Genomic DNA, 144179 nt, shown 5'->3' on the forward strand with positions numbered 1-144179 from the left:
GGGTGGTATGGGATGTTTGTACACCTAGAGGACAGTGTCCGGCAGTTTATGCCGAAGCATTGTATGCAAACTTTCTGGTGTGAGATTGCCATAATGCTCACGCAAATCCACAATAGTAGATGCTAACCTTGGGCCAATATTTGGAATTGTCTGCAAGTCTTCAACAGACAAGAAGTTTACAAGCACTTTACTACTGGCCATGCTTACAAATCAAATGCTCCTGAGTAGAAGATTAACTTGATGGTACAACCACCGACCTTGTTTGTCTTCTGTCCGGCTACTCTTCCCGTCCGAAAAGTGGCTAAGGACGCTGAAAAGGCCTCAAAAAACAAACAAAAGCAAACGAAGGGGCCGGGTTAGTGGCAGTCCATGGAGACTACGACGTAGAATCAAATAATCAACTGGTAAGACCAGAAGAAAATTAACAATGGCCAAAAATTGACGAAAAAATGTGGCTTCAAACGCGGGAAAATTCTCGAGGAAAATTTGCCAACAAAAGTTGCAGAATTTCAGCAACAATTGCACTGGAACGGCTTAATAAAACACCGCTGCCACCATTAAAGTATTCCCTATTATTACTTAGACCAAACCTAGCTTACCATTAACTTTAGGGAAAGCACACGTGAGGTCTTTTATTAAGCAGTATATCAAAGTACGTCTTGCTTCTTCTACAGCTGATCTCGAACTCCCCGAGATGTGCTCACAGACCAGTGACGTCAGCACTTCATGTGTCAACAGGTCAAAGAGTGCACTCGCACTACAAAGACAACTCAGTAGAAAATATGTAAGTTATATGTGGTTTATTTCATGTTTTGGTATTTGTATGCAGCTACGTTATTTATGCTAAAATATGTTTTTGTGCAAAAGTTAGCATCGTTGACCAACTTTCGGTCAAAAACCTGGTCGCTCAGCCTTCATTGTTATGATGCGGGCCCTGATAGCGCATATGTAAAGCAAAAAAACGGGCATTAACGGCACGTGAATTTACTGAATAATGCACGTTTTCTACCGATAACGCCCGGGTTTTTGCGTTTTAATACACCACGATAACGGACCGAAAACACACATTTTAAGCAATAATACGTATTTATAATATTCTTGACCTTGAAAAGATAGAAAGTAATCATATAAATAAGGAACTATTTTATCTGTGCATTCATTGTGGTATAAAATTAGGTTGCGATAGCTGTTCTAATTTACCCACCGTTGAGAACAACGAGAGAAAGAAAAAAGAGAAAATGCTCTTGAATAATCAATTTATTTTAGCAGAAATGTAGATTTAAATGAATGTAAATATAAGTATTAAAATTCGACATGTTGCATTTTATTGGGGTATGGTATGCAATGGCGCAGTTCAAAATATTGGTGGAGTCAACATGTCGAATTTTAATCCTTAATTAAAACACATAACGTGATTTTGACACCCTTTATGTGTTGTTGTGTTTTGTAATAGTGTTAATATCTTCATGAAATCTATGTCCGCTATATAAGGGTGCACTTTCACATAAAAAGGCAGGAGCAATGATCTAAATTATTATATCGTTCAATTACCAAGAACCGATTCCTATAATAAACCTAAGTAATTCGTTGAAATCGCGGTTTTAAAATGCTAACACCAGTTATTTCCTATATACGTGTACTTTAAATCGCCATTTTACGGATTGTTAAAGTCCTCCCGAAGAGGGTTTTAATCAATATCATAATGATGTTTCTGACAAAACTATCGACCAAATTATGTTTATATTCCTGTAAATATGGCAATCTGTCTGTGAGAGCAATTCTGCGCGCAATTATTATAAGATTTAATCACGTTTATAAGGCTGTAAAATATGATTGATACGAAAGGAAAACAAAAGAAATGTCGTTAACTGTCTCCAGAAGTGTTGACCCGAACTTTATAATATTATAATGACCTCAATTTGCTGCTATTGTCAAGATCTTCAGACAAACGTTATAAAACTACATTGTCAAGTTTTTTGTTATTGTACTTAAGGTCCTCGATTCTGTAAAAAAAAATTGCCCCTATGTATCCATTTGTTCAGGTTCATGTTTTGTAAAACGCAATTTTGTATGAGGACGTGTATGAAGTGTAGCAAATCAGAAGCAGTGATAAAACTAAGATATTGACAGCTGAAACAATGCCGAAAACGTGGATATTTGCTCAAATATCGTCTTCGAAGACCACGGTATTTAATAGCGATACTAATGATACGCAGTGATTTGTTTTAGCGTGATTGGTTGATTGATACTTTCAAAGAAATTATCATTGTATTCTTAAAAGATCAAAATATCCAAGAACATTTGTATTAGTTCTTGTTGCCGTCGGTTTTCTTTTTTATTGACTTTATCGGCGTTGGTTCACACCCCACTAAAACAAATATATTTGTTATACTTAATTGTTGTTTTATCTACAAGTATTAAAAAGTAATGTAATTATAATATCAGTGTTAACAGATACATTACCGTGAAAATTAATGGTCCAAAAACATGAGTTAATCCCTTTAACGTTACTCACAAAGACAAATAGCAGTAAACAATGAGCAGAAGTGTGTTTATATAATTAAAAGTAAACTTAAATGCAAATTGCATTTTGAAACACAAGATAAATACCTAATACAACGTGCATAGCCATGTTTCTCAACGTCGTTTAACTGAAGGGCGCGTCCGTCGTGGGGGTTTCAGGTGCGAATTTGGGCGTATTGAAAAACACAAAGAACTGAAAATACTTAAGAAAAAGCCATCCGAACCTGTTAAGATCGTTGATGGAAAAATCATCAACGTCTTCAGTACAGGAAAAGCGCATGATCTTCAAAAGTATTGAAAGGATGCCAAATCATTTTTGAAAAGACATTAGGGCCTTTAACAGTTCAAACGTCGCTTGAAGAACAAAACATAAAATGTTTAAAAACGCCATCTTTGTTTTCAGCAAGCGTAATATATATTTTCGTAGCAACATGTGTATATGTAATTAGGAAGTAAGCAAATTTTTACGAAGGTGGATGTTTTTAGATTTCTTATAAAAAAGCATTTTGCATTTTCCAGAAACTTTATTGTACAAAAGTAATAAGTTTTTGTGTGAAAATAGTCAGTACTACCAAAACAACAATAGCTTGACGCTTTTTGGTGATTTCATTTGTTTTAAAAAAGATAATTCCAATTTTATAACCAGGAAATTAATTCAATCCACTTTTGTTCATCATTTTATTGAATATCTTTATCAGGAACTTACAAGACATTATTGATAAAGTAATCTTGGACATGCTGACACAAAGACATAATTATATTAATTATATTGTCGACATACTTTTCCATTAAATGTAATGACTGTTTATTCTTCAGAGTAGCATAAAACAATTGAATATGTGACTTAAACGGGCTTTTTTCACGTCAGTAATCACTATTATCAAACTGGGACACCTCTCCTTTGTTTGTTTTATCGAAGGATTATAAATATCTTCCATGGCCGCTTGTGTAAGATATGTTCATCCTAACCCGACCCGCATGGTGTCATGCACAAACGAGGTTTACCGAAGTCTACAGAGCGAAGAACACCCTGTGCGAGGGATGGAGTGAAACAATCTTACACGAGCGGCCATGGTAGATGCTTTTTCTCCCAGCCAAGTTAAACAAAATAAAGTAAAATGTGTTTTTCACTGGAGCTCTTTTTTGCGTAGTGACAATTACTCGCGTATATGTATTTATGATGAAATGTGGTTGTCATTAATTCGCACGTGGAGATTAAAAATATTTAAATAGTCATATCATTTTTAAATAGTTCTAGGGAGAGTGCAGCATTATTTTTTGTATGCAGCGTGAAAACCTTTTTGATATTAGTTATTGCCACAAGACGAGCCATGCCCTTCATTTTATTGTTTTCATAATTGATGCGACCGCAATTTCATCGCAAAATAAGTAATGGCATTTAAACCAAATAAAAAAAATAGAAAAAAATGAACAAATAAATAAATCAATCAATCAATCAATCAAAAAAATCAAGATCTGCTTATGGCCATACATGTCTCTAAACTGACGAAGCATTTATTTCAGACCAGCGAAAATTCCATGGATACGTGTACTTATATATATTAACGTCATTTGAAAATTGCTTGTCCGAATGGTTGACATCCCCGGTCATTTTTCCCTGAAGGAAGCTATGCCTTATTAACTGTCGACACTGTAATTTACCAGGCAGTTCTCAAAGATTTTAACTTCCGTTTAGAGTAATTGCAAAATCACTTGAATTACCGGCTCTGATTGAGGACAAGATTCATGACCTGATTTCCATTTATCTGATAATTTTCATCTATTCCAGTTATTCTATAAGATATCGTCCGTTTTTCACCAGAATTTATCAGGTTATCTTGGTATGATTAGGCTCGCTCCACAGAGCGAGCCTTTTTTAGTGACGGTTTTATGAGATCGTACTGGAGACGGAAATGATTGATTTTAGCCTTTCGATTGTAAGTGTATGCACAGAAAAGTGTTGTTGAAAATTTAAACTTAGAGAATGATACTATTTTGACTACTGTTAGAGTGATTTCGATTTATCTTTTGTGAAAATGTTTTTTTTACTTAATTCGCGAAAAGTGTAACGAAATAATGTATTTTGTCGATTTCGAGGCGTATAATCAAAGGCCCGGAGGTCAATAACTCCTTTCAAGTTTTGAGCATGCGCAAAGCAATTCTACACATGCGCATTGGAGATGCCGATGTAAGTTTGCGTGTTTGTTTGTAAACAAGAGCACGTTTTGACGCATTTCTCAGCAGCTTTTTTACATTCTGATTGAAAAAGCTGAAACAAAGACAGGTATGTAAGTAATGCTTTCTTTAACGGATTGAGTTATTGCGTTGTTTCGTCTTTTTGTTGTAAACTGACGAAATATGAGTACTGAACGTTCATCAGGTCTGACAAGTGGCTTTCCTCCTGGCTCTCCATTTCCCCCTCTACAACTGCGGCTGCTGATCTAAAGCCGATGTCGTTCGCACCGACACTTGCGCAATCGTCTGAATGGTATAAGTAGACACTAGTTTGTCAGCAAACTTTGACTTTGAAAACATTTTATTTCCGAATTAAAGCTGCACTCTCGCAGATATACTGTACCATTTTTACAACTTTGTTTTTTAAATTTTGTCGTGGAAAGATCAAATTTTTGAGTACATTTCTGCAAACCAATGATAAAAGATTGCTGACAAAAGATCAGATCGCAGATTTTCATATTTCCGTTCGAAAATTAATATTTTATGGCTTAAACCGTTACAAACGGTGTAAGAAAAATGCATAAAATATCAGCTGGTTTACATGGATTTTCGCAAAAAAATGGCTCATTCAAAGACAAAAAATAAAAAAGGTAGTCAAAAAATCTGTGAGAGTGCAGTTTTAAGAGCCGGCAGCAAAAGTGGATCGGGAAGGTCAAAAACTAAAACGTTTAAAAAGTACATGTTTTATTTAGCTTTGGGGAACGACCTTCTATTGGGGGTGAAACATTTATTCTTGGCGACATGTTTTGGGTAAGTTAATTTTACAATTTTTTTTTGGATCAAACAGCATTCACACTATTAAGGAAAAGTCTTGACGACATAAGTACAGGTATTTCGTATTTTTATGTCAAAACACCCAAGACTACCTATTCAACAATGTCTTGAGAGATCTTGATGATATCTTCTCAAATAAGAAAGTTATTCAGAGAAATAATGAAATATCGTGGATGAAATTCATTTTATTTTTTAATTAAACATCATCTAAGTTCCTGATCAGCAAAGTTTGAAAAAGGTTGACCAGCAGTAAGGACCCGAATAAGGCAGACCAGGTTGGTCAGCGATAAGAAATACATGTTGTTTCTAATTACACTATGTCTTTGAGTTTCACAAACGATCAAAAGTATCCATCTATTGTAAGATATATGCATTAAACAGACTTTAAAAACATTTCATTAACGAATTAAACGAGTACTCAACCTTCTACCTGTCCCAACATTTGGGACAGACAGAGGACCATTAGTTCACTATGAGTAAATCTAGTGTTTACGGGTACTCAACCTCACACGTCCAAACGTTAAGCTACCGATTTAAAACAGTCGGAAAAACAGGATTTCAATGTGGATATTAACTTGTTAATACTACGCAACCCCACACTTGTCTTAACGTTGGTGCTTGATTTAGGACAAAATGTTTGCTTGCCTTAATTACTTTGAAGAATGTCTGCTTTCTTTATGCAACTAAGTAATGCAACAAAAATAAGGCGGCAAGCAGATAAGCCAAACATTTAACAACGACCTTATTTATAAGCACATGGCTTAGGTCAAACGTATGCTAAACGGGAGACACACAACGTTTAAAATAACAAATACAGACTGCACGCGCATCACCATGTGTTTGTTTATAAATGTTTGGGTAACCGTCTTTTACGGTCAGCGAAACAGGAGCTCTGTTCATTTCTTCTCATTTTCAGTGTTCAAATACGATTAAGGAGGTTATAGGTTAAGACATTATATATGTCATGTAAGGCTTATAAATAGGTTTGGCTCTGATAACATATCCAAAAAAATATATTTTTTTAATAAGTCATGGTCACATACAGACAAATGGGACATGTTTCTTTGTTATACATAACAACGAAATTATGCACTGTCCGGTAATCAAACAACATCAAGTTGCGAACCGAGCATATCATGGAATGACACATTAGCATTCAATTAACCAGTACTGAGATGATATTTCGTCAATAATACTAACACATGGTTGTGTAATCCAATGACTTGCCTTGACTTACTTTGACAAGTGGCCAGGCAGAGCAAGTTTTCCAACGGCGTCATTTTAAATAAAAAAATATATTGGTTAGATAAATATTTCGATGTTACTGACTTTATGGATTAGCAGACGGTCCGTACCAGCTGTTCAAGATAATTTCACCATCTATCATTTGTTATTCCGTGATGGTTTAAACATTTATCCTGAACAATAGCTGAATTTTGCATTTTAATAAAACAGTTATGGTGTTAATGCCAAATTTACGCAAATGGCATGTGCAAAATAGTCTTGACTCAATATTTGCAAACGAAATCATTTCATTTGTCTCGTAACAGATGAAAAAACTTGGTTTCGATTTGAATACAGGCTAATGACAGAGTTATTAAGCTTTGTGTGCAGGTTTGCTCTGACCAGCAGATAAAGCGTTTTTATTTTGAGGTCAGTTGGTCATCGGTCAATGTCATGGTGACCATAAGATTATTTTTAACTGAAAATCGGTTTCCGATCAATATATAAAGAACACTATGGCCCAAGAACCTCAAACTTCCTAGGCAGGTTGGTCATAACCAGCAGATGAACCCTATTACTTAAGAGGTTAAATGTCAAGATCGTTGTGATCGTGAGCTGAAAATAAGCAGTTTCCTATCAACAAATGAAAACGCTTAGGCCTAGAAACCTCGAACTTGGTAGAGGTCCCCTTAACATGACTAGCACCCTAACTATTTTGACGTCAGTTGGTCAAGAGTCAAGGTCGTGGTGACCTTGAGCTGAAAGTCAGAATGCGTTCAATAACTGAAAAATGCTTGTTTCCAGGTACCTCAAACATATTATGCTGGATTACTGCATTTGCTTTCTTTTAGTCATGTTTCAAAAACATTCGCGGCGTTTATGATGTTTTGTATCAAAATAAGTCGTGTTACTTTTTATCCTACGGACCTATAAGGTATGCTGCTTATTCTCAACATAAATCTGATTCGCATGTTTTAAAAACGAACTTTTGTATAACAAAGTGCGGTAAATCAATTTTAGTAGTGTTAAAACTAAGATATTGACTGCTGTTAACCTTAAGAAATGTTGATTATTGTTCCAATGTCGTCTTTGAAGACCTCAATTTTGAATACCGATAGTAACGGGATTCAGTGATTTGTTACAGCGTGATTAGTTGTTTGACATTGTTGTTTAAAAGGTCAAAATATCCATAAATACATGTATAAATCTAATAAAAAGGCATTTTTCATTTTTCCGGAAACTTCATTGTACAAAATAAAATATGTGTTTGTGTGAAAATGGTCCATAATAAATCAACAATGTCTTGATGCATGTTGGTGATTGCAGCAATTTAAAGGAAGATGAATCCATTTTTGTACCCAGGAAATGGATTTAATCCACTTTTCTTTATTTATTTATTGAATATCTTTCTTTTTTGAAAAGGTTTTATAAAGAAATCACAAGACATTGTTGATGAGGTAGTCTGGGGAATTCTGACACAAATACATGGTCATTTTGTCGACATATTTTTTTCGATCCAAAATCTGATGGAACTCGTTTGTGCGTAGGGAAAATAATTCGCATATGAATTTATGATGATTTGTGGTCGTCATAGATTCGCGCGTAGTGAAATCATATATGTAAATACTCAAATCGTTGTTTAAAAATAACTAAGGAGATTGCGCATTATTTCTTGGATGTAGCCAAAAAAAACATTTAATTTTATTTTAAATATGTATTAATATTGCCACAAGACGAGCTATGTCTATCACTTAATTGTTTTCATCATAGATGCGAACGTAATTTCATCGCAAAATATATGTAAAGGTAGCTATAACCACGTGAAAAACGAGGTAATTGCGTGATGACTTTAAAAGGTAGTTCTATACGGGTATTTGTATATATATTTTGCCGTGAGCAAGATAAGGATTTTAACTTGGCAAAATGTTTGGATCTACTTATCTGGGGTCGGGGAAATATTTTCCCGAAATGTTGTTTGCTAAAAATTGCATAATAGAACGCGAAAACTCTATGAACCGGATTTTAAAAAAATGCAGTTTGCTTTGTTTGTAAAAATGATTCACGAAATTGACGTCAAATGTGCTGTTATATCTTGGAACAGCAAATAGCAATAATGAGATCCCTACCATATACAAAATCTTGCTGGGGAAATGGCATATGAATTAATTTTGGTGCCATTGCTTTGCGGCATTTTTATAATGGATTCTTTATTATATGTTCCCTATAAAATGTTATCGTAAGCAATCGTTCGTTTATAACCTATAAACAGGTTATCCGTGTATACAATAAAAAGATAGTTAAAAACAGTATGTTTTGATGAACGCGTCAGACACATAAAGTAGAAATAAGTTTTCGAAATCCAATTACACTGACGTATTAGTTATCACTAAACATAAGGAGATATTGTTTGATCTTGTCTCATTTAAATGCTTGCTGAAATGATCCATATTAAGACGCAATATAAACTAGCACTGAACAGCTCAGAAACACATTTCATGTACACGATCACCAAAAACCTTTAATTCACTTATATCGATTGAAACAAACAACATGTTTCTCTGAGCCTTTGAATGGTTAAAAGAACGGAGCAGTCTATTATATATCATGATATCATTAAATATCATATCAAATAGAATTAAAGTCAAACAACTAAAACACAAGGTGAGCACAGTTTATATCAGGAACTGAAGAAAGTTTGTTAAAGATGTGCATTCTTTATAAGCACAAACACTAGTTATAGGCACAGTAACATCTTGTCTTGGTTGAAAAAACGTTGATTTATAAAACTGATAATTTGTGTGATGCTTTATGTATTTATTTATTTAAAAAAAAATAATAAAGGTAAATTATGTTCACTAGATCAAACGAATGTCGTAGTAACTGATCGCGCTGATTTATAAATCTGATTCTTTATTTGAAAATTATAGTCTCAATTCTAGAAAAGTTCAGTTAATCAATACAGTATATCGTGGTTTCCATAATGTTTGTATAGACTTTGTAGAAGTGATGATTTTAAACGTATATATTTCCTTAAATTATGTCTAAAAAAATATTTTCGCTTGGATATATGCCTTTGGCTACATAAGCTAATTTAGTCGTGAAATGAAGTAGCCAGTGATGCAGCACATTAGCATCATGATGTGCCAAAGTGTAGAACCCGCCATCCTCCCGGTACCGGAGCCGGAGCAACAGTATTTGACAGAACAGCAGGTCCAGCCATGCCGACAGCAACCACCGTTGAAGCAACAGAAGGTACCAGTCTGGCAGTACAGATCGTTACCACAGTAGTCAACACGATGGTCTGAAATATATTTAAGGTCTAGGTAGAGTTCATCTATAAGGTTAAATTGTTGCATTTTATATTCTATGAACAGTTTTGATCAAACTTGCACTGTTGTTTCCCACATTTCAGATGCTTTTTAAAGGATCTGTCAAAATATATAAATATCATCATGATAAGGATTCTTTTTTAATTTCTGATTTTGGTGTTGCAATCTAAGATTGCCCCATCATAATGATTGTTATAAAACGTGCATCTCTTTTTTTAAAAAAAACATTGAACTGTTAAAGATGTCCTGAATACGGTAAAGGTTCCATACCACAAAATCAATCTTTATAGTATTACATTAAATATATATATATATATATGCTTATTTTCATTTATGCATAGTTAGCACATAGTAGTAATTTTATTGCATAGGCCGAATATAAACCCCTGAGTCTTTTTCCCTATCATCAGGAAAATCGCCTCCTTTTTCTTTTGTTTTTACACTATAAAAACGGGGAGTGTACTTTCCATGTTTACTGATGTATTAAAAGCACTAACTCAAGCTAAAATGTTTGTTTTTCTTAATTTTATAAAATTGAAGCTTAATTTATGACAACAACAGACTGACACGAAACGCCGAAATATTTCTCAAATTTTGAATAGTGTCATTTTTTTCCAAAAATGCTGGACAAACCCTCCCTCGTTCTACTTGCAGCTTTATAAACACACCAGAACATAAGCATGATTTAAAAAAGTCTTACCGTTGCGCGTTCCACTGCCGGACACTATAAATGAAAAGAATATACTATATATGTTATCGCCTATCATTATACCTGTCATATTACGCGGTGACGTCTGTTGGTCAAGTGGCAATAAACAAGCACTCTAGTTCACAATCTGGTGAAGTTTTCTGTATGAGGCTTCGGTATCATACCGTTGTTATATATGTACAGTAATCCTTTCACACGAGGTCAAGCAAAATGAGATGTTTTGTTCGATTTAAAACTGTCTAAAACATGAAAACAACGTAACTAGATTTTGGAACTGTAATATAAACATTAACAGTAGACTACCAACCACAGGTGTTTTTGCAAAAAAACGCGTTGCCACCGCGGGAGAGATGCGTCATCGCGGGAATTCGCCGCGATATATTCCTCGGTAGCCAACGCGGTGGTGCGCTTCATCGCCGCGTTCATCTCTGCTACTGCGTACGACTTCCGAAAATATGCACGCGGCGATTCGCCATGTTGCGACTTACCGCAATTTTTCAAGCAATGTGACAGTACTTTCACAGTTGCAAAGCATAATTTTAAGTGATCAAACTATGTTTTCAGTACAAACCAAGATTTTAGATAACGGATCGAGTTTGTATGAGTTTAATAAAACTGACTAGAACTATGTATATAGGACGTGAACAAAAAAACGCCTTCAGGAAATTGACAGCTACCTTAATTACCGTTAATTAACACTTCGCATTGCCGCGTATCGCGATGGCTCGTCGCGGTGGAACGCGGCGGAAGAAAGCAGTGGGCATTATGCTTCAATCGCCGCGCATAGTGAAAATTAGATAAAAAATATAACGTCCGCGGTAAGGAAAAATCGCGGCGATGTGTAAAATAAGCCGTGGTTAGTAGTGTACAATATTGTGTGTTCTACCTTCCTTAAAACACGTGACGATTTCATATTTTTGAAACTGTTGATCAGATTTGTTATTTGATAATCTACCACTGAAAAGGGTGATTCGTTTTGATCCGAGGGGCACTTTTATCTGAATGATCTTAGTCATGAAATTCAAGATATTCCATCAGTACGAATGTCACAGTGACCAACAAATTAATGTTTTATTTTATTTCCTGAACATTACTTATAATGTTTTACTGACTATACCCTCATGCACATTCACCTACGCCAATGATATGCCACCAGGTTAAAGTTCGTTTTACATTTCAAATATGAGTAATGAACCGTGTCCGGGTCGAGGTCAAAATATGTTTTTGTTGCAATGCACAAACAAGCTATAGTTGATCAATAGGCCCCAATATCACGAAAATACTCAAGTCAAATCTCAATCTCAGTCTCAACTTTTTCATCAAATTGCAGCATCATATGATTCAAAACGTAAATGTCTTACCCTTTTTAAAATGAATTCCTTATAGTGATACAAAAATATGGTCAATATTTTATAGAAAATAAAATAGAGCAAAAATTGTACTTGAGTCCAAATTTTTATTTTTGAGTTTTACTCAAGTACATTTTTTGCTGTAGAATTACATTTTTTTTTAATTGAGCAATCATGTTAATCAACATAATGCACGTCATATGTACTTTTAACAATAGTAAAATATTAGTAATTTCACTAATTTTTAATAAAGTCATACTGTAAAAATAGGTTGAGATGGAGATTTGACTTACACATTTTCGTGATATTGGTGCCAGGACCCAATTTAAAGGTAACTAGTTTAATCTAAAGAACATTTTATTTCAGAGACTCACCGTCTAGTTTCGGCACTACATCGTGCGATCTATTGACAGCAAGTCCCTCTAGCTTTACGAATTCATCATTTGCTTCGATTCCGACTGAAAATAATATAAGGGCAAGGCTGTATCTTCAAATCTTACGGATACTTTCATGTAATTATGGAATAAAGTGTAAAAGTTTAGCAACAATACAAACGATTTGAATCGCGATTAATTTATTTGTGTAGTAAAGTTTTCAGAAAGGTGAGTAATTTATGTAATATTGATCTATTGGCACCCGGAAGACGAAATTATCAAAAGTATGAAAAAAATCATAATCAAATAGATGACTGAATAAATGATGTAAACGAATCATAGATTCTGAAAATAAAATAAATATATATACACATACACGTATTCGCTTATTCCTCGATATTGTCACATATATGTTGAAGTAAAAATATCATATGCTTACCGGTCATTAAGTTCACAAATATAACTAAAAAAATACATAACAATGCTCTCTTAGAATGACCGTTCATTTCTAGCCGTGAGTTAGCGTCTGCTTCCAATCGTGTACAACCGTAAAATGTGGACCTAAACTGACACCCTATACACAGGGCAAAATGGAGGAGAAGAATAGGTCGTAAATCTATGCCGTACCATGACGAGCCATTGGTGATAAGCATTTTAACGTAACAAGTACTTTTCTGATAATAAAAATAACCGAAATGAAGGTCCTTATGTTTGGCAGCTAATCGTAAATTACTTCATAAAGTTTATAATTGCTTTTCATGTATAAATTGTTAAGGCGTATTTGAAAAGTGTTTAGCACTAGTTCGACAATCTGACCAAAGTGGTCGATCTGCTTGCGTGTGGTAAGGTCTGACATCGTTCTGTTGAAATAAATCTATAGTGTTTATGATCAGGATTTCAAAACCTGTTTTATAGTCGCTGATTATAATGTCAGTTACATGTCATGTCCAACTTATGTCTGTGCTTATTTTGAGTTAACTCCTTTAAAATGCATTCATGTCGGTACCAATAATATGCATTTTGTTGATATTACACAAATTGACAGACAAAGTTTCTTTTTATGACTTAATTAAATAAGTGAGATTTTAGCTCAAGATACAGGTGCATTTCTTTAAGACCTATTGAGTTATTCTAGCTTCTGTAAATATTTGTGTTTAATAATTCTTTAAAAGCTTTATATCCGAAAGTCGGGATTCCAGCGAAGTATCGGCAGTGCTGTTTGCGGATAAGAGTTGTAACGCCCCTTAGAGGCTGATGAAATGGTTAAAAACATTAAAGATATCCAATTAATTTCGTCTGAATGGGTGCTCCAGAGAGAGAGAGAGAGAGGATGAGCGAGAGAGAGAGAGAGAGAGATAAGAGAGAGAGAGAGAGAGAGAGAGAGAGAGAATGGAGAGAGAGAGAGAGAGAGAGAGAGAGAGAGAGAGAGAGAGAGAGAGTCTGAGAGAGAGAGAGAGAGAGAGAGATGATGATGAGCGAGAGAGAGAGAGAGAGATGATGATGAGCGAGAGAGAGAGAGAGAGAGAGAGATAAGAGAGAGATAGAGATAGAGAGAGAGAGGTTAACGACTCGTAATGAGTGTAGTTGAATGTTTGTATTTGTGTATAATTTGTTTCATCCGAATGACCTTTGTGAGTAATTGTCAACCAGGACCAGTATTCAATATTGATCTTATCCTTTTTCTTAGATAAACCTCAGTGTTTCCATTCAGCCTATAGGGTCAGCTAAATATCCAGGCCAATCAAAACACTTATTTCGTAATCTTAAAATTAATTTCAATCTAAGTTGCTTATTGAATTAGTTCCAAGAGTCCCGTTTCACGGACGATTTAGGGTTTAAGTAATACAAAAAGGACAGATGAACTGAATGATTTCTGTTTTCGTCTCTTGTTTAAAGCAATGTGATAAACTATACAAGGTATTAAGTGTGATCAAGTATTTGTCAAGTGTGATCTCCCAACTTTAAATATAAAAAAGATGGTTCAAAATTACCCCAAAACAATGGTTGAGCTGTTAATTTACAGCAACAGTGTGTACAATTTTCTTAATGCCACATTGTGATTTACAACTTTCAATAATAAAAACGTCATATTTAACAATCCAGAAGAACCAGCCAATAAACAAGATGCAATGCAAAATGTTTGCTTATATTTTAGATATGCCAGAGACATCCCCAAATGGTTCAACTTCATCTAAACCTTAATTTATTGGGGCTTAATGATATGTGTAGGTGGTCGCTCTAGTAGAGACTTCATAGTATTGGTGAACTTCAAGTACACATTGTTCTCATATCTAAAACGGGTATGTTATACTACCTTTTAAAATGAAACTTGTTTTGAGACTTATTTACATCAACGACATTCCTTGACAACTGTGTTTGTTTGACATACCATAGAACAAAAAGTTTTCTTAAACATTAATTTTAAACAAAGAAAATTAATATCAGCTGTTCAGCTGTTCATGTCTAGACCATTGAGACTCGGAAATGAGACATAAACATATAAACCTTCAGAATGTTACTTTACAGCAACCATTATTTTACCACAATAAGGCATAGGGCATTTATTTTGGGTAGCATTGTTTAGTGGTCAAATCTTACTAATATAGAAAAACATTTGTGAAGGCCCAGAGAAAATGATTTCTCTACCTCTATCAAGTTGTGTTTGGTCATTACAAGCCTTGCTCAAAGGGAAACCCAGAAGAAAGTCAGGGGTAGACGTGCTGTTATCGAATGGTATCGTTTTTATGCTAACAACCTAATTTTTATTTCATTTTAAAAATTGCTTGTTCAATTACTTAACCCGGGTGTTTTAACCTTAACAAAGTTATGCCTTATTCAAACTCGGCACAGAAAATAACCAGGCAATATCCAAGGTTTTTAACTTCCGTTTAGGGACTGATTGCTAAATTACTTCAATTACAGGCTCTGAATGCTTAAGGACAAAATTTATGACCCGATGTCCGTTTATCTAATACACTTTACATATCCCAGTTATCTGTTTATCTGTTTGTCATTAGCATTTAACAGGTTGTCTTCGAATTATTTTAATGTTTCCATTGTCGTGTATGTTACAACGATGTTAACATAAATAATTAATACATGAAGTCATTTCAAATGTATAGCCTATTGTTTGTTTAAATGCATATATTTACATGAACGTGGTTAGGCCAGTCGCTGCCATGCGACCACATTTACTCGATATATGCATATTACCAAAAATAATCGGCTTAGTGATCAAAGTATGTATTATGTACTGAAACAGCATCTGTTTGAATAAAAACTGAAAGACCTGACGCTATTCCTATGGAAACATAAATAATAGTGGTGTATAGAAATCTTATTTCGTCACAGGTGTATCTACTGGTATTTTCTTAGGTGAGGATATCATATTTTGTTGTCGTATATCTTTTTATCTCTCGAGAAAGGAACGCTTCTCTTTTCCATGAATCCACGAACTCAATAATCTTACTATATATATATATATATATATATATAAATATGTCTATAAGATAAGAAAATTACTCTGTACTACATTGTGTGTTGGTAGCCTTTCCTTAATACATTACCAAAGTTGTTGTATTTAAATTTATTTACCTATTCTCATTTAGTTATAATTACGATAACATCATTTATATTAGCATATATTATAATATATTATCATATATCATATATACATAAAGCATATGTATAAATACATACGTATATGCTTATCTAATAATCTTGAAATATTATATGTATTTATTACATTTCTTTCAATATTTTTTTCCATATTTCGACATTGCAAACTAATGTATACAATCCTGTCACGACACTAAAAGGTCTAACGCATTGATATTAATTACCACATAAATCATGGGTGTGCAATTTGGATTCCATTCCAGTCGGCAAAGTATTTTACAAGGTAATACCCTGAGGTTGCTTATTTCCGTTAAGGGACTAATGGCAAAAGCACTTCAATTATATGTTCTGATTGAGGAAGCGATTCTTTTCACGACGTCCGTGTACAGCTAAGAAACTTCATCAATCTCATTTGTCCCTAGAAGGTCTTGTCAGTTTGTCTCGGCCTTAATCAGCTCTTCAATCTGGTCTTTTATCTGGGCCAAAAATCACGAAAATACTTAAGTCAAACCTCAATCTTAGACTTATTTTACCATATTGAAAGTGACACTCTTATTCAAAATCAATACATACACATTTTTAACAAACATACATTTTGATTGATAAATCTTTAACTACTTGCTAAATAATGCATTAATTGAAAATATTAATTACTGATAACAAGATTGTAACCGTGAATTTAATAGCTGAAAATCCAAAAATATTAAATGATTGGTGAATGCTAAAAGATTTACAGTGATCTTCTATCGTTTCATAAGGAAGAAATACCGTGTTTTCTGCACATTATTCCAAATTAAACTTGGTATCCTTCTTAGAACCATTGTTTTCGACATGTATTCATCATCTCTGGTGTATTTAAATAATTATATTAATGGTGGTAAATCTTATTTTGGAGTATTAGTGCATCTTTAAGCTTACAGTGTGTGTGTATACCACGTGATATATTGCGTCATAAATGCTACGTCGGAAAGCAATATTTTGATTTGAAAAAATACTTTAAACAAAGATAAATGCACTGTTTCCTCACCATTCTAAATAAAACAAAGCGCAGTCTACGCCGCTTACGGAGCCCTGCCTTCAGTCTTTTACCAGAGTTTTAGAGTTTAGTTTCTTTAAACACTTCGACAAACTTTTTCGCAATACGGCCGTCTGACGGAGCACTGTCAAAACATTTTTTTTTGGAAACAGATTTGTCGAATTGTTTGATGAATCTAATGACTTTATCAAATTTCGATAATAAAACAAATGCGGGGCTCTTTGTAAAAGAAAAATTATCTTTCATTCAAGTCTTCATTTTAAGCAAAATTGTGGCCTCCAACGTAGCATATATGACGTAATTTATCACGGGTTTTAAACACACACTAAGCATAGTATCCTATTTTGGAATCGTGCTTTTTAATGGAATGGCTTGATTAAAAAGTCAATATTTTGAAGAAAAAAAATAATTCTACATCAAAAAATGTACTTGAGTAAGTGTAAAAAAAATATGGATTGTACTCAAACTTTATTTTGGCTTAGAATGTTTTACCATAGGAATCTAGACCAAAGGGTTTGAACAACATATTCTATAATAGAATGCGCTCTTAAAAGGTTTGAAAACATATCTAATTTTTAATCAATTTTGATGTTATATGGTAAAATGAACTGAGTTTGAGATTGAGATTTGACTTATTTGTTTCCTGATATTGGGGCTAGGTCTTACTGCCATGGGCATGTACGCTTACTAAAAACAAGAAAATACGTTTTCGCCTAACTTTTAATCTTTTCATAAATATTGTATTAAATGCGTTTTCTTTCACATGCATGTATATTTATCTAGTTCAAACGAACTTCTTTTCATGCTGATGTATTTTTCTTCTATACGAAATTGTTCACATTTTTGACATCGTGCACGCTATCTAGACAATTTCCTGTGAATTCAAACTTTTCCACTTAAGTGTCACGATAAAATTAGCATAATATGTCTCTGTCTGGCATACGCATTTCTTCAAATTGGCTGAAATAAATGTATTCTGGGATTGAGCTCATTCGAATGCCTAGAGTAAAAAGTATTTCCTAGAACATCTTAAGTATGACTGCTCACTGACAGCAATGAAAAAAAAACACGGTCAACGCCCCCACCGACAATTGAAGTGGTATTCAGTTTTCAAGATCATTAACACACATATAATGTTCCCGAATCACAAACACAAGAAAATATTTATATTATATATACTGTTGCCGAATTAAAACAATATACAATTGTCCACATGGCTGCGAAAAATTCGATGAAAGTTGATCTTACACAAGCTTGGTAACACTTATATGGTCAATCCATTAGCTCTCGCTCTTACAATGTTCTTAAGTGTCCGGAAATGTATATAAAACAAGAGAATCTACAGGAACATTAAAGGATGTGAAAAATTGTATCGAAAAAATTATCGGAAAGTAATTAGTTACGACACTATTTAAAGTAAAATTTGTCAAACAAGTCAACACTAGCCCGTCGCAATAGTAATCACAGAGACACGACAGGCTGTAAAGATGGTTATCTGTGCTTTTATTAACCGTAATTATGCGTTACCCAAACATCTACGATTGAAATGTAAATGTATCCTGTGACTTGAAAATGCCGCCAATAATGTAAATTCTGATAGTTGTGCTCGCTTAAGAATGCAAATATACTAACGTCTTAATCAGTTCCGTCTTGTATCATTATATCAAATTTCCGTTATAATAATTATACTTACGATATATGTTTCAAGGTGAAAAAAAATCATTGGTGAAGGAATAGGTGAAGATGGAATGAGGCATCTTGATCGCTTCTTATTAACCAACATTCTGATATCTGAAACTGTCGACGAAAATGATAATTTGTTCTTAATTATGCTTACATAATCCAAAAATATTGTGTTCATAAATTCAGACACAAATATGAATTGTGTAATGACTATTCAGTTCTCTCTTTTTTATCGTAACTTTTTTTATTTCAATAAAACATTTACAATTTCCAGATATGCAAGTCTGAGTATGAACAAAGGATTAACCGTGGTAATAATACGAGAAAAGTAGACAAGTAATATATGCACAAAACAAAATAATCATGACATAATTAAAAACATATTTGAATTTTCTTTGAATATAGTATACTGCTGCCATGGTCATGTACTAAAATAAGGTTTGTAATCGCATATCTTTAACTGTTCCCAGTAAAAAATGTTTGACAAAAAAATACTTTAAAAAGAACACGTACATGCTTAAGACTCGTTAAATCTATTTCAAAGACAATTATTTTTGTGCTATCGTAAAATTCTGCCGCATGTGTACATCAACATGCTTTACGTCAGTCACGCGATCTCGGCAATTTCCTGTGAATTCATATTTTTGCGTTAAGTGTCAGAATAAAATTAGCTTAATACGTCTGTCTGGCATACAAATTCCTTCAAAATGGCTGACTAGAGTGTATTGAAACTGTTTTATTGTGGTGAATTCGGTTGACAAGAGTATTTCACAAACATTAAATGATCACGAAAAAAATGATAAATACCCTTTAGTTCTCTCTGCCCTTGGTTTAACCAATATTCATTATCATAATACATCTGCAATTTTCGGATATCCAGTAATTGAGCAGCATTAAAGATTTTTTTCTGTGCCAATAGTACGTAAAAATAAAAAGGTAACATATGCACGACAAAAGAAAATAATTACGACATAAAAGAGGTAGAAGATTTGAAGCTTATATGATATTTCGCTTCTGTGGTGCACAGGGGGTGGTCGCGACTTCAGGCTCAGAGAACCGTTCATCAAATACTGCAAACGATGGAAATTACTTTGTTTACCTATTTTCTTTACTGCTTTTATGTGTTCCTTCATATTTATAAAATTAAATTTAGAGAAAAATTATCTTATTTTTTATATAACTGTTGTAAACTGGCAGCACATTTGTATAAATAAACTAAAATCCCTAACGCTATTCCTATGGAAACATTAACAATGGTGATTTATAGAAATCTAACTTCACCACAGGTGTGTCAAATATGTACATATATATATATATATATTAAGGATGTTTGTCATGAAAAGGGTTTATCAATGATTAAAAATATGTACCCTTAAGTCGTTATTTATCTTGTAATGTAAGAGTTCTATTTCCGATATTTTAGGATGCAAAAGGCAGGAGAAACGACCTAATTTGAAATATCGTTCAACTTCAAGCAGCCCATGGTATATTTTTTTTTAATTATTTGGTTTGGACAAAGTTAGCATTTTATTCACTGGTCAATGTTTACCATTGACCAAGTGTTTTAATATCCAAACTAGCCAAACGAAAACCTACGGATAACTTTCAAAGTGTTAAACAATTAGCTGCAGCAGCCAATTGTAAAACAAAACAAAAACAAGTTAAGCTTTCCAAGCCAAGAGTAAACTTCTATTGGATAATTTTTGAGCCAATCAATACATAGTTTGGCTGTCTTGGTCTTTAAACAAAATATACTCATGGAAAACTATTCATAGCATCAACATACGTACTTCTTTTAAAACTAAGTTTTAAAGCCACATATGGTAGTTCCTATATATTTATATTTATAATCAAAAGATATGGACTTGTTTAATAATCCAAACACAATTCATTAATAATGAAACCGAATCCCTGAATAGCATTTTAATCAATATCATAAGGATGTTTCTGACAAAACCATCGACCAAATTATGTTTATATTGCTGTAAAAATGGTAATCTGTCTGCGGGAGCAATTCTGCGCGCAATTATTATAAGATTTAATCACGTTTATAAGGCTGTAAAATATGATTGATACGAAAGTAAAACAAAAGAAATGTCGTTAACGGTCTCGAGAAGTGTTGAATCAAAATGAATATTATTTTGAGCTGACCATTCGGCTGCCGTTGTCAAGATCGTCAGAAATGTTATAAAGTTACCTTGCCAATTTGCAATTCCTTGATTGTGTGCGCGTGAGTACTTAAGCGTGTTATTGATGTACTTAAGGCCCTCGCGCCTGAAATAACTCGTATCCGTGTATCCATTTTACTACTGGTCAATTGAAATTGCATGGTCAATGACCATCTGAAACAAAACACCCAATCAAGTGTGTACAAAATAGATGCATTATCAGTCAGCACAACAATTTATAAGGCATTATTTGTCATGAGGTTTGTTAATTCCGTTCAGGTACACTTGGCAAAAGCACAGATTAATGAAACGATTCTCATCACAAAGCTTGCTTGTTTGCTGAGAAAAAGTATCGTACATATTGTCGTAGTAGATCCGATGCTTGTTCTCAACATGTATCTTATCTTGGAAAAAAAATCACTCAATACGAGCGCCATTTGTGTACTTTCGCTGCCCATATACAGATACAGCATATGTATGAACAGACGCTTTTCTAATAACGTCCACTAATATGCAAAAAAATGAACATTTTCTTTTAAGTTTTTCAACTTTTAGGAACTGGAGAATATTTTTTATATATTTTAGAATCCCCCTTTCGGGACTCGAACTATGTGTTTGTTCCAAGTAGATTAACAGTCATAGTCGCTATTGCATTGTAAAACACAAGAGAAATCCTTTATACAGCGTGTACACAAATTCCCCGCATTTCCCGTGGTACAACTAAGTCTGTATATAAAGTTCAAGGGTTGCATGGTTAGCTCTGTCGCTAAGTTCGACGTCGTTTCAATGCATTGCGTCTGGCCCGGGGGTTGCGTGTTCCAACATTTGGGTTTCTACAAATATGAATGGTTCAATATATTCTTAATGAAAACCTTTTCGATCTTATTGAATTAAGTGATGGAAAACCCCGACTCATTTACGATCAACGTCTTACGATCTTAAATACAGTTATAACTGACAAAAGTAATAATAATATCGTATTTCCGCCCTGGATTTGGTGTTTTTGCCTACAGTTTATCAGTCACTTTATGTTGCATTTTCGCCTGTTAGTCTTCTTGCCCCGAAAACACACTACCATAAAATGGCAATAATCTATAAAATGGAGAAAATAGTATAACATTACTCTAGAGCAATGAAATATCACTTGGGAAAATAGTCGAGTGTTGATATTTTAGTCTGAGGTAGCTGTAACGTAGGTCCTTCATTGTGTAACAACATCTCCGAGTTTTTCCATTTATTCTCGTCATTGCAAACTAATGTACACAATCCTGTCGCGACACTAAAAGGTCTAACGCATTGATATTAATTACCACATAAATCATGGGTGTACAATTTACATTCCATTCCAGTCGGCAAAGTATTTTACAAGGTAATACCCTGAGGTTGCTTATTTCCGTTAAGGGACTAATGGCAAAAGCACTTCAATTATAAGTTCTGATTGAGGAAGCGATTCTTTTCACGACGTCCGTGTACAGCTAAGAAACTTCATCAATCTCATTTGCCCTAGAAGGTCTTGTCAGTTTGTCTCTGCCTTAATCAGCTCTTTAATCTGGTCTTTTATCTGGCCCAAAAATCACGAAAATACTTAAGTCAAACCTCAATCTTAGACTTATTTTACCATATTGAAAGTGACACTCTTATTCAAAATCAATACATACACATTTTTAACAAACATACATTTTGATTGATAATTCTTTAACTACTAGCTAAATAATGCATTAATTGAAAATATTAATTACTGATAACAAGATTGTAACCGTGAATTTAATAGCTGAAAATCCAAAAAATATTAAATGATTGGTGAATGCTAAAAGATTTACAGTGATCTTCTATCGTTTCATAAGGAAGAAATGCCGTGTTTTCTGCACATTATTCCAAATTAAACTTGGTATCCTTCTTAGAACCATTGTTTTCGACATGTATTCGTCTTGTTTTCGACATGTATTCATCATCTCTGGTATATTTAAATAATTATATTAATGGTGGTAAATCTTATTTTGGAGTATTAGTGCATCTTTAAGCTTACAGTGTGTGTATACCACGTGATATATTGCATCATAAATCCATTCGTCGGAAAGCAATATTTTGATTTGAAAAAAGACTTTAAACAAAGATAAATGCACTATTTCCTCACCATTCTAAATAAAACAAAGCGCAGTCTACGCCGCTTACGGAGCCCTGCCTTCGGTCTTTTACCAGAGTTTTAGAGTTTAGTTTCTTTAAACACTTCGACAAACTTTTTCACAATACGGCCGTCTGACGGAGCACTGTCAAAACATTTTTTTTGGAAACAGATTTGTCGAAGTGTTTGATGAATCTAATGACTTTATCAAATTTCGATAATAAAACAAATGCGGGGCTCTTTGTAAAAGAAAAATTATCTTTCATTCAAGTCTTCATTTTAAGCAAAATTGTGGCCTCCAACGTAGCATATATGACGTAATTTATCACGGGTTTTAAACACACACTAAGCATAGTATTCTATTTTGGAATCGTGCTTTTTAATGGAATGGCTTGATTAAAAAGTCAATATTTTGAAGAAAAAAAATAATTCTACATCAAAAAATATACTTGAGTAAGTGTAAAAAAAATATGGATTGTACTCAACTTTATTCTGGCTTAGAATGTTTTACCATAGGAATCTAGACCAAAGGGTTTGATCAACATATTCTATAAAAGAATGCGCTCTTAAAAGGTTTGAAAACATATCTAATTTTTAATCAATTTTAATGTTATATGGTAAAATGAATTGAGTTTGAGATTGAGATTTGACGTATTTGTGTCCTGATATTGGGGCCAGGTCTTACTGCCATGGGCATGTACGCTTACTAAAAACAAGAAAATACGTTTTCGCCTAACTTTTAATCTTTTCATAAATATTGTATTAAATGCGTTTTCTTTCACATGCATGTATATTTATCTAGTTCAAACGAACTTCTTTTCATGCTGATGTATTTTTCTTCTATACGAAATTGTTCACATTCTTGACATCGTGCACGCTATCTAGATAATTTCCTGTGAATTCAAACTTTTCCACTTAAGTGTCACGATAAAATTAGCATATTAATATGTCTCTGTCTGGCATACGCATTTCTTCAAATTGGCTGAAATAAATGTATTCTGGGATTGAGCTCATTCGAAAGCCTAGAGTAAAAAGTATTTCCTAGAATATCTTAAGTATGACTGTTCACTGACAGCAATGAAAAAAAACACACGGTCAACGTCCCCACCGACAATTGAAGTGGTATTCAGTTTTCAAGATCATTAACACACATATAATGTTCCCGAATCACAAACACAAGAAAATATTTATATTATATATGTATATATACTGTTGCCGAATTAAAACAATATACAATTGTCCACATGGCTGCGAAAATGTGGAAAAATTCGATGAAAGTTGATCTTACACAAGCTTGGTAACACTTATATGGTCAATCCATTAGCTCTCGCTCATACAATGTTCTTAAGTGTCCGGAAATGTATATAAAACAAGAGAATCTACAGGAACATTAAAGGATGTGAAAAATTGTATCGAAAAAATTATCGGAAAGTAATTAGTTACGACACTATTTAAAGTAAAACTTGTCAAACAAGTCAACACTAGCCCGTCGCAATAGTAATCACAGAGACACGACAGGCTGTAAAGATGGTTATCTGTGCTTTTATTAACCGTAATTATGCGTTACCCAAACATCTACGATTGAAATGTAAATGTATCCTGTGACTTGAAAATGCCGCCAATAATGTAAATTCTGATAGTTGTGCTCGCTTAAGAATGCAAATATACTAACGTCTTAATCAGTGCAGTCTTGTATCATTATATCAAATTTCCGTTATAATGATTATACTTACGATTGATGTTTCAAGGTGAAAAAAAATCATTGGTGAAGGAATGGGTGAAGCTGGAATGAGGCATCTTGATCGCTTCTTATTAACCAACATTCTGATATAGGAAACTGTCGACGAAAATGATAATTTGTTCTTAATTATGCTTACATAATCCAAAAATATTGTGTTTATAAATTCAGACACAAATATGAATTGTGTAATGACCATTCAGTTCTCTCTTTTTTATCTTAACTTTTTTTATTTCAATAAAACATTTGCAATTTCCAGATATGCAAGTCTGAGTATGAACAAAGGATTTACCGTGGTAATAATACGAGAAAAGTAGGCAAGTAATATATGCACAAAACAAAATAATCATGACATCATTAAAAAGAATCTTTGAATTTTCTTGGAATATAGTCTGTTGCCATGGTCATGTACGCTTTGTAAAATAAGGTATGTATTCGCATATCTTTAACTGTTCCCTGTAAATATTGTTTGACAAATGTTTGCTTTAAAAAGAACTCGTACTTAGGTACTTTAAACTCGTTAAATCTATTTCAAAGACAATTATTTTCGTACTATCGTATTATTCTGCCGCACGTTCACATCAGCATGCTTTACGTCAGTCACGCGATCTCGGCAATTTCTTGTGAATTCAATTTTTTCCTCAAGTGTCACAATAAATTTAGCTTAATACGTCTGTCTGGAATACACATTTCTTCAAAACGGCTGACTAGGCTGTATTGAAACTGACAGTAAGATAAAAAAAAAAAAACACGGTCAACGCCTCCACGCTCCAGTTGAAGTGCCATTCGGTTGACAAAAGTATTTCGCAAACATTTAATGATCCCGGAAAAATAATATTAAATACCTTTTAGTTCAGGGGGTGGTCGCGATTATAGGCCCAGAGAACCGTGGATCAAATATTGCGAACGATGAGAAACCACTTGTTTACCTGATTTCTTCCTAAGTTAAAATGAGAAATCTATTAAATATTTTTACAATGAAAATATGAAAAAATAAGAAAATATCCCAGTGTATAACTCAACTCAACTTAGATACATATGTTTTATGAAAATAATAACGTTTGGTGACGTATTCATGAAAACTAATGGTTTTTAGATTAATGGAATTAAAGATTTTTTTGAATTTTTAATCAACAAATATTTCAAATTCCCATTTGTTTTCATGAATACGTCACCAAACGTTATTACTTTAAACCCTTACCAGAACTCCAGACTTGATAATAGCCTGATCTGTGCCAATGACCTAATCCTTATCCATTATATTATCTGCTCAGTTATCAGCCCTATAACACGTTTCTAATAATGGTGGTGATTTCCGTTCAGAATTAAATGGCTGGGACCGAATTAGATGAGTCTGGCTGGGGAACGAGTCATGTCACCATAATTGTTAATAATCACATCTGCATTTATCACAATTGCTATCCTGTCTTCAGATCGACGTGCTCCTGTCTACTACTCTATCATCGCCTGATAACTTTAACAATAAATAGTATATATTAAAATGTATGATTGCAGTCTCAAAATAATGTTCAATTACTTTTGTTATATATTGTATATGGTTTATAGGTCCGTGATTACAGGTAGTTGATGTCTTAACGAGCCATATATTACGAGCTTTATAAATACGTGTATTATCATTTAGAATATAATTGCTAAATGTACGATTTAAGATATTATATGTTTAAAATGAACCATCAATAATGATAAAAACGCAAGAATATGAAAGGAAGGTGGCAGATATCCGAAATACATTTAAAGGGAGCTTACTGCGTAAAAGTAATTAGAAAAGTGGTGTCTGCTCCTTGACGACGACGTTTAATTTATTCGATTAAATCGTGGTCGCCATGGTACACAGTAGAAACTATCGCGGAAGTTTGAAGAAAATAATCATGTAAAACTTAATAATCTCACGGATTACTCCGCAATTTTGAAGGAGAATCACACAGTAAAGGTTATTATGTTTAATTTTACATATATGACATGTTAAACATCGGTGAACGATGATAATTTACAGTAAAGTTAGCGTAGATTCGGACAGAACATTTTCGGACACATTTATTAAGTATTAATACCTTGTATCATCGTCATGAAAACAATTTCGTGAGATAACGTAAAAAAGTAACATTTCGATTTTGTATAATTCAATTCCATTATTAGTCAAAAGCTCGATGTTGTATTCTGTGTCAAAACTGTAAAGTAAGCCATAAATTTAAAACATTGCCAACTTTGGAGCTTATCAGGGTAACGACGGTCTCTATCAATTTCTCCTCACAGTGCAATAGTAGCGTTAAGATATGCTAGTTTAGCACTTATTTATCAACTGGACGCAGTGTAAGATTAAGGCAGATAAGAAATACAGAATTTATGAGGGTCATAAAGATGACCCGTCCTTTTATTATAAGTTGCGATAGAAAATTTCAGTTTTGGAGGATTTTAGATTTAGCCATTATTAGGTGGTGTTGTTCTATAGGGGAAACGTTAGTTGATTAAGTACTGAAATATCAAATCATCTCTGATAAACTTACTTTTTTTACATATCTTATTCCGTATCTTTTTGTTGAAGTCTATAATTGATCGTTTATCAAGACATTTAATTGGGGCCATTTCCACACCTTTATTTTAACATTTTGGTAAATTTTCTAACAGTGTAACACAAAATTGGGTGTGAAATATCGGAAAGGAACAGCTTAAATGAAATATTAACTGCAGTTGCAATCATTTAGTACCGGTCTTTAACGATACAAGTTAAAATGTCATTAATGTTGTATTGACAAAAAGACAGACATACCCTTTTATACCATAACAACACATTGATTTATTGGCATTTTGACACGTTATGAAAACCTAGTGCACTCTTTACTAAAAATATGCTGACAAAAATCCATGTTACACATTTTTTGCCTAATCAAAATAATTATATTTATCCTTAATTTATAAACATGTTTGGTTGAGTGCAAATGGTAGACCAAAATGTTTACGATTAAGAATTAGAACTTAAGCAATTATTATGAACATGTTGACTCGATGTAGATATGTAAATTATTATCTTTGAATACCCTTATTTATTATGTTTCATGGCCCATATGTATTTCCAAAATTGCCAATGAAACTTGAAACATTAATATTTTATAAGAAAAGAGTTACGTTTTAACTGTCTGTAATAGTGATTGCGGTTAAAAATGGGAATCTTTTTTTGCTAAATATATTACTTTCTATTTTTACACAAAAAATATGAAATTTCTTTACTACATATAGATGAATAATCGAGTGTCATATATTATTTAAATAATATGATAATATTATAATAAAAGAAAAAAAATCCGAAATAGTTATGGAATAATTTTATTGCTATAAATGACAAATTTCGTTGCACATGTCATACCCAGTGTCATAACCTTGCCGATGGATTATTTCTATCCTGCTGTGAATACGCCGTGGGGTGGGCCATAAAACCATTACCGTACAGTTGAATACACAATTTTTGGGCATCGATTTTCTACAAATTTTACATAAATGTTCAAAAAGGACCAAAAGATATTTAAAAATCCATTATTTCGAAAAGTGCATTTAAAAGAGAAAAAAATTCTGCATCCTAATCTGTTGGAAGCTAAGTGATCGGATGTCTATAATAACTTTAAATAGCAAAACAATTTTTAGCTCCTTCTTATTTCAATGTAACTTTTAATGACCAACAAAACCCTTAAAAAGGACCAAAATGTAAAAACTTACTTAACTTGGCACCATTACTCCAAGTCCTGTTTTACAAAAAAACATTCGTTGAAGTTGGATTCATTAAGAAAAATTATCTGATTAGAGTTGCTGGTGGTGGAGGTGGTTGTTCGTTGAGGGATTTTTTTTACGATTGGAAGAATCCCGTATAACATGTCTATTATTTTAGACTACATCAGACAAAGTTATGTTGTGGGTATTTTTAATAAGCTTCTCAACGCTGATGTTCCTCTTTACTTTTGATGAATTTTTTTGCCTTATCATTGTCAAAGTGCTCATTCTCATTTTTTCTCTTATATGCATTTTATGTAACTTATGTCTCCTTCGAACAAAATTAATGTTTGCCCTTAACCATAGCTCTTCATTTAATGTTTTAGCCAAGACAACATGGACATACCAAAGGACTTGTCGGCAGAGAATGTTACTTTCTCAAAGGAAAAGAACATTCTGAATGATATTGCTGCAGAAACAAAAGATGCTCCTGGATATGGCTCTCTATCGGAGGATGAACTCATGGAAAAGGTTGACATATCTTCTCATGGTTTAAATTAAAGTCAAAATATAATCTGATATGCCAAGCTTTGTTTTCTATGCAAAAGAGTTGTTCTTTATTAAATATTTAAATGAATAAGTTTATACTCTTAACAAAATGTATAAACTTTGGAAGGTATTGTAATATTTACAAAGAAAATGGATAAAAAATGTTCACATAAATCCTACCTTATTTATTATAAGTGCATTGTTGTTTTCAGGTGGAGAACATTCTGTTAGAGAAGATAAAGGAAGGGGAAAAGCAGGCTTACTTTCAGCTGGGACTCTTTTACTATGAACAGGTAGCTGACAATTGTATTTGACAAAAACCCACACAGACAAAATCTCACTCTTACAAGGTCCCACCAAGAACAAATACCATGCTTACAAACTCCCACCAACACCAAATCACACTCTTACAAAATCCCACCAACACCAAATCCCACCCAGATCAAATCCAACCCAGACAAATCCCACCCAGATCAAATCCCACCCAGACCAAATCTTACCCAGACCAAACCCCATCCAGACCAAATCACACCCAGATCAAATCACACCCAGACCAAATCACACTCTTATTAAATCTCACCCAGACCAAATTCCAACCAGACAAAATCCCACCCAGACAAATTTCACACATACAAAATTCCACCTAGACAAAATCACACTCTTATAAAATCTCACCCAGACCGAATCCAACCCAGACCGAATCCCACCCAGACAAATTCCACCCAGACAAAATTCTACCCAGACCAAATTCCACCCAGACAAAATTCCACACAGACATAATTCCACTCAGACAAATTCCACCCAGATGAATTCCACAGACAAAATTCCACCCAGACAAATTCCACAGACAAAATTCCACTCAGACGAAATTCCACCCAGACCGAATTCCACACAGACAAAATTCCACCCAGACCAAATCCCACACAAACAAAATTCCACACAGACAATATTCCACCCAGACCAAATCCCATCCATACAAAAATCCCACCCAGACAAAGTCTCATGCTAACATAACCAAAAGTACCAAATTTTGCAAATACTGACGAAAACCCCACCCTGCTTTTAAACTGTATATATGTTTTATGTTATTTCAGAGTTAAAATGTAATCAAATGGTACTATTGTAATGTACAAACATGGTTAACATACTAAACATATTGGTAGAGAACAAATAATCTCTTCAGTTTACTACTGTGCATTGTTAACATTTGGAGAGGGTCCATTTTAAACAATGAGTTTTATGCATTAGGGCCAAATTTGTGCGATTTAGAATTTGTGACTGCTATTACATAATCAATGATGATTTAATTATTATTTTGAATTTCAAATTCTGATTGATTGCAGATATATAGCAAATATTGACCTTTTAAACGCAATTTATTCTGTAAGTACGCTAAAGTTTGTGGCAACTGCAACAACAGCAATAATAGCAAAATGCTGACATAAATCAATCTCCATTTTATTAGCTTGGTTAAGCCTGCAATAAATTTTGTGAGAGAAAAAAAAATAGCTGCCCTTTTGGGAAATTTATCTCCATTGAAACACTCAACTGCTTTGATTGCATAAAGTAATGCATGCAAATATAATAGTAAATAAAATAGAAGAATTTGATTTCAATTCTTTGAGATTTTAAGTTTCCCAATTCCATTAACTTTTTTTCTCACAAAAATCCAACCTAATTATTCATTTATATTTTAATTTTAATTGTTTGTTTCAGAGCATAATGGATAAGGCACTGGTGTATTTCGAGCGTTCCCGCGAGTTTGACTACCAATCATTGTACATGTTGAGCATTATGCTTTATGATGGGATCGGCTGTAAACCAGACACTGTAAGTCTTGTATTGGCAAATTCCATGTAGTTTAAAAAGTTAAATGCTGTAAACATGTAACTTGCAGACAATTATAATAATTTGAATATATTTGATTCCCCAGTTTAAGTAGTGTATGATTTGTAGCCTGTTATTTTATTTTTATTTATGATATTACCAAACCAGAAATTGTTTTTAAAAGCTCATCCGTTTTTTTTAAGGACAAGGATTGTTATTGGCTTTGTTGTCTGGGTAACTTAACAAACATTTAACATGCAATTGTGTAATAAATTTTATTGACAATATGATCATGTTCTGCAAGTCCCATAACTCTGCATAAAATATTACTAGAGTTAAGCCCTTTGTTAAACTGAGAAAAACAGATGAGCATTTTTGCACCCGCTTCTGGTGCTCTTGTGATATTATTAGATTTAGTATAAAAATACCATTTATATGTTTATGTGTAATTAGCATTTAGCATATCATTATTTTTGCCATTTTCTGTTTATTTCTAGTCTACTATTGTTTTGTTTAAATATATGAAGAAAACTTTAATTAATTTGTACTGCAGGCTTTATAAATATGATAAACGGCTTTTATTCATATTTGTCATCCTTCATAAACTGAAGATTGCTTTTATATAAATATTGTTAATATCGCTAGACTGTGTTATTGCCAGTATGATTTATAGGGAAGGAGCGAAAGATGAGCCATGTTGTCAAGCATTTATTTTCATTTTAATGTAACAACATTGACAGATGCATTAGAAATATGACTAGTTCAATGAAACCATATGGTCAGGCCATGAGTAAGGAAATCAAACAAACAAATACAATGTCCAATATTAAAAAACATTCATCTAAGATTTTACTAAATGCACTAGCTATGTTGTCTTTCTTTGGAATGAATGTTATTATATATGGTTTCAATTTGGAATAGTGAGTGTTAACAATAGATATTTAAATTCAATGAGTACCATTCCCTCATTTGGACCATCTTATGGTTTTGATGTACAACATGTAATAACCCCCCTGTGCCTCATTATCTACAAGAACTAAGCTCATAAAAGCATCATAAACAGTTCGGATAATGCTTTGCAGACTACCATTGTCAGTTTGTTTAATTAATATGTATGTGTGCGACAGTTTATTGTAAAATCAATGATGTTTAATTTGTAATAAAGTAACTTATTTAGAGGTAAAGTAGGTATGCATGCATACTGTTGATGTTTCACTTCATTTATATAGGGATGAACATAATTAGTTGATGCTTTATAGTAGATGATTGCAGGCTTATAAATGGCTTCCATAGCATGCATTCAATGTTTAAATAGATTATATTTGCCATTGCATGCCCGCCCTCCTTGTATTCTAGGTTAGAAAAACAGAGGCCAGAAAGGTAGACCCGTTATTGTAGATATTTTAGTTGAATTTCTTTATTTCTTTGGTTGAGTTCCTCACATATACAGAGGTTGTACACAGAACAGAATTTATTTTATTTGCAATTTTAATTTTGTATTCGCTAGCTTTTATTAACCCGAGCATAATGCTTTATTGTAACAGTTATTTCTAGATCCTAGCCTTTCTTTGCTTATTCAATGTCTTTAGAATTTGTAATAATCCTTTAGTTCATACCTTAAAAGCCAGACGGAGTTTTCTTTACGTCTGTTTACCACTTTTGAATGACTGATTGTACAATACCTCGTGTAACATTTATTGTATTTGTATTTCAATTTCTGAAAACACCGAAGACATGAAATCTAACTCTTCATTAAAAAGTAATTAAATATTCATCCTTAAAGCCTCAGCTGTTACTCGTTTTTATAGCGGAAGAGAAAATTATTTACTGATACATTGTAAGAAAGAAAATAATTCTCTGTTCTCATTGCTTCATGACTGCGTTTGTGTTGCGTTCAAGCTTTGTCATGTGGCGTTCCCTTGACACTCATCATAAAGTTTCCATTGCAGTTCACTATGTTTGTATTTCTGCCCAAATTACTTGTTATTGTTTAAAACATATATAAAGCAAGTTTGCAACACTTGGTTGTCCGGTTATAGCAGTGGTCAGTGCACTCGCTTCTCACCTAGGCGACCCGTGTTCGATTCCCGGTCTTGGCGCATGTGTGATTGGTATGAGGTCACCGAGCCGGACAAGTGGGTTTCCTCAGGGTACTCCGGTTTCCCCCACAACACAAGACCACACTCTCGCGCAACATCGTGCCAACGAGAGTGATTAATATAAGTCGCAAAAGCTTGTTTCAAAATCGTTGTAAAATAAATAAGTTTAAACTAACACTGCAAAACCCAAAAAGCTAAGCTTTTTATGTTATTTATGGCGGCCGTGTTTGATGATAGTGCTTGATTCTTTTTTTGTGACGTCACAATATATATATAATTATGGTACGTAAGTACCACATTTCATGCTCTCTTCACAAAATGCACAATTCGGGCAATTTTCAATACGTTATGGCCCCATGTTTTCATGTTGCAAAAAAAAATTTCACGTCATTGTTTTTTCACGTTGGTTTGATTGGCAATTTAAGAAATACACCAGAGTTTGTAATATTTGTTTAAAATTTAAAGTTATGAATTCGTAAAATATAAAAGAAGTAATACATAAAAAGGTAGTTTTTATACATTTTTACACATTTTAATTAACAGAGGGTAAGACGTCTTATGCGTTCGCAAGATGTAGAAAAGTGAAGGTGATTCTATAATTATCATCTTTGCTTTTGCAACTTATTTATCGTAAGCCTTTGCTGTAAGTATAAATGATATGTATCTGCACCAAGTCATACGTTAATACCACGGGTATTTAGTTAAGAACACATCACATCAATATTTATTGATATTTAACTTCTGCCAACTTAAAATTCCTCAGCTTTATATTCAGCTTTACATTCATTAACATAAGATAGATCGTTCTGCTTGATAAATGATCTTTAGATATAGATCTGGATTTGGCAATGTTCTTGTATTACCTCATAAAACAAGGCGAATCGGAATAAGCTTCCTAGTCTAGAGTAAGGTAAACGGTTATTCTATTAAAGGAAACAATGCAGAAATCATTGTTTCTGATGACATTCCAACTTGTGCAAATTCCGTTATAAAGTCGAGGTTCAAAAGATCATCTTTACCATACAAACATCAGGTGTCATTTGGCCGATCGTTCAGAACTTTGTTAAAGTTAACAGCGTTATTAATGGCAACGTTGATAACTTTTAAAGATGAATTAATTTATGATGCGCTCATATATTTAAAAAAACAAAACAAGTAAAGCTGAAAAAATTGTCTCAAATATATTTTTAGAAATACGGCAGATCACAAGGGCGTCTTTGAAACATTTAATATATTAATGATGATGAATTTAACAGGATGTTGAGAAGAAAAATACGAGATAAACCATTATTTAATGTCACGATTATGGATAACGATGCAACGACATGTATTTTTACTTTAATTCTTGAAAAGAATTTGGTTTAATTTGGAACACGTTTTGTCGAAGTGGTATATAATTGTATCTGTGCTAGTTTTAAAAATCATATATTATTATTAAACAGCGAAGGGCAGTAGAATACATCCGTAAGATAGCGAACACCACCGAGAAGCGTGCCAAACATCTGGTCTGTGCAGCCCAATACAACTTGGGTAGAGCGTACTTCCAGGGGTACGGAGTCGACAGACAGTCGGACACTGATGCTGAAAGGTCTTATTATTTATTTACAATAAAACACAATAATAATCTGCTGTTATATTTGGTTCACAAACATTTATCTTGTCCAATTACATCGCGGAATGTCACGAAGGAAATATTATTTTTATTGATCTCGCAAAATGTGACAAGCCTATGGCTGACACCGCGAAGAATATGTATGTAATAACGTGATGAAACGAGAAGTACAAAGCAATACGATATGAACTGAGGAATACAAAGCAATTTCTACCTACATCTTCAGGTACTGGTTACTCTCCGCCGATGATGGTAATCCCAGAGCAAGTGTGAAGGCCCAGGCCACGCTCGGCATGTTCTATTCCCGCGAGGAGACGCGTAACCTCAAGCAGGCGTTTTTCTGGCACTCGGAGGCGTGCGGAAACGGCTCGCTGGAGTCACAAGGTTGGTTTTGTTAACAAGCATGATGGAGTCAAATGCTCCACACGCGTGCACGGTGCTCCTGTACTGTTTAATGTAATCTATGCATCCTTGATACAGAAACTGCGACTGGTAAAGTTTCATTATGAAGTAAAAAATGTTAAATTTGAATATAAGTTTTTTTTACCAAGAGCTTTTTTGATACAGGCATTTCTTTAAAAAGTCTAAAAAATCACACTAAAAATTGTGTTTTTACCTCCTTTTGATAAAGCGTTTCATAATTGTAGCGCTTACAAGGTGTTTTCAAAATGCAATCCTAACAAAACTAATATAATTTTTAAATCAATATAAATTAATCATAGTTATAAGCTCGATGTTAATATCTTAAATGCACTAACGAATGGCTTATCTTAAATACCATGTACGTAGGACCAACTTAACTGTATTACAATTTCCTTTCTAACCTTAAGCCGCTACGAATAACATCGAAAATGACATGTGTCTCTTACAGTAGGGTTCTTACAATATATTTTACACTCTGAGACTATATATAGCTTTAAAACCCTTCAGTTGTTGCATATTCTATCACTTAATGATTACGGTGTTCTCAACAGGCGCCCTCGGCGTAATGTACGAGTACGGTATCGGGGTTCGACGGAACACGGACTCGGCCTATGTGTGCATGAAGGGCGCCGCCGACCGCGGCAACGTGTACGCTATGGGCAACCTGGTGGCACACTACTACAGGCGAAAATTATACACCAAGGCTGCTGATCTCGCTTCACGGTTCGTTCGCTACAGTATAATGTCATAAGTTGAAGCTGCACTCTCACAGAGTGTGAGATTTTAAAAGAAAATGTCTCGGAATCAGCTTATTTTGGCATCAATGCCTTTAATTCGGTCATGTAAGATAATTCACAAACTGCTCTCAATTAATTGAAAAACTGCAGAAAATTTCCTTTTTTCTTAATGCGTTAGTAATGTTTTTTAATCAAACATCAATTTTCGGACGTAAACATGAAAAACTGCAATCTGATCTTTTAACAGCTGTCTTAAATGGTTTATTCCAAGACAAAACATAAAAACAGTTGTCAAAACGGTCATTCTGTGAGAGTGCAGCTTTAAGAATGTTAGATCTTTCCATCAAAATTATCGCTATCAATTGTTCATGTCTTAACGAACATTTTTAATTATTCTTCCAATAAGAATATCGCCACATATTTCCATAAATATTGGTGGTTACCACAAAAATTAGATTTTGTTTATTGTTTTCACTTTGGGACATTCTTCACCAAATATCTTGTGTGGAACTGTATCATATTTTTGTTTAATTTGATTTGAAATCAGGGTTTCTCAACTGACGGACGTGGATCTGATAGCTCGGGAGACTGACTGTATTCCCTCCTTCATCAGGAAGGGTATCGCCCTTGCCTCTTTCTACTATGCCCGCTGTCTACACGAGGGTTTTGGCGCCAAGAAGGACGAGGGCGAGGCCAAACGATATTACTCCAGGGTACGCAGTTTTTTGTGTTATCCTGTATGGAAATACAAGCTTCTGCAAAGCAAATGACACACCCCTTTAACGCATAGTGCTTTGTTGGTTAGTTTAAGCATTACATATACTACAACGTACGTGAAGAAAGTTATGATAACTTATACTTAGTCTCTCTTGTTGGCACGGTGTTACGCGAGAGTGTGGTCTTCAGTTGTCGGGGAAACCGGAGTACCCGGTGAAAACCGGCTTGCGGGGGCCACTAACCTGACTCACATGCTGGGCCCAGGCTGGAAATCGAACTCGGGTCGCCCTGGTGAGAAGCGAGTGCGCTAACCGGACAACCTTTGTTTTTTTGTACCTTTCTTAACCGCAATACCGTCATTACATTGTTGAATTGTATAACATCCAATGCCATGTTGTATTTTTCTCTATTTGTTTTCAGAGCTATCAATTCGACCCTGATACCTGTGCAGCCCTACAGACGAAAACGCAACATGGTCTCATGTAACCCAGCAGGACTATTTACCAGATGTTTACATCATGAACTCTTGTGCATTAAAGCTGCCAAATGTTTTACCATTTTGATTTTGTGATGTGGATTTAAAAACAATTGTGTATGAAGTTATTCCTAACAAGTTTGTTTTGTTTTATTTAACACATATATCTTGATATCTATTGTATATTTTATGTATGTAAGTGCGTTTTTGGTTTAAGTGGAATGTGTAGAAACCGTCGTACAGCAGGTTGCGAAAGCAATGTCAACTACTTAATTAGAAATTTGTTTAAGTTCCTGAAAATTATTTATTGGTCAAAGTAAGTGTAGTGATAACCTTTTCCTCCTATATTGATTCAGAGTCTTACAGCCTGTAGCTTGTTAAATAATACGTTAGTAAACAAAGAAGATGTAATCCAAGAATGAAATATGTTTATGATCATTTCAGTGTTTTAAACATAGCGATTTGTCATTGTGCTTAAGATGTTAAAAACATTGTACACAACTATGATGTTAAATTTTGTATAAGTTATATAATGTTCGTCCTGTTCCTGTTTGATCTGCTGAAAGTCAACGAACAAGACTGTGGCTACCATCTTAATGTACCACAGCCTTGCAGTCATCCGTTGAACTGTGTAACTGTTGATGTATTGTGTATCCGTCCAAAGTAGTTTGTTATGTGTAGTCATTTTTTACATATATTTGTACTGGAATTGTTTGGCTGGTCAAATGCTGAGTGTGTGTATGTGTCATTACTTACCATTGATTTAAAAATAGGCGCGGTCTACTTTGATACAACTGCTGCTTTAAGCTGCCAATACTAGTCGTAAAAAGTGCCTAGAATATGCGTAAAACAACCTCCCTGTTAGACCTCAATTTTTAAGCAAGAACCTTCTAAGAACTGATCCATAATTAAAAAAAAATACATTCTAGAAGATAGAGAACTTGGGTGCATAACACTACATGCAACGTCCCGGTTTGATTGAAGCGGTTCACTGACTGGAACGTTAGGTACAGCATGGTCGCCGAACGCTAGCACCGGCTTGACCAATATTCTAATATCGCGATGAAATTATAACAATTTCCAAAATTATTTTTACACTGTAGACGAAGTATGGGTTGTATCTCTGTAGAACGTGCGTCGGGAACCCGCGGTTCTTGCCATGATTGTGTTCAACAATTACTTCATAGTTCACCAGTATGCCTGCTAGGATAAAAGTTTAGTTAATAGTTCCCGTATTGATTCTAAGTGAATATATATTATGTATTAGTGTAACGATATGCTATTTTGAGTAATTTATATAGTCTGTTGTCAAATTGTTTTTTTATTGTTGAGTGCTCTCATAAGCATAGTGTCAAAATTGTGTAACTAAACCATGTGCCTGTTTGCAATTGTTGATTTTAAAACCCCACAAAAAACATTGAAAAACAATGTACAAGGTATTGTTTTAGTTTCTAGTTGTTTCTGTACTAACTATTTATTTTAATGTTATGTTGTGTTAAAACATAAATTCGACTGTGATAATGGTATTTTGTTTGGAACATTTTTTACGTTTGAAATACAAGCATATTATTTACAAACAGCACGTTCCAGTAATGATAAATTGTAACATCAATTTCATATTTTCCTTTGTTTACATTGAAACAGATATTGACTATCTGCTATGTTGGTACGAAACAATAAGAACAGTAAAAAAAAGTTATTTCAATTCTATTTATCTCTATCTGAATAATTCGAAATTATCATGTAAAACATAATTGGATAAAGCAATAAATTATCGAAACCGAATGGGTTTGATTTTGTTTCTATTCAGAAATAATCAAAGGGTGATGGTACTGTTTGGAGGAACACAGTGCATACTTCCCGTACTGCACTGGCCGTGCCAAGACGAATCTAGTGTCAACTGGAGTACAGTAATGGCTGTGCCAAGGGGACCCATCCAGTACAAATTGGCATTACTTTACGGATCGTGCCAGAGGGATTAACCTATTACCATATGCATTGACTTGACTGACCGCGCCAAGGGGACGAACCCAGTTCCAACAGGCAGAACTTCCCTCACCTCTCAAAGGGGACGAACCAAGTACCGACTGGCATTACTTAACTGACCGTACCAAGGGGACGAACCAAGTAACGACTGGCATTACTAAACTGACCGTGCAAGGGGGTGGAACCAAGTACCGACTGGCATTACTTAACTGACCGTGCAAGGGGGTGGAACCATGTACCGACTGGCATTACTTAACTGACCGTACCAAGGGGACGAACCAAGTAACGACTGGCATTACTAAACTGACCGTGCAAGGGGGACGAGCCAACTCACGAATGGCAGTACTGAACTGACCGTACCAAGGGGACGAACCAAGTCACGAATGGCAGTACTTAACTGACCGTACCAAGGGGACGAACCAAGTCACGAATGGCAGTACTTAACTGACCATACCAAGGGGACGAACCAAGTCACGAGTGGCAGTACTTAACTGATCGTGCCAAGGGGACGAACCAAGTCACGAATGGCAGTACTTAACTGATCGTGCCTAGGGGACGAACCAAGTGCCGACTGGCATTACTTAACTAACCGTGCAAGGGTACGACCAAGTACCGACAGACATTATTTAACTGACCGTGCCAAGGGGACGAACCAAGTACCGACGGACATAACTGACCGTGCCAAGGATACGAACCAAGTAACGACTGGCATTACTTCCCTGGTTGTGCCAAGGGGGCGAACCCAGTTACAACTGTCCTTATATCTCTGACTGTGCCAAGGGTACGAACCAAGTAACGACTGGCATTACTTCCCTGGTCGTGCCAAGGGGGCGAACCTAGTAACAACTGTCCTTATATCTCTGACTGTGCCAAGGGCACGAACCAAGTAACGACTGGCATTACTTCCCTGGTCGTGCCAAGGGGGCGAACCCAGTAACAACTGCCATTACTTTCGTGACCGTACCAAGGGGGTGAACCGAGTAACAAATGTCCTTACTCTCTGACCGTGCCAAGGGGACGAACCAAGTAACAACTGCCTTTACCTCCCTAGCCGCGCCAAGGAGACGAACACAGTACCACCTGCCTTTAATTTCCTGGCCGTGCCAAGGGGACGAACCCAGTTTCAACTGTCCTTACTTCTCTGACCGTGCCAAGGGGACGAACCCAGTTAAAACTGCCATTACTTCCCTGACCGTGCCAAAGGAACGAACCCAGTTAAAATTGCCATTACTTCCCTGACCGTGCCAAGGGGACGAACCCTGTTAAAACTGCCATTACTTCCCTGACCGTGCCAAGGGGACGAACCCAATTAAAACTGCCATTTCTTCCCTGACCGTGCCAAGGGGACGAACCCAGATAAAACTGCCATTACTTTCCTGACGGTGACAAGGGGACGAACCCAGTTAAAACTGCCATTACTTCCCTGACCGTGACAAGGGGACGAACCCAGTTAAAACTGCCATTACTTCCCTGACCGTGCCAAGGGGACGAACCCAATTAAAACTGCCATTACTTCCCTGACCGTGCCAAGGTTACGAAATCAGTTGAAACTGCCATTACTTCCCTGACCGTGCCAAGGGGACGAACCCAATTAAAACTGCCATTACTTCCCTGACCGTGACAAGGGGACGAACCCAGTTAAAACTGCCATTACTTCCCTGACCGTGACAAGGGGACGAACCCAGTTAAAACTGCCATTACTTCCCTGACCGTGACAAGGGGACGAACCCAATTAAAACTGCCATTACTTCCCTGACCGTGACAAGGGGACGGACCCAGTTAAAACTGCCATTACTTCCCTGACCGTGACAAGGGGACGAACCCAGTTAAAACTGCCATTACTTCCCTGACCGTGCCAAGGGGACGAACCCAGTTAAAACTGCCATTACTTCCCTGACCGTGCCATGGTTACGAACTCAGTACCAACTGTCTTTACTTCCCTGATCGTGCCAAGGGGACGAACCCAGTTAAAACTGCCATTACTTCCCTGACCGTGACAAGGTTACGAACTCAGTACCAACTGTCTATACTTCCCTGATCGTGCCAAGGGGACGAACCCAGTTAAAACTGCCATTACTTCCCTGACCGTGCCAAGGTTACGAACTCAGTACCAACTGTCTTTACTTCCCTGATCGTGCCAAGGGGACGAACCCAGTTAAAACTGCCATTACTTCCCTGACCGTGCCAAGGGGACGAACTCAGTACCAACTGTCTTTACTTCCCTGATCGTGCCAAGGGGACGAACCCAGTTAAAACTGCCATTACTATCCTGACCGTGCCAAGGGGACGAACCCAGTTAAAACTGCCATTACTACCCTGACTGTGCCAAGGGGACGAACTCAGTACCAACTGTCATTACTTCCATAACAGTGCCAAGGGGACGAACACAGTAACAACTGCCTTTACTTCCGTGACCTAGCAAAGGGGACGAACAAAGGTAACAGAGGAGCATAGCAATTTATTCATTCCGTTACAATTGATAAATGTTGGTTTAACTGATAGTTGTTTTGTCATCTTCGCACGATCAGTGAACTTCTGAGGTCTGTCAATTAGCTCAGGGTTCATTATCTTGGCAACGTAGGTAAAGTACGAGCAATTGGTACTTGTTTGCCCCCTTGGTACGGCCAATGACGCACTGCCAGTTTGTACAGGATTGATCCCCTTTGCAGGGTCAATTCAGTTTTGCCACTTGATATACGATTCGACCTCTCGGCATGGTCAGTAATGTACTTGCAATAGATTCATGGTTTGTACTTTTGGAAAGATCAATTAGGTACTGATTCAACCCTTTGCGCTGTCAATTCAGTACTACCAGTTGATACACGATAAGTCTCCCCGGCATGGTCAGTAATGTACGTGCAATAGATACATGGTTCGTACTTTTGGAAAGATCAATTAGGTACTGATTCAACCCTTTGCGCAGTCAATTAAGTACTACCAGTTGATACACGATAAGTTTCCCCTGCATGGTGCAATTGATACAAGGTTCGTACCCTTGGCCAGTGTGTTCTAGCTTCATCTCTTTACACGACCAGTAAAGAAAAGGCAGTTGGAAATGGTTATGTCCCCTTGGTATAGCCATTGAAGTACTGCCAGTTGGTATTGAGTTCATCATATTGGAACGGTTATTAACTATTGGCAATCAGTGCTGGAGTCATAACCTTGCCACACTAAATGAAGTTTTGGATGTTGGTATTGTGCTCATTACCTTGGCACGGCCAGTGAAGTACGGCCATTTTGTACTAAATTTGTCCGGTTAACACAGTCAGTGAAGAAATGCCAGTAGGGAATGTGTTTTCCCATTGCTACGGCCAGTGATATACTGGCAGCTGGTACAGGGTTTATCACATTGACACGGTCAATAAAGAATGGCCCTTTTGTACCGGATTCGCATTGTTAATCCTGTACGCAATTTTTTTTACTAGGTTCGTCCGTCTGTCCAACTTCATTTTTTTATGATTTTTATTTATAAGTCTAAAAGCATGGAATCAAACTCAAACTTTTTAGAAATGATAACTTAAACATTACACTATTTCAAGACAAGTCAATAACTGTAACAATTTTTGTCAAATTAACAGGATTAACAGGAGTGTTAACAAATAAATTTACTTTTCGAAAAAAAAGTCGAAAGAAAGAGAATGAAACTAGAAGAAATAATAAATCACATTGTCACCTTGTTTATTGTTTAAGAACCATAACTCTGAGACCCGTTGTTTCAAAATTGTCTCCAACGATATGAACACAAATTGAATATTCGATTAATATTAAACAATATGTTGCGCTTGTAAACATACAATTCATCATAATTATCTCTGTTGCCGCTTGTACCCAAACTCCTTCATAAGCATGATACGGGTCAGCAAATAAATTTCCTTTTCATCAGTATTTGAAAATTACTGCCCTTTATTTAAAATGAGTATATGCCAGTTGTTTTTGGTATTTGTTTATGAAAATAATTAAAATAACTTAAAATTCAACGAAGTAAAAAAAAGTCGTACAGAATCGGAGTTCCTTTAAAATTAACTTGAAATATTCTATGCAAAATAAAGAAAACGTGATATTTGTTAACTGCTTACAGTACTGTACAAACACATAAACATCATGATTACGAATTTATTCCGATGAAAGAAGTGGCAATAATGCACTTAAATTTAAAAATACACGTACATCCTTGGCTATGCTTTTCTTGTATACATTTCTATAGCGTACTTGGTGTTGTGATGGTCCCTGCAAAAAAAGAAAAAAAACGCGGATCAAAAAACCGAAGTGTAAAATGGTACTTTTAAAATACGCAAATCCCCGATAACAATGAATTTTTTTGTCGTATAACGTTATACTATAACGTGAAATATACTTCAGTTTCGGAAGTTTCACATTTTAAAGTCAATACGTACACATAAGACTGATAAACCTTTAGCTACTTACTAAATAATGCATTTATGGAAAATATTCATTACTGATAACAAGATTGTAACCGTGTATGTAATAACAGAAAGCGCAAAAATATTAAATGATTAGTGAATGCTAAAATATTTACTATGGTGTACTATAGTCTCATAAAGTAGAAGTACCGTGTTTTATGTTCATTTCTTTCAAATCAAACTCGGTATCCTTCATAAGAATAGTTGTTTTCGACATTTATTCATCATTTTTGGAATTTTAAAAGAATATTATTAATTGTGGTAAATCGTATTTGGGAGTAAGAGTGCATCTTTAAATTTTCGTTCTTGGATCAGTTCATAATAGAGACGAAAACATTGTAGAATTTAGTTGCATTTCTCTTTCGTCTGGCTCGTTATAAGTTATTATATCAACTGGAAACATAGATATCTTCAATCAGAGAAAGATATCTTCAGTGTAACGTTCCTTAACGTCTAATATTATCAGACACGTTCCAAAACTAGTTTAAGTGACTTTTTAAATGTTTTCATTATCAATAGCCAATACCACCTAGATTATTCTACTCTTAAGGGTCAATGTGTTAATGTTAATTCTAAATGTAAAATAATGCAAAATAACATTGGATTTACAAAATAATATATCTTGATTTTACTACAGGAAAATAGCATTTGGGCTTAGAAAATATGTAGAAAATTATGCATAACAGCTGAACAACAAAAACTATAACCGGTTAATTATTCATCTCATGCAAACTAATGAACCTAAGCGGTTTTACAGTACATGTATTACCAAACACCAATTCATATTTTGAATTACAAATAAGTTAACCGTAGTGTTTCTCAACCAAAATCTCAACTTCATTATACACTGTATAACAAATAAGTCAACAACTGTACCATTTGTGCTATTCTCCAGCTGCTTGCCCAGCGTTACAATTATAAATCTACAGTACTAAACCCTACTGAACGACTGAGCAATAAAAACAAAACTGTAAACAAAGGTGAACACCAAGTAATACCAACCATTACAGGGATAGACCTTGCAGTACAGCATACAGTTCTCCAAATTCCACGTTTCATACTGCGGGTCGGTGCACAGATCACCAGTGTCATACTGGGAACACAGGGGATTCCGGTCTTTGCATTCAGCCACACCTGATATACACGTGAAATCATTGTAGAAAATGAGATCATACGAAATCACAGAGTTCATTCAAAGTTGGAAATCAGCAGTCCCGGTTTAAATAAGACTGTTCCTATTGAAATAATCTAATTTAAGTGTCACCTTAAGCATCATACTTTCGCGCCGGCTTAAGCGGTACATGAATTCTTTTTCAAGAAATGTTAAGAAAGTTTCAATGAGGACGACTTTTTACAGCCGCAACACAGCATTTTAAACCAGCTGTAGTGGAAAGTACATGTAGATGCAAAATTCAAATCATCAGCCAACTGAAGCTGAAAATACGCTGATGATAAATGCCTGAAAAGCCGCTATCATTTTTTGGTAAAATGCTATTTTTAAATCGCTTACTGTTTGGATCAACACAGAATCCACAAAATTTTGCACAGTTCTTTCTTAGAAATGGAGCATAGGCAACATCTGTACATGCGGAGCGACCATACGAAATGCAATTGTCTTTTTTGTCTTCACATGGAGCTGAACAACAAGAGAATTTCATTTTAGACTCAAATGACATGGATATCATTATTGTTCACAGAACTGCAAGGTAAGAAGCAAAACAACATTTTAATAACAACAAGAAACAATTAACACATTAAAGTGCATGTAAACGAATAGTCGATATATGTACGTATAATTTTATGTTGAAAACATAGGAAGATCCTCAAAAACACAATATTTTAACTCTGGGTGTTAACAATGAAAATCGTTTTACCAGATGTGGTGGATGTTGAATTATCATTTGTATGAGCATTATTTGTATGACCAGTATTGCTGTTTCCATGTCCATGTGTAGTAACTACAGCGGTAGAACGTCCATGTGGCTTTTGGGTGTCTCCTGTGGTTGCTAGTACCGTTGGTTGGGCTCTTACAGTTGTTTCCGTGGAGGAAACGGCATTCGTAGAAGAAGAATTCGTTGCTTCTGTAATCGATGATGTTGTAGGATTAGTGGTGGTTGCTGTTTTTATTTCGGTCGTTGAGAGTGACGTTATTTTAACTAGTGCCTTTTAAAAATGATGTTGCTAATTCTTGTGTTGATTGTGAGAAAGAAACTGTAGTCACAGCTGATGCCGCGGTACAATTGGTTACAGGTGATGATGATTCAGAAGTCGTTATAGCTTTAAGACAGGTTGTAGAAGTCGATGATACTTGTATTGAGCTGGTTATTTTGCTAGTCCATCAAGGAAGATATCCATAGTGTAACGTTGTTTTACGCCTTGTTATCGGACATGGTTCAAGAACAGGTTTACTGGTTTTTGAAATAATACGTGCAGATACACCATAATTTGATTTTCAGAAAAAAACTAATTTTCTTTATATCTTATTTGTAGACTTGGTAGCAAAGTAGTAATTACAACCGCATATATGCAAACACATTTATATGTTTTAATGTTTTGAATAATCAAAACTTAAGGGGCCTTTAAACATGTTTTCATTTCTTTTATATTATTTGTTTGCAATTTAGATTGATAAAAATGAATGCATGTTTGCATTTACCGCCTTTTTGGTGCAACATTCGGCCACATTGGTCTATGACCTATTAGTTAAAAAGTGTTTATTTCTTTGTTGTTATGTTCAATTAACAATTTTATCGTTAATACCATCACAATATTTTTCTGAGCACAAGGATTAATGTATTAATGTATAAATTCAAAATGTTAATGTAATGTGAAATAAGTTTGTCAATACTTCGTGTTTTACCACAAAGAATAGAGCATTCGGGCTTAAAAAAGATATCTGCACAAAGATGCATTACGGCTTAAAGCTGCACTCTCACAGATTGACCATTTTAACCACTTTTTTTATTTTTTGTCTTGGAAAGAGCAATTATTTGCGAAAATATCTGTAAACCAATGGTATTAGATTGCTGATAAAAATCAGATGGTAGATTTTCATATTTCCGTTCATAAATTATTGTTTTGTGGCTTAAACCGTTACTAACGGTTTAAGAAAAATGCATAAAACATCAATTTTTGAACCTAAATATAAAAATCTGCGATCTAATTTTTTTGTCAGCTGTCTTATATAACTGGTTTCTATGGATTTTTGCAAAAATTGGCTCGTTCGAAGACAAAAAATTAAAAAGTTGTCAAAACGCCCAATCTTTGAGAGTGCAGCTTTAACCATAGTAACAATTTCAGTTTAATTTTTCATTGCATGTATACAAGCAGCATAAGCTGTGCCAACTCATAATACACTGTGTAACAAACAAATCAAAAACTGTTTGCTATTCTACTCTACAATGGTAGAAACCCTACTGATCGATTTAGCAATCAGACTAAAACTGGAAACACGGAACATTACACAACATTACACAGGTTAATAAACACCAAGTAATACCAACCATTACAGGGATAGACCTTGCAGTACAGCATACAGTTCTCCAAATTCCAGGCGTCATACTGCGGGTCGGTGCATAGATCACCACTGTCATACTCGGCACACTGGGGATTCGCGTCTTTGCATTCAACCACACCTGATTTAAACGTTTGCTATATTATTGGCATTCGACTGCTACCTTCTCTCTTCTGGCATAAACTTTGTTTTATAGCATTCACAAATTTTCTTAACGAGAATCATTTTGGAACGAGATTATCCGGAAGCACGTATTTGTTTCAAGGAATGTAGTCAGCAGTTCCGGCTTAATTAAGACAATTCATATTGAAAGCAATGAAATTAAAGTGCCACACCTTAGATACTGGCTTAAGCGGTATTCTACTGTTAACAATCTTTAAGACATATTCAAAGATAACTAGGAACCACTGACCAAAAAAACTGTAACAACATTCAGAGTGACCTTATACAGCTGTAAACACCTGGTAAAATACCAGCTTTAATAGAAGGTTAATGCAGTCTGGAGAACTATCGAAAGCAATAAGTATATTTAACGTTTTTAAAAGCAGGGAACTCTTACTTTGAGTGGAACTGAAAATATTTGCACAGTTAAATGTTTGTTTAAGGTGAAACAGAAAAGTCGTTGTTGATAAATTGTCTAAAAACATCGTTTTGGGTAAATTGCCAATTTATTAAAACTCGCTTACTGTTTGTGTCATTACAGAATCCACAAAACTTTGCACAGTTCTTTCGCATAAATGCAACATAGGCATCGTTTGTACATGCGGAGCGACCTAAATAAATGCAGTTGTCTCGTTTGTCTTCACATGGAGCTGCAATAAAAGAAGAATTCCAATTCCAATGACATCAATATTTTTTATTTGAAATAATTGCAAATTATGTAGAAGGCAAAAGTATTATTGTAGTTACAACAATCATTTTAAGTAACAATTCATGAATTAGTGTAAGTGTTGATTGTTAAAGAAAGTTTATCGACAACGTTTGTTGCAGATAACTAAAATGCGGTATTTGTTGAAAAGAAAGAAAGATCAACAAAAACTTGATGCCTTGACTCTGGTGCAAATTTCTCGAAACATCTTAAGTCTTAACAGTCTGGAGCGCAGCACACACTATTTTTGATCCGTTTGATTCGGAATAAACTGTGTAATTTTGTTTTTTTAAGTGTTTTCAGCCGTGTAAAGAAAACACTATTTGAGCTCATTTTTTATTTATAAACTCATATTTAAGTAAGTAATTTTGCCAAATGAAATAAAATACTTAAGAATTTTTGACAAATTCGGTCTAGCTGTGTCTTAAGAATGAAAATTATTTTACCAGATGTGGTGGATACTGCCGTACTGTTTTGTGTTGTTATTTCTGTCGGTGAAAGTGTCGTTGTTACAAGTGTCGACTTTGAAGGCGGTGTTGATGCTGTTTGTGTTGATTGTGTAGACGAAACAGTAGGAAGAGTTGTAATCGTTGTAGAAGAGGTTACAGGTGATGGTTCGGAAGTCGTATTAGTGATAAGAGGGATTGTAGAAGTTGAAGTTGATGATACATTTATTGAACTTGTTATTGTAGACTCTGTGTATAACGGTGGTGTTTGTGTTGTTATTGATTGCTTATGAGTTGTTGATGATGACGAAATGTTCGTTGAAGCAGTAATTGATGGTTGAGGCGTAGCGGAACCTGTCGTGGTAGTGTCCAACTCTATAGCCGTAGAGGACGGTTGCGTTACTTGTTGAGGGGTTGAAGAAGAAATGGTTGAGTCTGTTGTACTCGCCGTTGAGGAGGTCGATGATACTTCTATTGAACTTGTTATTGTAGAATCTGTTGATAAAGATGGTGTTTGTGTTGTTATTGATTGCTTATGAGTTGTTGGTGATGAAGAGTTTTTCGTTGAAGCAGTTACTGATGGTTGAGGCGTAGCAGAACCTGTCGTGGTAGTGTCCAGCTCTATGGCCGTAGAGGACGGTTGCGTTACTTGTTGAGGGGTTGAAGAAGAAATGGATGAGTCTGTTGTACTCGCCGTCGATGGGATCGTTGAATCTAATGTGGTTGAAGTCAAATTATCCACAGATTGTTGAGAAGTAGAACCGATAGTAGCTTGACTAGGGTCAGTCGAAGGAGAGGAAGAAACTGTATTCGATGAAGATGAAACTTCTGGGCTGACTTTAACATTAGCAGTCGTTTGGATTTGTGTCGATGGAGACGTTGGGGAAGATACAACTGAATCTGTTGGTTGCGATGAGACTTCCGTTGATGTGGAGGTTGACGATGAAACTATTGGGCTCTCTGTTGGTGGTTTTGGTTTTTGTGTTGAAGCTTAATTGAAATGAAATGAGAAAAGTTCAGAAGGAATTATAAAAGTACAACAGAACAGATCTGGTCCAATTAAAATTAATCATACGACTATTCGATAGCCAAACATCAGTTTATCAGATTATTAACAAACATTTAGATATCAGTTATCACGTTGCATCATACTGGCAAGGTTGCGTTGTCACTCCAGTCGTGTTTTTCGGGTTGAAGCTTTGAAAAACGAGTATCAGCATACTTTATCAGGGGTTTGCTTTTTTGTATCGCAAACTGGTCCTTTGAAATATTTACAAGTTTAAACTCTTGTTATCAAACTAATATATGGAATATTAGTTTTCTTTTCTTTTTTGTCATACTTTGGTGACCTTTGAACAATACAAAAATTATATTCTTGTTGCTCAAATTGTGTGTCAGAATTCTACTCACGTGCTGCAGTCGTTGAAGGTTTAGAATCCCAATTAGGATCTGGTTTTGGGTGTGGCTTAAACTCACTACCGGGAAACTCTGAAGCTAATATATAATAAATCATTAATGAATAATATGCTATATCAACTAATCTAGTTACGAATTATGATTACTAGGTTATACATTTTGAGCTGTACAAACTATGCACATTTAAATAAAATAAATTGAACACTTTTAACATGATTATGTTCGTTGATTTTTTTTTCATTTCCATTACAAAAATGTATTTTATGTAAATTAGATTTTATTTGCGCTTGTCAGAATGTAAGCATAAAGTATACCGATTTCGAAAGCTGGCGCCGTTGACAGCACTTCTGCTGAAAAGAACACAGAAACTAGTCATAAACTGTAGCAGAAATGCTCATTTATACTAGTATAAGCATGTGTTTAGACATGTCGGGTTTTTTTCTAATGCCATAGCCATGTTATAGTTTGTTGTTACCACAATTTCGTTCGCACAATTTAGTTATCTCTTGGCCAATACTTTGTCGTTTTGTCGTACCTTTAACGTTATAACTTGTTTCCACGACTTAGAATGTCATGAGGAACCTCGAACTTACAAAGTCGTGGCCACGAGATGATTAAGTCGTGGCCACAAAATAACTAAATCGTGGCAAGGATAAATTTAAGTCGTGGCCACGAGATGATTAAGTCGTGGCCAAAAGATAAATAAATCGTGGCACGGTTAAATTTAAGTCGTGGCCACGAGATTATTAAGTCGTAGCCAAAAGATAACTAAATCGTGGCAAGGATAAATTTTAGTCGTGACCACGAGATAACTTAGTCGTGGTCACGAAATTACAAACTTTTACGAACGAGATAACTAAGTTTAGGCTACGTGATAGCAATGTCATGGCCATGAGATAACAAAATAACAAAATAGGTTTTAGGCCAAGAGATTATTCCTCTATGTCGTGGCCTGGACATAACTCAATAGCTGGAACAAGATAACTTAGTCGTGGTTACGAGATGACTAAGACGTGGTCACGAAATAGCTTAGTTGTTGCCACGAGACATAACTAAGTCGTCGGGACGAGATAGTAGTTCCTCGCCACGACATACTAAGACGTAGCCACGTGATAAACAAATCACATGTGTCATAGCTAAATATACCTCCATAATCTTTATGAGATTTTATATAAGTAATTAAATCTTTAAAAATACACCCTGGTGTAGAATAAAAACTGCTATGTTTCACACACCTTCTAATACCTTCAAAGACCTCTTTTTTGTACAAATATGAAAATCATAGCGATGCAAAAACAAAATGTGATAAATCTTCAAAATCGTAATAATGTTTTACAACTTTCTTGTTTTCTATGTGCAAAATTACATTTTATTTTACAAGAAAAAGAATACGAATTTCGATGGACCCTTGGTCGTGTTAATTTTCGTGAACAGGCTTATATTGTTAAGTATAACTGTTTTTTTTTTAATTCACTTGATTTTAATTCACTTGATTTTACAAGACCAGATCGGAAGTGTGAAAGCGACATTAGATATATGATACAAACGGAACTATAGGGAAAAATCTTCAGAATAAACTCTGAAGCTAAAAAAAGAAGATCACCCTGTTCAAAAACATAATAATGAACTGTAATCAGACTCTCAGCGAGAGACAAACAACGTCGCAAGACAACAGCACGAATTACTAGTACACGAACATTAAATTTCGAAATCAATATATGTTTGAACCGCCAGTGTAAACAGAAGTTTTCTGGGGGCTAATCATGTTAACTGGTATTTTACCATACACTTTTAATATTTCCTTTATAACCCTCGAACATTTCAAAAATAGCATTTTTAGCTGCATATACAAATATCGCACAGGTACCTAGTGTCGGTATTGCTGAACAGTTTTGAGCATTGCTATCCCAGCAGTCGTTTGAGCTACCCTGGTGGTGGTGGGAACCGTGGAATTGACGACGGTCTCGGGCTAAGTCTTGTCCCTCTGAGATACAGATACAGTTGTTTGTTCATATTGTCCTTGTTATAACTGTGAAGGACGGTATTATTTATAAGCATATACTTGAGTACAGTGGAACCCCGTTTGCTCGAACTCCCTGGGATCAGCTAAAATACTTCGAGCCTTGGAACATTCGAGCCAAAAAGACATGTAAACTTTAAGTATAAAGAAATCGGCCCTTTACATCAGGTTCGAGCCTGCGATTAATTCGAGCCAAGCGAGTTCGAACCAACGGGTTTCGACTGTACTTTCATTTCTGTTTAAACAACTCTTAATAAAGAAATTGAAAATACATGTTGAAAAAGATGTAGCTGAGAAGTCATATGTTTATTGTTTCTAGTGAATACGGCTTTCAAAACATTATAAAGGATAATTCCTTTACAAAGAAATATTATTCATTTTTTGGCCGTTTCAAATGAAATAGTGACAAAAGCGTGTGTCACCATGGTTTCTCTTTCCTGGTGGCGGAGGTGAGGCTGATTGAGGGGAACCTGATAAAGCAAAAAAGGTCGGTAAGGAATAGGAGAAAAGGTTATAGTATAAAACAAATGGTACTGTTGTACATTTATTAAAAAGGTTCTCATACAGAAAATTTATTTTTCTGTTGTTACCTTATCTAAACTTTGATACAATATAACTATATCAGAGGCGAAATAGGAGAGCTAGTATTAGTGATTGTTTTAGAAGAAAATTATGAACTTTTCAATATAAATGTTATAATGTGTAATTTATAAATTCGACCATGTTGAATCCGAAAACCTCGATAATGATACATGCTTAACGTTTGTACATGGCGGTCTGAATCCCAACAAAGCTTTAACGTTGCTGCAACGTTACGGCTAACGTTGTCCAGGGTTATGCCATAACGTTGTTACAACGTTTTGAATGTGGAGGTTTTCTAATCCTGTGAAAACGTTACTTTGTCAACAAATACGCAACCTTCAGACATTATTTCAATGTTATGATGCATGGTATTCTCAACGTTGTAAAAGCATCTTTTAACAATCAACTCACAACCTTCGTACAGCGCTGTCCTAACGTTAAAATGTATGGTTTTCACACCGTTGTAGCAAGGTTATTTTGGCAACCAAATAAAACCTTGATACAACGTTGTTACGGGTTGGTGGGTGGGTTAAACAAAATAAACCAAGAAACGTTTGCCTTAAACAATAGAAACAATATAAGCACAAACATAGCGGTTAATGTATTACCTTGTTTGATGAATTTACGTTGCGCATGTTACTGTTAGATTTATGCCACCATGATGATTTAAAGTTATTCTGACTACTTAACGTCTTGCATATGTCCGCTTGACCAATATAAAGTGCATGATTCAGAACGCTAGATATATGACCAGGACAACGTTGTCACAATGTTATGACAATTTCTTTTGTTTTAGGAAACTACGTAAACAGCCTCTTAAAGTCATCATGCAAGGTTAATAAAACGTGAACATAACGTTGTCTCATCACTAAAAAATCATTATCGTTTTAATACTTGCAAATCATTATAAGATACTTGCCTTAAATTAATTATTCCATTACTCATAATTTGATTAATAATTAGTGGATTGCGGTAAAAAAAGATATTGGCACTTATGTTGTGACAACGTTGCGACAACGTTATTTTAACGTATCACAACCTTCACACAACGTTAACGTTATACTAACATTATGTTTTTGCTGGAATTTTATAAAACTATTAAATCGGTAATCTGTTTATATATGTTCATATGTATAGGAAAAGTATCAATTACTCACAGATTCCACAGTACTTGCGACAATTGTCTTCCACCCACAATTTGAAACTGGGTTCGGTGCAGGTTGAAAGAGGGTAGTCCTTACAGTTAGGGATTGTGTCCACACAAGGGGGAAGTGGCGTTGTAACACCTGAAAGAACAGCAATGACATAACGTTTGTGCTGCATAAATGAACGGTATGTAATTACTGATACTTGAATGCAGCTAAACCTAAGGTTCACTGTATGATTGTCTAGTACGGGGACATTGACAAACGATACTTTCCGCAAAACTACATTTTGTTCTAAAATGCCAATCGTCAACAATGCATCCTGATATATTCAAATCGCCTTAAAGGGTAAATGTCAGTGATAGCTATGCATGTTGTTATCCAATAAAATATGTACATGTTAGACATTAAAGAAAACCACACTTGATTGGTGACCTAATTCACGTAGCAATCGGTGTATAGGCTCAGACACAAGAACACACAACAATGTGTATAAGATTAATTTAAAACGAACTGATATTGCTTATTCATTTAACCATATATAATATATATTTTTCCCTTTGCGAAACATTAAACTGCTTCACGCACATGGAAATGCTATACCTCTACAAATACCACAACATTGAGGAAAATATTTCCTCTCCAACAACTTATACTGGTCCACACATACGAACTTAACATACCTGTACAAGTCCCGCAATGTAGAGGACAGTTCTCACTGGCCCACAACTTATACTGGTCCCCACAAACGGACATGTCATACTGTCTGCAGTCAACCTTGTCGAAACAATCTGTACATAACATAATTATATTTAGTTGGCGAACACATTCAGTGATGTATGCGTTTTTAAATGATTTATTTCATCATATATTTGGGGGGGGGGGTTACGTCAAACTAAAATGTACATACATCTTTTTTTAAATTACAAACAGACGAAATGTAAGTTATCAAGAGGGAAAGCAATGTTACAACTATCTATGAATCCGACATTAAGTTGCATATTGGTGCAAGGTTACAACGACATATTTAGACCATCTTTGCAGCCTATTTCCATATGGAACGTTACAAGGACTTACCTAGACCCTATTTGTACCTTACCTTCAGGTGCAAAGTTACAATGAAATATCTAGACCATATATGCAGCCTTCCTTCAATTACAACGTTACAATGAACTATCTAGATCCTATATGCCGCCTACCGTCAAGTGCAATGTTACAATGAAATATTTGGACCATCTATGCATCCAACCTTCAGATGCAACGTTACAATGAACTATTTGGACCATATATACAGCCTACCTTCAAATGCAATGGTACAATTCAATTTTATACCATCTAAGCCTACCTTCAGGTGCAATGGTACAATTAAATTTTATATCATTTAAGCCTACCTTCAGGTTCATTGGTACAATTAAATTTCTATACAATCTAAGCCTACCTTCATGTGCAATGATACAATTAAATTGTATACCATCTAAGCCTACCTTCAGGTTCATTGGTACAATTAAATTTCTATACCATCTAAGCCTTCCTTCATGTGCAATGGTACAATTAAATTTCTATACAATCTAAGCCTACCTTCATGTGCAATGGTACAATTAAATTGTATACCATCTAAGCCTACCTTCAGGTTCATTGGTACAATTAAATTTCTATACAATCTAAGCCTACCTTCAGGTGCAATGGTACAATTAAATTTGATATCATCTAAGCCTACCTTCAGGTTCATTGGTACAATTAAATTTCTATACAATCTAAGCGTAATTTCAGGTTCATTGGTACAATTAAATTTCTATACAATATAAGCCTTCCTTCAGGTGCAATGGAACAATTAAATTTCTATACAATCTAAGCCTACCTTCAGGGGCAATGGTACAATTAATCTTTTATACCATCTAAGCCTACCTTTAGGTTCAATAGCACAATTAAATTTCTATACAATCTAAGCCTACCTTTAGTTGCAAATGGTACAATTAAATTTCTATACCATCTAAGCCTACCTTCAGGTTCAATGGTACAATTAAATTTATATACAATCTAAGCCTACCTTTAGGTGCAAATGGTAGAATTAAATTTCTATACCATCTAAGCCTACATTTAGGTGCAATGGTACAATTAAATTTCTATACCATCTAAGCCTACATTTAGGTGCAATAGCAAAATTAAATTTCTATACAATCTAAGCCTACCTTTATGTGCAATGGAACAATTAAATTTCTATACCATCTAGCCTACCTTCGGGTGCAATCGTTGTTGTCCTGCTTTCTGAAGCTTGTATCTGTTCAGCTGTGGATTAAGAACAATAGATTGCTTTTCATTTAACATAAACACATAATAGCAGTGTGGCGAAACTATTAGTTGTATGTCACATCCGTCTTTCGTTGCTTGGGTAACGCCGATACAGTTAATACACCGATATATTTCTGAATTATTTGTGGGTAATACAAATGTGTTCATTAGTCTCTTTGGTTATAAATATATAGCAGACTCATGAATAATACCATAAATGGCGATTTAGTTCAATCCAACTTCTCATTAATTAATTAATTCATTTTTTTTGTTTCGGACGCTTTTAGGAAAGTCAGACTTTGGACTAGTCAGTTGTTTACAATAGGGAGTGTAATTTGATAAACTTATCTTTATGAGAAGGAGTCAGAAAGTTTACTAGTGTTTAATGTTTTGAGAATTACATTTTATTTAGGTCTCTCATTCGAGATATTCTATGATGGTCATTTTGAATTGAGAATAGAGAAAAATAGTCAGTTTATATACCGGAAGTTATTAGGTGATACCCCTAAGATGTGTTCAAATAGGCTCGTCTTTAGGTATATAACGCGAGGTTTTACTGAGAGTAAGTAGTCTGAATTTGTTTTCTGATGGAGTAGGATCAAGTTAGTTTGTTGTGTGTAGATGGCTAGTTTGCTAGGTAAACATGGCTACGGCAAAGGTAACTAGTGTTATTCATGGATCTCCTCTCAACGATTGCGATAGTTTTAGTTCTATAATGACACTAATTACTGAAGCAAATACCTGGGACGTTGGGCCCTGTAAAATATATCTCTTAACTGCATGGTTTTTACAACGTAACACACCAATTGGCTTGGCTACCCTTACTAGAGACCGGGTCGTAGTGATTTTTCGTTCTGTGTAACTGTTGTATTACTGTTTGATGCATTATTATGAGGGTCATAAGAAAAAGTAAGTTTGAAATGCAGAAATTTATGATAAAAGAGGATAAAATTAAAAAAGACTTAGTTAAGAATGACCCTTATAGTTTTGTCAATATTGTGAAGTTTATTCTGTTGACAGGAGTACATGTAAGTGTGCCCTTAATTTTACCGTAACAATAAAACCGTCGTACCGGAGCAGAACTCAAGGCGGCAGAAAAATCTACAGTTGAGGTTTGCCCATGACCGATAGTTGGTGTCGGAGCATACAGAGATGTCGTAGTCGGCACAATTGGGAAGGTTGTCCTCACATGCTGGGGCCGGAGTTGGCAGGCCTGGTAATGTTACGTTTATAAAAAATACGATTTTACAAAAACAAATCTTAAAAATAATGAGTTACATGCAATTTACCGGCCTATTTGACAGAGATTAATTGATATTTACAGGCTCAACTAACTTTTCCTTTCAAACTCTAGACTAAAGTGTATTTCCTTTGGTTAAAGATGTCAATGCTTTATGTCAAAGTGGCCTTCTACATCTACTACTAAATCTTACTTTAGTTTTAAGGCTTTAACCTACTGTAACACATCAAATGAACAGTGATTGTGAATCAAGTTATTAAAACATTGTATTCATCTCTCTCGTGGCATGATGATACGCGAGATTGTGCTCTTTTGTTATGTGGAACCCCACGTGACTTGGTCACAACAAGCCAAATTCACATGCGCCCAGGCCGGATTTCGAACTCGTACCGCATTGATTAGACGCGAGTGCGCTAACCTGACATCTTACTTTGAAACACGATAGGACCGCACGAACACTAGTATTAGTTGCTATTTTGGGCGACGTGTGTGTACGACATCATCCCTTCACATCCCAAAATAATCATGTGTCAAGTCTGTTATGTGGTAAGTTTCCATGGTTCGCCAACCTCTAGATCAGCCTATTTGCATGACATACCTTTACAGTAGCCACACCTGTTGCCACAATACTCTCTTGCCCAGTCCTCATATGGAGCCTTGCAGTTATCATCCGGCAGATTCCAGCATGAGGGTATCTTGTCCACACAGTCTGAAATTGACATATCGGAATGTAGCATTAATATACACTAAGGCATTTGTATGTTTACTGTGCTGCTTAATATGAGGGGGTTTTGTACTTAAGTTGGTTGTATTGGTTTTAATCGAGTCTTAAAGTTTTAACAGAAAAAAAATGTATCGGCTGTGCAAAATTAATTGAATAACCATACCCGTGATTAGTGTTTGAAAATCGGTCTCCATTTACTATCGGACAATAATCGAAAGTTCATAATATCAGTATGGAATACATTCTTTATACATAGTATAATCATGATCATTGAAATGGTTTAACCTGGAATCAGTACGTGTGATGCTATAGTCATGCTTTTTGTAACAGTATGTAAATTTCTGTCTTTAATAACTTAGCTTAAGTTTTAAACTTCAAATGAATTCAACAAGAATTTACCGGAAAGAAAATTGGCATTTACTCGACTTTTATCACAAAGCAAAAAACAATACGTAGTTTCCAGAAGTAACATTAACGACATCGATTTTGGACAACCACTATCGATTATCGCCGACCTAGCATTGTCAGCGACGATTTATCGATTGTACTCGATAATCGTTTCATCACTACCCGTGAGAGATATTCACTATAACATCTGAGCAGTTGAAACTGATAAAAATGTTCAGAAAAATACAACATAAAAGACACCATTTGTAATATCCAAAATAAAATGAAGACAATATACAAAACGTTAAACATTCTGAAATACAAATCTTAATTAACTTGACTATTGGTAAAAACAGTGCAATAGTGTGTGATGGGCCTTTTACAGTGCAAAAGTCTTTCGTAGGACCACAACTTAGTGTTTCCAATCAAAACACATTTACATTGTTTCTAAAATGTGTTATAACCAAATGAATAAGATCTTGCTTCAAAACTCTCAGGACTACCCAAACAACAATGTCTTAGGCTTTGTGGTTATTGCATTTATTTTAAGAAATATATTTGCATTTTTGGAACAATGAAAATAAAATTAATCCATCTTTTAATCATTATTTTATCGAATAACTTTATTATTTGAAAAGATCATCAAACACCCATAAGACATCGTTGATAAGGTAATCTGGAACATTTTGACACAAAAACAAAGTTATAATGTGGACAGAACTATCCGAAAAATTTAAAAAACATTTTCTGACCCCAAACTCTGATAAAATCAACTTTGGTAAAATTTGGTCAACTCCTTACTACCCCAAAACAATACATGTCTTATTCCAGAAAACAGTCGTTCATTACAACTTAATAAAACATAAACTTTTGAAACGCTTATTTTTTTCTTCCCAACCACTTCAGCACCGTGGAAGGCCCTTAAAATTGCTTATAAAATTGCATGGTAAATAAACAACTAAAAGGTTAAAATGAAAGCAATTTAGTATTTTAATGTAGAAAAAAATATTATTTAAAAGTCACGACTTAGCACTTAAACGTAGATGATATATACAATTTAACACACTGAGATTCAAATAATTATAAATTCTTGTTCAGGGAACGGCTATGGCTAAACATTGGGGTTTATACATACTACACAGTTCGGAAATTAGCAGTTTGTTACACCACAATTATCGCCGTGTGAACAAAATGCCAAAATATCCACATTCGTATATTCATATCCCATTTCTCCTAGCTTTATAAAATCATTAGTTAAGAAATACCAAATATATGTTATTATCTCACAAAGCAAATGTTGCTGTTTTTAACATAAGCAAATGTTGCTGTTTTTAATATAAGCAAATGTTGCTGTTTTTAACATAAGCAAATGTTGCTGTTTTTAATATAAGCATATGTTGCTGTTTTTAACACAACATTTATGAAACATTGATTTTTGCTTTGAGGTTTAATATTGTGTACATGTATTTGTAAAGTCAATCATTGGAACACGGACAAGCTGTTTTCTTTTTTACCAGTTAGATTGTAGCAAGGCAAGTTAAAACAATCCGTGCACACAGTGTACAATCGATCAGTTTAAAAAATTATATTTAAAAAAAAAAATACACAAATTTTAACATGTCCCCTTTTTCAAGTTAAGCACGAAATATGCGTTGCGGATAAATCGGCACTACGATATCTAAAACCGCTTTGATGATAGTTAAAGCGTTCCTTTGCACGGCCAATAATAATTTAGAGATAATGACCATCTCGAATGATGATTACGTGGCTGTATACAGTATACACACAAGTTGTCTCTATTTTTTTAAAGACACCACTTTATCGACTCTTTTTAATCTACCTGGGTCGTAGGAGTCGAAACGAGGACAGATTTAAGTTGACCCTTACCTTAGTTTCATGATAAGTAGATCATTGTACCAACTTACTTGGGTCAATCACAGCCGCTGTCGCTGGAATGTTGAATTGCCCATCAATTCTTTGTGGTACAAGAAAAAACAACTGTAAAATTAGAAGTATAGCCATTTTTCTAAACAAGTAATCCTTCACTATCAAGCGCATATCATGCAATGGAATATACAGGTACATGATTGTCTCGACTCTAGACAACCTTATAACCTTTATTATCAGTTCTAAGGGCATTGCGTTTACATACAGATCTTCAGCTGAACATTCAAAATCTTTGAAAATATCTGCGATGAGTAATACTATAGATGCCGAATGTGACATTCTTATAATGTAATTAATATATCCATATACTTTCTGAAACATTAGCGGGCTTCCCTTCGAAATTATACTGACTCAGTACATAGTTTGTAGAGCTGTGTCTGTCCATTCGACCTGTAAGCACTGTCGCTTTGGCAAGATTTATTCATTTGCAGGAAGTCGCTAAATACGTGGAGTAAATTTTGGTTCATTTAATGTGTTTCTTACCTTGTTTTCATCAAGATGGTTCTGGCTTAGAGAATGCTTGTTAAGGGCTGTCATTGATAACTGTTATCCACATCGTGGAGGTCTTGTTCCGTTCACGTCAAGGTCGGGTGTCAATGTTGAGCAATATTGGTTTGTCCTCTGACGAAATAAGGTCAACGGTTGTTAACGTACGAATAAATATAGCCTGAGGTTATAAATACTTTTATTGCGCATTCGTTTCTGTACGTGTGCGCAGCGGGGAAGTCCCCGATATGTAATGTTCGTGTCCTAGGCTTTGGTTTGACCTATGACGTAAAAAAGTCACTTGTCTTAGACTTAGGGAACACGCTTTTCATGTGTATGCATATTTATATGTTATTTTCGCAAAGGTTTCTGCACATGTGCTCACCCAGTATTTCTTTTCCTTATATTGTTTAAGTGTCAAGGTGTCCATCTAGTATAGTACTTGGTTTGACCAGTTACGAAATAATATCAAACCGTACCGTTTGTGACACTTAAATTGATAAATGGTGCCACTTTAGAAGTTCTATGTAGAAATGGAGTGTACAAAGTGCTGTTATTCTGTCGACAGATTGTTGTCGGTACATATGAACCGGATACACTGCGGTCATTTTTTCAGGTTGAGATGGTATATACTCATTGTGTTATCTTGCTGAATAATGTAGATATAGAGTAGACGCCTTGCTAGCTTTCTCGAATTCTATGTAAATACAATGAGGACATATAAATGTAATTCATTATTTCTATGTAGAAATGTAGTGAACCTAGATGCATTGTGATTTTTTGCATTTCTATGTATAGATTAAGTAAAATCAGTGTGCCATATGACAAAATAGAGCGGACACAAATCTGGAAAACAGATTGGACACATGCTATTATTCCTTAGTACAGTGAAGCGATATGGTTGTTACATGTTATATACAATAAATATATATATATATATTCAGTTCAATGTAAACATGCAGTAGGGCAGTGTAGAGCTTCAGTGAACTAGTTGTAATGTTCTGCCGTTACATGGTATAAGATTGAGTGTACACTTTGCAGATTAGAGATTGCGCGTAATTATTCTGTAACTCTGTTGCTCAATGTAGCGATGGAGTGGATATGTTGTGTAAGTGTTCAGTTTAATGGAAATATAAAGTGGAGTGCAGATTGAGTATACACATTGCTGTCACTCTGAAGTCAATTTGAAGGTATGATGGACACATTGTGTCATTCTGCAATGATATGTTGAGATGGTGTAGACGAAATGCTGTCATTTAGATGTACGATGTAGAGAAGTATTTGAAACCTTAGACCATTTTGCAGTTATATAAAGCGATGGAAGTTATACCTTATTAATTGGTATAAGAAAAGTCGGAAAAGCCACACACATACACACACGCGCGCGCGAACATACTAGCGTACACGCACGAACACGCGTGCACAAGTCTACACACACTCACATACACACACAACTGAAGGGACTACTTTTTTGGTGGTCCGTTATCGAAAATAAATGTAGACGCCTGTTGTCATTTGTTGTTTGTTCTTAACGTCAATCAAAATAACTAAATTAAAAAATAAAAATCGTTGCATACAATCTGCAAGTGCGTCGTTTCATACTATCGCTTATGAAATGTTGGAACTCCACCTAAGAAATGGTTAAAGGGGCTGTCTCACAGATGATAAAATAGCGGGGGGGGGGAGAAAATTGTCGAAAAATGACCCTAACTTGGCATCGATGTGTACAGTGCATTGAAACTTACTAACTGAAGTACCATAGTTTACAATTTATTTAGGTTCAGCAGTTATTTGGTATTTTTCCATTAAAAAAGATTACTGGGTATGTCTACCAGGTAGAAATCATTCCTTATGCGTGATTGGCTAGTCGGTGTTATCACGTGATATTTCCGAGGTAGGTGTATAGCTTAATTATGTCACCTAATTAGTGTAATCCTTATTAGCTCAGTGGGTAAGACACTGGACTTCAATATTGGCGACGCGGGTTCGAACCCGGTCTCCGACACATTTTTATTTACATTTTGGTACTTTTTTTACAATTATGATAGCAAAGCGTAACACATTCTATTAAATAATTCACCTGAGATTCGTTACAGAAAAAAATATTTTTTGGTGCCACTCTGTGACACAGTCCCTTTAACGTTAAGTAAGTGAAGGGGTTAAAATGGTTTACGAAATCGGATGCACTTACAGACATTAAGTAAGAAAGCATCTTGAATTTAGTCAAAATGAACTTGATATTCTATGTAAAATGAAAATAAATCTGTCTATTAACAGCATACTATATGTACACCATGTTGACGTTTTTATTTCAATGCTAAAAATAGAAAGCATACACTTTAAATGCACGTTATTCTATGGCCACGCTTTTGGTGAATACATTTTTTCATAGCGTAGTCGGCGTCGTGATGGTCCCTGAAACAATTAAAATACAATAATAAAAAGCATAGTGTGAAATGGTACTTCAATTTAATCCTCAACAGAAACTTTTTTTATATTTAATTATAAATAAAACTTTAGTCGTATCACGGTAAAATATTATTTAGTTACGGAAGTTTCTGGTTTCAAATTTTCGTTGTAGGACAAGTTTATAATGCAGACGAATATGTTGCACTGCTGTTTTGTTTGGCTCGTTATAAGCCATTATAGGAGTCTATAAACTCGAAATATGGCGAACTTCAATCAAATAAAGATATCGACGTTTAGTGGATTCAGACTTGGTTAAAAACATGGCTTAGCGTCTAATACAATGAAATGAAACATGCATTCTATCATTATCAGTAGCCAAAAGCATCTACATTATTCTAAGCTTAAGGGGTTAATATGTCAAAGAATTCATTAAAAAGATCATGTAAGATATGTTTGTAAATGTACAAAATAACAATAATGTGTGTATTTTACAACAAAATAATATGCATTCAGGCTTTAAAATATCTGTACAAATATGCATAACATCATAACCATAATTAAAATTACCGGTAAATTATTACTCGCATATCTACACATCAACCGTAGCCTCGTAACAATATAACCCAACCCCCAAATTCATGCTCATATTAATTTGTATAACAAATAATTCAACAACTGTGTCATTTGTGGTATGCTCCAGCTGCTTGTCCAGCGTTGCAATTATAAACACTACTGATCGACTGAGCAATACCTAGGTAAACACAAATTGATACCAACCATTACAGGGATAGACCTTGCAGTACAGCATACAGTTCTCCAAATTCCAGGCGTCATACTGCGGGTCGGTGCACAGATCACCAGTGTCATACTGGCCACACAGGGGATTCCTGTCTTTGCATTCAACCCCACCTGATGCAAACGGTTGTTTTACCACTGACATGCTCTTGCTATCTTCTTATAGCATAAGCTATGCTTTAAATCATATATAATATTGTCTACGTGAATTAATCTTAGAAAAAGACTTCATACGGAATCACAGAGTACATAGGAAATCAGCAGTCCCGGTTTAATTTAGTCTATTCATGTTATAATCATTTAATTAATGTGGCTCCTTGGCCATCATCCTATCGCGCCGGCTGTAGTGGTACACGTACTCTTCTTGAATAATAATAGTTAAGAAAGTTTCAATGAAGAATAAAATTCCTGGAAATGTGCTGTCATTTTTGGAAGAAAAAAAAATATTTTTTTTTAAAAAAACTCGCTTACTGTTTGTGTCATTACAGAATCCACAAAACTTTGCACAGTTGTTTCGCATAAATGCAACATAGGCATCGTTTGTACATGCGGAGCGACCGTACGAAATGCAATTGTCTTTTTTGTCTTCACATGGAGCTGAACAACGAGAGAATTTCATTTAAACTCAAATGACATGAATATTATTATTGTCCACAGAACTGCAAGGTAGGTAGAAGGCAAAATGAATTTTAATGAAAACAAGAAACAATTAACACATTAAAGTTCGTGTCAAAGAATAGCCGATTTATGTACGTATAAAATTATTATGTTGAAAAAAAAACAGGAAGATCATCAAAAACACAATATTTTAACTCTGGGTTTTAACAATGTATATCGTTTTACCAGATGTGGTGGATGTTGAATTATCATTTGTACGAGCATTATTTGTATGATCAGTATTGCTGTTTCCATGTCCATGTGTAGTAACTACAGCGGTAGAATGTCCATGTGGCTTTTGGGTGTCCCCTGTGGTTGCTAGTACCGTTGATTGGGCTGTCGCAGTTGTTTCCGTGGAGGAAACGGCATTCGTAGTGGAAGAGTTCGTTGCTACAGTAATCGATGATGCTGTAGGATTAGAGGTGACTGCTGTTTTTTTCAGTCATAAGAAATGTCGTTAATTTTACTGGTGTTTTTTAAAGTGGTGTTGGTGATTCTTGTGTTGATTGTGTGAAAGAAACTGTAGTCAAAGCTGGTGCCAATGTATAATCGGTTACAGGTGATGGTTCAGATTTCGTTTTAGCTATAATATGTTGAAGAAGTTGATGAAAATTTTATTGAGCTAGTTATCCTGCTAGTCCATCAAGGAAGATATCCAAAGTGTAACCTTGCGCTACGCCTTGTTAACGGACATGTTCAAGAACCGGTTTACTGGGTTTTTAAATAATACGTGCAGGTACATCATAATTTGATCTTTAGAAAAAAAACTTATTTGTAGAATTAGGAGCAAAGTAATAATTACAATTTCACATATACAAACACATTTGTATGTTTTGAAGTTTTACACAATAAAACCTTAGGATCACTTTAAACATGTTTTTTTTTATTTATTTTGTAAAATTTATTTTCAATTAAGATTTATAGAAATGAATGCATGTTTGCATTTGTCGCCATTTTGTGCAACATTAGGCCACATTGGTCTATGACCCACTAGTTAAAAACTGTTTATTCTATCGTATTATGTTCAAAAATCATCACATTGTTTCTAAGCATAAGGGTTTATGTATTAATGTATACATTCAAAATATTCATGTTATGTGAAATAAGTGTGTTAATACTTTGTGTTTTACCAAAAAGAAAAGAGCATTTTGGCTTAAAGCTGCACTCTTACAGATTTACCATTTTTACAACTTTTTTTATTTTTTGTCTTGGAAAAAGCAATTTTTTTGCGTTAATATCTGCAAACCAAAGATTTAAAATTGCTCACAAAAAATCAGATCGTAGATGTTCGTATTTCCGTTCGAAAATTAATGTTCTATGGCTTAAACCGTTACTAACGGTTTAAGAATAATGCATAAAAAATCAATTTTTGAACTTAAATATAAAATTCTGCGATTTAATTTTTGTCAGCAGTCTTATATAACTGGTATCCATGGATTATCGCAAAAATTGGCTCGTACCAAGACAAAAAATAGTTGTCAAACCGTTCAATCTGTGTGAGTGCAGCTTTAACAATTATATCTGTATACAAATTTGCATTGCGGCTTAACCATAGTTACAATTACAGTTTTATTATTCATTTCATGTATTCACACCAACCTAAGCCATGTAGCAATGTAACCCTTCAAAAAAACAATTCGTAATACACTGTGTCACAAACAAATCAAAAAGGGTTCGCTACTCTACTGAATCAGTTAAACAATCAGACTAAAACTGGAAACACGGAACATTACACAGGTTAATAAACACCAAGTAATACCAACCATTACAGGGATAGACCTTGCAGTACAGCATACAGTTCTCCAAATTCCAGGCGTCATACCGCGGGTCGGTACATAAATCACCAGTGTCATACTCGGCACACTGGGGATTTGCGTCTTTGCATTCAACCACACCTGATGTAAACGTTTGTTATTCCACTGGCATTCTCTTGCTATCTTCTACTAGTATAAGCTATGCTTTAAATCATATATAATATTGTCTACGTGAATTAATATTAGAAAATGAATTCATTTGGAATCACAGAGTACATAGGAAATCAGCAGTCCCGGTTTAATTGATACTGTTCATATTAAAATCATTTATTTAAAAAATGGCTCCTTGGCCATCATCCTATCGCGACGGCTTAAGTGGTACACGTACTCTTATTGAATAATAATTAAGAAAGTTTGAATGAAGACGACTTTTTACAGCCGCAAAACAGCATTTAAAGCCAGCTGTAGTGGAAGGTACATGTAATTGCCAAGTTCAATTCATCAGCCAACTGAAACTGAAAAAGCGCTGATGATAAATGCCTGAAAATGTGCTGTCATTTTTGGAAAAATGTATTATTTTTTAAAAAATCTCTTACTGTTTGTGTCATTACAGAATTCACAATACTTTGCACAGTACTTTTGCATAAATGCAACATAGTAATAAGCTGTACATGCGTAGCGACCATACGAAATGCAGTTGTCACTTTTGTCTTCACATGGAGCTGCAATACAAGAGAATATCATTTCAAACTCAAATGACATGACTATCATTATTGTTCACAGAACTGATGTACGTGAAGTAAGCAGCCTAGCGGTGTGAAGTAAGCGGTCTAGCGGGATAGCGGCGTGAAGTAAGCGGCCTAACGGCCAAGCGGCCAAGCGGCGTGAAGTTAGCAGCATAGCGGCCTAGCGGCGTGAAGTTTGCGGTCTAGCGGCGTGAAGTTTGCGACCTTGCGGCCTAGCGACCTATTTTTTCCTCTATTTCAAAGCAATTGTCCATGCTTTTTTTGGAAAACAATGATAAGTCAATGTTTTTTTATTCATACATTAACATAGCGGCCTTAAATTGTTTTCTGTTCAGAGCAATTTTATATGCGTTTTCTTCTGAAACAATGATAAATTAACTGTTTTAATTCACAAATTATCATTCTTAAACGATTATAAACATTTCTTCAAAATGTCGATCTAACAGTTCGGCGGCCTTATGGCCTATAGGCGTGAAGTTAACGGCCTGGAGGCCTAGGGGCCTTAGCGGCCTAGCGGCCTAAAATGGTTTCCTATTTCACAGCATGTAAACATGTCTGTTCTTCTAAAACAACGATATATTTACTGTTCCTATACACACATTATCACATTGAAGCGTTTTTTTTTTAAACTTTTTTAAAAAAAGTCGATCAAGCACTTCAGCCTCTAGCAGCCTGCTAGCAGTGAATTAAGCGGCCTGGCGGCCAAACGGCATTAGCGGCCTAGCGGCCTAAATTTGTATCTTAATTCAAGTATGCAAACATGCCTATGGTTCTAAAACAATGATATAGTACCTGTTTTTATGCATAAGTTATCACTCTGAAGCGATTATCAACATTTTCTTTCGAAAAAGTCGATCAAGCAGTCAGCTATTTTAAAGCATGTAAACATGTAAGTGGGGCGGCTAAGCATAAAATCATGCACTTTGGGTTAAAAGCATGAAACTTGGCACACATATAAATTATTTTCTACTGATTATTTTTAGATATCGACCCAATTAAGCAGTGCCCCCTGGTGACACTGGCAACCATTTTTCGAAATGGCCGCCAAAATGGCCGACCAATTCTTCAAATGCTTTTATCTTTGTTACTATATGCCATAAACTCATGATCTTGGTATCTAAATATACAAATTTTAGGCCAAGGAAGCCATTGGGCACACAAAAAAATGATGTATGAAGTATATTTATTCCAAAAATATCTATTTAAAATGGCCATTTATTGGCAACATCACAAACGAATATTAAACGAACATAATCCAGGATTCAAGGAAATTAGTTACTGGATCCAAAAGTGTATTATATATGGTATTTTCCCAGTAATCTTCTTATTTAACGATTTTCTTCCAGCGTGGGACAAAAGGCTGCAACGGCATTCCCTCATGGTCGAGTTTAACCATTGTTTTTATGCACAACTTATCACTCTGAAGCGTTTTTCAATTATTTCTTTTCAAGAAAGTCGATCAAGCAGTTCAGCGGCCTAAATAAGTCATTGTTTAAGAAAAAAAAAACATGCATACATATTTGGAAATAGGAAACCTTTTAAAGCCGCCAGGCCGTTTACAATAGCCTCTGGGCTTGATCGACTTTCTTGAAAAAAAAGAGTTAAAAAACGCTTCAGAGTGATAAGTTGAGGTGGTAATTTTTGGTAAAAACCTATCTAAGGGAAATCGCTTTTCGGTCTCTTTTGGTATACTTTAGATGTGTATGAACAATAACATAAAGAATGATCCTCTTACTCGAAGCTCGTGTCCGAATTTTACTCACGTGCAGAGTTAGAATCCCAATCAGGGTCTGTTTTGGGGTGTGGCTTGAACTCACTTCCGGGAAACTCTGAGGCTAATATATACATATATATATTAAAAAATGAGCAAAAATGTCAACTCAGTGAAATTATCAAGTTGCTATAGCTAAGGCTTGCTTGCGGTTTTCTGTGTGTTCATGCAATATGATCGCATGAGCGAACGCTTGCCATTTCCAAAAAAAACAATTGCGCGCGGTTCATGGTATTTGCTCCCCTCCATAGTTGTAGCATGAAAACACGAAATATTCCATTAATTTTTATATTTTTATTTTGAATATCTATTCATCGCGTATTTAAATCAATTAATGGTTAAACTTTTATTGCTAAAAAGGGGTTTTCGGCTGCAGATTTCGTATAAAATAGCCGATTATGTTACGCCGTATATCGTTGAATAAATGACGTCAATTTTATTCAATATGAGCGCTATTTTTAGATAAACAATGACGCCATAATCCTCTCCAGCTATTTATTGTGAACTTTATAAACTAGGCTTAGAATGATAGATTAAACACTTTCAACATAAGCATGTTCAGAAATTATATTTTCGATTTCCATTAGAAAGCCATGTATAAAAAAAACTTAACTATGCCAATGTATATAAGATTAGAAGATAAGTAAACCAAATGTATACCGCTTTCCAAATCTGACGCCGTTGACAACACGTTTGTGAAAAGAAAACGTAGCAGCATTGCCCATTTATACTTGTTCTAGCTCTATACATGCATTTTACGGTTGTATAGAGGTACACATATTTTCTTTTTTATGTTATGACCGCGACTTAGTTATATCTTGACCAAAACTTAGTTTTGTCGTGGCAACGACGTATTTACTCGTTTCCACGACTAAGTATGTCGTAAGTAGTCTCGACATAACTCAGTCTCGCGATAATAAGTCGTGGCCACATGGTACTAAGTCGTAGACATAAGATAAAGAAAAACTCACACCACTTTGCCACCGTAATCCTTATTAGAAACGAGTTATTAGATGTTTCATTAGGTATCTTGGTTTTCGAAAATGTTATGTAGGATTTCACAGACTTTCAACGATACATTTCTGTTCTAGAAAATAGGTAATAGGTAATATTTACGATGCAATAAACTAAGTATGACACATAATTATAGGGTTTTTTTACCACACACTTGTTTCCTATGTAAGTATTTCATATTCAAGAATAAGAACTCCTATATCTGATAAAATACGAATTTTGATGGACCTTAAAAATGTCTCTCTTTCGTGAACAGGCTTTTTACTTCTAAATATCAGATGTGTTTTTTCACTTCATATGACAAGACCAGCTCGAATTGTGCAAGTGAAATTAGATAAATAATACAAAATGAACTTAGGGACAAACTTTAAGAATCACTTTGAGGCTAAAAACGTATTCATAACCCTGGTTAAAATATATACTGGTCAACGTAAACAGACATTCAACAAGAGAAACAACGTCGCAAGACAGCAAACATAGATAACACGAACATCTTTTTAAAACATATAATATTTGAACTGCCAGTGTAAACATCAGTTAACTGGGGGTTACTCGGTTAACTAGTACATTACTTATTCGTTATGACATCTTAAACTGTTCGGAATATAGACAATCTAGCTGCAGACACAACTATGGCATGAGTACCTGGTGGCTGCATGGTTGCACAGTTTTCATCATAGTTATCCAAACAAATGTTGGGCATGATCTCATGGTGGTGGGAGGCCTGGAACTGACGACGGTCTGGGGCTAAATCTTCTCCCTCTGCGATACAAATACAGTTATTTGTTCCCGTTCTGTGTACCATAACATATTACGAGGATTTTGGTTTGTCTGTTTTATTCATCAGCTTACACTGGTGTTCTTGAAAACCCCATTTAAAGGTGGTTAAGATGCATGATGTGTATCTAAGAAAGAAAAACCGTCAAATATGCTTATTGTTTCTAACTTATAAGACTTTCATAAAAGACATCCACAAACATTAAAACAAAACAATAATGAAAAATAAATAAAATACAATGGTTGAAAAACTAAACAAAATATTAATATAGAAGAAAATAAAGTAAAATTATGCCATTTCAAATGAACTTGAGACAATGACGTGTGTCACCTTGGTTTCTCTTCTCTATTGTTGGAGGAACAGTTGAATGAGAGGAACCTGGAAATGCAAGAAGGTTTCATAAGGAATGGGAGAGATGGTTATAATATATATAACAAAGTGATATAGGGTTATAATAATCCAAAACAACAAATAAGACAAATTTTCTGCAAGAGCACCTCTTGTATTATTCTACCGTTTGTTATATATATATATATCTATCACTTACTGGTTGCATCTACACAGAATCCACAGTACTTTGCACAGTTCTTTCGCATAAATGGACCATAGGTAGCGTTTGTACATGCGGAGTGACGATACAAAATGCAGTTGTCTCTTGTGTCTTCACATGGAGCTACAATACAAGTGGAATGCATTTTAACTTTAAATAACAACAACATTATTGTATTTAACATTGGTGCAAATAATGTAGAAGGCAAAACAATCATTTTAAAAACATCAAGTATTTCAAATTACAATTTATGAATCCTTTCAGCAAGTATTTTTGTTAAGGACGTATTATCGAAATGAACTTTTGTACAAAACATAACCGATAAATGTAACAACAAATACCATTGTTTATGTTGAAATCACAAGAATATCATTAAATTCTGTGTCTTAACAATGCAGTATGTTCCACCAGATGTGGTGGATGCTGCCGTAGTAGTTGTATTGGCATTATTTGTATGATCAGCTTTGCTGTTTCCGTGTCCATGTGAGCTATGTACAGCGGTAGAATGTCCATATAGAAGGGTGTCCCCTGTGGTTGCTGGTATCGATATATTGGCTGTTGTAGTTGTTTTCGAGCTGTTCCAGCATTTGTAATGGCTGCATTTGACGTTACTTTAGTCGATGATGTTGTAGGATTAATGGTGGTTGTTGTTAATATTGACTTTCTTGTTGTTTTTTATTTTAGTCGTTGATGGTGTCGTTGTTATGATAGATGCATTAAGTGTTGGTAGTGTTTGTGATTCTTGAGTTTATCATTTGGAAAACTGGAGGGACTGTTGAAGTCGTTGTAGAAGTGATTACAGGTGATAGTTCAGAAGTCGAAGTAGGTTTTAAAGTCGTTGTAGAAGTAGTAACATGTGATGTTACGGAAGTCAAAGGAGTTATTAGAGAGCTTGTAGAAGTTGATGACTTTAACTGAGCTAGTTATTGTAAAATATGTGGATGATGGTAATATCAGTGATATAATTAATTATTTAGGAGGTGAAGATGTAACTGAGTTAGACCTTGATGAACTTATGGATGATTGTACCGTATTTTAACCTGCTATGGTAGTGTCTTACTCGGTTGCCGTAAAAGACGGTTCCGTGAAGTTTTGAGGGTTTGCCGAAACAATAGATGTGCATATTCTACTTGGCGTAGATTGGGCCGATTTACAAATATGGTTGAAGTCAAATGGTCCACAGATTGTTGTGAAGTAGATTCGATAGTAGCTGAATAATGAAAAGTCGAAAGAGAAGACGAAACAGTATTAGCGGAAGAGGAAGTTGCTGTGCTGACTTTATTCGTGTCAGTGAAGTGAAACGAATGCGTTTTGGATGATTGAACATGTGCAGTCGTTTCAATTTGTGTCGATGATCATGTTTGGAAGACACAATGTTCCGTAGGTTGCGATTAAAAATTCTTTCATGAGGACGGTGATATTTAAACTATTTGGCTCTTTGTATATTGTGCAGAGGTTATTATCTATTGATGATCAATTTTCTTTTCTTTCTTTTTTCATATTTAGAATATCGTAGAACTTATATATATTTTTGTTGCTCTGAGTTCGTGTTAAATTTTACTCACGTTCTGTAGTTGTCGATGGAAACCCTGAATTTAATAAAAGTCTGTTTTTTAGGGCTGAAAACGTGAACAAAACATTCACTGTTGCCTCCCTCTGCTGTAAATAATCGTTGATATGAGATAGTAGGTTTAAGGCTGTATACTATGGAAAGTGAGTTTAGTCACTTGGCGGCTTAAGAGAAAAGGAAATATCCAAAATGGCACTTCTAGGTCAATGCCATTTCAAAGTCAAAGTATGAGTTTTTATTCCCCACAATTTGGTTTATCCTCTTTGATTTTCTTCTATTACAATTTATTGATATTTAGTTTGTGGCAATAAGTGGTGGCAGAATTTTGTGTTCCTTCATTTAAAAACATAATTTATGGATATAGTTTATACATGTTATTGAAACTTTAAGGTTTCATTCTATTACAGCACATCAAAAGTAGTAGCAAGATTGATATTGTAATAAGTGATTTAAGGCAAACTGTGATATTGCTACACTGGCATGTTTTCCTTCAATTTCATTTCAACGACGTGGTCATTTCAAAGTAAAGAAAAACCACAAAACGTCACATCACTTATTGACACAAACTTCGAATAAACTTCGCATAAATATAAAAATAATTAAAGAAAAGTTTAACAGGAAAAAAAACCTTCTTTCGGGCAAATTTCAATATTGTCGACTTATTGCCTAGCTACAACTTCGTTTTAGCTTGGCAACGTCAATAATACTTGTTTACACGACTAAGTAACTAAGTCCTCAGTAGACACGACATAACTAAATCGTAGCAGTGAGATAACTAAGTCGGAGCAAAACGATTATTAAGTACTGGCCACGAGATATTTATGTCGCCATCATAAGATGACTAAGTCGTGCCCTCGAGATAAATAAGTTGTCGTCGCCATGAAATAACAAAGTCGTGGCCAAGACATAACTTAGTCGTGAGAACGAGATAGTTAGCCGTGATCAAGACATACTAAGACATGTTCCCGATATATACTTAAGTAAACATGTCATATCTATGACACTGTTACCTTTATCAGATAAGAGTAAATACATCCTGATATATTTTGTACACTCATCATGTGTTTAACAATATTTCGAGCTGTTCAAGAAATTTGTAAATCAACGGTGCAATAAACAAAATGTGATAATCTTCAAAATCCTAATAATGTTTTACAACACACTTATGTTCTGTGTGCAAAATAACATTTTATTTCTAAAAATATGAAGAGTCATATCTGACAAAAAACGTATTTTAATGGACTCATCATCTTAATTTTGTGAACAGGCTTTTTATATAACGTGGAATGTGTTACCATGGTTTCTCTTCCCTGGTTGCGGGGGTGAAACTGGTTGAGAGGAACCTGATAATGAAAGGATGGTCGGTAAGGAATGGGAGAAATGGTTATTACATAAAATAAAAGTTACTTTGGTAAAATAATACAAGAGGTGGTCTTGCAGAAAACGTTATCTAATTCGTTGTAATTAGATATCCCGACCTAACTAGACTTAGATTTAATATAAGGTACATAACTATATCAGAAGCAAACTAGGAGAGCTAGTGTTAGTGATGTTTTAGTAAACAGTATGTACTTTTTTGGTCAACACATATCTAACTATCCTTATTTGTCAAACAAGCTCTGAGTATTAGAAGATCAACTTTAAATATTGATGATACGGTGTTAAGGTTCGTACTCTAAGGTCTGAATATTATAATAACGATTCAATTGGTACTCAATCTGTACATATGTATAGGGCAAAGTATGTTTTACTCACACAGTCCACAGTGTTTGCGACATTTGTCTTTCACCCACAAATTTAACAAGGGATTGGTGCAGGTTGAGGCATTGTAGTCCTTACAGTTGGGGATTGTGTCAACGCAAGGAGGAGGTCGTGTGGGAACGCCTGAAAAAATAACAGCGAGGACCCACTATATTTATGGATGGAACGTTATTGTTAATATTTCATACAACTGACTGTGCTCGTTATTGTGGTCACTGATTACACTGTACGTTTATGAAGTATTGGATCATCGACAAACGATACTTACCGTAAAACTACAATTTGTTTCTAAAATGCCAATGGTCACTAATTGATCTTGTAATTTCATAATTAAAAATGTTTGTATTGATCATTTATAGCTATGCTGAAATGCAATTAAATGGTATTTAGAATTAACCACAACGATGAAGCACACAACTAAAACAGTATTTTTTTTATTTTTATACATTTTGTTCCAATTACATTTCTTTCTTACGCGGTCTTGTAACACCTCTACAAATCTCTCAATATTGAGGACAGTTTTACTTGACCCACACGATATACTTTTCCCCACACACGGTCACACCATACCTATAAACAAACCACATCATTTAGGACATTTAACACCGTCCCACAACATATACGGCTCCCCACACACGGTCACACCAGGCCTCTACACATACCACAACATTGGGAGCAGTTAACCCTGGCCCACACGTTATACGGCTCCCCACACACGGTCACACCAGACTTTTACAAATACCACAACATTGGGGGCAGTTAACCCTGGCCCACACGTTATACGGCTCTCCACACACGGTCACACCAGGCCTCTACACATACCACGACATTGGGAGCAGTTAACCCTGGCCCACACGTTATACGGCTCTCCACACACGGTCACACCAGGCCTTTACACATACCACAACATTGGGGGCAGTTAACCCTGGCCCACACGTTATACGGCTCTCCACACACGGTCACACCAGGCCTTTACACATACCACAACATTGGGAGCAGTTAACCCTGGCCCACACGTTATACGGCTCTCCACACACGGTCACACCAGGCCTCTACACATACCACAACATTGGGGGCAGTTAACCCTGGCCCACACGTTATACGGCTCTCCACACACGGTCACACCAGGCCTTTACACATACCACAATATTGGGAGCAGTTAACCCTGGCCCACACGTTATACTGCCCCCCACATATGGTCACACCAGACTTTTACAAATACCACAACATTATGGGCAGTTAACCCTGGCCCACACGTTATATGGCACCCCACACACAGTCATACCAGACTTTTACGCATGCCACAACATTAGGGGCAGTTAACCCTGGCCCACACGTTATACGGTTCCCCACAAACGTTCATACCAGGCCTCTACACATACCACAACATTGGGGGCAGTTAACCCTGGCCCACACGTTATACTGCTCCCCACACATGGTCATACCAGACTTTTACACATACCACAATATTGGGGGCAATTAACCCTGGCCCACACGTTATAAGGCTCCCCGCACATGGTCACACCAGACTTTTACAAATATCACAACATTATGGGCAGTTAACCCTGGCCCACACGTTACACTGCTCCCCACACACGGTCATACCAGACTTTTACAAATACCACAACATTATGGGCAGTTAACCCTGGCCCACACATTATACGGCACCCCACACACGGTCATACCAGACTTTTACAAATGCCACAACATTATGGGCTGTTAACCCTGGCCCACACGTTATACTGCCCCCCACACACGGTCATTCCAGACTTTTACAAATACCACAACATTATGGGTTGTTAACCCTGGCCCACACGTTACACTGCTCCCCACACACGGTCATACCAGACTTTTACAAATGCCACAACATTATGGGCAGTTAACCCTGGCCCAAACGTTATGCTGCTCCCCACACACGGTCACACCAGACTTTTACAAATGCCACAACATTATGGGCAGTTAACCCTGGCCCACACGTTATACGGCACCCCACACACGGTCATACCAGACTTTTACACATGCCACAACATTGGGGGCAGTTAGCCTTGGCCCACACATTAAACTGCTCCCCACACACGGACATACCTCACTATTTAAAACATTTATCCCTGACTTAAAACTTATACTGCTCCACACATACGGCCATACCCTACCTCTATAGACTACACAAAATTGAGGACAATTTTCTCTGGCCAAAACACAGTCAAACCCATACCTGAACAAATCCCACGATATTGAGGACAGTTTCCCTGGCGCTCACAAATCAAACCATACCTCTACAAATCCCACAATACTGAGGACAGTTTTCCCTGACCCACAACGTATAGTTTCCATCGCACACGTTCGTGGCATACAAGCTGCAGTTCACCTTGTCATAACAATCTGTACATAAAATAATAATATTAAGCTGGCGAACAAATACAGTAGTGTTTGTGTTATTTCACGGATGATTTATTGCACCGTAGTCTAGTCCCTAGAGGTAGTTGTGTGCATTTTTTGTCCAGGGCGTTTCTTGGTGTATTTGTGTCAGGGGATGTCTGAAGTTCACTTTTAGCCAGGGTGGACATCTGGCATCCTCCAGGTTACCATGGTAACCAAGACAACAGCCAAGATGGCCGCCGTTTTCTTAGACCATGACTAGTCTTACAGTATTTATTATAACTATTTATCACAACATTTATTGACGTAAATGTATGAAGTAAGTTAAGTACATATGCTAAAATTTCTTACTTCTGACCATCAAGGTCACCAAAGGTCAAGATCATTTCAAGATCAAAATGTGATAAAGTACTAAAATATTAGTTATTTACCTCAAATTAATTTTTATCATTTGCAAACAAATGCTCTTATTAAAGCTAATGCAGTGCAATATCAACCGCACCTTGGCATATAGGTTATGTGTTATCCAATTGTGGGCCTAATTAATCGGGTCGTTGTTGCAGTGAGACAGCAGTACTTTGATAGATAAAGTTTTGTATCTGTTTACGTAATTTTTAGATTTCAAATTTCAAACAATCTTGTATCACTGGTAACTGTACTTTTGTATGATCAGTATTGATATTAAACATAAATTAGCCCGTTTTGTGTAAAAAAAATGAAATTAAAACATTGTTCAATTAGACCCAACAGTTACATTCAAACATAAAAAAACTTATCACTAGTTACGGGCTAAGAAAACGGCGGCCATCTTGGCTGTTGTCGTGGTTACCATGTTAACTTGGAGGATGCCAGCTGTCAACCCTCTCTAAAAATGAACTTCAGACATCCCCGACACAAATATCTCAAGAAACGCTCTGGACAAATATTGCACACAAATATCTCTAGAAACGCTCTGGACAAATATTGCACACAAATATCTCTAGAAACGCTCTGGACAAATATTGCACACAAATATCTCTAGAAACGCTCTGGACAAATATTGCACACAAATATCTCTAGAAACGCTCTGGACAAATATTGCACACAAATATCTCTAGAAACGCTCTGGACAAATATTGCACACAAATATCTCTAGGGACTGTACTATCGATCTCCGTTCCTAGGAATAAGTTCGTCAAGACTAAAAAAACAATACTCGAACTAGCATGTAAATACTTCTTCATTTCAAGTTCCCGAAGAAATTAACATGTATAAATATGAATAATTCAAAGGCATGCAGCGTTACATTAGAGTATATATGTATACCATCTTTGCACGCCTTAATTTAGGTGCAACGTTACAATAATATATATTCTTACATTTAAGTGTAAAATAACATCGAAATATCTAGATAATATTTGCAGCCTACCTTCAGGTGTAACATTAAAAAAAATGAAATATGAACACCATCTATGCACCCTACCTTCAGGTGTTACATTACAATGAAATATCTAGACCATCTATGCAGGATTCCTTCACGTGTAACATTACAATGGTATATTTAGACCATCTATGCAGGATTCCTTCAGGTGCAACATTACAATGAAACATCTAGACCATATATGCAGGATTCCTCCACGTGTAACATTACAATGAAATATATAGACCATCTATGCAGGATTCCTTCAGGTGCAACATTACAATGAAACATCTAGACCATATATGCAGCATACCTTCAGGTGCAACATTCGAAAATGAAACATCTAGACCATCTATACAGCATACCTTCAGGTGCAATCGTTGTTGCCCTGCTTTGTGCAGCTTGTATTTGTGCAGCTGTTGATTAAAAGAATGTATGCTTCTAATTTTGCATAAACACATAACATCAGCATCGTTGGAGTGTTTTATGAACCATCTGTTTCTTATCAATTTGATATTGAGGACAGATTGCTATTACAATTTAACTTTCTCTGGTGCTACAATCGCTGTTAAGCTTTTTTGTGTATTCAGTGTGCTCTAAATGCCATGATATTTGAAACTGTCGTACCGGAGCAGAACTCGTGACGGCAATACAATCTACAGTTGATGCTTGCCCATGGTCGATAGGTGCTGTCGGAGCATACAGAAATGTCGAAGTTGGCACAGTCGGGAAGGAGGTCTTCACAGGGCGGAAGCGTGGTTGGCAGACCTGGTAATGTATAATACGAAAAAGCGACCGAAATCTTACTGACAGCTTCTCAAAAGCAATGGAATCCGGAATAAGATATGAGGACGCTGTGTTACACTAAATCATATGAAAGGGATACGGTCATATTTCACGGACATAATATACTTTTCTTTTCAAACTTTGTGTGTATTTCATTTCGTTACAGATATATAGATGTTGATGTTGATGGTTTATCTCAAATTGGCCTTCTTCCAAATACACCTTGCCTTATTTTAAAGTTAAAACTTGTTTATTTTAGAACAAACAAGTGAAACAAGTCTTAGCAACATTATATTAATCACTCTCATTGACTCGTTGTAACGCGAGAGTGTGGTATTGTGTTGTGGGAAAAACAAAGGTACCCGGTCAAACCCACTTCTCCGGCTCTGCCCCCATCCCACCCCACCCCCATTCAATCTCATATGCACCCATGACGGGGAGAAGCGAGTGCGCTGACCGGACAATTTACGTTGGTACACGATTGTCCCTAACAGCATTTGCTACATGCTATTTTAGGCACCATGGCATTCCTACAGCCGCCCAAGCATCATGTGTTAGACCTCTTATGTGGGAAATTACTAAGATTTGTCAGCCTCTGTATTATTCTCTTTGCATGACATACCTAGACAAAAGCCGCACCTGAAAGCACAGTTAGATCTGGCCCAGTCCTCATAAGGAGCCTTGCATTTCTCATCCGGCAGATGCCAACATGTGGATATTTTGTCCACACAGTCTATAATTGACCCATTAGAATCTATCATTAATATAGACTGACATGATATATGCATGAATATATACGATTTAGTATTTTAACGTAAACGATATTTTTATTCAAAACCGAAGACAATAAAGTTTATAAACGTAGACAAATACACAATTAAATGTCGAAGGTTTAGTATTTAAAGGAACACGATTTAGTATTTAAACGAAATTATGTATACAGAAACTTCAAACATAGGTAACTTTTCTTTTTCTTCACCATTTCAAATGAAACTTCCGCTTTACGTTCAAACTTTCAACGTAGCATTTATGTAGTAATGCATCACGTACTGTTTGTTGACGCATGGTCTCGAACGCAACATCAATATATCATCCAAAAATTGATGATTTTAACATAATAATAATAATAATAATAATAATAATAATAATAATAATAATAATAATAATATATTGGTTTGTGTATTTATACTTCATCATTAGAACAACGACGAGATGTTTTATTTGTCGAGTTGTTTGATCCAAGCCAGGCAAGTAAAAACGGTACGCGCACGCAGAATACAATTTCAAACATTTATCTAAAATAATAAAAGTTTTACCATCTCTATTAAATATAAATATATATATCGGCAATGTGTGTTGAAAAAAAAAGATAAACAGTCTACACGCGTAAGTTGTTTCAATCTTTTTTAAACACACCAATTTATCCACCCATTGTAATTCGATTAAGGTCGAAGGAGGAAAAACAAAGATCATTTTAATATAGCCCTGTCCTTATTTTCATGCAAGGTAGTTTAATGTACTAATTTACTTGGGTCAATTTTATTAAAAGACACCAAATTATCGACACATATTAAATCTACCTGGGTCGTGGGAGTGGAAACAAGGACAATTTTGAGTTGACCCTAACCCTTAGTTTCATGAAAAGTAGATCATTGTACCAACTTACTTGGGTCAATCACAGCCGCTGTCGTCGGATTGTTGAATTGCCCATCTATTATTATTGGCAAAACAAAAAACAACCGTAAAATTAGAAGTATAGTCATATCACAGGGAAAGTAATCCTTCACAATCAAGTGCATACCGCACAGTGAACAGTACAAGTACGTGCATGTCCCGACACAAGACAACAATTTTTTGTTCACTTATTATCAGTTCTAATGTCACTATGCTTATATTCAGATCTATAGCTAAACATTCAAAAGTACGAAGTGTATCTGCAGTGATTAACAAAATATATATTGAATATGACAAACATGTTATGTAAATAATATATCTACACACTGTATAAAACATTCGCGGAGTCTCTTCAAAATAATACTGACATAGTTTTAAACCTGTTTGAGTAGAGCTATGTCTGTGCATTGTACCGTCCCTTTGGGGGTTGGCACTGTTGGAGCAACAGATAAAATCATTTGCAGGTGGTCGGTACTTGTATTTGCATTTAAATTAATTTAACGCGTTTTTACTTTTTATTTTCTTCAATTTGTTGCTGGCTCCGAAGAATTATTTTGGGCTGTTATTGATTAATGGTGGAACACTTGTGAGGTTGAGATCTCGTTGACCCATTTGTGGACTCGGTTTTCAAGGAATTATTCGGAACTCTTCGGCCATTTTTATCGAAAATAACCTCGGATGTATTTGGACGGTTTACATACTCAGAAATTGGTATGTTTAAATCCGTTGCAAGTAGTTCGCGTAATTTTGCAGTTACAGTTAATGACTTAACTCTTGGTAATCTTAATAATGTTTGCAATAAAACACTTCACTGCCAATCAATTTAAACTTAGATCAACAAATATACTACAATTAATAAATGATTCAATTCAAAATTTTACGAACTATTTCTGCTGATGTACCGGCATACATCCAAGGTTGTTTTCGATAAAAATGGCCGAGGAGTTCCAAATGTCAATGACTGTTTAAAGCGGTTACCCCAACAATTATAGCTCTATTTCTATAATAAATTATGTATATAACATTTCTCAGTTGTCTTGTGGTGCTGCGTTTTATTACATTTCTGAGCACAAGACTTTGATTAAGGTGGGCTCGTGTCTGAAGTGTGAGTTGATCAAGTCTGCCTTTAACTATCTCCGTTTGTGATGGTACGAGCATCGCGGGCCGAACGTTAAGTGTATGTTATTTGAGCATTCGTTTCTGTACTTTTTGTCATCTGAATGAACATTACATGTTGTTTTTTTTTTCTTCTGTTTATTAGAGTTTACCAAGGTGTGACCGCGCCAATTAGCCTGATACCGTCGTGACGCCATCAACGACTTAATTTGTGTTTAAATGCTTTAAGTGGCACGAGATAGCAGTGACAGCAATTCACAGTCAAATTCAGATAAGGGAAAACTTGAAGAAACAAAATGAGATACAATGTCTTTGCGAAGAGACCTCTTGGTTCTTTAACGTGCTCGATGTAAGGCATCGATGCACGGGATACAACTTTCCTATGTTGATCCAGTAATGTGTACACAATTTCAAGTACCATTGGATAACAACGGACAAAGAAGTTCATGGTACCATACTTTAACGTCTTTCGGTTTGGTGCGGCTGGGGGTTGAACACCGACATTCCGCACCCGAAGCGAACGCTCTAGCACTGAGCTATCGGGCGGTTGAACATTTCATGTGGTGGTGGTGTGTAAGCTAAATTATATTTATAACTCGGGTTTTGCCCATTCGACGAGTGATCCGATAAGATTGTTAGTCATTTATGTTTTTTGGAGCATAGTGCACAGACAGAATGTAACCCTGGTAAGAGCTTCCCTGGTTCTTTAACGTCATCAGTGTATAGCACTGTAATACGGGATCCCCAATAAACGTCCCTCCCGGAAGATGATAAGTGTTTGTTAAGTGGTGCGGCGGGGAATCGAACCTGCTACCCCTGGATTGACAGTCACTTGTGTTTCCATTAGACCACGGGTCCGCAATTTCATGTCTACCGCGTATGCTTATTATGTCATTTTGCGCAGAGGTTTCTGTGCATGTGCGCAGTCAGTAGGTTCACGTCATGTTCCGTTCTGGTCTTTGAATAGTTTGAGTGCCAATGTTATTTGGCTTGGTTTGACCACTAACGTTATAATGTCAAACGTACCGTTCGTGAGATGGAGTTAATTGTGCGACAGCTCGGTATTTCTATGTAGAGATGGAATGTACAGTGTAGTTCGTGTAGTTATTTTACAGTTCTACGTACAGAAGGAATGGACACGATATGTCAGTCTGCAGTTATATGTAGAGATGGCGTCGACACACTGTTATCATTCTGCTGAGTGTAAAGATGGAGTGTGCACATTGCGCTCATTTTTCAGTTTCATGTGGACATTGACTGCACTTATTGTGCCATTCTGCCATTCAATGTAGCGATGGCGTCGGTATAATGTTGTCATTTCCCAGGCGAATGTACAGATGAACTGGGCACATTGTTGATACTCTCCAGTTCTATGTAAATATGGCGTGGACATCGAGTGTAATTAAGCAGTTCTATGTATAGATGGCGTGAACACATTGTGTCAATTAAGGAAAGAATTGCGGGATTGATGTCATTATCGGGGTATGAACGCAATTTGGCTGGTCAAAGTGTGTGGAGTCCGAAGGCAGTTCATTTAAGGAATGGAAGTTGAGGTGTAATTAATTGCAATGTTATGTAGAGATCGAGTAGAACCAGTGTGACTTCCTGAAGTTATATGTACAAATGGCGGGGACAGCATTTTGACATTTTATGGAGTGGACACAATGTTGTTGTTTTATGTGATTCTATGTACGGATGGAATGGATACATACTGTCATTCCTTAGATCAATGTTTAGATATGATAGTTACATTGTGTCATTCTGCTGTTCTATGCAGAGATTAATTCGACACATAGTTATCATTCTGCTGTTCTATGCAGAGATGGATACGACACATGGTTGTCATTCTGTTGTTTTATATAGAGATTGATTCGACACATGGTTGTCATTCTGCTGTTCTATGCATAGCTACATGGGCACATTATGTAATTCTGCAATCAATGTAGAGGTGGGTTAAACAAATAAATGCTATTCTATAATTCAATGTACACGTATACACAGTGTGTCACATGGAGATATGGAGAGGACACTTGTGTAATTCTGCAGCTCAATATTGAGAAGATTTGGATACATTGAGTCATTCTGTTGTTCAATAAGCGATGGAGTGGATATGTTGCGTCGTAGTGTAGTTCAATGCAGATATGGTTTTGACACATATTGTATCCTTCTGCATTTGAATGTAGTAATGGAATGGCCAGTCCGAGTCATTCTGTACGTCATTGTTGAGATGGATTGGAATGGACATACTTTTATTTATGTCATTTTTTATTTCGATGCGGAGACGCAGTTGACATATTTTGTCTTTCTGCAATGTTAACCAACCGAACCAGTCACACACCAAAACGCAAACCCATTTTACATGGTAATGGCAAACGGCGATGAAACGTTGTATGGTACAATGATGGCAAACATGCCTTCTAAACCACGGTGGCATACGGCCACACGAACATACGTCACATGGAAATGGCAAGCATTGAGATTCAACAACAGCCGCAGACTACCACACGAACACATTTTACATAGTACTGGAAACTTTACTCACGCAACAACGGTCATACACCACCACAAGAACATACCACATGAGCTACGGCCGCACATAACCACACATTTATGCGTCATATGGTAAAGGGAAACCACGGTTACATACCACCACAATAACACACCTCACATGGTTATTGCAAAGGTACCTACTCAAGCACGGCCGCACATCACCAGACAAACACACGGAAAATGGTAATGACAAACGTAGCCCACTCACCCACGGCCGTTTACTGCCACCAGCAAAATAAATCCTCTCAACAACAATCAAACACAACCACACGAAGACACGTCACGTGGTTATGGCAACCATAACGCCCCAAGTACGGCTGCATGCAACGACATTACATACCTCATACGGTAATGAGAAACTTCTCATATCTATCACGGTTATTTACCAACACAAGAACACACCACTAGACAAGCACACGTCACATGGTAATTGTCAAACCTACACACTCAACCACAGTCGCACACCACCAGATGGACACGCGTCACATGGTTATGGCGAAACCTATAAACCGCGGCCGCCAACCATGGCCGCACACCACCACAAGAGCAAATGTCACAATGACGCTGTCGGTAAAAAGCCACACATAGCATAGTTGTATATTTTACATGATATCCGACAATAACATGTATTGACTTGGTAATGGCAAACCAACCCACTTAACCACGGCCGTATACCAGCTCTCGATAATACAACTCAACCCCCTCCACACACCACCTCAAGAAGACACGTCACATGGCAATGACAAACCTACCCACTCACCCAATGCCTCTCTTAATCACATGAACATACGTCACAACGACGCTATTTTGGTATGTGTTTAATGTCTGTTGTCTTGTAACGTATCGTACACATGTACATTGTTCGGTGTTAGTTTGGCCTTGACCCGTGTGCTTTTTAGGATTGTTCGCAAATATTACCTGCGTTTATGCTGTATGAATGCAGTAGTGCACGCACTAGCGCTTCTTGGTAATTTGCTCGCTTGCCCTACTGCGTTCATACAGCATAAACGCAAGACAAACTGCGATCAATACTTATACTTACATTTTAAATAGTAATTCATTACTATTAAAATAGCAGTATCTTCTGCAATTGAGAATTTCTTATTTTATGAAATGTAACCGACAGCAAACATTTGTATAAAAGAATAGCGGATAGTTGTTACGTCATATATCATTGTTTGAATGGCGTCGCGATAATCCAATCGGAGCGCAATATTGAAATACAAATGTACACAATGACTTCAAAACTCGATGCGTGTTATACAATAGGAATATCAAGTTTTCTTATATACCCATCATAAATCCACACGCAATACATGTCCCAAAATACGGTATTCCGTATTCCACTCCAGTGCGATACGGCCGTATTCCACTCGTGTGACGTCACGTCATAACAAGTTGCGGGGTGTTAAAATGACGTCATAAACAAAATAGTGCGTCGTTAAAATAACATTTATTATGAAAACATGTGGCTATAATAAAAGGGCTATTAGTACTGCGTTTTGATCCGGAATGACGTATTCGACTCTCGCGGATTTTTGCAGATTATGATTTCTCTCGGCTTGCGCCTCGTGAAATCCCAATCTGCAAAAATCCACTCGAGTCGAATACAACCTCCCGTATCAAACCGCAGTACTAATAACCCTATTTTATCTATACAAATGACTAGGCGAATGTCGATATTTAAAAAATATATTTTGGTCAAATGTAAGGTTACTTGTCCCTGTATATACCATTGTTTTACAATTGTTCATTTGTCCTTTTGGTTAACCATTTAAACGTCTGTTTATTAATAGTATGTACAAAGCAATGGATAAAAAATGGATGATCACAATTATCACACATCTGTAATGGGAAAATCGTGGAACGTCAGCTGCTTGTTGCGTGTTGGGTATGGTTACTAAAATGTACTAGGTGTCGTGATTGTTCCTGAAAAGTGAATTTAGAGGCTTTTAGCTTATTTCCATACAAGGATGAAGTGAAATTCAACCAGTTTACATGTTTACCAACCACTGGGACTTTTATAGAACTCGGTAAGTCGGTAATCAAGAAGATAATGAAGAATGAGTCTTGCGTTCCCCAGAACTTACGATGAATTTCATTACAGGCTTAGTTTTTAATATTTCTTTCAAAAACATTTAGGAAAATGACCCTTATCGATATCGCTCATCATTCATATGTAAAGAATAATGTAAGTATGCAATGTAAAGAAAAAAATGATTTCAAGCGCATGAGCTCATTTTTTTATAAAAATAATCTATTTTTCAAGAATGTAGAAATTAGAATTTAGTTGTACTTGCATGTTATAACATATCAAATAGGTAAAGTATATTTTTGTTGTTGTTGTTCTAAAAGAAGAATTATTGCTGAAAACGTTGTAAACTGAACAGTATCTGGTCTAACAATTAGCGATATGTAAATAAATTTCGTTGTCCTAACACGGCCACTATTTTGCTATAAATACAGTTGAATCTCGCTTTGTCGAACTCTGTTATTTCGATGTTTTGGTTATGTCGAACTGTTTTCGAATTATTCGGTTTAGCTACACACTTTTTGTATTATCGTTATCCCGAAGTTTTTTCCGGGGTTCCAACGACTTCGACATAGCGTATTTTGACTGTATTTTTTTATTGAAATAAAACAGCATTTGTCCTAAGTATAAGGCGTTATACGTTTTAGTAGTAATAAACTGTGGGTGTACCAAATAAAGACAATGATCTAAATAGCATACTATTACTAATTCTTTAAAACAAACCTAGACAGGTATGTGTTCTTTGCAGTCTTAAGTATTAAAGGTGAACTGAATCACAATTTCTATTTCTTAATTGTATCCCTTTTTCTACTTAACGCGTAAAATATACGAAGCGTAAATTTCGTTTCTACGCTCTACCGTTTCCTTGGAATCTGGCCTCTGTTCTGCCCATTCGATGGTTGCTAGATGAATTTATAGGCTATCAACGAACAATTTAGTTCTACTTTAAGCATACCCACCATTACATGGGTAGACCTGGCAATACACCATGCAGTTATCCGCGATCCATGACACGTACATACCCACCATTGCATGGATAGACCTGGCAATACACAATGCAGTTATCCGCGATCCATGACACGTACATACCAACCATTACATGGGTAGACCTGGCAATACATTGCATGGATAGACCTGGCAATACACCATGAAGTTATCCGCGATCCATGACACGTACATACCCACCATTGCATGGGTAGACCTGGCAATACACCATGCAGTTATCCGCGATCCATGACACGTACATACCAACCATTACATGGGTAGACCTGGCAATACACCATGCAGTTATCCGCGATCCATGACACGTATATACCCACCATTACATGGATAGACCTGGCAATACACAATGCAGTTATCCGCGATCCATGACACGTATATACCAACCATTACATGGGTAGACCTGGCAATACACCATGCAGTTATCCGCGATCCATGACACGTATATACCCACCATTGCATGGATAGACCTGGCAATACACCATGCAGTTATCCGCGATCCATGACACGTATATACCCACCATTGCATGGATAGACCTGGCAATACACCATGCAGTTATCCGCGATCCATGACACGTATATAGAGTTCGTGCAAAGATCCCCACCATCATAGGCCGCGCAGTTGGGGTTTGCGTCGCGGCAAACATACGTTTCTGTAAAGAGACAGTGTATGAACGTGATGATTTATTTTTTATTAATTTTCATTATATTATTATTATGTTATAATTAGTAGTAGTATTAGAAGTAGTTGTTGTGGTAGTAGTAGTTGTAGCAGTAGAAGTAGTTGTTGTAGTAGTAGTAGTAGTAGTAGTAGTAGTAGTAGTAGTAGTAGTAGTAGTAGTAGTAGTAGTAGTAGTAGTAGTAGTAGTAGTAGTAGTAGTAGTAGTAGTAGTAGTAGTAGTAGTAACAGCAGAACCAGCAGCAGCAGCAGCAGCGGCGGCAGCGGCAGCAGCAGCAATAGCCGTAGTAGTAGTAGTAGTAGTAGTAGAAGAAGAAGAAGAAAAAGAATAAGAAGAAGCAGAAAAAAATAGGGGGAAAAATATTAATAATAAGAAGAAAAAGACTTAGTATAAGAACACTAGAAATGCTAATAATATCTGCTGCAAGTAATTGAAGTTACGCAGACTTTGCGTACTATTGCGTTTACATTCTTATCAGTAGTTTCAACGATTCTTCTTATCAGTTAACTTATCTGAAACTAAAACTAGAGTCTTCAATAACTTACTACTTTGTACTCAAATTCAGATATGCCGTGGTTTTTGAAAGGGCGTTAGGGCATATACTACAACACTTACTTGGAGTGCAAAATCCACAGAACAGCGCACAGTTCTTCCTGGCAAACGGCGCATACGGAGATCCGTCTTGGCATATGTCTTGCCCATAAAAGGCACAGTTCTTTAAGTCTGTGCAATCCGCTGTAAAGACGTAAAAAATTGATTATTTCCAGTTTAATGTGTTTGGTTTTATTGACTAAAATACGTTTATCGAAATACATATTGTTTGTTCGTGAAATAATTTTGGAAAGGAAAATTGCCTCAGAAGATGTATGAGTACTTTGCTATTTTAAAATAACGTACATGTACATAATTTTCAAATTATATTCAAATGTGTAATTATATGGAACTATTTTACCCGTCGTTGTTGCCAGTTGTGCTGTGGTTGTGGTAGATGGCAGCGCAGTGGTTGAGTCGGTATGTTTACTATTAACATGTGATGTGTGGTCAAGGGTGGTGTGTGGCTTCTGTGTTTTACGTGTTGATGCTTCTGTTGATGGTGCTGTTGTTGTTGTTGATACTGAAGGAGACGATGAAGTAGAAGTCGTCGAAGCTTCAGTGGTAGTTGATCGTGTAGGAGGAGGGCCCGATGTTGTTGTTGTTGATTCGGTTGATGGTGCTGTTTTTGGTGTTGTTGATGATGCTGTTGGAGACGATAAAGTAGAAGTCGTCGAAGCTTCAGTGGTAGCTGATCGTGTAGGAGGAGGGCCCGATGTTGTTGTTGTTGATTCGGTTGATGGTGCTGTTGTTGTTGTTGTTGTTGATGATGTTGTTGGAGACGATGAAGTAGAAGTCATCGAAGCGTCATTGGTAGTTGATCGTATAGCCGGAGAACCCGATGTTGTTGTTGTTGATTCTGTTGATGTTGTTGTTGATGATACTGAGGGAGACGATGAAGAAGAAGTCGTCGAAGCGTCAGTGGTAGTTGATCGTGTAGGAGGAGGGCCCGATGTTGTTGTAGTTGATTCTGTTGATGGTGTTGTTGTTGTTGTTGTTGTTGGTGATGCTGATGGAGACGTCTTTGCACTAGACGATCCCAATGATGTTATTTTCTCTGTCGTTATTGTCGATGTAGATCGGGTTGGCGGTGCACTAGATGTGGTAAACGAAGCGGTTGTAGATTTAGAAATTGGAGACGACGTCGAAACTAAAGAAAGTACTGTTGTTGATGGCGTGGTGGATGGGTTTAATGTTTCTGTTGATTTAGACGATGTGACAGTTGTATCAACAGATGATGGAGTTGTAGTTGAGAATAGAGATTCAGTTGATGACGATGTTTGTGAAGTCGATTTCGCTGATGCAGAAGAAAGTTCACTTGGCGTGATAATAGATGTTGTTGTTAAGGATGCAGGCGTTGCTGTAGTAGGTGTTTCTTTGGAACTTGTCATTGAGGAAGGGTTCTCGGTGGAGATTGATATTTTTAGCGTTGATGTTTCTGTGGTTGATGGTTTGGTTGTTTGTTCTGATGAGCCTTCTGTTGATCGAGTCGGAGGTGGACCGTATGTTGTTTTAGTGCTCTGCTGTGTACTTAGTCGCATAGTTGTAGATTTCGGCTCAGAAGTTGATGCTGATACACTCTCTGTGGACGTTCCAGTGCTGGAAGGAGTTGTTACGATGTCCGTAGATGTTTCTGATGAAGTGGACGATGTTTGTGTTGAAGAGGGTGATTCTGTTGTGGAAAAAAACCAGATGTATACGAAACTGTTGACTCTAGTAAGCTGATGCGTCGTTTGAGAACGTACTTGAGAAGAACATATAACATGTCAGTTTACCACAATAATATTGTATATAAACTATATATAACATGTCAGTTTACCACAGTAATATTGTATATAAACTATGTATAACATGTCAGTTTACCACAGTAATATTGTATATAAACTATATATAACATGTCAGTTTACCACAGTAATATTGTATATAAACTTACACTTAACCAAATGGAGACTTATAAAAATCAAAATTTGAACGAAAGAATCAAACAAAGTATGGCAACTTTTACACGTATAATAGACTACCTGATGTGGTTTCGGTGGCTGTGGTTGACTTTGTTTTCTCGGCAGTTGCTGTGGGTATGAAAAAGTTGAACGAATATTACATCTATAACCTCCCATTTTAACATCAAGAAAATTCATTATTATATGCTTTACGGTGGTCTATAGAGATTTATCAGTGATGCTCACTCGGTGAAATATATAACGATCTTACAATGAAACTAACAATTCTCTTCTAAGTAGTATGTCATAAAAAGACTACATGTACTTTATACTTTAAAAGAGTATCCGAGTATCGAAAATTTTCGTAAAACAATGTGCTTCCTAAGAAGAAATGCCCACCGGGATATGAAGTGGAAGACTTGGAATCCCAGTCAGTCTCCGGTTTTTCATGCTTGAACTCGCTCCCAGGGAACTCGGAGGTACCTGTAACGTAAGGGGCATCATGTTAGCCGGTTGATATGTGGGTTTGTGTCACTCCGAGTTGCTTACCTGAAGACCAAATCGCACGAGACCGCAAGCAGCGGAAAGTGAAACGAACAGCAACAACATAGTATTTCTGTGTTTCTATACGTAGATGATTTGGTTAAACATTACAATACTTTTATTGAAACAAGTATATGCATTAGACCGAAAAATGTCTGATTTATTTCACGTAGAAAAGAAAACAGTTACGAATTACTTAAGAAAGACCTCGTTTAAATACATTTAAGAAATATACACTGAACGAGTAGCAATCAACGTACAAATAACAGACCGCATTTTCGAAAATGTGTAACTAAACTATCATTAACTGCTGGGAAACCGCCTTAGAACGATCAACAAAACTGAATTGTACTGTCGGTTTTAAAGAAGGTTAGGGGTCTCAACCTCACACAATTGTCAACATTGAGGTTACCGCCTTGGAACGATCAACGAAACAGGTGTTCATTGTGGGTTGTAAAGTAGTTAATGTGTACCCAACCTCACACTTGTCCAAACACTGTGGGTTTTTAATTTGTCAGGGGTTCTTAACCTCACACTTGTCCAAACATTGGGGTTACCGCCTTGGAACAGTCAGAGAAACAGGAGTTCACTGTGGGTTTAAAATAGTTCATGAGTACTGATCCCCAACTGGCCTACCTACCTATTCCGTTGTCTGTTCTTGTGGTACTCGGCGGCGATGTCTGTCCTAAAACAAGCGAACATGTGAAGATACTAACAGTATAATGTTCATCTTAAGTCTTATACAACTATAATACATTAAAATATATTAAAATGAATGACGCTAGGTTTGTTTTGTTCGTTTGATTTTTAAATAGACGAAAACATAAACATTTTATATTAGAAAAAAATACCATAATAAATAGCAACAATTTAATGAGACCTTCATTTCAAAAGAAAACCACATTGATCGATGTTCTTAAATTACAATTAAACATATTCTATGTAAATTCAATTATTATCGTATAGTTGCATTGCATTAAATGACGATTGCCGTACTTTAAAACCCAAACATCAGAACTGTAAAAGTTTTACTTTTACAACACTGCTGCTGAATTACTTATAGTGTATATATTTTTTAACAGTAGTAAACAATATAAAAGAAGACATTTAACAAATGGGAATGTTATATTAACCAAGTGCTCCATCAAAACGTGGATATAAATACGATTGAACAAATAGACTAAAATTGCAAGTTTGTCAAGGAGGTCTTGTTACCATTTGGAGCGCTGGTGCCGCAGAGTGGATCGTTAGAATCCCAGCAATTCCCGGTGCCGCTGCCCCCATGATGGTGGCTGGCGTGGAACTGGCGGCGGACTCGGAAGGAGCTGTGCCGCACTACACAGCATGTAGATGGACGGGACGCGAGGTTACATTATACGTGTAAACCATGTTGTAGGGAGGACAAGACACGCTTATTTTCGTCCAAGTACCTCTATGTTTAAACTAATTATAATATTATATAACTGCGCCAGCATTTTTCTCATACAAACTAGGTAATATGAACTACATAATAATTTAGAAATAAGAACTGGTATGAAGTTTCGAAGACCACACCACGAGAAGGGGGTTCACCGTAAAACCAAACGTGCTATATTAAAGGCGTACGTCATAATAACGTCATGATAAAGGTCAGTCTCAAAAATATAGATGTAAAGATAATTGAACTAGATTTTATAAAATATATATTTGAAAAAAAAACACAGTTTCACGGACAGCCTAAGGCATGACAAAATTGTCCTGCCTCGATTCTTCATATTCATTCAGATACATATTCATTACGTAATAGTGGGTGGCGAAACTGACTAAAACTTTTCAGAAATAGACGCCCGGGCATGAAAAGAAAAAAACGTAGGTAATTTCCACGCGTCTTTTTTTTTCAGAACGAACATAACATTACATAAAGTTACAGTCAAGCATTGAAGAAATACATGTACATGCAATACAAAGGGTAGTCCTAACCTTGGTTTCTCTTGCCCGGCACCATAGGTGGGGCTGGGGTTGGTGGAGTGTACGAGATAGGGGTGTTGTCAGTACCTGCAATAGGTAAGTGCACACCTGTAAGTACTAGAATCTCACTCAAAATTGTCTGGAAAACAAGAAGCTGAAAACAAAGCATGTACACAACATTTTTAATAATTATGTATGCGAACTGGCCTTTATTATTGGTGCTGATTTCATGGAAAAGAATGGTCGCCAACAAATGAATCAGATTGCCGAAAAGTTTAAGCTTAGTCAGTTAAAAGAGTTTTGTATACATGTGAAACTGGACCGAGGTACTCTCTGAGATTATCTCCCCTTCCTATGCCTGCCCATACCGTTAACAAAAAGTATAACTCTAAATTCACACATGCAGGTATTGGTAGTTTTTCGTATTTTTGCCGTATGGAGATTAAAAGGGTTAATTTAAGCAACGCATGTTTCATGAATTAGATAAGAATGAAACATGACTGTTAGTTCATTTTAGGGTCCCTCTTTTCATGAAACAGCAACAGATAGGATGATAACGCGGAACATGTTGGGAGGTGCATGCAATCCCGTGTTAACTAGTAGAACCTTAATCACTATATAACAGGTACACCGTAGTCATAACGTGTTTGCTAGCCGAGAAAAGACAATGAAATGCATAATGTAATGGAGAAACCCCCAGAAACCATTGCATGTAGTTGTGAGCACAATTCTTGAAACATTTCGATGCTACTTATTTAAAAGTACATGTTCTAACATATGGATGCGAAGTCTGGCACTGTGAAAACCTGGAGCTTATGGATCAACTGCATGGTAACTGTTTGCGCCGGATAACACATACTAGGACAATTACCCTACGTTATGTTTTTATTATATAAGACCTAGTACTGGCTTAATCAGTATTCTATTTCGCTAATCAATTAGTCACACTGAAGAATCCCAAAGGATGTATATATAAATTGTTTTACTGTATTGTAATGTTTACAATGTTATGCCGACATGATACTTACAGACTCCACAGTGTTTGCGGCAGTTGTCTTCCACCCAGAGTTTGTACGTCGCCTCGGTGCACGTGGTAGCCGGGTAGTCCTTACAGTTTGGGATCTTGTCGACACACGCAGGCGGGGGTGTTGGAAGGCCTACTATTGAGAAGAATATAACGATCAGTATTACGACCGGTTACTTTCTACAATCAATGTACTTACACATGTGTATTAGACCATCTTCAACCATCATTGGTTAAGTTGTATTTATGTTGCGCTTACAACCATGTTATCCTTCCATCCGTACTTTATTGAACCCTGTAAGTGCATTGTACAGTTCGAGGGGTGATTGCAAAAAGGTTCAACCCTGTAAGTGCATTGTACAGTTCGAGGGGTGATTGCAAAAAGGTTCTAAGTGACTAAATAATGAGGAAGACTGAACCTTTCGCTTTCACCGCTCGAGTTGTTCTAGTTTATAAACCTGAACATCCATCCTTAATCTTTAATATGTTAACAAGCATCTCAATATACAGTTGTCAATTCTTACCACAGTATCCGCAATGTTTGGCGCAGTTGTCCCGGGACCAAGCCTTGAACGTACCGGAGCAGGCGTTAGTCCCGTACTGTCGACAATCCACCTTGTCTGCGCAGTCTGGAGCAGTGAAAATGAAATATTTGATAGTGGCATACTTGTAAGAATGCAGTGGGGCTTCCATATATGTTGTTTAGTGGTAAATGTAGTTAAGCACAGTGTTGCATGGTCAGTTTCAGCCGTTGTCTCGACAACAAACAAACGAACGACCGGAACATGGTAGTGATATTAATACTGTTAAAAGCTTCCAAAAGGTAGCGCGGAGTATTGACAACGTTTTAATAAAACAACTTCAGCATAAACAACTGTTATAAAGATTGTTTTTTTTCAGGCGTCTTACCTTGTGGGGCAATGGTTGTGGTTTGGCTCTCCTTTTGTCGAATCTGTTCCGCTGAAGACAGAACAAATTATACACAAAACATTTCTGACTATGTATTTCGTTTGATAACATTCCATTTCACAAAGAAATTTATATGTAGCATATCATTCAATGAAATGATATAAACCTTTATAAATGGGGTTTTCAATTTAAGCCAGTTAAAAAAGCGCCAATATATAGTTAATATCTTTTTAATCCCGAGTTTTACTTTCCATTTAAATTGAAGTACATATGTATGTATAAAGTGAAATGAAAAGGACAAATTAAAAGCATGAAACAACATTTGTTTTCTTTTTATTGACTGTTTTTGTTACGGTACATAATGACAGTCTTATTTAAAGATGAAAATTGCCAATATTACGACCAACGCACAAAGTACATGAACGATACATGTATACACGAACTTGTCTTTCCTAGAAACCAATTCAAATTAACCGAGTAATCGAGTACCCGAGTACTCGATCGGAAGATTGTCCAAGTACTCGAGTACCAATTTTACTACTTGTTGTCATCCCTACTTTCTCTCTGTAGTGTACACAAATCATGTGTGTCGTTGTTGTTAGCATTTAAGTTAAATGAGTTTTGCATAACAAGGCATTATAAAAATGAATCAATCAAATGTAAACCTATATTGTGCGCCTTTAATGTGAGCACCGAGTTTGTAATCTAGAACACTGCCATAGATAAAGTTGAATAACTAAACTCGTGTACTCAGCACTGAAAGTTCATATATATTTAAAAACCGCTAAGATATCGCTAATATATTTTTATATGTACATATATCTTGCTTTTTTGTTTTTGTTTTTAATACGTTAAGTTGCCCGTTTTAATAAATGTACATTACATATGTAGATTGTGTATGAAGAGTTTTCAACTGAAAAACTAGTGGAACTTTTTGAATATTGATTCATTTATTGTGTGTGGACCATTTAAGAGATACATTATAACATAATGCTTTGTTATATGAAAGGCCATCAGAGAGTCCTTTTAGCGACAATTGTTCCACGATGATATATCTAAGTGAGCCACAGTTGTATATCTTATGAGCCACAACTGTCCAATTATGTCACCCACAGTTGTCTCTATAAGTGAGACACAGTTGTCTCTTTATGTTAGCAACAATGGTTTCTCTGATTTATAAGTCACAATTGTACTTCTGAGTGAGACGCAATGTGTCACTAAGTCAGCCACATTTCTCTCTTTAAGTTAGCCACAATGTTATCACTAACTGAGCCACAATGTTATCACTAACTGAGCCACAGTTGTATCTCTAAGTGAGCAACTATTTTCTCTCTAATTGAGCCACAGTTGAATGTCGAAGTGGCCCATAACTGTCTCTTAAGGTGAGACACAGTTGTCACTATTTATGTGAGTCACACTTGTCCTAACCCCATGAGCGGAAGCACTGATACGCGCATAGTGGTTTGTTAGTTGCTTTATGACGATCTTATTCATACTATTAGAAAACTGATCAGGTAAACTTACGGGTACATAGCTCATTTCTACAGTAGTATCTGCAGTTATCGTTGGCCCAGGTTTGGTAGTCAGGACTCGTGCACACAGACTTATCATAGGAGTCACAATTGGGTAACTTGTCGTCACACAGCGGGGCGGGGGTCGCAGGGCCTAAATGAATGCAAGAAAACATCTGCAATTGTATTATCGTACAAATTGTCGTCAAATGGACGGGTTATGAATACATGCAAATGCTTGGAGTAAAACTGAGCTATACTAAAAGACAAATCTAAGGTAATTATAATAATCATAGATTCCATTCAATGGTTCACTTTCGAAATCAGTATGTCCTGCTGGTGTATTGAACCCAATGTTCGGGTAAAAGTGCTCAGTATTTTATCGAAGCCTTGCAACGGTCAACGTTACAGTATTTGCGTCTATTGGGGAGGTACTTCTCCAACCGCTCCACGAAGGAAACCTTGCAGTTGGCTTACCGCTACAGAATTGCATCTATATGTGCAGTACTTACTCACTCAGTCCATGAAGTTAACCATGCAGTTGGCTTACAGTAGTTGCATCGTTTGGAGTTGTACTTATTCAAACACTCGATGTAAGTACCATTGCAGTTTCCTAATCGTAAATGTATTTGCGCCTATTAGGGTAGTAATCCTTCGTAGGGAGCCTTTCAGTTAGCTTACAGTTACATTATTAGTTCTTACCTGGACAGTACTTATTCGCTTACTCCACGTGAGGAGCCTTGCATTTCACTTACCGTTACAGATTTTGCACCTATTAGGGCAGTACTGCGTCGCCCACTCCACGTAAGGAGCCTTGCAGTTCGCTTCCGGCATCTTCCAACATGTATCAATCTTGTCCCGACAGTCTGGAAGCGTATAAGTCAATGTGTTATTCCATCGTTTATAAATTGCTCACCGTGAGCAGGTACGGACACCATGTGACCTATTAAAGAGGTAGTTTAGAAACATTTTAATTCACTTTAAAGCTGCACTCTCACATAATGAACGTTTTGACAACATTTTTATTTTTGTCTTGGAACGAGCCAATGTTTGCGAAAATCTATGGAAACCAGTTATATAAGACTGCTGACAAAAACTTAGATCGCCGACTTTTATATTTAAGTTCAAAAAATGATGTTTTATGCATTTTTCTCATTAATCTTCGAACGGAAATATGAAAATCTACGATCTGCTTTTTTCAGCAATCTAATATCATCGGTTTGCAGATATTTACGCAAAAAATTTGCTCTTTCCAAGACAAAAAAATAAAAAAGTTGTAAAAATGGTTTATCTGTGAGAGTGCAGCTTTAATCTTATGCATTTCATTAACAAACTGCAATGTTAATGGTAAGGTTAAAATGTGGCCTATTTTCACTATTGACTGCAGCGTGTATTACATTCCCGGAAATTGGAAGGGATGTCAACGTGTGTTAAATAACTTATTAATATAATGCGAGGTCATCAGTGAACAACATAATACAATAGGATCGAATTAACAAAGGTCGGCAACCACGCTACTTTCTTCCGTTACACTTCATACACAACGAACCATAGCGTAGTGTGTACCGGGGATATTCGACGCTGCGATTTAACGTTCAAAGCATGTGTCTAGGAACGTGGTTTTAAGATTTTTGTTTCTAATTTAGCCGTTTCTCAATAAATTTAAACAGACGTCTATTCCTTTATTGCATCAGCGAATAATTTCGAGAAATATAACAACGTTACTGTCCTGAATTATGTCCCCACGTTATGTTAACAAAGAACATAGACATTCAAATATTGACAACGTCGTGCTAAATAGTTTCTTAAACTTGTTTTATTTGTAACGGTATAACCTTCTTATACGCACCGACCTCTGAAGCCGAGTAGTCTTAAAGCTTCATCTTTACGAATTGACCATTTTGGCATATTTTTGTATATTTTTTGTCTTTGAATGAGCCATATTTGAAACTGTCGGCAAACCATTGAGATCTATTGAGAATTATCTTGCATGACTTAATTGAAGGCATTGGTGCCAAAATAAGCTGATTCTGAGGCCAAATTGCATTATCAATCTGTCAATCTGTGAGATTGCAGCTTTAACACGTGTTTATACATGTACATTTCATTGAGACGGCGAGTTTGAATCCCGTTTTTTAGACACTTATGATTAGTTTATTTTACATTTCGATTGTGTCACTTTATTGAAGAAATGATGATAGATAGATAATGGTTATATTTAAAAACAAAATTTAAGGTGGTTTATATTCATAACAGATATGTCTTTTAGTTAATTAACCCTTATATATGAGCATAAACATTGTTCTTACTGGGGTCGACACCACTAGTAGCAGTGGGTGGCACACTAAACTGGCCATTCGTTAACGTCACCGCAGCGAGCACCGCCAGTATCCTTACAAACATCTTGGTAATGTGGAGAGTGTTATAGTGTGTTGAATAATCCGTATTTTTTTCACATTTATATACTATACGCGCAATTAAGTGACGGTGATAAAACGCGACCAAAGAGTCTGAATGCCCGAACCCGGATGGCCTGATGTCTGCTGCCGGCTCCAAAAGAACGTACGTATCGATATGGGACCGCGACAGATGTGCCAGAGGTCGCTGATAATAACTGCCGGGCCAAATCAGTGTAGGACCTAGGTGCGTGACCTATATGATTTAGGATCATTTGAGATACATGAATGTCTAGGTGACAACGTACAGGACTTACGTAATTTAATTTTAAGAATATACATCACGTAGAATGATAGAATTCCGTACTGGGTCCATATCTTTTTTTTAGATTGATCACCACTCTGTCCAAAGGGATCATCGAATGACGGTCCCTTAATCAAATCAAGACTGCTACGTTTTGAATTTCGATGTTTTATGTCTATAAAAAGAACATGTTTCGAACATGTTCATAATACATCCTGTGCCATCTAAAGGCCCAGGCTGTTTCATTGGATGCATTGTATTGTTCTTATAACAACCATGATCAATGTTAACGAAAAGACAGCTTGCACTAACATTTCTATCGAATTTGCACTTACATAAGTCGTTCATTTGGTTAACCAGTGTGAATTCAGTGCGCCGGTGAGTTTATCTCAAAATCTCGTTGTTCCGTCTTAGTTTAGAAACAGGAAGTACTCACCAATTGTCTTGTACTTAATCCTATATTAAAGATGAGTTCATGTCCTATATTTGAAATAAACCGCGATGTCTTATGTCGTTTACTACAGAGAGAACCTTCGTGGGTTGGCAACTTAATGGGGCGCAATTTGGGGCGTTGCGTTCCTCACTCCATCCCCCCTCCACCCCCACCAAAACAAGAGAAAAATATATGGTTTGTATGTGATAATAAAGGGGTTTGGTTTTTAATATAACACCTAGGACAGTTTTGGCAATATTACTTTGAAATAAAGCATTCGTGTGTATTCTGTTCATATATTTACTCCGATAATGACTTAAAAAGACCATTGGACACTTGTAAATTAAGTGTTTATGTCAGTTATCCGCTTTCGTAAACGTTTTCCATTGGCTGCATTTTTGGGGATGAAATCCAAATTATAGTGGGTTAACAACTTATGGTCCTTTAGTGGGTTCCTGAAGACGATGACGAGTATTATGAAGGCGGTGGCCACTTCCTGGAATCTGGGGGTTGTGTGGACGCCTAAAAACTACCATGATAGTAGGTGTATATAGGGGAACCAACCCTTCCTTAAAATGAGATCCGTCGTGTTACGAATTATTTCTCTTCAACATAGAAGATAACACTTGCATGGCCTCTAAACGCCAGCTCCACCACTTTACGGGGGGCAAAGAAAAAGAACTGTCGACACTTCCGTGGTGGAGCTGGCGTTTAGAGGCCGTGCATGTGTTATCTTCTATGTTGAAGAGGAATAATTCGTAACACGACGGATCTCATTTTAAGGAAGGGTTGGTTTTGTTTCCGCAAGAAGTATGCATAACCAGCATGATAACAATGAATGATAAACATAGCAACCTTAATATTCATTCCAGGAGCGTTAACTTTTTATATTACTTCAAGCGCGAAACATACTCGACAGCGCCACCACTAGGGCAACAGCGCCACCACTTTTATAAATATGTGCATTTTTCCTTTTTAGGAAGTGCTTATCAGTTTTGTTGTGTTCCGGCATAGGAACTAAACATACCAGTTATGTTTGCATGTGTGAGAATGTTTCTATGGGGTGTGTAAGCACCGAAATGTACTTTCTATGCAATCACATCTCAAAATATGCACAAGTCCGATTCGGGAGAAAAGCTCCTGGCACCACAGTTTGCACAATATTGAAACGAAATAGTAACCAGCATGCAGTAGAAGTGTTCTTACACGGTACCACATTCTCCGATTTTCGAAATATGTCCGTTAAATGAAATTATCAAATAAAATATAAACCATACTCACGTTTGTTTATGTAAACATAGGGCAGAGCTCCACCACGGAAGTGTCGACAGCTCTTTTTCTTTGCACCACCGTAAAGTGGTGGAGCTGGCGTTTAGAGGCCGTGACATGGCGTAATTTCATTTGCTTCGATTACGAAAAGGTCCCCATTTTCCACCTATAAAAATGCCTCATTAATTAATCATTATTTATAATACAGTACTATTTCCCTCGGCTATAATAAAGCGGTTCGAGCGTAAAAGTACGAAGTTTGGCTGGATGGAAAATTTAGGTTTGGTGGAGTGCTATTGATCTAAGAGCACAAACAATGCCCTAAACCAAGCCCATGGGGACGGAAAAAGAGTCAAAATACTACACTCATTATTTCGTGCACGTGTATAATTTTAAGAACTGGTTTTTACCTTTTTAAAGAAAAATGGCTGATAAACTTGATCTATATTTTCTTGTTTGTGTTTTTTCTTGTGTTTAGTTTCTACTGCCGCTTATTTTTAAAAATGGCGTCGAAAAGAAATTTGTACAGACCTGCACAAACTCAGGAAAATGTCGGACAAAGAAAGCCTAGGTATCATAACTCTTTAATCACATAACATAGTTTATATGATTGCTAGCTAAAATATGCAGCTATTATACGCATTAGTTTTAATTGTGACAATTAAGTTGTTTTTGTTTATCCGAAATAAAATAAGTCCGAATTTATTATACATAATGTTTTGATTTTTAAGGAAGACATTAGCCCAAGGACGTCTTATAACAAGCGGAGGACAACCTAATGGCAGTGTTCCAGCTGCAGGACGAGGTAAATTTTTGTGTGTGACAAACTTTATTTAATACTTGTTGTGAGGGTTTGTTGTTGTTGTTTATCAAATTATGGCATCCAATCCCTAACGTCTAAACAAGAATGTGCAAAAAACGGGGGTGTTTTAAAAATATTGAAATTGTTTTAAGTGAAGTATTTTATGGTTGAAATTGATCATAAAAAGTTATATTCATATTTTACCATGTAAGTGAAATGTTATTTTGCACTAAACAAGCATTTTTAATGCATTAAAACAAGTTGTTTACCTTTCCAATAAAACGAAAGTTGACTGACACAGACAACAATTATGCGAAGGGGAACAACTCGATACAATCGTAATAGCTCGGCCTCCTCCGACAAAGCTTCGAGATAGACCTCGTTATACAATCATAACAACTCGGCCATGGCCAAAATGTTCCGAGCGATTTAAAACTGTGCCCTAAAGCCTTGCAGGTGCCCTTCATGTATATATCGTTATGTTTTGACAGAATGAAATGAAGAAAAGCCTTCAAACTCATAATTATAAGTTGGATATTTATTTTTTTGTGTACGGAACTAATATAAAATAACATTGTCTGGTAAAATTTCTTGTTTTTATGATATTTTACAGACGCTATATGCTTTAACCCGGAATCCTGATCGGAACAACTACCCACTTTTGATACTAAACAATCTGTACGTGAAGGATTTGCCATATCAAAAATCTAAAAAAAATCCGTCAACGTACAATTATTTGGACTACGTTGTCACCTATAGTCTCGATGAACTTTATCAAATATTTTTCCTGATATCATCTATGTACCTTATTCTATGTACTTGTTTTTGTTATTGTCTGTCTATGTTGATAATTATGTCGAATAATGTCATTGCTGTTGCCTATGGTTTTGATGTGCTGTCAACTACTATCATCATTATCAGGGCTTCTAAAAGTTTGGAACCTCAATCGGTCCAGACCCAGCGACAACCCCCCCACCAACCAAAAAAAGATCCCCCCCCCCCCAAAAAAAAAGACCGGTTTCAAAGTCTTATTATATAGAAATGTCCGAATAATTATGTCACATATTTTCGCGATGTGTATTTTGTTAATATTTTTCGCGCTGTGGCAATTCGTAAGAGGGCTTTATAAACATCAAATTATGCTGTTATTTCCAACAAGAAAATTTGCGACCGTAATTAATTGCGGCAGGCGGGAAGCGGTTAGACAACAAAAACTCAAACAGTATTGGGATTTATTTGCTTAATGCTTCTATAGTGGATCAACATTCAACTGATAATCTTTAATAAAAAGATATATCTATATTCATAATCGGGGCTTCTAGCTATAAGATTGATATCGACAATGCATTTTTTTATTACTTTATTTAATTGACATAAGCAGCGCACTCAGCTTTCAGACTCTGTAGAATATCAAGCGCATTGCTGTTAATATCCTATGGAATAAGGGTAGGACTAGGTTAATTAATTCGGATATAAGCAGTTTGGTATATGAAAATATGGACTGACTTTTACACTTTAATGGATAGCTGCAAGCACATAATTAACAAATAATTTGTTTAACTTTGTCTTCTGCGACCTACCACTGCATGTGATTGAACCGATTGCAAGCGTCTGCCCAATTAACAAATATCAGTTTTTAGCTCTACTGGCCAAAGGCCAGAAGAGCTTATGCGATAGTAATGTGTACGTAGTATGTGCATCCGTGCGGTCGTGCGTCTGTAAACAATTGCTTGTGAACACGATACAGTCTTCAGTTTTGATTGTATCTCGATGAAACTTGTACAGTATCTAGATATCCATTAGAGTTCAGTTCCTTTCGAAAACCAGCCAGATCCGCCCATGCATGCCTAGATTATGGCCCTTGATAGTATTAAAAAATGCTATTGTGTAAACAATTGGTTGTGAACACGATACGGTCTTCAGTTTTGATTATATCTCGATGAAACTTGTACAGTATCTAGATATCCATTAAAGCTTGGTTCCTTTCGAAAACCAGCCAGATCCGCCCATGAATGCCTAGATTATGGGCCATGAAAGTTTTAAAGAAATGCTTTCTATTTTTAGCCAGGCCTGCATGAGCGAATTCTATTTTTAGCCAAGTTTACATGTATATGTTAATTCAAGTCTAGAGTTAAGGGAGACAATTTGCAAGTCTAGGATTTTGAGAGACAATTTGCTTTTTGCTTCTGCAGTTGATTTTGTGAATTACTCTGCCTTGTTCTTGTTGAAAGCCCAAAGGCCATTTTTTAGCTTTAAGTTCTGTAGTTTGCGCATTCATCTTAACAAAATTGGTTGTGAATGTTTAAGTTATGCACCTGGTGTCATTACTGGCCACACCCAGGGTTCACAGGTTTGATAAACATAAATCTGGAAAGGTTTGGAAAATCTTTTTGTGTGTTCGTGCATCCATCTCAGCACAATTGATTGTGAATGTTTGATCAAATTGATCAATGTTGTCCTAGGATGCCCTTGACTTTGACCTTTTGACCAGCTTTTTTTAACTTTTAAAACTACAGAAAATTTTACTATGAGTACAGTTTTGAAAGCATTTTTTTTGTCAGATGACTTTTACTTGGCACATATTAAAACAGTTCATGGAACTAATCTGCATACAATACTTTCTGGGCTCAGATGTTGAACGTGCTACGTTTTCAGGTAACCCAAACACAAAACATAAACTATATGTCTGTTGCCTTTTACCCATACATACATGCTCTGGATTGATATGACCACAAAAGCCATGCCAGTAGAGCATAGGCCCTTTTGGGCCTCTTGTTCAGCATAGCGGAAAAAGCAGCTGGTCGCATTGGTCTGATGGTAACTAGGACACTTTTATTAGAGGTAATTTGAATGTGTGAATGACCCAAGAAGGATTGTGTATTACAATTTCTACAAATTTTACTGACTTTAGTCGGTTTGGACCGAAAATATAAAAAATGGAAAAAAATCCAGGCCGATTTATTTGACACTTTTTGAAACTGAATTGGTCTGGGTTGGTCAAAGTCAGCCCAGACTGGTGAATTGCCGGTTTTTAGAAGCCCTGATCATTATCATGTTGGTGCTAATTCTCTGTGAACTGAAACATTTATTACTTCTTCAACAAGAATGGGAAGTTTAAATGCTCGTTTTTTAAAACAAATCAGTCACCTGACTCTTTCCTATGGACGGGTACACATGGGGTTTATCTTTCTAATAATTTTGCGACTGCAGTGTTAATGTTCAAAGTTGTGTTTTGAAACAGAATAGCTTTTCATATAGTTTATCAGCAGATCTCTAGCTTCATTTTGGAACTGTCTCATCTGTCTGAATTATGTGCAAAGATAAAAAATAAATAATACAAAGTCAAAGCCCGCTGAAGACTCATTGATCACTAGTGGACATACTATAACCTCAAATATATGACAGTTGATTTTTTTCAAAACTTTTCAGAAGTAAGTGGTTCTTTGAACAGCCCCTATTCTTAAGAACTGAGTCTGAATAATTCCTCTTTTTTTAACCCTAAAGTTAATTTAGATTAGTCTTAATTTAGTGTTGGAAGCTACTGGAAAGCCTAGGTGTTAATGCATAAATAGCGTTATAATTATTTATTATTTTGACACAGGTCCCAATTCAGTTGGTCAGAAGGCAGGAGGGAGGCTTCCCCAGGGCACACTTGATACCAGCTCCAGCAGTCAGACGGCAGGGAACCGGGCCCAAGACAGGAATCATTTGTCTAACACCTCTCTGTCCAGTTCCCAGCTCCATCAGTCATCAATTATACAGGGTCGTCTGGAGGAGTCAGTCTTTTCTCCTAGGAGGTAAAGGTCTTAGATTTTAGTCAAGAAAAAAATCCTGACTGTCATTAGAAATGATCACGTCTAGCCTTGTTTTGTTGAAGGCATGTTAATCATATATGTTATTATTAGGTAATCTTAACTTAAAAGTGCATTGAAATGTAACTAATACAACTATAATTTTGCATTTAATAACAAGTGCTCAAGGTGAGCTTTTGTGATCGCCCTGTGTCCTTCGTCCGTTGTCAACAATTTGACTGTTAACACTTTAGAGGTCACAATTTGGGCACAATCTTAATGAAACTTGGTCAGAATGTTACCCTCAATAAAATTTTGGATGAGTTCGAAATTGGGTCATCTGGGGTTAAAACTAGGTCATTAGGTCAAATCATAGGAAAAGCTTGTTAGCACTCTAGAGGTCACATTTATGACTGTATGTTCATAAAACTTAGTCAGAATGTTAATATTGATTAGCTCTGGGCCAAGTTTGAATCTAGGTCATGTGCGGTCAAAAACTAGGTCACCAGGTCAAATTTAAGGGAAAGGGATAACTGTACCTTCATGAAAGTTGGTCAGAATGTTTATATTAATAATCTCTAAGTCAAGTTTGAATCCGGGTCATGTGTGGTCAAAAACTAGGTCATTAGGTCATATCATAGGAAAAGCTTGTTAGCAGTCTTAGAGGTCACATTTATGACTGTATGTTCATGAAACTTGATCAGAATGTTATTCTTGATGATCTTTAGGTAGAGTTTGAAACTGGGTAATCAGAGGTAAAAAACCAGGCCACAAGGTCAAATCATAGAAAAACTTTGTAAACACTGTAGAGGTTACATTCTCTCTTTGATCACCATGAAACTATATCAGAATTTTTGTGATTATGAAGTCTATGTCACACTTGAATTGGATCAGGTGAGCGATACAGGGCCTTCAGGGCCCTCTTGTTTATGTCAATATTATTTAAATGAGACTGCTATGTTGTGTTTCAGACAAGTGCCAACCCAGAGTGAGGCCCGGACCCCAAGTAGAGGCCCTGATGCAGGAATCCTGGACCTGACAGACAGTGAGGTTGGGGATGATACCTCTGATAGGGCCTCCGTAAGCAGACTTTAATTATTTACTAACTTCATAGCGTCAGTTGTTTTATCACTATAGTGAATTAAGAATCTCTGTTACAGCTGACAGCAAATGAACATGTAGATTAAGAGTTTGTTTTTCTTGCATGATAATAGTTTTGTTATGTACATTTAAAAATTGTGAGTTCTTTATTCTTTTATTTAGAGGTAATTTGATTTAAAATATTGTTTTCTTGTTAAATAAACGTGAACATCATAAGTGCAAGTTCAATGGCAGGTCAAGCATGTTTAATTTATCTTGCTACCTACAAAAACACTTGACAGTTTTTCCTGAAAATAGTTGTTATCAAGACATATATCTAGAATGTTTATTGATTGGCCAATATTCATCCAATCATAACTACTAACCAATCAAATCGTTCTATAAAATAGTTAGCCAAAAGATAACCTGCAATCAATTGTATGAAACTGGTTAACTCTTAAATTTGGTCCAAGTTAGCCAAAACGTTTATTGTTTGGTCGGTATATATCCAATTATTAATATCAACCAATCAAATCATTTAAAATATGCAAACTGAACAAAAATAACCTGTGAACAACTTATCAAAGTTTTATACCATCAGGTGCTGATCACAAAGTTATATGGCATCTTCTTAACTGTTTGAATTTTTTAGGCAGCCTATGTATTAGATTCAGAAGCTTTGACTTATAGTCCTCCCCCATGTTAAAAACATTTGCCCATTGACTTATACAGCTAATGAACTCTGGTTAAAAAAATTGCTGTGCCATCTTTGTGTCCATGTTCCGACCCATGTCCCAAATCATAATATTTTTTTATTTAAACTTGTAAAAAATTGGCAAACTTACAAGAGACAATGTGCAAAATGTAGTGAAAATATTTTTTGTCATGTAAAATATTTTTTAAGATAATGATGATATTGGCTTGATTTAATTAAAAGTCAGATTAAATATAATGTTCTCGTTCCCACAGGCTCTAGACATCAGGAGCCACTACCAGCGGCCTGGAGAAGTGCTGTGTATGAATGCCGGAAGGGGAACAGTAGACGTGGACAGCTCCATGGTTGACGTCCGGCTAGGGCTGGATAACTCACCCGTAAAGATTGTCTGCCACTCTCCCTCTCGCATCAACCATACAAGGTGAGGCTTAGAAGAAGGAGTTTGCCTCAGACCTCTGTCGCCAATATCAGGACAATACTTAAGTCAAATCGCAATCTCAGTCTCAACTCATTTTTTCACATAGCATCAAAACTTGTGAAAAATAATTTGTTTTTACACCATTTAATAGCACATTCTATTATAGAAAATGTTTATTAACACCTAACATCAAGATTCCAAGAAAATATTCTACTATTTGAGAACAATTCATTTTTTTTTTACAATTGCTCGAGTATATGATGTGCTCTAGATTTCGTTTTCTTTGAATTTTAGTTTGATTGATCAATTATTTTTATCAACACATTCTATGAGAAAATGCGTTTTCAAAAAAACTATAAAACACACCCGTTAGATTTTGAAACATACCATACTTTTATTTGGTAAATTGAATTGAGATTGAGATTTGACTTCAGTATTTTTGTGATATTTGGGCCTGGTCTCCTACCACAACAAACTGGAGCAATTCTGTCGTGCTAAAAACAAGTTCTACCGCCATTTGGGTAAAAAAAAATAAACACCATTGATGTTACATTTTAGCATTGACCAAGCATGAATAACATATGATGGTATTGAAATTTACTTGTTAAGTTGGCCTATATCGTATACATGCGCTAAAGGGTTAAGTAAGTGCTGATAACTTTTTGGTTTCAGACAACAACAGAATCTAATCGCTGATACTCAGTGCAATATCGAAAATGAAGACCGGCTGCCCCACAAGAGACCTGTGATTATCAAAGAACGAGCAGGTATATCAGTGGTAATGACATTTGTGCACATACATGTATAATAAAACTAAAATAATGAAGAAAATACTGGTCATATTTGAGGGTTTCAAATTAAATCACCACATAGAGGTGATCTGTGACAACACCTGCTTTGTATCAGGTCAAGGTCTCAAACATGAATGGTATATAGGTGCATTGTATATTTTTAATTTAGACAAACACCAATTGCGCAGGAATAACCAATGTTCTCTTTATCTCCTCGACCATTCAGACCCAACAATATAGTTTGTGCTCCGCACTAGACAGGAGAGTTCTTCTTAACTTCTATTCCAATATGATCCCATACCAGCTAATTTAAATTTATTGTACTCTCTCCCAGATGACCATGTAGACCCTTACACAGCCGTCCAGTCTGTGCCTATGTCCCCACCAGACCGACGGGTGCTCCATGACCTCCACACTAACGTGACCCCACTGTACTTGAGCGACTCGGGTGCGTCAGACCTGGTCCATCCGGAGAGACTGGAGGACAGGTTGTCCGATCATAGTGACAATGACAGTCTCAACATGAAAATGAAGGATGTCCATGTCACCAATCATAAAGTGAAACCTGATGGAAAGACAAAGTATGTGAAAGTGGTGATATGATATATTTATTTTTCTTATTGAAGTCTACTTGTACCCCCAAAGAAGAATTATTTTTTTTTAAAACAAACTGATTTCTTTTGCCATATACCATTTCAGTTTGATTATCAGTTTTCTAGGCAATGTTCCAGTCATCGAAATTAGACTTGAGGATGAACAAGCCCGAATTCTTATATTATTGCTTGGCATAACAATTTTGAACAAGCCCTGCTATATAAAATTCAGAATTTGAGCAAGCCCGGAAGACATTTTACCAGTGCAGGGCTTGTGGGCTTGTGCTAATTTCGGCCACTGATGTTCTGTGGTATATTGCTTTTGGAAACAACACTCCTGGTTTCATAACAGGGATGTGATTTTGATCTTATGACTAAAATAAGATATTGACACTCCAGTTTGTTTCAAATTTAAGTCAGGAGAGCCCTCAAAAGTACTTCTAAAAAGCCAGTTTTGTTACTGCAACAGGCTTCCTACCCCTTTGAATCCCCATTAGGGGCCTGAATCACCCTCTCAACACCTTCTAAAAGCGATCCCTGTAATGGTTTCAGCCCTTAAGCTGCCAGGTCAACAGCATCCCTGAGTAACAATCACCTTTCTCTTTTAATATTTTACAGAGCACCGTCATCAGTCAAAAAAGAGAAAAAGCTTGAATCAGCTAGGAAAAAGAAAGGTAATTATTGTAGCGTGTGAAGGAAAAATAAAGATAACCTTTATAGAATGTCTGTCTGGTCAAGGAAATGGAAAGTTGAATATTGTAGCTTGTCTGAAAAAGAAAGCTAATGAAGCCTATGGTAGCTCGTCTGTTTAATTAGGAAAGAGACTGGAGATATTTTCTGTAATAATCTTAGTGTCATCAACATCTGGTGGTTTTGTGAAAGCTTTTCAACTTAGAAGATGTGTTCACATTTTCAACTGACACAATTTTAACAATCTTTCCTACTATTGCTAAACATATATTACTACAATGTGTTTCTTGGTCAGTAAGAAAGGCTGATGAACATTGGCATCTTTTGTGGGGGTTTTTGTTTTAAATATCAGCTGAATGATTGACCATAGAAATGTTCATGCAAAATTTGTGTAAGATGAATGAATACATGTATCAATTTATAACTCCTTTTTGTAGCAGCTAAGCTGTAAAGGAACTGCAGTTTTTGTCATTTTTTTTGGAAATATACTTTTAGTGGTGTTTACCATTCACATATATATTTTTAAAAGTCTACAGTTTTACATTTAAAAAATGTGATCTTAGTAGAGGTTATCATGATATTTTCCCTGCTCCCCAGGTCGAGTGATACCATCCCGTTACATGCAGGTTGTCGAGACCAAGGCAAAGGCATCATTATCAGCTAGAATGGACAAGGTTTGCTTTACTTAGAGTTTATCTTTGTCATTGTTATGATTGTAATACATAGTAGGTAATTATCTCAACTGTAATCAGTTTGATATTTTAATATCTTAAAAAAGTTCAGTTGATAAAATAAGAATATAGATAAATACGTGTCATGTGTTTTCATACTGTTTCAGTCTTCCAATGACTCAACAAAGGCAAGCAAAAGTCTAGACATATGTCCACCATCTGCCAAAAAAACTGTAAGGAAAGTACGGCCACTGAACACAGCGGCGAAGAGACGGGAGGTAAACCGGCCATGCACGCCCGAGAACCAGTCAATGGCGTCGTCCACGGGCGGGAAAACCTCAACACCGACCATGGACTGCTCCACCTTTACACATGACATGGACATTGACGCCTCTGCCATTCACCCAGAAGTCTCATTATTAGCAGGTAGCTGGTTTACAAGGAATGTGTAGTAAAGTGCATGTTTGTGTATTTCCACAAAAGGACTTGCATTTATCTTGATACATGTACCAGTATCATGTTGAAATAGTTTGACAAGTTTATACATACATGTAAGAGTACATATTGACAAAGCTGGTTGATAAACGTGTTGAGCTAATACTAGAAATGAGGCATACAGTTTCAAAATGTCATAGTATATATTGTAAGAATGAAACAACACGGGGTAATAACCTTTATAAATATATTTGCATAGTCGGGCATGTTAGAAAAATAAACGATATCATGTGTGTACTTGCAGGCAGCCATCAGCCCAGCACGGCCAATCAGGGTCGGTCCAGGTCAAGGTTGAAGCCGGATCTCACAGACGATTTATTGGGTCAGTCCATTGTCTCTAACGTTTCAATATACCAGCAATCAACCATAGCTTCAAAACCAAAACAGGTAAGGTTGCATTAATAGTTGCTATTCCGCCTTATGCATTTGCTGATATTATTTAAATAATAGGAAAAAAAGAATGAAAATGTTAAAAGAGCACATTTACAGTTTTCAAGTACATTGAAAACCACAATTTACATGTGCATATCCACTTAATGTGTGCTTGAAAAATTAACATGTATGTATTAATAATGGTGGCGGCAGATTCAGCGAAACATTTTGTAGACAATAACTAATGTATTTATCACCCTATCAGAATGAAAGTTAATGACAGTGTTTGTGGGCATTATGCCTCAGTCAAGTTTGAACATAGGATAACTCGCCTCAGTTACTCCAGAGTAATACCTCTTTTACATTTAAAAGTTTTCAGTGTAATCACTAACTTACGTATTGAATACCTAATAATTTTGAAACTTGTGGAAAGTGTTTAAGCGGAATTGACCCAAAGACATCAGATTCATGCTCCTTTTACATTAGATATACAATTCTGGTATATTTCTAAATGTCTGTCAGTTTTGTGAGATATTTTGATAGTCTTGTGTCAATAACCGTCAATATTTTTTGATAATTCTCCCTCTCCTACCCATTAACTAGTTCTACTGTATGCCTCCCTTACAGAAGCGGGATCCCAAGCAGGCGCAGCGGTGTATAGACCTCCAGCACATCTACAGTCTACAGTGGGCCTTCCTGGAAGCAAAGGCTAGGAGAACCCTACAAGAGCAGGAGAAACAGGCCATGGTATGACATGTTATACGCACAGGCAATTCATGTTGAGGAGACAAAAACGCTGCAAGCTTTTACTATATATTACATGATACTTATATATATATATAAAGGATATGTGCACATGTTATCAATTTATTAGGCTGCATTGAATTAAAGTTTTATATGGTAGTGTTGTCCTGCAGTTTGAAATATAGAATTTGTGCGGTTTGCTACAAACAATTATTGCATACTGTTATGACTTCTTTTACCGCGGGATATATAGGTTTACTACATATTCATGAAAATATTTAAATATTTGATGGATCAATGTTTCCCTTGTTCTAGCTCTTTTCAAAACTTCACTGTCCTGTAGCAAGGTGCAATGTGAATACTTGACTGTAATACTTCACTGTAGCCTTAAGAAACTGATGAAAGTACTAGTCTATCAGTCATTGAAATTAGACTTTCGGATGAACAAGCCTGAATTCTTATACTTTTGATTGGCATCAAATTTTTAAAAAAGCCCTGCTATATAAAATTCAGAATTTGAGCAAGCCCAAAAAATATTTTATCAGAGCAGGGCTTATGGGCTTGTGTTAATTTCAAGCACTGGTCTATCACTATATTTATACAAGTATATCACTCTATTTATTTATTCAAGTATATCACTGAATATTACTGAATATCAGTAATAGTATATCATTTACTGTATATTCAGGCACAGATCTATGGCGTCCATGAGGAGGTAGAGCGATTGAGAAAGGACAAAGCCGAGCGGGAACAGTACCTTGCTCGTATACGCCACACCAATACATCAGACCATATGGCGGATGTACAGGTAAACTAAACATCTGCTTGGTGATGCTGCCACCTTAGTTATGAAAATGCTTGTATGAGTTTAATTTAGATATGCCTTTAATTTTTTCTACTTTATTAGCTGAACAAAAATACTTTTTTGTTTATTTATTTTCAAGATTCTTTTTCTATAATAAATCAGATTATGTTTATAAATGACAAAAAACTATTTTCAAAATTATTTTGTAACAATATAAGATTTATGGCTAATCCTATGACCGCAATGACTATCTCAGTTTATGCATGAAACTTTTTAAGGCTCTTGATTTATTTAGGATAATTGTTTGTTTAAATGTAAAATCGTATTATATTTCATTGAGTAAGTAGCACAAGCTATATTTCACATGTAGCATTGCCTTGATTAAAATAAAAAAATGCTATTCTTTAGGTTAAATATTTTGCACTTAAACAAACAGTATTTATTATGCCCCCCTTCGAAGAAGAGGGGTATATTGCTTTGCACAGGCATGTCGGTATGTCAGTCGGTCGGTCCGTCGGTAGACCAAAGCTTGTCCGAGTGATAACTCAACAATTCCTGGACGTATGGTCATCAAACTTCACATGAAGGTTGGGCCTGACCAGTAGATAAACCCTATTGATTTTGGGGGTCATCGGGTCAAAGGTCAAGGTCACAGTGACCTTTAATGGTAATTTTTTTTTAAAGCTTGTCCGAGTGCTAACTCAACAATGCCTGCACCCATGGCCCTCAAACTTGACATGGAGGTTGGGCCTGACCAGTAGATGACCCCTATTGTTTTTGGGGATCATCAGGTTAAAGGTCAAGGTCACAGTGACCTTGAATGGTAAAAGGTTGTCCGAGTGATAACGTGACAATGCCTGCACCCATGGCCCTCAAACTTGACTTGGAGGTTGGGCCTGACGAGTAGCTGACCCCTATTGTTTTTTGGGCTCAATGGGTCAAAGGTCAAGGTCACAGTGACCTTGAATGGTAAAAGGTTGTTCGAGTGATAACTCAACAATGCCTGCACCCATGGCCCTCAAACTTGACTTGGAGGTTGGGCCTGACCAGTCGATGACCCCTATTGTTTTTTGGGGGTCATTGGGCCAAAGGTCAAGGTCATAGTGACCTTAAATGGTAAAAGGTTGTCCATTTGATAACTCAACAATGCCTGCACCCATGGCCCTCAAACTTGACTTGGAGAATTGGCCTGACCAGCAGATGACCCCTATGGTTTTGGGGGTCATCTGGCCAAAGGTCAAGGTCACAGTGACCTGGAATGGTAAAAGGTTGTCCGAGTGATAACTCGACAATGCCTGCACCCATGACCCTCAAACTTGACTTGGAGGTTGGGCCTGGCCAGAAGATGGTCCCTATTGATTTAAGGGGTCATTGGGTTAAAGGTCAAGGTCACAGTGACCTGGAATGGTAAAAGGTTATCCGAGTGATAACTTGACAATGGCTGCACCCATGGCCCTCAAACTTGATTTTGAGGTTGAGCCTGGCCAGAAGATTGTCCCTATTAATTTTAGGGGTCATTGGGCCAAAGGTCAAGGTCACAGTGACCTTGAATGATAAAAGGTTGTCCAAGTGATAACTCAACAATGCCTGCACCCATGGCCCTCAAACTTGACATGAAGGTTGGGCCTGACCAGTAGATGACCCCTATTGATTTTAGGGGTCAAAGGTCAAGGTCACAGTGACCTTGAAAGCAAACTCGACAATTCTTGGACCTATGGTCATCAAACTTGACATGAAGGTTGGGTCTGCTCAGTAGATGACCCCTATCGACTTTGGGGGTCATCAGGCCAAGGTCAATGTCACAGTAACCTTTAACGCAAAAAGTTATCAAATCTTCCCCCACTGATATCTCAACAATGCCTGAACCCATGGCCTTCAAACTTGAATTGGAGTTGCATCTGACTTGTAGATGACCCCTTATGATTTAAGGGGTCATCGGGTCAAAGGTCAAGGTCGCAGTGACCTTGAACGAAAAAAACTTGTCTTGTGATAACTTGACAATGCCTGCACCCATGGCCCTCAAACTTGACATTTAGGTTTCAGGTGACCAGCTGATGACTCTGGATTTTGAGTTCATAGAGTCAAAGGTCATGACGGTCATATCACACTTTATCCTCACACTTTAATGGTCATAATCTTAAAACAGCAACAAAACAGCTGTCATTTCGGTCCATGCATATTACATTCAATTGTCCATATAATCCTGACAACATGGCGCTCAGGGGGGGCATAATGTTTGACAAACATCTCTTGTTAAAATTTTATTTTAATTAAAGCCTAAAATGGATGTAACAGGACAGTTAACATGTACATGTATGCAAATATAATGTCATTGTGGAAATACTGTTATTTATATGGTGTTCAAACCTTGTGTGCACTTACATTTGATTTGAAAGTGAAAGTGGGCTTTAAGTTCAAAACTGTTAAAATATATCAAATTATCATTTCACTGTTTGGAACAATAAAATATCATTTTTACTTCATTGACAAATAGCTATAAATCACCTGAAAGCATATGATAAACATTGATTTTGGTAATCTTGTTTTATTAAATTTGTAAAGTTAAAAACATAAGTATACTATTTATATCCAGCGTCAGTGCCTTGGTCCCGTGGTCAACAGCCTGGGTGACCTACAGAAGCAGTACAATCAGCTGGCCTACGCACTTGACACCACACGGCACCAGCTACCCCTCACAGACGTACATATACCTGACCACAGGGAACACTTAGAGGGTACAGGCATAGAATTATACTTTGTTTTTATGCCCCCCACCTAAGTGAGAAGCATATCGAGTTGCTCTTGTCTGTCTGTCCATTTTTACATTTCAAGTGTGTCAAACTGTGCTTGCACGATAAGGAGAATTCAAATATTTTTCATTGATCATCATTTATGGATGATTGTGTGTCAAATGGTAATTGACAATTTCCTTTACACATGGCACAAATATATTTTCAATTTTCAAGCATTTTTTTTCATTTTTTCCTTCGTACACAATTCTGGACTGAAAGCCTTTGAAGGAAATACAAGTTTTGTAATCCATTTCATTTGACACACATTCCTTTATAGGGAACTCTTAAAAAATGTGAGTGATGGGAGGTTTTGTTCAATATGTATTATAACTAGTGCTTTGATTTATTTGATAAATTATTTATGTTAACTGTAATATATTATGTTCATAGATTACAAAATCAATGTGAACAAATCCTTAGAGTTTTAACAATTATAAACTGACCTATGTGTATGTCTACAGGAGAGCTAGAGTGTGAGTTGTTGGAGAGCGAGCGGCTGCTTGGAGAGATCAGCTCTTTGACGGGAGGGGACGTGCCTGACATCATCAACATGGGCACCGCCCTCACTGCCATGGAGAACTCCACCAATCTCATGGAGACAGAACTTAAAAAGTATGCTCTTCATTCCTGTTGTATCTGAATCCCTTGTGATAAATGTTTCTGGATAAAGTCATAACAGAAATAATTGTGTTGGGAAGAGGCTTACATAAGCTACTTCTTTCCTAGAACAAGGGTTCTCAAAGCTGCACTCTTAAACTTTTTGACAACATTTTTATTTTTTGTCTTGGAACAAGCCGATTTTTGCCAAAATGCATGGAAACATGTTGTATATGACTCAGGACTGACAAAAACTAGATCGTAGATTTTTATATTTAAGTTAAAAAAATGATGTTTTATGCATTTTTCTTAAACTGTTGGTTACTCTTTAAGTCATAAAAAATTAATTTTCGAACGGAAATATGAAAATCTGTAATTTGAACTTTTGTCAGCAATGTATTATCACTGGTTTGCAGATATTTACGCAAAAATTTGCTCTTTCCAAGACAAAAAATAAAAAAAAAATTGTAAAAATGGTAAATCTGTGAGAGTGCAGCTTTAAGTTAAGGACTAATCCTGAAATCAGGATTGATGGATTTAAACTTCAGACTCTTGTACAGTTGTAAAGATTGTTTTTTATCTCAGACATTTGTATATATAAAAAAACAGTAGGAAATATCTTTAAATAAATTACAATAAATAGCTTTTTTATAAGGGGTCTAAAACCCCTTTGCTTTGCTTTAGGAATGGATCCCTCATACTCATACAGACTGTCAGCTATTTTTCAGGATTGACAAATATCAGCTGTTAAAACCCTAGCCTAGAGTACATTATCAGTTTACTGAACTTTTGTACTAAATACTTGTATTGCCTCATACATATTTTAAGACAAATCATTGAAGATATGAAATTTTCGCCCATATGAATTGTGAATGGATCTGTTTTAGTTTACTCATCTTGGGCTATATAGTGCTTGCCATTTTTCAGGAGTCAAGAGTTGCTATCTGCTGTGGAGACACTTGCTGTCCAGGAATGTTCCCTCCGAGCTCAAGGCATACAGTCTCTTGACCAATCCTGAGACGGAGACATGTTTAGGATTTGTGAAATAAGACACAGATATATGATGCTATTGTTGATGTTGTTTTAGTCCCTATGACCGTTAGTGCCTTGAACAGTTATTGTAAAGCCATTCTTAAAAAAACAAGTTGTATGCTATGACCTGACAAACTCACCAAAAATTTCAGGATGGCCTAGTCAATTTATTTCACCCCAGAACTAAGCAAAGCAATTTGTTAGTAATGATATGCCTAGTTTAAGTGATCTGATGAAGATGCATGGAACAAACATTTCAGGATGGCCTAGATTAAGTGATCTGATGAAGATGCATGGAACAAACATTTCAGGATGGCCTTGTGTAAGTGATCTGAGGAAGATGCATGGAACAAACATTTCACGATGGCCTAGTTAAAGTGATCTGAGGAAGATGCATGGAACAAACATTTCAGGATGGCCTTGTTAAAGTGATCTGAGGAAGATGCATGGAACAAACATTTCACGATGGCCTAGTTAAAGTGATCTGAGGAAGATGCATGGAACAAACATTTCAGGATGGCCTAGTTTAAAGATCTGCTGAAGATGCATCAAACAAAATTTTAAGAAGGGCCTAGTTTAAGATCTGACAAAGATGCATACAGAATTACCTAGTGTTAATGATCTGACAAAGATGCATACAGAATTACCTAGTGTTAATGATCTGAGGGAGTTACATCTGATATTGTTGGTTTATTGTATTGCAGAAAATGAAATATTATTATCTAAGGAAATCATGCCATAGACTTTTTATTTGTCTCATTGTTTCAAAAAATTGTTTATTTTTTACCATGAATGATAAAATAACATTTTAAGTAAGTTCAAATCTATCTACACATGGAGTTTTTAATCGCTACCAAGCCTTTTATTTGCATATAGTTGATGATATATATGTATGAATTAACTATTTTTGTTGCTAGCTAAGAAATGTTGGAGGTTTTTTAACTGTGATGTAGTTTTAGGTTTTCTTTGTAACTTATTACTTATAATTCAGGGATGTGATTTGTCTGTGTATATCTGCAGATTCAACAGTATCAGGAACACTACCACAGCCCCAAATATGAAATTGGTGGTTCGTTATATATTATATGCCCTTAGAATTGAAATTACAGTTTGCTTCAAATTGAAGCCAGGAGCTCAAGAGGGCTTCTTTGAATCCAGTTTTGCTACAGCGGCAGGCTTTCAAGAGGGCCCTTCTTTTCCTACTTTACCCTACTTTTTAGTTAGACTCATACTTTTCCCTACTTTTTCTTGAAAAAGCCCTACTATCCCTACTTTTGTGTAAAAATAGTTTGAGAAAGTATAGAAAAGTTTAAACTAAATGAATTGATTGAGATAATCTAAATCTTGATTTCAATAAGAAGCCATTTCCAGTAATTTGAAGGATTAGTTTGATGCAGTAGGTCTTCAGTGCTGCAAGAGGGGTTCTATGATGAGAATAAGTGGCGTATGTTGACAAGTCTGAGACACTGATTCCAGATTTATCTCCTCATCCTGTGGCTGAATCCTTCTTGACGCACGGGTTTCTAAGCAAAGATAACTATGTATATCACAATTGATGAATAGCTTGCATCCAAAAAGGTAAGAAAGGAGCCCTACTATCCCTACTTTTTATGCCCCCACAAAGTGGCGGCATATAGGGTTGCCCTTGTCCGTACGTACGTCTGTCTGTCTGTACGTACGTACGTACGTCCCGAAGATTGTTTCCGATCTAATTCTTGAAAACCGTTTGTCCAATCCTCACCAAACTTTAAACACATGTTTGTGACCATAATATCTTGATCAAGTTCGATAGTCATGGAAATCGCTTTAGTCATTTAGGAGTTACGGCCCTTTTTTGCCCAAAATACTTCAAAAATATATGTTTCCAATCTAATTCTTGAAAAGTGTGTGTCCAATCCTCACCAAACTTTACATACATGATTGTGACCATAATATCTTGATCAAGTTCGATAGCCATGGAAATCGCTTTTGTCATTTAGGAGTTACGGCCCTTTATTTGCAAAAAAAGACTTGAAAAATACGTCCCGAAGATTGTTTCCGATCTAATTCTTGAAAACTGTTTGTCCAATCCTCACCAAACTTTTAACACATGTTTGTGACCATAATACCTTGATCAAGTTCGATAGCCATGGAAATCGCTTTAATCATTTAGGAGTTAGGGCCCTTTATTTCCCAACAATACTTAAAAAATATCTTATCCGATCTAATTTTTGAAAAGGATTTGCCCTTGTGCAGATTATCCTGAATAATCATTATGGCTTATTTTCTGTGACAAAAAATCGAAGTGGGGGCATCCGTGTCCTATGGACACATTTCTAGTTGCTCTTAATATCCCTTTTTTGCCCTACTCTTTCAAAAATCCTACTTTTTTGTTATTGGTCAGTTGAAAGCCTGAAGTGGCCATACCTTCCCCTTGCTGAAATGGTTTCAGCCCTTCATCTGCCAGATCAATCACATCCCTGTTATTCTATTTATTTGTATTATCTTGGTATAACAATATGTGTGTATTGGACCATTAACAAGTATTTGTAGAAATGCTTAAATGCAATAGAAGATAGATGAACATAAATACCTGGAAAGTATTTCATTTTCATGTGTTTGTGACTAAATCTATATATATTTTGTGAACAATTCTAGAAAATATATCTTCAAATAAGTCTATTCAGAACAAATTCATACTAAAAACTCCTCATATCCTGTGGCTTTGTTATTTGATTATTACTATTTTTTAAGAACATTTACCCTAACAACTGCAATAAGATACTATGCAATGGTTATAAAGTGGGCAGCAAAATAAATGTATAATGATAGTAGTTGTATCTGTTGATTTGGTCTTACGTCATTAAATTAGATATACTTCTACATGCAATTGATTATTTTTGTGCCGTTGAAAAAATAGGGAGGAGCTGGGACCAATAATACAACTTACTCCCAGGGAGGAGTGATATAGATTTGGCATTGCCAGTTCGTCTGTCTTTCTGATGAACGTCCGTCCGGAGCCATTTCTATGTAAATACTGGGCAGAAATAAAATGAAACTTGTGTCAAATGTGTTCACCACTAGTGCGCTGGTACACGCTCAATGTTCATCTGGAACAGTTTAGTAGAGCAAGAGTTATTGCACATTAATTAAAGTCGGGAGGCATAACTATGTAACGTCTGGATAGAATGAAACTTAGTGTGTAAAACCATATTGAGCTGGTGCAGACGCATGGTCAGTAACACAATAGGTTTTGCCCTTTCATGAATGAAATAAGCTAAAATGTGTCCGTCTAGTGCCATTACTTGTAACTTCTGGAGGGAGAATACAACTCGTGTCCAATGATGGGGTCAGTAACACAAGAGTATTTGCCCTTTAACTTATTAAAAGAATGCTCAAGTTTGTCTGTTTGGGACAAAAATTAATCAAACTAAAGTCCAGTGTGTTTGACCATAGTGTGCTACACTAGATTCATTTGGATCAGGTCAGAAACAAAAAAAAATGCCATTTCAGTAATGTAATTAGCCAAAGCCAACGCCAGGACAGATATCAATCAAATATAGATAAAAAAAAAACAAGTTATGAAAAAGGTGTGAAAGATCTTGTGTTGCATAAAGCTCCAATAATATTTTACCAACACTCATAAAACTTTAGGAATGCTGGCAAGATTGGGATATTGTGTGCCTACGCATTTTGTGACATTTCACTCCTTACAAAATCGGGAAAAATCTTCAGGCTGACAGTGACAGGACTTTTTTTGAGTTTAAAATACACATTCAAAACACGTCATTTAACCATTCTTGTGTCCAGGCGGCCTTGTGGGGTTTTCATCACTTCTGCCATATCTCTTGATGAAGCTTGGTTATCATGAGTGAATGTCTCTTTTACTTCTACTGCAGCTGCAGCTCCCACTTTGGTCTATAATGCCAAGACTACCAAAATTATTTCCATGACGGAGATAAAATAGACGCATGTTATTGTATGCTGCGTACTTGTAAGCTAAAGGTAAAATATTAAAAAAAATAATTTAAAACATGTATTTGAAAGAGATACACCCTATCTCATAAGGGGCGTTTCAATAAATATCTTAGACGATTTTAGTCGTAAATTTAAATTATCTTTGTGCAATTCTTTTCTACATATTTTATTTGTGAGAATTTGAAATTATTTTTTTACAGTTAATTAAACAAATTGTTGTGGAAAGAAAATCGATGTGTTGCCATTTGTGATGTTTACAAAGTTTGTATCGTACGATTGTTTTTTTGTAACCCTTTTTGAAACCTTTAAACTTGGTTGCAATGTTTAAAAACAAAACGTTTGACTCGAAATTTGACTGTAGGCTTTTTCAAGTTCAATTTCTTAATTTCATTTCTGACACTCGCTTAATTAGTATTCAATGGAAAATCGTGATCTTACAATATTTAGTCGTACGCTCGTTCATGCAATGAACCTATTAAGGGGTCCATGTTTTCAACGGGCGTACGACATACCATAAGATCGAGATTTTCAGTCAAATTTTATGTCCGTGTTATCAATTTAATAAAAAAAATTAATTGCAAAATTAAATAATCATTTCACACACTGACCAAGCTCTTAGTTTCGAAAAACTCAAAAAGTCAAAACATTAATTAGAAAAAGCGATCGTACTGTACTTGCCTTGATAATATGGCCCCGGCAATGTTTCCTTTAAATACGGCTTTGATTAGCGCATAATCTAGCTTACAGTTTTTGATACCGATGAATATTTGAAGATCTACTGGTGTAATCCCATATTTTGCATGCACATGCAAAATTAAGATTATATAATACAAGTATCAATAGCTTTATTTCCTCCTTAAAGAAGATATAAATGTATATGAGATATAGAGGATAAGTGTTTGTTTCAGAGTAACTTACACTAAATTAAACGATGATCGCAAAATAGTTTACCGAGTGAGCACCAATAGCTTTATTTACTTTTGATGTTCACTATGTGAAATATTTTGCGACGGTTCAATGAAACAAACATTTTTTTTTCTTTTCTTTTTTCATACCCTAGAAAGCATATAAAATGACATTTTATTGTGGTTTTTCAGAAAAGCACACCAATTATAATGTATGGGAAATATACATCATTTTGGAAATGACGTCGTAAAACCTGTGCGCGCTTGTTTTACGTGAGAATAGGCAAAAATTTCAAAACAGTGGAACAGTGGAAAATATCAATTTTCCCTGTTTCAAACAGTAAATATCATTCTTAATTCAGTGATAACTCTTTATTAACCACCGGAAATATAAAAATTATTTCACCACTTGGCGCGTTTTTGTAAACACGAAGTAGAAGAAATAAGCCACCATATTTTTTCTGTCAGAACACGTTTACCATGCATCTAGATGTATGCTAAAAATAACGTAGTGTATTAAATGGTTGTATGTAACCTGTCTACTAAATATTACGCAACAAATCGTGTCTACGGAAACTTACGATCAATTCTCCACCTCTATCATTGGTCAATTTATTGCCGGCTATTCCGCTCCGAAGTAAACGTCAACTAAAATGGCCGCTTATGTGACTTTCCAGGACATGACATCTAAAATCGGGAATTATGGTTTTTAAGCTGAAATATCTACCTGAAAACTGATATATTTTTAATACCTCTTTTAAACGGCCATTGAATCAAACCAACAGCTGCGCTGTAATGTCTTGCACGGTGGAGGAAGAGGAGGATCTGTATGAGAGTCTGCCGCCGTCGACGACCACCGCCACTCACATGTTTGCTGGAGCACTCGCGGGGATCGGGGAACATTGTGTCATGTACCCTTTCGACAGTGTTAAGGTACACCTGTTATTTTTAATGAAATATAACTATGTTTCGACTATATTCTGTGTTTATTGAAAACATATGTTGCATTCATTTTACATGACTCATCCGTCCTCAATCTTGTTCATACCACTTGCTGTCAATCATGTTTTGCAACATGTCATTTGTGTTAAATGTATGGGATGCATCTTCATATCTGATATGAAACATTTCAAAACATACACATAGTTTAATCCAACCCTTACTTTTATAACATGTGACGTCAACAAACACAATAGATCCATTCAGAGAAAAGCATGCTTGACCCTGAAGGGATCCGCTTGCCTTTATATGCAGTAAATTCTCTATCCACACAGAACCCGGGCATTGCTAATTTGCATATTGCCAACCAAGTAAACACACATACTATAAACGTACTTCCGTCTATAACGGTAACGGAATGTTGTACTATGAATGCACATCCGCCGCCTACAGCGGACCGTTACATTATAATGAACGCACATCCGCCGCCTACAGCAGACTGTTACACTATTATGAACGCACATCCGCCTCCTACAGCGGAAAGTTACATCACTTTCCCCTCCCAGAAGACTCGTCCCCTGTCTTGGTCTGGGAAACTCAAGGGTAAGGCAACTCCGTTCCGGCAGTTGTCAATATCCCACCGCTGCCACCATTTGTAACGTACGAGGCCAACAAGCCCAACAACAGATCCTACAGCCGACCATTACATTATTATGAACGCACATCCGCCGCCTACAGCGGACCAATACACTTTGAATTAAGCATTTATACAAAATTTTGAGATATTTTCTATTATTTAATTGGCAAGTAGAAATTTTATTTTGTCACAACATTCTGGTTCCTGGTCCAGAGAGTTTTTCAAGTCCCTCCTGAATGGCATCAGGCTAGTATATAAGCTGGTTAAGAAGGGCAACAAAATCGACCAGTTTCATTGACCTATACATAATGTAAAGTCAGGAGCTCATTGTCTTTTAAAAGTCAAATTATGAACCCCCTAGATCACAAGAACAGTTAAGTTAGTTTTCAGCATGGATTTAGAGCCAAAGATCCACCGACTGATCAAGTCCTGGCTTTATGAACGCCAACAGAGAAGAGTAACCCTTACTGGCCTTACCTCCACAAATTCACCAGTCCTGTATGGAGTCCCTCAAGGAACACTGCTAGGTCCCCTGATGTTTTAACTATATACCAATACATCACCAACAAGGTCTCACTAACAACTAGGATTAAACTATTTGCTGACGACTGTCTTTTGTATAGAGCTATCAACAATGTCAAAGACCAGATACTATTACAACAAGATTTAGATTCACTTGTAGACTGGTCAAACACATGGTTAATGAAATTCAATGCATCAAAGTACCACCCCCTCAAAATTACCAGAAAAAGAAACTATATCAATACCCTGTACTCCATCAGTTACACAACGCTCCAGAGAGTTCTACATCATCAATACCTCGGGGTTGATTTAACATTAAGAAAAGTTAAAAAAATACCCAATAACCTACTGAGGAGACATACTGAAAACAAGAAGTAAAAGAAAAAGCATTTAACTCTCTAGTACGACCACATCTTCAATACTCCTCTTCAGCCTGGGATAATACTTTAAACAGGATATTCAATCCCTTGATTATATCCAATGCAAGGGAGGTTGATTCATTACTGGGAACTGACTCATATGAAGACGGCGTAACCTGTATCTATGCTCAACAACTTGAACTGGCAACCTCTTCAACACAGATGCAAGAATAAGAGATAACCCATTTCCATAAAGCAGTAAACACCCTTTCTCCACTTGAACTACCAGACTACTACTGTTACTCCAACACATTACTATGGTACTAGGTGACATTTAACAAAGACGATATTGAACTCCGGGCTTACTATGAACAATATAAGAACAGCTTCCTGCCTCCAACCATACGAGACTGGAATTCTGTTCCTTGGGGCAGTGAACGGTTTCAACACCACTCTGCAGACGTACACAACCTTAGCAGTACAGACATTTTTTTTAAATTCTGATACTCATCATAGTAAATATGCCACTTTGTATGCCATTTATTGCTTTGATGGCATCACTTGCCTGTGATGCTCTAATGCCCTTGGCAGTACTGTAACAAAGTAGAAGTAAAGACCACTTTTCGCCCTTACTAATTATTTGCGAACCCTGTAAAAGCGTTGTTTAGAAATACCAGTATGTTTGTTTTTCATACAAATGATACTTTGCATTTCATACAAATGATACTTTGTATTAAAAAAAACCCTTCAAAATAATTAAGGAAAACTAATATTTTTCTCTGAAAATTATCTTATTATCAGCAATATTAAAATTGCATTATAAATCTCTAGCGGCAGATTATCGAGTTGTACAACTCCTCAAAATAGGAAATATTTCATAATACTTGTTTAAACAGAGCAACATATTACATTTTATAAAATGTAGAAAGAATCAACATTAGTTATTGTGTTGTTAATATATTTTCTTATAATTATTTATTTGACGTATATTGGCTATACAGATTGTGTGTGTCTAAATAGTTGGCTTTTATTCTATTAAAAAGTTAAAAGTTGAAAGTTTCCCCTGATAATAGCATGATGAAAGGTCATCTCATGGGCACCAGTTGTAAATAAAAGCCTTATGACCTACTTTCACTGTATTGAGTAGTACTCTGCCATTAAAGTACTGCCATTAAACTTTTATTGTCTTACTGCTACACTTGTAAACACTATCTTGAAGGGAAAAAAAACTTATTGATATCTATTATAAATTTAAAACTAAATTATCTCACAATAAAAGAAAAAACAATTTACAATATTTAAATGAACAGAACAAAACTATAATCTTGCAAGAAAAACTTTAAGTCTTATTCTACATGTTCATTTGTTGTTAGCTGTTACCATGATTTTAAATTCACTGTAGTGATAAAATGCCTAAGGAGAGCTTTAAATAATTATTAAATAATTGATGATTCAAATAATATTTTATCATGAATGCAGTAAAAAAAGTACTGAGCTTCAAGCCCTTGCCTAATCTTCCTAGATCCTGATGAATAAATATGTCCAAAGCATGCAGATTTTGCTTACAGGCTTGAGCACATTTTTGTCTCCATGTTGAAATGACATTCATGATTGTAATTGTGAGAATTGTCATTATTTATGCCTTGTATTATGAGTTTAACTATAGATTCAAAATATTGTTGTTGTTTTTTGTCAGACCCGAATGCAGAGCCTGGTACCTGACCCAAGAGCAGACTACAGAGGGGTGGTGGACGCCATGACAACTATCTTCAGGTGGGACACTTCAAGAATAAACATGTATTTTATAATCACTCTGTTTATTAGTTTTGTTCATTTTTTAAAGAAAAAACATTGTGGTACAATGTATTATCATACCCTTGTTGAAGTCAGCTATAATCATACCATGGTTGTAGTGAACTGTTAATATTCATTGTTTTCATCATTGCACAGTCTTCAATCTTGTAAACCATGAGAGGTGATAACCTAAAACTTGGTACAAATGTTCACAATCCTTATATTTGTACATAAATCATTGTTACAGAAGTTTTTCGTTTATGCAAATTTATATGTTTTTTTACCCTATTCAGGTACGAGGGTTTGCGGAACACTACACGAGGTATTGGAGCGATGATTGGTGGGGCGGGACCAGCCCATGCCCTCTACTTTGCCAGCTATGAACACCTTAAGAAGGTGTTTAGCAAGGGACAGGAGGGAAACCATATTGCTCGGGGTACAGAATATTTGTCTCATATAATATTGTAACTGAAACGTCACCAATGTCTGTTGAGATTGACACTGTCAGAAAAATTGGGATGGAACGGCAGTGAATCTTCAACTGTTTTAAATTTTCAGGAAATTTTGAAGGGATAATGATAGGTTGTGTTAGGGGATGTCCCCTCCTTCATATTAGAAAAATATTCCAAATTTGAAGCAAATAGGAGTCCAGTAGTCTGACTCATTAAATATGCTTCAGACTACCTGATTTTGCATCGAGGCACCAGACTCCTTGATATAAGAATCCATAGTTTATAAATTGTGCATCCAATTCTTTGCCATTTTGCATAGACTGGTATATTTTTCTTTATTTATAAAACATCAGCTAGTGTTAAAGTAAAATAAAACATGTTATATCTGCGCAAATGTCAAAGCAGTAATGTCCCTTCAAACTTTGCAGTGATTGAATTTAAGTTAATCTTAATGAGGAACACCACTGATTGGGTTTAGATATCCTGAAGGGATAAATAGGACTTGGAGAAATACTGTTCTCCCAGTAGAAATGTCGGATGATTCTTTCAATGCTATATATATCTTAGAATAAGGATGTTAACTGTTGATATTTGTGTTACAGGTGCTGCAGGATGCGCAGCCACAGTGATACATGACCTGTTCATGAACCCAGCTGACGGTACGCGACACATTCTCGCTTATTCCGGAACATTTCTTTCTTAAGAGTGGAATTGATGCAAGGAATACTAAATATTGTTGATTATCTTTTTAGAATATATGTGAAATGCATAAGATAACAGTCCTCCAAAGTCCTTTCTAAATTTTCTTTTTCTGAATGCCAAGAAATGTACATTCAAATTGATATGTGTTATGCATATATATAGCTCACATTTTCAAATGACAATTTTGTCTTCTTTCATATGCTGCTGATCTCTGCTGATTCCATGGTGTGTAAATCTTACGTCCATAATCCTACAACAATATTGTGTGGTTACAGTGATAAAGCAGAGAATGCAAATATACGGCAGCCAATATAAAACTTGTACAGAGTGTGGACTCAGTGTGTTAAGAACTGAAGGAGCAGTTGCCTTCTATCGCAGTTTCACAACACAGCTCAGTATGAATATCCCATTCCAAATGGTGCATTTTATGACTTATGAATTTGCCCAGGATATATTCAACAAATCACGAGAGTACAACCCTGTGAGTCATGGTGCATCCGGGGCTTTGGCTGGGGCGGCTGCTGCCACAATAACCATGCCACTCGACGTGTGCAAAACTCTGCTGAACACCCAGGAGCACTGTTCTCGGACTAACATTTCATATATTAATGGCATGGGTGCAGCATTTCGAACTGTGTATGAATTCCAGGGCTTCAAGGGATACTTCCGAGGGTTGACGGCTCGTGTGTTTTACCAGATGCCCAGCACGGCTATTTCGTGGTTAATATATGAGTTTTTCAAATCCATATTGAAGACTAAACCATCAGAGGCGGAAGACAGTGGGCATTATTTGACAATAAAATCACTTCAGGCACAGTCTAACAATCCAGACTAAATGGAAACAAAGATCTGCATAATAGCTGTTTATTGCCATATTTAAAACCACCAAATCCAAGCTAGTTTTACTCTTAATATGTTTCAACTCCAGGTTTTGCTTTCAATATGATTACATGTACTAGGGGATGAAGTACCATATTATTTTAGACTTTTTAGTCATTGCATTAATAACAAATATACAAGGAACATTAAGAAATAATAGATAATAATTTTTTGTATACATGTGTTTTTTTTTAAAGTTTTGAACTTAAAAATCTTTGCCAGCAGCCCCAAAAAACAGTTTTTAAAACATTTTTTTTTAATTATAATAAATGTATTTTGCTGTAAATTTAGAAAAGGTAATGCAGCTTTTGAATTTTAATGAAAATGTTTCTGAAAGCTCATCAAAGGAACATTATTAAAAGTAAAACTAGCTGATTGCTTTTCGTGCAGATCCTATTGGTTGAAACAATTAATTTAAAAAGAATATAAATTCAGATAATTTACTTAAGCAAAGTTGTTGATATTTTTTTTAGGGTTTTTCTTCGGAACACGGTTAAAAAAAGTGAAAATGATTTAAAGGCCAAAAAAAAATAAGTTGCCATTTGAAGTAGTTTTATCTACACCGAAATATGCGTCACTATATACTAGCTACACCAGCTGGAGTGAAGATAGCTCTAACACCATCTTGAGTGAAAATTGCTTTAAGCGAAGATTAATCTAACACCAGCTAGAGTGAAGATTGCTATAACACCAGCTAGAGTGAAGATTGCTATAACACCAGCTGGAGTGAAGATTGCTATAACACCAGCTGGAGTGAAGATTGCTATAACACCAGCTAGAGTGAAGATTACTATAACACCAGCTGGAGTGAAGATTACTATAACATCAGCTGGAGTGAAGATTGCTATAACACCAGCTGGAGTGAAGATTACTTTAACACCAGCTAGAGTGAAGATTACTATAACACCAGCTGGAGTGAAGATTACTATAACACCAGCTAGAGTGAAGATTGCTCTGTTAGCCAGAGGACTGCTACAAGCAATTTGATCTGCTCAAAGTGCCCTAGGTGCTTGTTGTTGGGGGATACAAGAATCTGTGTCAGTAGAAGACTGCTGCACGGTGTCTATTTATAGAATATCTGAGTTGTGTGCATGTTTCACGAAAGGAATGTATACATGTGTGAAAATATGGGTTCTGAGTTGTAAATGAGCCAGTTTGAACTAAATGTCAGTAGAAAATGTAATCAAAACAACCTCAAGTGTGTTCATCATGGAAATGGTTGTAAAAAAATGGCTACAAATCATAGTATTAATTCTCTCTTGGGTTGAGATTGGATTTTCAGGACGGAATGTTGATAAATATTTTATGGTTTCAAGATGGTAAATAGGAGCCATTTCGTCCTTGAATTAAAGTTGAATTTTAGTGAGAACCATGATATTGTTTTATTTTAGTTGTTATGTTGTTATATTTTATATTACCCAGCGTGATACAAATTTTACTTCTTATGAAAATATCTGCCGTTATGTCAGATAGAGGACTTCTACATTTCGGTAACAATAAAATGTTTTTGTTCATATTTAGTATGTAATATTCATGATCATTGAATTTGTGTATATATGAAGACCACAGATACTTGGTGATTGCTGGTATTTATAGTGTAGTTCTTATTGGAATCCATTTTTTTAACTTGCTTTTCAGGTTGATGGGTTTTATTTAATTATCGCTTCAAGTACATGCACTTTAAATATGAACTATTGGATTAAATCTAGGTTATTTGCTCTCAAATTCAAGTAGATTTTATCATGCTTGTAATTTAAACCAGTCATAAGACTGCTGACAAAAAATAAGATTGCAGATGTTTATTTTTAAATTAAAAAAAAATGTTTTATGCATTTTTCTTAAACTGTTAGTAATGGTGTTAGCCATAAAACTTTAATTTTAGAACGGAAATATGAAAATCTGCTATCTGATCTTTTGTTAGCAATCTCTTATCATTGGTTTGCAGATATTTATGCAAACATTTGCTCATTCAAAGACAAAAAATAAAAAAAACTTGTAAAAACAGTTAATCTGTGAGTGTGCACAGCTTTAAGTCATAATTTCTAAAAAAAATATGTCCATCAAGTGGTTCTACCAAACTCAGTCTGAGATCAAGTGCTCTATGGCAAAATATAAATGATTAACATTAATTTCTCATTGGTCTTCATATAAGTTCATATGCTAAATCTACATATACACATGAAGGTTATTGTCATTTATCTGTTGGTTTGTGCTCTGTGTTCATTTAGGCTAATGTTAGCAAACTTTTTGATTTTATATCCCTGACATTGTAGTGCTAATGCTGCAAGCAGGGAACCTCAATCTCAAATATTTGCTGCACACGCCTATTATGAGCGTACGGCAATGTCATAATTACCATCCTATTACTTGTAAAGAAAATAATCATTTAAATCCAGAAGAATAATCAATTAATTTGGTGGTTCAAGGGCAATGAAATTGTTAATTAATCTGTTAAAATAGATTTAATTTACATTGTGTGTACTTTTTTAACCATCAATCAGTGAAGACTGCAAAGCAATCTGTATGTTCTGTGTCATCTTTCTGATTGTTGTAATATTAAATTTTTACTTTAAATGATTCTATCTGATTGTATTTGACAATGTAATAACGTAAATCAACTTTTACATCATGATTGGGTAATATTTGATTAATCTAACTTTTGCTCTTTCTTTAATTGGTTATTACGCAAAAATATATCTTCCCATGCTTTCACAGTGATGATGTGGTTTGAATCTTGTCATGCGTTCAAATCCTGTTTGAATGTTACGAAATATTCAAGTACACTGAAGGTCAAATTACAAGTAAGGAAGAGATCATGTTTTACTTGTATCATCTCATTTTGAATGACACATATATATGTAAAAAAAATATTTGAACTTGAACTTGTTTCTGAAGATCTAAGATTTCTGAAGTTCTGACTTTTCATGCAACAGGACCAAGCTCATACAAGATTAGACAGAAATGCATTGAACCAATCATCTCATTGTTATGGTGGAAGTGATGCACATGTTGTATTGATTAATAATAAAGGATGATTGTGATTAGTTTGTACATACACTGTACAGGGGTTTTAAAGTTCAAGATAAATCTTAAAATCAGAATTGAGAGCTTTTAACTTCAGACTCTTGTTTAGTTGTAAAGATTGTGTTGTTTTTCATGGACATTTGCATCGAAAACAGTAGGACATACCTTACCTTGGAATGAATATAAATGACTTTGTAAAATATCAAACTGGCCCTAGCTATATTTCAGGATTAAGAATTATCAGCTGTTAGAGCCCCTGTACATAGTACATATGTTATGTATACATGTGGTATTTATAGTGTAAGGACTTCTGTTAAAGTGTACAATCTGCCCTAGATAATCATCATAAATGTTTATGAATCCTAAGAGATAACTAGTAGTTTAAAGCAGCACTTGCAAAAGTATAAGGATGAAAACATAATATTCACAAAAAAACTTCTGATTTAATTGTTTAAAGCTGTTATTGAGGCAGAGTCTCAGTACAAATTATTTTTGTGTGTCAGGATCTTACTGGGCAGACTAAACATTGTTACATACATCTTTTGTTTTGGTGCATTTTGAAATTTGAGAAGAAAATAGTATTTTTCAACTTTATTCAGCCATGAAAAAGTCATTAATCAGTACATGTACTAGTTTAATTGCATGATGTAAGTTTCTGAATGGTTTTATACATGTGTATATATTTACTATGGAACCATACTTGAGCTGTATACTTCAGATCACACGAACTGTTATAAGAACCAATGTTAACATGTAATATAATACAAGTTTGTTTTACATGATAATGTACAGAGATGGTAGATTTTTTACATTATAATGTTACTGTAACAGATTATGTACAGAGATGATAATGTACGGAGATGGTGTCAAGTTATCCTTAAATGTTGACCATGGTTCCATAGTGATTTATAATTTGTGAAATTTGATTAATTGGGATAGCCAAATAAGTATTGATTGATGATTGTTAATTCTGGATAAACCATTTATTGTTACCTATATATGTCAGAAGAAGACTTCTACATAATAAACAGATAAAACTTTATTTTATTTTATTTTTTAAACGTTTGTCAGTTGACCGGAGTTAAAAAGTGGACTGACTGAATAAACGTCCTCGATATTAAACCATTTTTATCCATTAATTGATATCGTCACCAGAGATTTGAGAATAAAATACTGCTGTTTGCAGAAGGATTTAACATTTCATGGTTTGAAGCATTTGAGGGAGTGCTATTGATCATAACTAATTGAATGGGCAGAGACATTAAATGCGTTAGAATAATGACCGATTAGAAGTGCTCAGAATCAAGTGGATATATTTCAGGTTGTGTGCCTGTTGGTTTTTTTCAACATTTCTGAAGCTAAATTCAAAAAGCCAAAATTTACCTATGTATTTCCAAAGCAATTTCAGTGTTTGGTCTTAGTCATTGTAGAACCAAATACTGATTACAAATAACGATTTCAGACAAAAACCTCGTTTCTTAAGTATAAATGGTTATGAAATGGCTTTAATTTATCATTTCAGCCCAATAACAAACAAAAAGGATAGTATTAGTAACTAGGTTTTTGTCCAAAATGACAAATATATTATTTTAGACCAAACACAGTCAAATTCCTGTCTAGTATCTGGAGGTCACATATCAGGTTGATTTCAAGTTTGCTCTTTTTAAGACTCAAAGAAAGTGCCTGTTTTTCAAAAACTTGTGAGCTGAGTCACTTGAAGGATTCTTGTAACCAAAAAATGATCATCAAAGTAAGAGAACTCGGAGATTATTCGAACTTAAACGATGTCAATTTAAATTTCTCAAATCGGGGTAACTAGTTCTCCCTGCCTACAACCTACTACACCATTTTATTGCCTGTGTACAAGATATAATGGCAGACGGATCTCATGATGTTGGGTGTGTCTATCAACAAAATTCACTCTATATGCTTTCTAATTTAGCATTTTTCTATCCAACCTTAGTGACAATGATAATGGACATATTAATCTCTTGTGCAATGAATGAGTTTCCATTACCACTAGATTTCACTATTGAATCTGAAATTATGACTGTTGAATTGTCAAAATTTACCAATTTCACTTTGACCACTCTCCAAATTAAACATTTGTTATCCAATCTTTATCCCACCGGGCAATAATATTTTAAAGAGCACAATTTCTCGAACTGGTTTGATCAACAGGTAGATCACACTATTCACTACAGTACGTTAAGAGTTACGGACCATGAATTGTCATACAATTTGACCAAATTATCTTGTTCTAATTTTTACTTGGGCAATTCTTATCCAATCTCTTGCAATTCAGTTAACCATGGTAATAGGGATTTTTTGTATTAATAATCAGATCGCATTATTTATTCTAGAGTAATGGCTGGCCCATGAATTTTCAAAACTTGAACAAATTCACTTTCAAAGTCGTTGTCTGCTCTGAAACTTGAATTTAGCGTTTCTTATTCAATGCTAACCAAATATGGTCATAAAGTTGAATAATATATATCAACTTCATTTACGCCTTACGTTCAGGTGTTAAATCAACCCTTTAACCTTTAATTGGCAAAAAGTCAGTTTGTAAGATCCTAAACTCAATTATTCCTTTTACATTCTAAACTTAATTGCAATGTATATAGGCATAATATATTGCATAAGTTTTTTTCCAGCACTGGTCACATGACCGGAAACACACGTCCGGTATGCAAGAATTAAACATTCTCCTTGGTTATATTGGCCATGAATTTAAATTTGACCATGTCTACATGTACTTCATAACGTTAGGTCATCAAGTTCATAGTGAGAAGTCCTATTCCAGTGGTCAAAATTAGCAAAAACTCACAAACTCTACACTGATAAAAGTAAGCCTGGTTGCTCAAATTTTGAATTTCATATAGCAGTGCTTGTCACATATTTTCTATGCCAAATAGTAATAATAATAGAAATAATTCAGGCTTATTCGTCTAAGTCTTAATTTAGATGACTGCTTTTAATAATTGACTATTTTTTATTCATTTTCACTCCCAAATTTAGGACATCCAAGCAGTTGAATTTTAGCACATATATCCATTGTAGTTTAAACAATTTGAAACCCAGAAATGGGGCATATTGTTTGAAGCGTTTGCTGGTCAGTTGACCAACCCTTGCCCAATTGAAAACTAGAGAATGCTTGGGCCCTAGGTCCTCAAATCTTGTAAGAAGGACCTGTAGATGACACCTATCTTGAGGTCAGTAGGTCAAAAGATACAGTTGTGGTGACCTTAAATATAAAAAGCTTGTTTAATTGATACCGTAACTATTCTTGAGCCCAAAGTTCACAAACTTGGTAGGTCATAAGCTGCAGAGGACCCAATTCTTTGTAGTAGGTCAAAGGTCAAGATGACTTAGAACACAAACACCTCGTCTGATTGATGACTAGCGTATGCTTGTGCCTACAGTCATCAAACTTGGAAGAGGTTGGTCATGATCTGCACATGACCCCTACGGATTTTGGGGTCAAGCAGTTAAGGTCACAATAACCGTAAACACAAAAACTTTATCGATCAATATAAAGACTATTGACCTATGGTCCTAAAACTTGATGGTCTTCTTTCAAAATAGGTTTTTAGAGAAACTGCAATGATTAACTACATTAACTATATAAAGTACCGTAAATGACTGGGTATTAGACGCACTTTTTTCCCTCAGATTTTGATGCAAAAAAATGCCTGCGTATAATACCCAGTAACAATTTTTTGAACTTTTTTTCTGATGTCAATTTCAAGCCGAGAGTTTGTTTAGATTTATGTAGAAAGGGATGTTACTCGCGTCATATTGATCGAGTATATACGGGTTAAAACGGCAGTTGAAGATCGGGATACGGTATATCGTAAGACGTTTATAATTTCAACAAAAATATTTTATATTTGGACACCCATAATTATTTCCAAAAATAATTTATTTTGCGTACCTAATTTTCGGACACCCAAAGGACATCAATCATAACTTTCATAGTTACCAAGTTTCACAGACGAAGAATATTGATTTTTATCTTTACACTGCCTGGCTAGATTACCTAACCGTATACACCACTGTGACAATTTAATTAGTTACTACCCATCCTAAACGATTTATTGCCTGTTGAAAAGGAAGTGTGATGTATTTATTTGAGGATTAAACAAACAACAAGGGCAATCAAGGGATTAAGAAAACATCGACATGGCATGTTAATCATAATATTGGTCACCACTTTATTTGACCTTAAAGCAATAATCAGTATAACTTGCATGACCCACTTAAAATTTAAATTATCCATTTAACTTATTCACTGCTGTCAGGAGGAGGCATACATGTTCTACTAGAAACTAGAGCTCATCAACTCCAATAACAACTATCCTCAAACTTGTTTATTAACCTTATAATTTAGTAACAACCAAAACAAAATAAAGTCAACTTATACAACATACAATGTATAAAAAAAAAAAATATATTGCATAAACTATGTAGTAAATTTAAGCTCCTGATATAGATAATGTGAATTACATTGGAAATATACAAAGTATATCAAACGATCATAGTGTACACTTAGCCGTTTGAACACTTTTTCAGGTACTCATGTTAATATCTTTAACAATTTTATTATACAATTGTATATAAATATCTACATATAGGTGACCTGAGTTTTGTCCATGCACATGGCTGCAGCTGTTGGGTTTCTAGTGTGCCTAGTTTCAATAGTTGGCCTAAGCACAGCCTCAGCTGATAGCAGAGCAAGAGACCTAGGGGAAGGGAAGCGTGGTTCACCAACACTGTCTAGTGTACTGCCAGAGGTAACTAGGCATACATTGTCTGAGTTAATTGTAGAACATGCCTGTTGATTCTGATTGTCATCTCTACCAAGATGTGTAGAAAAAGAAGAGGTATCTCTGTCAGGGATGGCAGATGTGTTCAAATATGAGATCAGATCACCTCTATACACTTTCTTCTCATTCTTTGATGATGACTCCCTTTGCAATTCAAGACTTTGAAATTTCTTTGAAAGTTTGAATTCTTTCTCATTTACTGGTAAGGTCTGAGCTTCATTATCTCTTACTGTGTCTGAATACCTCTTCCCACCATGAGATTCCATTCCTGTAGTCTCAGCCACCTTCATATGCACCGGGTCACAGTGGGCCTCTATGTACCGCCTGTACAGTGCAGCAGCACGTGGGGACCGAGCCCGCACCTGGCCAGGGTATGGACAAACCTGAATTTTCAAGGGAACACTTCTTGTTTGTCTAACTTCCTTCATCTTCCTTTTGCAGACTTCACTTTCTTGTCCAAGATCAGGTCCGGAGCAGTTCTCACATATGTCGTGATCATCTAGACTGTTGTTATTAAGATTCAAAGACTCATTGGCAACATAAAAGTTGCCTAAAGGATTTTCTAATGATTTTCTTATTCCAAAATACCCGTTTGCGCCAGTTATTTCAGAGCTTTGCCCATGCTTTCTACAGAGAGCACAAGAAATACGTGGTCTTGTGTACATGTACTCCTTTGTATTAAAAAGACCACTTGGGATGGCCGCTGTTCGTTCCTTTTCATGTTCTTCATCACTTTCTAAATTACCAAGGTGTGACAGACCACTGTTATTTGCATCTTCATGTACAGCATCAATATTTTCATGTTTATCATTTTCAAATTTTCTTTTAGCAAATTCTGGCAAATCTTTTGTGTTTGTTATGCATGTTACATCATATGTAGTATTGAAACTAAATGACTTTAGACCTGTTACACTGGCTGAATCAAGTTGTGATTGGTGTTGCTTAGCAGCTATTTCTGGACTGGTGTTCCCCAGATTATTGACAGACACAATACAATTTGTGTCAGACCTCACACCTATGATATCTGTACCTTGAAGGTGCTGGTTCGCATTACTATTCCCCTTCACTGTAGTTTCAGCTGCTTTTTCCTCATTCCTTAATTTAATAAGCTCTGCTTTTACTACAGGTGTTCTGTCTGGCACTTCTTCAACATGGTCCTTGTAAATCCCTTCATCAGAGCCAACAGGATCTTGAGCTGTGTCTGCATGGTCTTTGTGCAGCTGATCTGTCCCCCTTCTGGGTTCATCTTCCATCTTGGCAAGAAGCAGGTCAAGGTCCAGGGACACATCACGCCTGAAGGAGATATACAGAACAATCAGGGATCTGATGTGTGTCACCATTTTTGTACTAGTAATTTGTAGCAAATTTATATTAGTTATTTAAATTGACAGTTCAAATAAATAGAATATGATAAGTATAAACTACATGTATGACATTAAAAACACTATAAGATCGACTCAAACATATTTTTAAAGAAACGTTCTTTGATGTGCCATGTAGTATTTGTATACTGTAGCTTTTGTTACATAGCATTTTATTAAAGCTGCACTCTCACAGATTTACCATTTTTACAAATTATATATTTTTTGTTTTGGAATGAGCAAATTTTTGCGTAAATAAATGCAAACTAGAGCTATCACTGAAGGTGATTAATACCCCCGAACGCCGCCTCTCATTATGATTTATCATTGTATGAAGTTTTATGAAATTCCATCTAGTAGTTTTCAAGTTACTGTCCGGACAAAAGTTTGACAAGAAATAAAACAGAAAAAGGCAATAACTCTGTAATTTGCTAAAATAGTGTAATGATTCATGTACACTGAACTCCTTCTCATTGTGCTGTACCATTGTATAAAGTTTTATTACATTCCATCCGGTAGTTTTCAAGTTATGCTCCGGAAAAGAAAAAAGTAACAAAGGGCAATAACTCTGTAACTGGCTGAAATAGAATTGGGGTTCATGTACATGCTTCCTCTCATTATGGTCTATCAATGTATTAAGTTTTATTAAATTCCATCCAATAATTTTCAAGTTATGCTCCGGACAAGAAAAAGTAACAAAGGCCAGTAACTCTGTAATTAGCTGAGATAGAATTGCGGTTCCTGTACACTGCACTTCCTCTCATTATGATCTATCACTGTATGAAATTTTATTAAATTCCATCCAAAAGTTTTCAAGTTATGCTCGGGACAAGATAAAAGTATTAAAGGCCATAACTCTGTAATTAGCTAAAATAGAGTTATGGTTCTTGTGCACTGCACTTCCTCTGATTGTGCTTTACCATTGTATGAAGTTTCAATAAATTCCATCTATTAGTTTGCAAGTTAATGTCTGGAAAAAAAATTGACAGCACAAAAACAAATAAAGGGCAATAACTCAGTAATTAGCTTAAGTAGAGTTATGTTTCTCGAACACTGCACTTCCTCTCATTGTGCTTTACCATTGTATGAAATTCCAATGAATTCCATCCAGTATTTTATTATACTCCGGACAAAAAAAGTAACAAAGGGCAATAACTCAGTAATAAGCAAGAATAGAGTTATGGTTATTGTACACTGCACTTCCTCTTATTATGCTCTACCATTGTATGAAGTTTAATCCAATTCCATCCAGTAGTTTTTAAGTTATGCTCCGGACAAGGTAAATTGCAACGGACCGACCGACCGACCACAGGGTGACTCCAATATACCCCCTTCAAACTTCGTTTGTCGGGGGTATAACCAGTGATAAAAGAAAATTAAAGTTTTATGGCTAAAAGCGTTACGAAAAACGGTTAAAGAAAAATACATAAAAAACATCAATTTTTGAAAATCTGCGCTCCAATTTTCCTCAGCAGTCTTATATCACTGTTTTCCATGCATTTGTTCATAAATCGGCTCGTTCCAAGACAAAAAAATATAAGAAAGTTGTCAAAACGTTCAATCTGTGAGAGTGCAGCTATAAGATAAGTATTTCCATGTAACACTGCACACAATTTCCCAAACCCTGACTACAGTACCTTGACGGTGTCTGCCTTCCTGCTCGCAGCTTCTCCTCCAGCTCCTGCATGTGGAAAAACCCAGCCGAGAATGGACCAGTGATGTACCTATGCTGCCTGTGCCACTTCTCCCACAAAACCTAAATATAGACATACAAACAGTCAGAATACTTTTATGCTTACAAACACAAACAGATCAGTCTTATAAAGCAGCAAATTAGGAAAATCTTCGGATGACAACAGTAACAATAAGTACTGATGATTTAGATTTTATCCCCCACTATGGAACAATTCAATTTCTTAAACGAAATGTACCTTAATTTTTATAAATCAAATTCATGAATACCACAGGTTCAGAAACAATTAACAGGTTATAAAGATTTTTTTTTAATATTATAAGTTTCTATTTTGCAGTTTTAATAATCAGCACATCTTAACCAAATTAAATGGAATGACATTTTTACATTTTGAGAAAAAATGTTTTTTAAACTAGGAAATCATTGATAGCTACAACTAATACCTAACATCAATACATTACTATTTGTATAATGGACAACCTGACATTGTGACTTTGGAAAGATTGGCGGAGTGTTTTCAGCACTGCAGTTGTTGTTGGTGGTGGTGTTGTTGTTGTCATTTCGGAGGCGGTATTTGGTAAGGACGACATCAGCCCCTGGGGACCCTGAGATTGGCGTGGCAGTGTTGGCTGCAATGCGGACACGCCTCTCATCCGATGGTACCCTGATGTGAGATAGATAACTTATCACAAAACTATACCTTTACTAGCATTTTGTTTCTCTTGATTATGGATGAGCGAATAAAAAGGAATTTCATGTATCTGAACAGGTCACTGATCATCATTAATTGAGTGTTGTAAAGATGGATCTATTTCTGTCCATCAAATAACCAACTGATACAGAACTAAACAGATTCAGATGTAGAGAACAAATGCAGTTGGGATAACAATTCTTTGTAGTTTGAAATGTAACAAAGTCAACATTAGCTTGCCTGAAGTACTTGGTGATGCAGCAACTGGCTATCATCATCACCACACTGACCAGCCCAGCAACGTACAGGGACCCCCAAAACACACTCTAAAACACACAGGGTTAACTGAGTGTTGCCATGGTGTTCATTGTGTAAGGTTAAAGTAGTAAAAGACCAAAAGTTACATTTCTACGGTTAATGCTTGAAATCTTTATATAAACAAGTTCTTTAAAGACTTTGCAGTGAAAGATTTAATCAATCTATCAATTTTGTGCTTCTTTTAAACAATAATGACATAAATGGTTTTGTTTAAGTAAATAGTAAGTCTAAACAAATTATATATAAAAAATATATATCACTCTGTGTACAGTTCTGTATGTGGAAGGAGGCAATTGTTGGATATATTGCTTTGTGTACAGTTCTGTAAGTGAAAGAATGCAATTGGCGGATATAAATTGATCTTAGTACAGATAATCAGTATGTGGAAGGAGACAAATAATGGATATATTGGTCTTTGTACAGATCAGTATGTGGACAACAGCTATTGCATGGTGGATATATTGCTCTGTGTACAGTTAATGCATACAAGATATATCCCATCATATATAAAAGATCCACAATGAACACTTACAAAAGCATTTAAGAAGTGATGACAAATGGAGCCAGTGACAGTATCATAGATGTCTGCTAGGATGCTGCATTCCCCGACCTCACTTTGTACCTTAAAAGGACAAGCAGATGTTGTTTTCAGGAATGAATATCTTCTCTTTTTTAAAGAGAAATAAACACATAATTGTACAGAGTTACTGGAGTTAATACATAAATAATTGTATATTTATATATTATACATACAAGGTGTTTTATAAGTTTTTCAGGTGAAGGATGTGAACACCTGTTCTTCACATCAACAATTTAAAGTAATTAGAAGTAAAAAGATTATTTTTTTCGAAGTTCTCAAAAATATAATAATGAATTATTTTTTATTACCATGTAAGATAGCATTATATTTCACTGAGCATAAGCTTTAGTTGATCGGTGATTTGACTAAAAGTGCAATGTTTACTTTTAGTATTTTTACAAAGTAAACTTCATTTGCAATCTTACACTGAAAGAAACAATTTATCTTTCTATTTCAATGCTTTAAAATCATTAGCAAGAGACTTGTGGAGCTAACACCAATGCTCATCCTGTCTGTCATTATGTTCGCAACAACAACGACACCAAATGACACAAAGGCCATCATGATAGCCTGACTTTCTTTCTTCTGTTCAAATATTGGCCAAACAGCGGGTAGCTAGGGCCAATTTGGGATTACACAGATCGGTGCCAGACAGAATATTAACCCCTTCAACCCCTCCCCCCATTCAGTTTTTATTTCAAATTAGGGGTTTTTGGTATGAAAAATACTTCAACCTGTCAAAATGAAATTACACAACTGCCTATTTGCGTAAAGTCAGCTATTGCACCTGCCAAACTTTAGCCTAATGAAGTCATACCAGAAATAACATCATTGATTTGTTTTGAAAACTTCTCAAATGTCAGAAACATAGTATCAACTCGCTGTGTAAAACAGTGAGTTTATCAAGTTATAATTTAGTCAACTTTATTTTTCATTAAACTACAGAAAAGCCTAAAATAAAACCAAATCTCACAGTGTTTAATAAGTCTTTCGCAAAAGCCATTGGAATATCAGTCAGGTTCTCTAGGAATTCATCCAAAGCCTGAAAATATCAATACTCTCCTAAGTTCACTTATGACATATAAGGAGAAGATAAATAATTATTATGCAAAACTACATGTAGCATATGTTTTAAACTAGTATCATAACTAGAAATAAGAGCAATTTCATAAATTTACCAACAATGAATGGTGTACTACTTTGTATTCAGTATATTATTCAAGAAAAAATATGCTTGCTTGGACCGTAGTGCTAAAGAATGCCCTTTAATAATTGAGGAGGAAACTTGGCTGTCAAGTGGCTTAATGGCTTTGATAAGATTAAACTCATAGCTAATGAGTCAAGGAATCATTACACCCCCAAAAACAAGTATGTAAGGACATTAAACATGTACATTGAGCATGTGAATGACCCTACCTGACCGATACTAGAGGCTGCCTCTGTAGTGATGTAGTTTGTGATGTTCTCAACACTGCCTGTCAGTCTTGTTACATCCTCCTTAGAGAAACAAACATGACATTGTAGGATAAACTGTTCCTCTGTTTTCATAATGGCATTTATGCATTTAGTTAATACTAATTTATTTTTGATCGGTTGTGAAAACAACTTTTAGCTGGTAAAATAAGAATAAACCTGATCTGTTCCTTTCATAGAAATCTAAACTGGTTTCCTTACTGTGAAGCCATGAAAAAAGGCTACTGGTCAAGCTCAAATACACAACAATAAATACATTCCAGTAAAGTTTGATTGAAATTGACCCAGTAGTTTGGGAGAATAAGTTGTTAAAAGCAAAAATTGACTGCAGATAATGCACAACATACATCAGGTGATCAAAAGAGCTTGCATGGCTAAGAAGTGCTCTGGTTAGATGTACAAGAGGGTCAAGATGGCCCTTTATCACTCACTTGAGTAAAACTTTAATGGTGCTCTAGACATTTCTATAATTAAAGGGCAATAACTCTCGGGTGCCTACAACGATTTCGCTAGTTATCAAACCTGTCTAAGGTATTATGCGTATACATCTTCTGACCAAATTTGGTGATGAATGGACAAATGCTTGTAAAACGTCCTGTTTTTTAAATGGGCTTATAAAACCTGAAAAGTATGTATTTGTTTTTAAAAAAAGACAAAGGGCCCTAACTCTTACAATATTCAAGTTGGATTTTTTTTTTCTTTCATCAAAGGGTCATCTTAAAGGAACATTTAATCGCATCGAACCACTTTTATTAAAGAAACCTGGAAGTGAACCACCCAAGGATCATTCTTGTGAAGTTTGGTTGAAATTGTCCAAGTGGTTTAGGATAAGTTGTTTAAAGGAACATATTGACAAAACACGAACACTGGACAATTACAATAGCTCACACTGAGCACTTTGTTCTCAGGTGAGGTAGAAACAACAACAGAAGTTCATTAACTTCATAAGCTACTCATATAATTTGGTTTCATATTCCAAAATTCTTTTATCATCCATTTATACCATACCATACCTTCATGGATGTCAAAGCCAATTCAACATCATCCAGCAATGACTCCAACGTAGCCTGAAAATATAAAATAGAGGTTGAAATTAGAACAAGCCCCTTAAGCCCTGCACTGGTAAAATGCCAGCTGGGCTTGTTCATATTCAGTAGTTTATATATAAATTTATTAATCAACTAGTGAACTCACCAGTTGGGTCCGTAGAGGCCCCTCCTGTGAGGTGTGGAGAAAGGTAACATTCAATGCCAAGGCCTCATATGCTGACTTGTAGTCCTGAAACATGAAAAAATTCAATTCAGTAGGGCCTCATGTATTGACATATAGTCAGGAAAAAAGAGCTGTCACAGTGACAGTTTGCTCAATGATTCTGCTGCTTTTATTTTTAAGGATTGGTAAGTTTTGGTAACATGCATGGATCACTGTAAAATTTGATTATATGCAAAACCTTAAACAGAATTTCTAATTCAAATAATAAACGGGCATAATAATGCAAGATAGCAGAATCATACTTGTATAAATTGTATAAAGTTTCAATGCAATACATCAAGTAGTTGCTGAGTTTAAATGACTTAAATAGGCTTATAAGCAAAACCTTAGCCAGGATTCTTAAGTTGAATAATTAAGGTGCAAAATTTACATTACGGTATATGCCAGACAGAGTTATCTAACTTAATTATTCACGATGGTTGGATGGATGGTAGCCATTGTATAAATTTCCAATGCAATACATGATGTATTTGCTGAGATATTGACTTAAATTGACCTTAATCAGAATTTCCAAGTTGAATAACAACGGGCCATAAATATTTGCATCATATTCAAAATACGGTTTTCTAACTTGGTTATTGATGTAGGTTGGATGGTTTACAATG

General features: G+C 35.8%; 6 protein-coding genes across 12 annotated transcripts in view; 3 read left to right on the forward strand and 3 right to left on the reverse strand.

Annotated features, from left to right (window-relative positions):
• Nucleotides 1-26694: 26694 nt before the first annotated feature.
• On the forward strand, nt 26695-38826 carry LOC128212204 (LRP2-binding protein-like). 2 transcript variants are annotated; one of them, XM_052917535.1, is made up of 10 exons: nt 26695-26833; nt 28989-29133; nt 29364-29444; nt 30868-30981; nt 32335-32358; nt 34520-34665; nt 34916-35073; nt 35664-35835; nt 36397-36562; nt 36987-38826. In XM_052917535.1, the coding sequence occupies exons 2-10, from the start codon at nt 28999-29001 to the stop codon at nt 37050-37052; spliced, it is 1062 nt and encodes a 353-aa protein (XP_052773495.1). In that variant the 5' UTR covers nt 26695-26833; nt 28989-28998; the 3' UTR covers nt 37053-38826. The 2 variants fall into 2 exon arrangements, with proteins under 2 accessions (XP_052773495.1, XP_052773496.1); XM_052917536.1 differs by lacking the exon at nt 32335-32358.
• Nucleotides 38827-43126: 4300 nt separating this feature from the next.
• Nucleotides 43127-80731, reverse strand: LOC128210355 (mucin-5AC-like). 6 transcript variants are annotated; one of them, XM_052914650.1, is made up of 27 exons: nt 80548-80731; nt 79504-79614; nt 78723-78863; nt 78461-78511; nt 76592-76699; nt 74312-74440; nt 73852-73899; nt 72552-72605; nt 70984-71109; nt 70767-70814; nt 70304-70420; nt 68637-68708; nt 66724-66849; nt 66137-66268; nt 64560-64763; nt 64188-64313; nt 63699-63830; nt 51560-51676; nt 50007-50042; nt 49687-49770; nt 48277-49266; nt 47649-47774; nt 46952-47083; nt 45323-45529; nt 44959-45084; nt 44451-44582; nt 43127-43254 (listed from the first exon to the last, which is right to left on the reverse strand). In XM_052914650.1, exons 1-27 carry the CDS (start codon nt 80678-80680, stop codon nt 43226-43228), a joined length of 3837 nt encoding a protein of 1278 aa, XP_052770610.1. In that variant the 5' UTR covers nt 80681-80731; the 3' UTR covers nt 43127-43225. The 6 variants fall into 6 exon arrangements, with proteins under 6 accessions (XP_052770610.1, XP_052770608.1, XP_052770607.1 ...); XM_052914648.1 differs by having other exon boundaries at nt 50007-50039; nt 64560-64781; XM_052914647.1 differs by having other exon boundaries at nt 64560-64781.
• Nucleotides 80732-88088: 7357 nt separating this feature from the next.
• LOC128210579 (mucin-5AC-like) lies at nt 88089-98800 on the reverse strand (the record flags this gene model as incomplete). Its single annotated transcript, XM_052914932.1, has 13 exons — nt 98707-98800; nt 97153-97263; nt 96411-96551; nt 94887-94937; nt 94502-94606; nt 93982-94113; nt 92966-93040; nt 92222-92341; nt 91647-91691; nt 90863-90946; nt 90545-90592; nt 88898-90195; nt 88089-88148 (listed from the first exon to the last, which is right to left on the reverse strand). Coding segments are annotated over exons 1-13 (2364 nt in total), but the record flags the coding sequence as incomplete, so codon positions are not given.
• Nucleotides 98801-101302: 2502 nt separating this feature from the next.
• LOC128212355 (uncharacterized) lies at nt 101303-120049 on the forward strand. Its single transcript, XM_052917763.1, has 16 exons — nt 101303-101370; nt 101531-101604; nt 105203-105398; nt 106364-106472; nt 107442-107608; nt 108278-108372; nt 108731-108977; nt 109608-109663; nt 110277-110353; nt 110518-110776; nt 111090-111232; nt 111845-111964; nt 112650-112769; nt 115360-115501; nt 116020-116170; nt 117083-120049. The coding sequence occupies exons 1-16, from the start codon at nt 101303-101305 to the stop codon at nt 117171-117173; spliced, it is 2115 nt and encodes a 704-aa protein (XP_052773723.1). The 3' UTR covers nt 117174-120049.
• A 2628-nt stretch (nt 120050-122677) lies between these two features.
• On the forward strand, nt 122678-132399 carry LOC128212075 (mitoferrin-2-like). The gene is made up of 5 exons (XM_052917321.1): nt 122678-122982; nt 126203-126279; nt 126594-126736; nt 127355-127411; nt 127730-132399. Exons 1-5 carry the CDS (start codon nt 122845-122847, stop codon nt 128287-128289), a joined length of 975 nt encoding a protein of 324 aa, XP_052773281.1. The 5' UTR covers nt 122678-122844; the 3' UTR covers nt 128290-132399.
• A 3464-nt stretch (nt 132400-135863) lies between these two features.
• The window catches only part of LOC128212088 (prominin-1-A-like), a 19262-nt gene continuing 10946 nt past the window's right edge, over nt 135864-144179 (reverse strand). Inside the window, exons 18-26 of the mRNA XM_052917346.1 lie at nt 143497-143580; nt 143316-143369; nt 142246-142326; nt 141803-141871; nt 140782-140871; nt 140172-140257; nt 139721-139904; nt 139185-139303; nt 135864-137479 (exon numbers count right to left, since the gene is read on the reverse strand). Coding sequence (XP_052773306.1) covers nt 135985-137479; nt 139185-139303; nt 139721-139904; nt 140172-140257; nt 140782-140871; nt 141803-141871; nt 142246-142326; nt 143316-143369; nt 143497-143580 — 2262 coding nt within the window. The 3' untranslated portion in view covers nt 135864-135984. The remainder of the gene's footprint in view (nt 137480-139184; nt 139304-139720; nt 139905-140171; nt 140258-140781; nt 140872-141802; nt 141872-142245; nt 142327-143315; nt 143370-143496; nt 143581-144179) is intronic.

Source organism: Mya arenaria, chromosome 12, assembly GCF_026914265.1.
Source record: "Mya arenaria isolate MELC-2E11 chromosome 12, ASM2691426v1".
Lineage (NCBI taxonomy): Eukaryota > Metazoa > Mollusca > Bivalvia > Myida > Myidae > Mya > Mya arenaria.

Coding starts and splice junctions, on each gene's coding strand:
- LOC128212204 (XM_052917535.1), top strand. CDS start 28,999: ATGGACATACCAAAGGACTTGTCGGCAGAGAATGTTACTTTCTCAAAG. Junction 32,359..34,519: donor GAAAAACAGAGGCCAGAAAG/GTAGACCCGTTA, acceptor ATTATTAAACAG/CGAAGGGCAGTAGAATACAT. Junction 35,836..36,396: donor GCTGCTGATCTCGCTTCACG/GTTCGTTCGCTA, acceptor ATTTGAAATCAG/GGTTTCTCAACTGACGGACG.
- LOC128210355 (XM_052914647.1), bottom strand. CDS start 80,680: ATGCACTTGATTGTGAAGGATTACTTTCCCTGTGATATGACTATACTT. Junction 66,850..68,636: donor TTGGGATTCTAACTCTGCAC/GTGAGTAAAATT, acceptor CTTGTATTGCAG/CTCCATGTGAAGACAAAAGT. Junction 45,085..45,322: donor TTCAACATCCACCACATCTG/GTAAAACGATTT, acceptor CTTGTTGTTCAG/CTCCATGTGAAGACAAAAAA.
- LOC128212355 (XM_052917763.1), top strand. CDS start 101,303: ATGGCGTCGAAAAGAAATTTGTACAGACCTGCACAAACTCAGGAAAAT. Junction 101,605..105,202: donor TGTTCCAGCTGCAGGACGAG/GTAAATTTTTGT, acceptor ATTTTGACACAG/GTCCCAATTCAGTTGGTCAG. Junction 107,609..108,277: donor TCTCGCATCAACCATACAAG/GTGAGGCTTAGA, acceptor TTTTGGTTTCAG/ACAACAACAGAATCTAATCG.
- LOC128212075 (XM_052917321.1), top strand. CDS start 122,845: ATGTCTTGCACGGTGGAGGAAGAGGAGGATCTGTATGAGAGTCTGCCG. Junction 126,737..127,354: donor GGGAAACCATATTGCTCGGG/GTACAGAATATT, acceptor TTTGTGTTACAG/GTGCTGCAGGATGCGCAGCC. Junction 127,412..127,729: donor GTTCATGAACCCAGCTGACG/GTACGCGACACA, acceptor GTGTGGTTACAG/TGATAAAGCAGAGAATGCAA.